This window comes from Ursus arctos, unplaced genomic scaffold (genome assembly GCF_023065955.2).
Source record: "Ursus arctos isolate Adak ecotype North America unplaced genomic scaffold, UrsArc2.0 scaffold_16, whole genome shotgun sequence".
NCBI lineage: Eukaryota > Metazoa > Chordata > Mammalia > Carnivora > Ursidae > Ursus > Ursus arctos.
In genome coordinates, this window is record NW_026622830.1 from 58,017,713 (window position 1) to 58,161,891 (window position 144,179).

Sequence of the window (144,179 nt, forward strand, 5' to 3'; positions counted from 1 at the left end):
TACATCAGAAACCAGGGATGTACTGTATGGTGACTAACATAATATACTAGAAAAGAAAAATAAGAAAAAAAGAGAAAATTCTTTATTAAAAATACATAAATAAATAAATAAATAAATAAATAAATAAATAAATAAAAGGGGGAGAAAGGAAAAAAACATAAGCACACAAAATCAGGGAACAGGACAGGGATAATAGCCCCAGATACAGAGGAAAAAGCTGGATAAAACAGATGATTTTCTATGAGTGTATAAATCACCAAAACTAAACCAGAAAATGATAGCAAATCTAAAAAAGCACTAAGCTTTTTTTTTTTTTTTTAAGATTTTATTTATTAATTTGACATAGAGAGACAGCCAGCAAGAGAGGGAACACAAGCAGGGGGAGTGGGAGAGGAAGAAGCAGGCTCCTAGCGGAGGAGCCTGATGTGGGGCTTGATCCCAGAACGCTGGGATCACGCCCTGAGCCGAAGGCAGAGGTTTAAGAACTGAGCCACCCAGGTGCCCCAAAAGCACCAAGCTTAGGTAGTTTTATTGGGGAATGCCACCAAATTTAAGGAAACAGATCATTTCAAGAGTATTTAAACTGGCTAAAGCAGAGAAAGCTTTTAATAAAGCTAAGGAAAGCACTAAAACAACTTGATAAAGATTACATTAAAAACAAAATTACAAACTGGTTTCACAAATCACAATGTAAAATGACTAAGTAAAATATTACTAGAATCTGGCTACACACTAACAGAGTTTTCACTGATGATTCAATAATATGACGATGATTCAATAACATAAAATCTGTTACTATTATTCATATTAACAGGTCAAGGAAGAACATCTGTATAATTTCACAGATGCTAAAACAGTATTTAATAAAATTCAACAACCATTTTTGATTAAAAAAACAAAGAGCAACAACACAGCCCTTAGTAAAATAACTAGTGTGGCAGAAACACGAAAAGCATTCTCAGTGAAGGAACAAGACAACGTACCCACTATCATTCTTACTTAGTATTTGATCTCGTCCTGGAAATACAAAGCAACCAAAAAAGAGAAACAAGAGACATAAAAAGTAAAAAACATGGAATGAAATTCTTATTATTTGTAACTGATATGATATTATACCTGAAAATCCAAGAGAACCAACTGCAAAAACTACTAGAAACAATATGATGACATAAGTTACTGCTTGAAAAATCAGTAAGTACAGGGGCACCTGGGTGGCTCAGCCGGCTAAGCATCTGCCTTGGGCTTAGGTCATGATCCCAGGATCCTAGGATCAAGCCCCACATTGCATGGGGCTCCCTGCTCAGCAGGAAGCCTGCTTCTTCCTCCCCCTCTGCCTACCACTCCCCCTACTTGTGCTCCTCTCTCTCTAATAAATAAATAAAATAAAAATTAGTAAAGTACAATAATAAAAATATGTAATATAAGAAAGGGTCCTATTTTCAACAACAAAAAAGATCAACTAGGAATAAATTTAAGAAATGTACAGGATTTTTACACAAACCTTTTAAAAGACATTTCTGAGACAACTGGAGAAATGTGTATGTAGATTGGATATTACATTAAATTAGTACTAGGCAATAAATTGTTAATTTTGATAAATATAAAAAAGTTTTGATAAATATAGCAATGAGGTTATATATATTTCAAAAGTCTCTATTTGTTCCAGTTCCCAAGTTATACTCTGAAGTAGTTACGAATAAAATCATTTGTTTTAAAACATTCTAGCCCCCCACCCTACAAAGAAATGGAGGGAAGAGGGACAAATGATTCAAGATTGGCAACACATGGCAAACTGTTTAAAAAGATGTGATGGATACATCCAGGTTCATTATATTCTCTTCCCTACTTTTGTGTATTTGAAAATGTGCACAATAGGACCCAAACAAAGGCACGTACTGAGAGACTCAAAGGTACACAACAGGCTTATAAAAACACACAAAAATTGCCACCTAACAATTAGAAATGCAAATTAAAGCTACAAATCAGATGTCATTTTCATCAATCAAATAGAAAAAAGATCCAAATATTTGGTGATATTCAGTATTTGGGGGAAAGGAAGTAACTGACCTGCTGGGGAAAAGTATCCATCAGTACTTTGGAGGACTCCTTGGCCTCACCTTTCAAAATTATAAACACACACTCCGTGGCCCAGCAATTTCACTTCTTAGGAATTTATTCTAGAGATACTAATTCAATAAGTATTTTCTGCCACCTACTATGGCCATACACTAGAGACAGAAAAGTGGAGGAAACAAGGCCCCTGCTCTCATAGGGTTCCATTATTGTAGGGGAGGAGAGAACCAATAAAGCCAATTAAGTACACGGACAATTGCAAGGTCAAGGGAGATAAGTGTGATGAAAAAAGCAAACAGAATAAGGGTGTTGGGAGTGGCAAGAAGTCTATTTTGGATGGGCCTCTCTGAGGACGTGACAGTTGGGCAGAGACCTGGGTGAAGAAGAAAACAAAGGAGAAGAATGACCAGGAGAACATTCCAAGAAATAGGGAAGGAAACCATGGAGTAACACATAAATTTGGCTTTCCTGCCCTCTGCTTTTCTTTTTATTCCCTAACAGTCTTTCGTTCCTCCAAAGGATTTAGCACCTCTTGAATGTCTTTCTTTGTCCTGATACAAAAATGAAAATAAACGTATCTTTGAAATACAATACATCTTTCGAGGAAGGTGTCAGGCCAGCACTGTTTCCCCAAACACTATTGTGCCTAATAATTTCATTTCTTCAAAGGAAGAATTCCCAAACTTATCTAGGTGTAATGCCAAACCTGTTTACAAAAGTACATTCAAGCTAGAATTAGTTTCACAAAAGATATTGACCAGTTACTAGATAATTTTATAGAAAAAAAAAAAAAATACTGTCACTCCCTGCCCTTCTGGCAAGAATGTGAACCACTGACTTAGAGAAGACTATAGTTTAATTTCATAACCTTTTAAGCAATGAGGTTGAAATGTTGAAGTGTCTATTTGGATAAATGTTTCTATTTATTTGATAAATATTTCTATTTATCCAAATATTCATTTTCAATTTCATGATCTTTTAGACAATGATACTGATATTTTTAGAGACTATTTTAATAAATATTTGACACTGAAGTGGCCAGTGTCAATTAAGGGCATTCCAGTTGACCCCAAAAGAAACGACTCTGCAACAACACCTGAGAACATTACATACTAACCTGTTCAAAACCGTGAAACACCCAGACTTCAAACTTGCCATGAATGATACGTTCTGTGAACAGCCAGATTAATTACAAAGCTAGCATATGGAGAGATCTGTCCCTGTGAAATACACTGTCTTAATTCTGAAATCAGCTTTACCTGGATGCACTCATCTCCTATTCAGAGAACGCAAAAAAACTAAGACTTCCAGTTTCTACAGAGATTCCTAAGGAGACAACTCAGTGTAATCCAATTTCAAGCACCACTAGCCATCTGCACAAGCAAGACAGGTTTCCCTCCAACAGCTGACGATGCGGTGTACCCCTGGTCACATCACACCACTGAACCTTCCCCCAAAGGTCCAGCAGAGAATGCCACTTCTGACAACTAGTTACCCGAGAAAAAATTACCAAAGTGAGAAACCGGGAAAAGGTAAGCTTCCGCACACGCCAGCCCAGCAAGAGGGGCGCTCAGTTTTGAGTTCTATGCAGATCTGAGGCCAAGAATCCCAACGCTCTCTGGCTCTGGAGCCTGTCTTTCCACGTCCCACCTCTTACGTGAGAGGCGTCCAGGAGCCTCACAAGGGACGCCCCCCACGCCCTCCTCTACTCTCCAACGTGGAGTCGTGATTGCCCCCTGCTCCCAGCCCCTGGGAAAGACGCTGGTCCAGCCGGTCGAGGACGGGGTACCACTGGCTCACCTGGGAAGGGTAAGGGCACGAGGCTGGGCGCCGCGGAGGGCCAGAAAAGGACACCAGGGGAGGGAAGGGGACAGTCGGGGGCCCTCCCGCAGGCAGCTATCTGGGGAAAGGATGCCCACGGGCGGCACCAGCGGGCCAGGTGAGGAAGAAGGATGGAGGAGAACTGGAAGAGGGCACGAGAGAATGCAGGGTAGACGTGGGGCGCTCCTGCAGGCAAGAAACTTATGGAGGGGCGGGGGGCTTAAGGGCTGCCTCCGGGCCAGGTAGGGGGCCCCGCCCCTGCGCCCTGCCTCCCCTGCCCAGCGCCCGCTTCATGCCCGCGTCCGCGGCGCAGCGCGGCTCTGCCGGCCCCTTGCCCGCCACCGCAGGTTCGGCTTCAGGCGGCAGTCGGCGTCCAGCGCCGCGGCGGCTGAGCCGGGCGAGGACGAGCCCGAGGCGGCACAGCGCTCATGCTCCAAGGCAACGGGCTCCGTCCGCTTCCTCATCCCGCGGCCGACAGGGCCAGCCGCCGACGGCGTCCGCTGACCTCGCCCGCCCGCCCGCGCTGCAGTCGCCGAGACTCGCAGGAGCAGCTGCTGCCCGGAGCCCGCAGCCCCTCACATCCCAGCCCCAGGCCGCGGCGCCCGGCTCTACGACCCGCGCCTGGGATCAGGTCGGCCGCGCCTGTCAATCAGCGCCGGGCTCCCACCGGCCCCGCCCCCTCCATGCTTCCGCCGGGAGCGCGCCCAGCGTCCCCGGCGCCAACCTGCCCCCATTTTGGAGAAGGGCGGGCGAAGCCTCATACACCATGTACACAGTATGATTCTGTTGACAGGAAACCCCTGGGCAGGCAGAACTGAACTGAGGGGGCGAACGCAGCAGTTGTCAGGGGTCAGGGTGAGAATGGCAGCAGGGGCTGCAGCAGGGACTGTGAATACTAAGGACATGAAGGAACCTTTGGGGGAAATGATAATGGTCTATGTCTCAATAAGTGTTTGGGTTGCAAAGGTGGATGCATTTGCCACAGTTCAGTGAATGTATACTTGAGTTATGTGCAGCTGGTATAGAAATTTTACACTGAAAGAAAAATACGCTAAACAAACAATGAACTCTATCTAGTAAACAATACGCACGCTGAAACACATAGGGTGAGGTATACTGATATCTGCACTTTGAAATACAGCCTAAAAAATAAAATGGATTACTATATGGAGAAATGGATAATTGGTTATTTACGTGAGAAAGCAAGAATAATAACACATGATAGGTAAAATCCAGGGGGTGGAGGAGTCTATGGATGTTAACCATAAATTTTTACAACTTTGCCATTTGTTTGAAAATTACCATAATGAAACGTTGGGTACAAAAATAAAGATGAAGCTAGATTTCAGAAGAAAAGAATAATAAGACAAAAGGGAGAGTGAGCCTTCCGAAATGGTTACATGAAGACAATGGAGCAATTTCTTCCATAGATCATTATAAAAATCAGACAAAATCACTAAAACCAACCATCTGAAGGAACTGGAAAATGACCAAAGGCAGGCAAGCACTTGAGAAGTTACTGTCAGAACTGTCCCTGCATCTGGTACAAACCAGGGAGTGTTTGTCACTTTCCTGCCTGGCAATACTCTGAGCCCCAACTCTGGGAGGGCAGGACTGCAGCCCTACCGTACCACCTTAATGCGCAGCACACTGGCTATAAATTTAAGGGGGAAATTTTGGAAACAAGAGGGCTGCAAAATGCTGAGCTCCAAGGCTGAATATAAATACACTGCCCAAATCCCTGGCAGACAGTGAAATGCGCATAGGCAGGACAACCCAGGAAGCCCAGAGGCACACACCAGAGGTCAAGGCTCTCCCCTGAACAATGGAGTTACCCCAGGACATCTGCCAGTTTGCTGCTCCTCTGACTAAACGTGCTTCCCAACCCAGGGCGAGCTCTACTGGCAGAAAGCAAAAGTCTTACTGGTGTGAGGTCTCAGAAGAAAGAAATGGGGGCTGGAGGACCAACTGATATGTAAAGGAGGGATGCTGGAAGCAGGGGAACCCCAAGATAAACCCCCAAATCTGAGAATACATTCTACTCCAACCTTTGACTAACCATCGAAGTAGAAAGGTGCATGTGAGACTGCGAAAGAAAGAGAAGAGAAGGGAAGAAAAATGCATCAACTGGAAGCCAATGAAACTGATCGGAGACTCGTCGGCTCCTACGAACACAACAAGATGTTTGCATCTGGAGCAGAGCTGCACAAGCACGTGCACACACACAGGAAGCGCTGGGAAGCAGTAATAGCTGGCAGCAAAGGAGCACACCTCCCACTCAGATCCCGGCCTCTAAATTCCATCTCCCACCAAAAGGAACCAGGGAATCTTGGAGAAATAGCTGATTGCACCACAGGGGCAGAGAAACTACAGGAAATGCTGGGAGTATCTTACTGTGCCAAAAGGAAGGTCGTGCTCAGAAAAGAATGGGGACATGTCAAAACAACACAGGAGATGATTTGGAAAACCAAATCAGGGGGCATTCCAGCATCAAAATGAATGAGAGTTAAGGACTATAAGCCCCTGAATCAAACAAGAATCCGTGAAGTACTAGTGGGTGAACAACTGAGTGAGTCAACAAAGGAGGGGAAACTCTCCTTAAGGGAGAATGCCAGCTGACAGGTGAGAAGAACAGCGTCCCCACTGCACGACTACCTAGTAATAACTAGTTCAAGCAAGAATAATCCGTGGGGGGGCCAAAGGATCAGTTTAAAAGCTCAAAAGGTCACAGAGCCTCAAATATTTCCCTACAGATTTCCTCATTCATTACAAAGGATAAACGCTAATTTTAGAGAGCAGACACTAGGCAGATGCCGCCCTAACTTGATCACCTGAGATCAGTAATTCTCAAATTTTAGAATACATCAAAATCATTTTTTGGGCTTGTTAAAAACATAGACTCAAGCCCTAAGTTTCTGACTTAGCAGGTCAGGAGTAGGGTCCAAGAATCTGCAGCCCCACAAATTCCTAGATGTTAACCTCACCAATAACAGAACAAGCCGGTATCATGTGCCATCCTGAGACGAATAATGGATATGAGAAATGATACGATGCCCTGAGAAAGGCACAGCACCACTTCTCTGATAGCCTGGCCCCCAAAATGCATAATCTGAGTTTAATCATGAGAAAACATCACAGGAACCCAAACGGAAGAAAGACCTACAAAACAATTAGAACAGTCTCCATGATGGAGAAAGGCTGAGAAACACATCCAGACTAAAAAGACCATAGAAACATCAATAAATACTACATGTAATTCTAGACTGGGTCCTGTATGGGGGGAAAACTACTGTAATTAACAGAGCAACTGTGAATATGGACTGTAAACTACAGAATGGCCCATGTTAAATTTGCCAATTTGATAACTATACTGATTATTTTGGGCTATGTAAAAAATCCTTGTTTGTTTTTTTTTTTTTAAGATTTTATTGATTTATTTGACAGAGAGAGACAGCGAGAGAGAGAACACAAGCAGGGGGAGTGTGAGGGGAGAAGCAGGCTCCCAGCAGAGCAGAGAGCCCGATGCAGGGCTCGATCCCTAGACCCTGGGATCATCACCTGAGCCGAAGGCAGACGCTTAATGGCTGAGCCACCCACCCAGGCGCCCCAAAAGTCCTTGTTCTTGGTAAATACTTCCTGAAGTACCTAAGAGTAAAGGGCGTGAAGTGTGCAACTTACTCTCTTCCAGTGTGTGAAAATAAATGTGCCACATGTACTTCTATATCCAGAGGTGGGGGGAGGGGTACATGCAGGCAATGTCACAAAATGTTAACAACTGGTCAATCTAGGTGAAGGGTATTTGGAAGTTGCCTATACTACTTACAACTTTTCCATAAAAACACACAAGGCTTCATTTTAAAACAAAACAAACAACAACAAAAACAAGGAGTAGCAAATTAGAAAGGGTGGTGGAAGGGCGTTCAGAGGCTGCCCGCCACACAGCCTGATATTGAGGAAAATGGCAGAAGCGGGGCCACCACACGCTGAAAATGACAGGTGTTCGTACTGAGGATCCTGAGTCATCCAGAAAAGCCCCAAAGGAGTTTAATATCTTTTAGTACATTTTGTTTAAGATGACCTGTTAAGTACCCTTTTGAACCACAGAAGAAAACAAACACACTTTTCAAACTTCATGCTCCACATCCGTTTTTCTTCTATTCTACAAATACAACTTCTCAGTGGAACAGCGAGTCACACTGTAAGCTGTTCGCAGACATCCCCCCACGCGGGCAGGCCGTCCAGCGGCACACACTGCTCACACTGGGACCCACACAGCGCCCCTGTGGCGGCACGGTGACAACTGCAGCAGGACGGCCACCTGGCGGACAGCAGCTGGAAAGGTCGCCAGTTGTAAGAAGCATCCCAGCAGGGGCCAAACCCTCAAAACCAGTCAGCGCACAGATTCCCACAGCAAAACACAGGGACAGTCGGACGAGAACAAACGCAAGGCAGAGCAGCCTACTCCTTCTGTTCCCAAACACGACGGTCACGGAGGCCGTTAGTGCATATTGACTACGTGATGACCATTCAGAGGACAAGGTTACCAGAGACAGTGAAGCCAGCCCCCAGCCCCCAGAGCAGCGCACGGGATAAGCAAACATAAAGCAGCTCAGGAAGGGCCTCTTACACTGCATCTTCCTGTATCAGATTCCATTATAACCACACACGGCAATATCCTCTGATCGCAAAATAAGGAAGACCTCATCATTTAGATGAATGGCCTTCTTATTGTCTATAGTCAAATTTTGATTTTTAAATGAAAAGTAAATACACAACTTTCCACTCTAATCCCCCTCCCTGCCCACTGTTGTGGCTTTGCTAAGAAGGGTTTATTAGGAAAAAATGCTGAACAACTGCTCTGCAGGGCATCGCAAAGCACCACATACTAATAACAAGCGACCCTCTTACATACTGTGAAGAGACCTGACTCGCAACTACAATGAAGCCTTACGTTTAGTGAAGCTAACTTGTATTATTTTCTGTGTACATTCTTAGGTCTAGCGGTTTGAAATATAATCATACCCTACAATTACAGCTGATTAAAGACAGAGCTGAAGACTGTATAATTAAATTTGTCATGAATCAAAGAAAACATTTTTTATTAATTTTTAAAGCTAGTAAAACTATTTTTCTCCACAGCTACAAGAGCTTGAACATGGAAGGAATCTTAAAATAATTTAACTGATAAAACATCTTTTATTTATGCTAATTACATGACATCCATACTACATAACCATGTTATACAAAAACAAACCACATTATAAAGCCTTCAGGTTGTGAATAAGAATGTAAAAATCAACCAAAGACTCCAAGATCCTATGTTTTCACAAAGTGTCTGTGCTACAATCTATTTCATTTAAACTTTCAGGATACCTAATACAGAAAAATTAAATTTAATCCACTGGAAAGAAAAAGGGAGCTCAAGCGTGGGTATAAATGTGTGTGCCTGTGTGTGTGTATAATACCTACGTGTGTATATACATAAGTCATCCACCTTTTTTTGGGTTTGGCTTATTGAGGTAAAATTTACATACAGTAAAACACTGTTCGCTGGGTTCTGACTGACACAGTCAGTGTATGACCACCATCACAGGGCAGACATGGCCTACTTCCATCACCCACGAAGCACCCTCACGCCCTCCTGTACTCAGTCCTCTCCTCCCCTAGCCTCAGCCCCCGGCAACCACTGATCCAATCTGTTCCCATAGTTTTGCCTTTATCCGAATGTTATCAGGGTGGAACCACAGTTGTACAGAGCTCTGTGTTTGCCCGTAACAGAACGCTCTGGACGCGCTCCTGTTTTGCTGAGGATGTCAGCAGTCAGTACCTCTGTGTTGCTGTACAAGGACTGCCCCACCGCACAGGTGCACCGCAACCTGTTCACGCATTTCCCACCTGACGGACCTCCGAGTTGTTCTCCATCTTCGGTAAATAGGAATAAAGCTGCTATAAGCAATCATATGCAGGCCTTTGTGTAGAGATAAATTTGCATGTCTCTTGGGTAAAGGCCTCCATGTAGGACTGCTGGATCGTATGAGAAGTATATATTCAAGTTTATAAGAAACTGCCACACTACTTTTTCAAAGTGGTTATAACCCTTTGCATCCCCACCAGCAAAGCGCGATGTAGTTCTAGCTGTCCCACAGCCCTGCACCTGGGCACTGTCCCCTTCTGCTGCCTTGTTCTGTGGGAATGGGAGGCATTCTCACAGGACTGCAGCGCTACCCACTGCGGCTGTCACGGGCACTTCCCTAATGAGGGATGACGGGGAGTGTCTTTTTGTGTGCATGTTGTTATCTACAGGAAATGGATGAAGTATCTACTCAAAGCTTCTCACCATTTTTCCAGTTGAATTTTTTGCTGAGACACCTATCCTTTTAATAGACAGTTTATCAAAGAAGAAATGATGGAAAGTTTGTCTATTTTGTTAAAGCACTTAGAATTCATGAGCAGGAGACACAAATCTAACATGTTTCCTTGCCATCGCCACTCCCAACGCCCCACTTGCCCCTCCCCCCTGGCAGATAGCAACGATATGCCAAAGCAGGTAGAAAGAAAGAAACATCCTCTCTCCCCCTTAGTCAGAGTGTAAGAAGCACAGGAAAAGCTGCCTGCCTACTACTAGGGTCAGAAACAGACGTATTTTCCCATTTTTACAAGTATGGGATGAATCCATAATCTTTCTTCAGTAGGAGCAGAAACACCAATGACGGGGAACCACGTGCAATGGTTGGCAACACTAGTGCCAATGCATTCCGACGTGGCGGAAGCACGGCTGGCACGTGACAATACTGAGGGTCTGCAGACCGCTCGGTGGGTGGCAGCCCTCGCCCTCTCTATCACAGGCAGAGCCCGCACACAGGAGCACCACGTGCGCTTCAGAGCAAGGGCTAAGCTTTCATGTAAAGGAACAGGAGAGCCTGCCACCACCACGTGGAGCCTCGGGCTGACTGGTATCTGGCTCCGGGCTCTCCTCTGCAGCGTGGGGACAGTAATCACTACCTTGTTATTATAAACACTACACACAACTCAAAACACACGATGAATGACACACATAAACGGCAGGTATCACAATTCTGACGACTTCCCTCACGTAGAATTCCTGAATCACAAACGTAACTACTATTGGCAAGATAAAGGGTGTCCTGCGCAAAGCCTGGAGCATAAAGCAGAAGCTTCAGGAAGCAGGTAACATTTGTACACGGCGGACCCACTGAACTAAACACAGGCTCCTGACCGTCCATGAGAATAGCCAGGCACCCACATAAAAGGTGCAGCACATTTACATAAAAGGTGCCCTGCAGTTGGCAGTCCTGAAAGGCACTTACGGACTTTATTTCCTATAATCCTGCCTGAGCATTTCAAACTGCGCGATGCTTCTTTTCAAAAGAAGCCAATCCACTCACTCTTGGTTCTGCACCAACTTGTTCCCGAGTTCGCGACGGGCCTCCCTAACTGGGCCACGGAGACAGGGCTGAGCTTGCCCGCCTCCGCGACACCGCGGCCTCCCTGCACACCATCCTGCGTATCCAGCTAGACACAGAGCAGCCTCTGAAACGTCCTGTGGTCGCTCATCCTGCTCCCGCCTGACGACCGCAGCGGGGGGCTGCACTGGTCACTCCTGCACGATGACAGGCTGGGCCGCCTCAGTGACGGGATATTCCATAAAGATTTTTCCATGAACAAATACATGGAATCAACAGTTTAAGATGATCTCTTGGATTTAAGTGTCTTGATATATCCTATGTGCAGGTTTTAAGAAAATATTAAAATTTATGACGGGGGCCCCTGGCTGGCTCAGTCAGTAGAGTGTACGACTCTTGACCTCGGGGTTGTAAGTTTGAGCCCCACACTGGGTGTACAGACTACTTAAAAAATAAAATCTTTCAAAAAATAAAAAATTTACGACAGATGTTTAACAATCTGAATGTCACATTTTCCATGGAAATCTATTTAAAGGTCTTAAAGGAAGAGTCAGTAACTAAGTTAACATGTACCACCTAGCGAGGCGCCACAATACAGGCTTTGTAGGTTAACAAAAAGTAACCGATCTCGTCCCGCTCTGCTTTTTCTCACCTTCTCCACCTGGAATGCCTTTCCCCAACTACCGCGAGCCCCACTCACCATGCCGGAACCTGCTCCCTCAGGAGGACACCGTCCCCCTCCCTCTGATCTCCCCATCACTGTCTTCCCCATCACAATTCTCTACCCGGTCTCGCCTGCTCCTGCAGGATCTGCCCTACGCACCTCAACCCTGCTACCATGGGAGAGTAACCTGTCCAGCACGCAAGAAAACAGATGTCCCTGGGGGTGAAGACACAAGGAATACACATGAGCAGATGGCAAATTTTATTAAGAGGCCTTACTGTCAGGGAGAGTGAGAACTCTTAAGAATATCAAGGAAACAGAAAAAAAAAAAAAAAAAGTGGCAACTGTTAAGCTCAAGAAAACAGGAAAACAAACAGTTGAACTAAAAGAGAATATAATCATGCTACATTAACCAGCTCAATAGTGAGCAACATTAACAAAGTCAAAACAGTTCGCCAAATTATGGCTCTAAACAGAAATTGTGCTACAACTACGTGGGGGAAGACGGGAGTTCAAAATGTAACTTTTTCTAAAAGTGACGCATCGATGGCCCTGCCTCTACATAGATATTGCTGGGAACCGTGGACAGAAATGCTACAAGAAACAGATAAGCAGGATTCCAGGCAGCTCTGGGAGGCGGATGGTGGAGGCAGGACAGGAGCCCGCTGGGTTCTGCGTGAACCATTCAACACTGTTTTACTTTTGAACACATGCACGTACCACCCTCTGATAGCAGTGAAATTTCTAAGTAAGAAAAAGAAACAGAATCTCTAACAGAAGCACTTCCAGCAGGACATAAGCGTTTTCCTACAACTTTTCAACCACGCTACCCCCTTTCCCCCTTCAACAGTGTCTCTCCACCCTCAGGACGCAGGGCAGCTGAGGACAGCGTGCATGGCCTGAGACCTGGCGTCAGCCTGCCGGCTCCGTACTCTTGAGAAAGCTACTGTAAGCTCTGAACCTGACCTTTCCCCGCCCGTGACATGAAGACACCACCACGGACCTCAGGGACCCGGCTGCGTTGCTCAGCACCCAGACGGTGAGTAAGTGTGAGGATGACCGTACACCCTGGACCTAAGTCACCCAGATGCAATCTGTCTCACTACCCTCTCCCCCTTCACACCACCGTCCAGGCGGGCTTTCATTCTGACCACGCCCCCACACTGCGCCGAGCACTTGCCAGAGTGTCCTCCAAGTCGCCAAACCCGAAGGCCAAACCTCAGTCCTCATTATGACCTTTCCTGACACTTCAGAGAGTTGATCACATCCTCCTCCTGGACACTTCTTCCCTTCTTCCCATGGTGCCAGTGCTTGTGGTCTTCTTCACACCTGCTCTGTGCCAAACACTGCTCATGTTCGTCCTTGAGCACTCGATGGCAGAGTGACCCGAGGCTCAGACTTGCTTGTCTTCTCTGTGCTCACTCCCTCGGTGACCACAGACCGTCACTGCATTTTCATGGCCACTTCCAGCTCAGACTTCTCTTCCAAGCTCCAAATGCCTATTTACAACTGCCTACATGACATCTCTACTTGGATCCCTAACAGAATCACAAACTTAAAATGCCTACAGAATCACAAACTTAAAATGCCCCATCTGACCCTCTAAACCAAGTTCCACCCACAGCCTTCCCCCCATCTAGTTGCCCAGGCCAAGAGCCTTCTAGTCAACTCAACTCCTCCCTTTGTCCTCACACCCCTTATCCAATCTGTCAGCAAATCCTACTGCTTCTGCCTTTGAAATACATCCAAGGCCCAACTGCTTCTCACCACCTCCAGTTTTCCTGCTCCAATCCCAGCCTCCGCTGCCGCTCACCTGGTTCCCTGAACAGCGTGCCGACAATCTCCTGGTTGTCCTCTACTCTCCCCCACCCTCCAACCCCCACCACCAGTGTCTATTCCCAACACACTAGCCTTTCAAACCTCAGCCGAATCTCAAGGCTCAACACTGAGGGAGGGACAGCTGCCCTCCGGAGCCGACAGCCAGCACCGCCTTACCCTAGCGACTCTTTGTTTCAACAAACAGCCCCAGAACCTCACAGTTCAATCTATGTCGATTGTTCTCAGCTGCCCTGACGCTAAATAACCTATCTTTATCCATCAAATGGGGGGTTTCAGATGGGTCTCCGGGCAACCTTCCTTTCTGTCTACTGCCTCCCCACACCCCATTAACCCTGAAAATAATCTCCATACATATCCCAGCAATTCAACTCCTCCAAAACTTTGCTTTGCTTTCCTAGAATTCTGATTGTAAAACACCTCCATCCCAAGTTCTGCCTTAAGAATGCAACACCCCAAAACAAATCAAGAACCAAGAACCTGATCCATCCTGCAGGGGCTCAAGTGGACCAGGGCCCTCAGGTACATCAAGGGCCCCGGATCTCACAGGAACACCATTAAGTCGATGCTGTACAAAGCCAGGCTTACTCGTGTGGCCTCACCAGTTGTCCAGAATTGGGGGAAACAATTATAGAAACACTGGTTATAAGGTATTTTTCCTGGGTTTACATATTTTCAAACAGGGGGGAGGGGAGGGGAGGGCCAAACTAGAAGCAGCAGATTATATCCCAGTGCTCAAAGTTCCAGTGAGCCAAGAACGGGCTCTCAGTTCCCTGTCAGGCCTTCATTCCGCTGCACATCACATTAAGAAGAAAAATGTTGTGTAATTTCTGCTAAATATGAAACTGTCTTGGGCTCTACCATGACGAACGATTTTTAATAGCTAATGCTGATGAAAAGTTATACTTGATATTCTCCCTCTTGTTTGGATCCACTAAGAAAAGAGAACTTATTTTGTGGCAAGCATTAAACACTACTTCATCCAGCATTTAGTGAAAACTACCCATGGGTCAAGCAGAAAACATGCAGAAATGAAATAACAAAATCTTTGCCCTTAAAGATGCAGAAACAGACTTGTACCCAATAAATATAGCCCACTGTTACAGGAAGAAACATCGAAATGTGCAGGGAGGGTGGGGAGGAGACAAGGGATGTAAACAGCTGGGCATGGCCTTCTCCAAAAGACAGCAGAGTCACACCTGGCACAGCACACAGAACAGGTGCCTCTCATAGCCAAGAAAGGGTAGAAGGAATCAGAGAAAAGGAGCAAGACTTCCAGGCCTTACTTGGAAACTGAAACTTCGTGACACAATTTTCCTTCCCTTCCCTAATACCTAATCCTGGCAGAAACAAAAGTGGGTTTGGGGGGGAAAGGAGAACAAAGGAGGAAAGTGAACTGACCCCCAGAAGGAAATGGAAAAACAATCCAGGGTCCTGCCCCTTGGACATCTAAGACAAACACACTTGCCAAAGTCAAATTCAACGTAATTATAATGATTCTGAATTCTGAATCCATGAAGTCTAAGTTTATGGGGCTTTTACACCAAAGCAATGTATTGCGAAAATCTTACCAATGCTAATACCACAAGACAGATTGATGAATCTTCTATCAACGATCTGTCCTCGATTTACCACTAGGCCTACCAAAAAGAGCAGTCTTTGGAAATAAGACAAACTGGAATAGAATCTCAATTCTATAACCTCCCAACTGTGGAGTGCAGCACAAGTGCCAAGGTTACAAATTAACAAATCACAAATAACCCAATCTCTGGAGCTTAGTTTTCCTCTCATTAAAGTGGGGGAACTGCCACCGAATAGCAATTGCTAACATTTGTAAATGCTGAGCACATTTCACATTTCTTATGGCATCTTCACCACAACCCTGGGAGAGCACCCTTTGTCAGAGGAAAGAGCTAGGTTTAAGTAGTCAGTGAAGAGTTCGCATGGAGAGAAAGCTAGGTTTCGGTAGTTAGTGAAGTTAGTAAGTAAGCAGCCAAGCCAACATCTGAATACACAGCCCTAAGAATAAAACACAAGTAAAAAGCACAGGCTCCAAAGCCAGACTGAGTCTGAATCCCAGCTTTGCTTTTTACTAACTTAGTAACCTTTAACCTCTGTTTCAGTTATGCAAATGTGAAACAGGGGCAAAGGGTAGCCTCATTCAGGGGATTACTGCCAGAGACTCACCTAGGAGCTGGATGGCCCAGTGCTGACCCTGTTGGGCCACTCTTCTAGGGCACATGCTGCTACTGTCACAACTATCAGGGACAGGACTGTCATCCTGCCTGCCTCTCTCCACACATAAAAGGCACTAAACAACTAATATTTCTTCCCTCACCTACTCTGCAAAATCAACTACCTTTTATTTGTTTCTAGTATATGTCAAAGAAACCTTAAGACAGATGAAAGAAAAATCAAAACAAAAGGAAAAACCAAAACACAAATGTAGCAAGAGAATTATACTCACAGTTCTGAAGGCCACGATAACTCTGTGAAGAAATCAAACGTGGGTTTAAAGGAAATGCTCCCGGTTTCTCTTTCCTCTTTCCATAGTCCTCAGAGAACCTGACAAGGAGAGACAACATGCGCATTAAAACCCCCTTCCTTTCACTTCTTGAAGCTCTACTGAACTCACCCCTCAGCCAGTTCCATCACCTCCCACGCAAGCCTACTGGGCAACGCCTGGGATGAGGGGTGAGAAGAGGGCACCACGTCCCTGTCTTCAAACCTATTTCTACTTAAGAAACACACAGGAAGGAGCGCCTGGGTGGCTCAGTCGTTAAGCGTGTGCCCTCGGCTCAGGGCGTGATCCCAGAGTCCTGGGATCGAGCCCCACATCAGGCTCCTATGCTGGGAGCCTGCTTTTTCCTCTCCCACTCCCCCTGCCTGTGTTTCCTCTCTCACTGGCTGTCTCTCTCTGTCAAATAAATAAATAAAATCTTAAAAAAAAAAAAAAAAAGAAAATACATGTGAAGCAAATGGAAACTATTCAAACATATCAAAAATCATAAATTAACAGAGTGTGGTTGGCTAATAAGTGCACGATACAATGACAGAGTATAGACATCTGTTCCACTGCCTCCCATTAAAACTATACTACAGAGATATTTTTAAAAAATGTTGTAAACAGGGGCGCCTGGGTGGCTCAGTCTGTTAAGCATCTGCCTTCAGCTCAGGTCATGATCCCAGGGTCCTGGGATGGAGCCTCAGGTCAGGCTCCCTGCTCAACAGGGAGTCTGCTTCTCCCTCTCCCTCTGCCCCTCCCCGTTTGTGCTCTCTGCTCTCTCCCGTGTGCACACACTCACTCCCTCAAATAAGTAAATAAATAAAATCTTTTTAAAAAATGTTTGAAACAGCACAGGGAGAACTGAAAGGAGAAAAAAGCCAAGATTTTTGAAGTACTGAGGAAATCTTCTAACATGGAAGATTGAGACAAAAACAAAAAAGTAAAAAGAAGAAACCTGGAGGAGACAGAAACTATAAAAGATTGAAGTAGAGTAAATGAGTCAGCAGGCCCAAGAAAGCTAGGTCCTAATTCAGCAGTGGAACACACGGGAACCACTTCCACTTGCACAGCAGTGTCCTAGAAGACCAGAAGTGGCAGCAGCAGTGTAGACAGAACGGGGGTAAAGAAGACATAGCCTCAAATACAGAGGAGCCGGGGAAGGCCATGGAAACTGAAACCAGAACCTCAACCTCAAGCCAGGCACAACGTGACGCCCCCTCATTCTGAAAGAAGATGGGAGGGGGCATTCCCCGGAAAAGTAGAGGCGTCTATGGACTGAAGTCACCCTGCCCAGCTGCACTGAACAGAGCTGGACTTAATGACCATATATACAGTGAACAGTGAATTCTCCAGCTCTCCTACAACAGACCACACACGCACACCGCTGCCTTCCAGATTCTGAAGTCAGAATTGTGCCGGAAAGAGACTGGAGAATATTTCTGGGGAATCTGATCAGCTCCAAAACACAGATCTAAAGATACTAACCCTGGGGACCCTCAACACATGGCCACCCAGAATACCCTGATGTAAAAGTCAAAGGGCCCCACCACGTCAGACAGGAGAAGGAAGGAAACAACCTAAAAGAAACAGAGACTATACAAACTATCAATAATATAGAGGTAAGACAACACTGCAATCAAGAAAGAAAAACAGGATGTTCTTCTAGAAAAATAGAAAAAGAGCCCTTGGAAATCTAAAGAACCTTTCTGAAATCAGAAATAATAAACTAAAGAAAAGGTTAAGTCAAACTGAAGTCATCTCCCTGAACAGAGAATAAAAAGACCCCCCCCCCAAAAAAAAGGCAGAAAAGGAGGAGCAAAGGAAGGAAGAAGAAGAAGAAAAAAGTATTAAGGTAATTACAACCTTTGCCCAGGACAGCCAAGTTCCGGATAATAAGACTTCCAGAAAAACAAAATAAGGAAAAGCAAGGGAGAAAACCTCAGCACAGTAATGCCAAAGAGTATTCCCAGAACTGAAAACTCCCAGTTGCCAGAATGAAGGGACCCGCTGAATATGCAGCACAGTGGATGAAAACCGACCACACAAGGTACACCATCATGATATTTCAAAAGACTTGGACAAATTGTAAAACTCCTACAAGCTTCTAAAGATGGGAGGGGGGAAAAAGTTTAGTACGAAGGAAAAATGAGAATAGCTTCTGAATTCTAAAACAGTAACATGAAAACAAGAAGGCAATGGAGCAATCTTTGAATTTATGAACAAAAATGAATTCCAATACAGAACTCTATACCCAGCGAAACCATCAATCAAGTTTCAATCATGCATGGTCCCAAAAGGTTTGCCTCCTAAGCATCCTATGTCAGAAAGCCCCTGGAGAAAGTCTTCCACCAAAACACGAGCATCAACAAAAAATGAGCAAGGCATGAGCTTCCATTAGAAGGGATAAGGGAATCCCCAGGACGACGATGAAGCGAGATTCCAGAATGGTGGCTGTGCACCAGGAGAGGAGGAAACAAGTCCAAGCCGGAGCAGTGTTGCTCAAGAGGAGGGAATGCTGAAGGCTGTCTTCAACTTGCCCAAAAACACTGTACTATCTTTTTAAAGTAATTAACGCCACCAAAAGGAAGAAGTCAGTGAAGAAAGACAAAGACAAGACTTGCCACAAACATAAAATCCAACTCTGGACAAAAGCCAAACGATGAGAACAAAGGAACATCCAGGGACAACACAATAAAAGACCGAAGGAGCAAGAGCTCAGAAAAGAAGAGAACAGAGATCTCCAGGAAACTGTCTGCCAGAAATCAAACGTGAAGAAGAGATGAGTCTGTATGACCATGAAGAAAAATTACTAAGAGGCTACTGGAAGGTATGGGGAAAATAGGTCTGGGGTAGGGGGGAAATAACAATAGGTATAAAAAGGGTTAAGAATGTGGGGGACTGAAGAAAGATGAGTACCTGTCATAATGCCCTGGGCGCACCTCTATCACAGGACTTACCCACTGTACCATCATCACTGACTGACTTCTCTGTCTCCCTCCCTCGGCTGCAAAGACCTTTTGGAGAGGATCATTTCTCATCCGGTTATCACCCTGCAGAGTCCAGTACAACGCCTGCTACAAGGGTATACACAAAAGCAAAGGGTTTTTGTATTTTTTTTGCATTTATTTGGGTACTGAGTATCTACTACAATACCTGCTATCCGTCCGGAGAACTAGAATTCAAAGACATATGGACCTTGCTTGCCTTTAAAGCGATTCAACTTTTTTTCACACCTGAGAAAACAAATATTTCTTCTATATCCTCACTCTCCCCAAAAGATGAAAAGTTCACCAGGGGCTTATAGAACTTTTATAGTCCGGCTATTCGTAATGGATATGGAACCCAAGACATGATGACACTTGCTTGACATTGTATGCATTGTGTAATATGAAAAGAGTGCCGGCTTGGGTATCAGGACACCTGGTTTCTAACTTTAGAATTACTCCTTTTGAAGAAGAGAAAATCCCAACATTCTACCTAAGAATCCCAGCGTTGGTCGTCTTATGTACAGATCCCCAAATCCTTACAGCGCCTTCAGCTTGAATGTATTTCAACCAGTTCCCATAATTACTACATTACTATTATCTTAGTCTCACTGCCAAAAACCCAGCTGCCGGCTAACTATGCAAGAATAAGACACTGCTGGGGCGCCTGGGTAGCGCAGTCGTTAAAGTGTCTGCCTTCGGCTCAGGGCGTGATCCCGGTGTACCGGGATCGAGTCCCACATCGGGCTCCTCTGCTATGAGCCTGCTTCTTCCTCTCCCACTCCCCCTGCTGTGTTCCCTCTCTCGCTGGCTGTCTCTCTGTCACATAAATAAATAAAATCTTTAAAAAAAAAAAAAGAATAAGACACTGTTGAAATGACTTAAAAAAATTTCTTTTTATCCTTAGTGCATTAAGCTAAATCCTGCAATTAAATAAAACCAAATAACACACACACACACACACACACACACACACTCCTCCTCCTCCTGAGAAAAGAAAAGGGAGAGAGAAAGAAACAGCAAGTCCTTCTTCCACCTAAGCCAGCAGCAGAGCTGGGGGCTGGGTTGGGAAGAGGGGTAAACTTGGAGGCACAATGAATCAACGAGGTCTCTGGGGCTTTCGCCCCAAAAACCACAGGGCCACAGCAAGTTGAGCACCAGCTGCGGGGAAGGAGCCATCGCGGACCCGGGTGTGAGGCCCGCCCTTCCCTACCTGAGGGCCAGTGAGTCCCCATACCAGGTCAGGGCTATTTCCCCGCCCCCCCTCCAGGTCCCCAAGGATTTCCCTCTTCCTCCTCCTTCCTCTCTCCCCCCTTTTTGTTTTTGAGGCAATGGGCCGGCTCCCAAGGAGGCCGGCTGGCCTCCCCAAGCCCCCGGCCTCCCTGTGCGCTCCGGCCTCGAGCCCCTCCGTCTCTCCGAGACCCCCGAATCCACCAACCTCCCCATCTTTCACGAACCCCCCCAGGCCTTCTCATGTCCCCCAAACCTCCCCGTTTATCTGAGCCCCCGGCCTCCCCTCATCCCCAGGCCTGCCGGAGCCCGCCGACCTCCCCACAAGTCCGTCCTCCACCCATAGCCGTTCTCCCAGAACCCGCCCCCTCGTCCCCCTTCCCTGGCCTCTCGTGTCCCCCCGCCGGCCTCCCCACATCCTCGTCCTCCCGGAGACCCCCCAGTCCGCCCATCTCCCGACCCGCCCGCGCCCCGGTCCTCCCCACAGCGCCGTCCTCCCCGGGCCCCTCCCTCGTCCTCCCCACTTCTCCGGCCTCCCCACATCCTCGGCCTCACGAGCCCCGCGCGGGAGGGGTCCGTCTCCGCCACATCCGCCGCCCGGACCGGCTGGTTGGCCCCGCTAGGCCCTGCCAACCCCCAGCTCCAGGAGCCGGCTCGCCCGCCCGCGTCCCGGCCCCCTCCCCAGGCCCGCACTCACTCGGACCGTGCGGGGCGCCGGGAGGCGAGGGCAGACCACTGCGAGGCGGCGCCGCGAACCGACGGGCGGTGCTCCCTCCCACGCCTCACGCCGCGGGCGCACAGCGGTCCCTGCGGCGGCGGCGGCGGCGGCGGCGGGCTGGCGACGGCGGGCTGGCGGCGGCGGCGGCGGCGGCGGAGGGATTGCGCCCTCAGTGCGTGCTTTGACGGCGCGGGCCGCGCATGCGCGGCGACCGGCTGAGGCGGGCTTCACCGCAATGGCGCGCGCCCGGCCGCGTCCCCGCGCCGAGCTTCCGCCCCTCCCCCCCCCCCCCCCCCAGGACCGGGCTTGCACCCCGCCGCCCGCGCATGCAGAGCAAGCCACAGGGCTATGCGCTCGAGACCGCTCCGGACAGTGCGCCTGGCATTCAGGACCGCAAGGGACTGAGCGCGCATGTGGTGGCCGGGTCCAGGGAAGCCTCGGCGGGGCCGGGAGGGGCGGCCCGCCGATCTGAGGTCCCGGGGCTCCCACCGGCGGCACTCTGGGCCGGCGGGGTTGCACCGATCTCGGGGAAGCCCTCCCACCCGCTGCCCTGCCCCGCACAGCCTGGACGCGGCCCCTTTGCAGGGCCTCCCTAGCCCGCCGCCCTGGAGCCCAGCCCCAGGGCCGGAACCCGCGCAGTCGCGCCCCGCAGTGGGCCGGGGCCTGGCCCGCGTCCTCACGCGTGTCTTCGCCAGGCTTCCTGCCCACCCCGAGGAGTTAGGTGTCCCGGGCCCCTCTGCACACAGGAGAGTGAGGCTCAGGGGTGTGTTCCGTGGCATCACAGCTAATGCTGGGCTGTACTTAGGTTGAAGCCTGAAAGAGGCTGTGGGAGGCGGCTGGAGGTAGACAGATGTGGGGCCTGCGCGCTGGTCTCGGGGCTGGAGACAGAAGAGGAGGACCCCAGGGATCTGGGAGTCACCAGGCCTAGGGCAGCTGAGCAGAACCAGGACACCGAGTGGAAGGGGCAAAAATGCACTCGTCCAGGGGCTTCTTCAGGCATCCTTAGGAGCCTGGCCTTTGTACTTTAGGCCTCAGGGAGCCTGGGGAGGGTTTCAAGCAGGAAGTAATATCTGATTTGTGTTCTTAAAAAAAAAAAAAAAAAATGACAACCTTGTGGTAGGAAATGAAGCCAGAGGCAGGGCAACTTTCATCTTTATGGTGTCACTTTGATCCTCTCCACAAGCCAGGAGGCAGGTTAGGCCCACACTCCTTTTCAAAGGTGAACTCCTGAAGCCCAAAAAGGTAACCCACCATTCTGTCCTCAGAAGGTATCATTTGACTCTAATTGTAACAGAAGCAGGTAAATTAAAACAATTTTGCTTAGCAAGAGTTTTACTATATATGTTTTTGTTGTTCTTTAATGAAATGTGTTATGGTTATTTGTAGAATTTTTTTAACTCCATCCAAGTTTGCAAGGAAGTGTGTCTCTGAATGTGAGCCCAGGGCCTTGGTCCCCAGAGTTTGCTCCACCTGGAACTCTCCTCCCTCTGGAGCATGTCACTCCCTCATGTCTTTGAGGTTTATGTGTCACCTCATCAGATGCCAACTGACCACTCTGTATATAATAGGAACCCCCACCCCCCACCTCTGCTCTGTTGTTCTGCAAAGCAGCTGTTGTCCTCCACAGCCCTACACTGTGTACTTGTTTATTTCTTGGTTGTGTGTCCCTCTCCCAGAACGTTAGATTCATTCAAGCAGGGACTTTGTTCACTTCTGGGTCCCTGGCACATAATGAGATATTGTGGAGTAACTGAGTACAGCTTTGGGTGATGGGAAGTAAGAAACTGTTATTTAAAGTGTAAGAAGGGAGTGGGAGTCAGGGAAGGGAGTGGAGGGACAAAGGGGATTATAGTGAGGAGATCTTTGCGGGGCGGTGAGGGCGCTTTGGTAGACTAAAAATGGCCACCAACTTGTTGACGCTGCTCCCCACAGGAGATTGAATCCATTCATTCACCCCTGGAATGCGGATGGCTCTTGTAACTTGCTTTGACCAGGAAAATGTGTCACAGGGGATGTGGTGTGACTTTTGAGCCGAAGCTGCAGGAGATGGTATGGCTTTGTCACCTGATTCTAAACAAATCCAAGCAGGTCTGGTGAGGAGGCCGCGTAGAAGAGCGCAGATCCTCCCTGGCTGACAAGCTGCCACCTGCCAGACACGTGGGTGAGGCTGTGCTTGACCACCCAGCCCTAGCCAAGTAGTCGGCCAGCTGCGGCCACCAGAGACCCAGGCAGACCAGCACAACTGTGGAGATGCACTCAGCCCCAACCAGCCAACCAGAGAATCACGAGCAAATCAAATACTTGTGGTTTTAAGCCCTAGATGTTAGCGTGGTGACACAGCCATGGATAACTGATACATTTGATTACCTCAACCTTATCATGATGCATTCAAAACTGATGTTCTGGAGCGCAGCTTTGATTATTCTTCTGCCTAATAAAAGCAGAAAATCAGGAAAGGGCAAGACACAAAGTGATGCAAACAGCTACAAAGAGGACGAAAGGTAGACAGAGGAGATGAGCAGCAGGTTGTGCAGCCGAGACCCTCCTCATCCCCTGAGCATACTTTGTGCTGCCTAAGAGCTCAGGTTCAGGAGTCCGTGAACAGTGAAGCAGACCCAGGCTCCAGTTCAACTGTTCCCCAGGGTCAGACACTGAGCAGGTGGCATAACGTCCTTGCTCATCTGTTAATAGAGGTTACAGAGAAGCTCCATAACATTAGGTTGTTGTGGGGAGTAAATGAACTGTTCCTGTCAAACACTCGGCAGAGTGCTTGGCACAATATACCCTCCATAAGTATCATGGGGTAGCAATAGCATTCCTGTACAGGTTACTGTTCATCTTGATCATGGAGGGGCGATCATTCAAAGGACCGCCCAGAGTGCAGTGTTAATAAAAGCTGATTTTCCTCAGCTCTGTGGGTCAGATGCTGTGTCCACAGTCTCCAAACCTCATAGCAGCCCTGCAGCACGGGCATGTTAACATCATCTTCATTCTATTGTTGTGAAAACCGTAACAAAGGAAAAACGCAAGCGATGGGACAGGTGGCAGGGCTGGAGCTCAAATCTGCAGGCTGTCCCACTGCAAAGCATGCACTCCTCCCTCTCCCTGTGCAGCCTCTGCTACACACAGACCCCACACAAAAAACAAAACACACACGACCATGCGGCTTCTCCCCTTCCTGCACTGCGCCACACAGGCTGAGCGCTGACCTTATGTGGGAAGCATTCAGGAAGGGCTTCCTGTGTATTGGCAAAGCAGCTGCATCCTGGGAGCACTTCCTCCTTGAAAAGCACCCTCCCACCTCCCTAGTCTGATGAGGGCTTGTCCCTAGGAGGGACTTGCTCATAGTGGAAACAGAAGCACACTTTAAGACTGGGGGTGGGTGCACAGTAAAGAGGGTGGGCGGTAAGAAGCTGGTGTCACCAAGGACACACCGAAGCCCACATTATTGCCCACATCAAGGCGCTGACCAGCCTGCAGATCCACACAGAGAAACTATAATGAGAAAAAGTGGGATCCAGGAAACTGGTGCCCGGGGCACTCGAAGATCCAGTAAGATGGGCCACTGGGAGGTATGGGTGTGCCACCTGCCCTCCGGGGATGCTGGCCCTCAGGTGGTCAGAACCAGGAGACTGGTCAGGGAAGAGGGACACCCTGCAGAAGAACAGAGAGAGGAGTCCGACCAATCTGGTTCAAACCCCAGCTCCCCCACGTGACAGCCCAGTGGCCCTAAGGGGACTGCTCTACCTCTCTGAGTCTAAACTTCCTCATCAGTGAAATGGGGAGGGGGGAGGCTGCAAGAGCAGAAGGGAAGGGGCCAGGGGGCACCCCTAGGGAAGATGCTCAAAGGGGAAGCATAACAAAGGAGGGACAATTTGAGGGACCAGAAGCCAGATTCCCTCCTTCAACTCTGGCCAGCATAAAAGCAAGATGGGCCACAACCACCATGTGCACCTTGCCCAGGAGGGAACATTCTGGACTTTCAGAACTAGGCTGCTGATGGACGTTTTACAATATGTTTGAAATTTCACTTCCCACAGGAATTTAATGTAGGGATGTTGGAATGTGGGACTACTAACTCCTCTGGGTGGGGGGAAGGGTCATGCCCCCCACTAGTGCCTGCAGTGGATGCAGCTCTTTTGAGGGGACATGTGAACGATTTGCCCCAGGTGTGGTTTCATCCTCAGCTGGAGCTAGGGGTGCCCCAGCCACTCCTGCTCACCTGCTCACACAGATCTCCCCACTCCTTGCCCCGCCCTGGTGTTCCAGGTCCCTGGGATACAGGGCACACTAGCTGGACCTCTTCCAGGCCCTGTCCAGAGGCTCAGCCCTAGGGGCTAAGCCGCCTATAGCAGTGACCCCAGGACCTCACCCGCGGGGCTCTCCAGGGATACTGCTCTCAGGTCTGGGCCACACACCCACTTCCCATTACTCACAACCCACCCCCCCAACACACAGAGGGGAAACCCTTTCCCTGTACAGCACTCAGCAGGTCCCGGACGGGGACAACCTCCCATCTTCCTGACCAGAAATGCCCGTTTGGTCTGGAAAACTTGCAGCTAGGGCTCAAGTTAGCCTCCATCCAGAGCACCCACATACCTGCACCAGCCTCTAGAGAAGAAAAGATGTACATTTTCTGGGAAATTCTGCCCCAAACCATTGGTTCTCTCATTTCATTGTCACAACTCATCAGATAAGTGCTATTAAATGCATTTTCCAGATGGGTAAACTGAGGCCAGAAGGTGATGACTACCCAGCTCAAGTCTACCCAGCAAGTAAATGGCAGAGAAAGGATTCATACCCAGCTCGTGTGGCTCCAAAGTTGTGCTCTCAGTTACTGAGCTCCTCAGCCTCCCAAGGCAGGGCGGGGGAGGGGAGGACCAGTTCTGAGTCCAGAGGAGGCTCCCTCACCTTCTCTCCAGGGTGAACAGGCAGTGCATCCTGGTTTAGCAAAGACAATGCAGTTGCAGGGGCTCCCCTGGACCTGTTTCTATCGTGGGCTGGACAAAAGTCATTATCAGTATTAAATCCCCACGAAAGCAGTGTTCTCTCTGCAGATTTTGTGTCGTGCTCAGCACAGAAGGCTGCCCGCTTTCCGGTGTCTGCAAGGTGAGCAGACTGCCCTTGGAGATTTCCCACTTCTCCCATCTTCTCAGCTTTGTTTTTTCTCTCCCAGCTTCCACTTTCCTCTCCCCATTCTATCTCTTTCTCTCTCAAATAAACAAATAAAAGCTTTAAAAAAAAAAAAAAAAGGACTAGACTCACTCACTCATCGAACTTCGGGTCAGGCTGGCTAAGGCCCATCTCTCGAGGCTGCTCCCCCACCTGAAGCTCTAGGGTCCAGCCTCACAGTTTCCGGCTTGTGACGGCAAAGTGGCCCCATCCCGTGCTGTCTGCTGATAGAAGTGTAAAACCACTTGGGAAAATAATTTGGCAGTTTTTTAAAAAGTTATGTGTTTCCCATTCGATCTAGGTATTCCATTCCCAGAGAAATGAAAGCATATATCCATACAAAGATGTGAACATGAATGCTCATAGCAGCTTATTGTAGAAAAGCAAACTGGACAAAACTGAAATTTTCATCAACCAGTGAATGGATAAACAAATTTTAGTATATCTATATAATGGAATATTCCTCAACAATGGAAAGTAACAAACTATTGGTGCACACAACAACGTTGAATCTGAAAAGTATAAGGGTGAGTAAAACAAACCATACTGGACATACTGTCCATCCTGTTTCCGTGTATATAAAATTCCAGGGGATGCAACATTAACCTAAAGTGACAGAAAGCAAGGGAAACAAGGGCAAAAATGAACTATTGGGCCTTCATCAAGATGAAAAGCTTTTGCACAGCAAAGGAAACAGTCGACAAAACCAAGAGACAACAGAAGGAGTGGGAGAAGAGATTTGCAAATGTCTTAATCAGATAAAGGGCTAATATCCAAAATCTATAAAGAACTTATCAAATTCAACACCCAAAGAATAAATAATCCAAGCACGAAATGGGCAGAAGACACGAATAGACATTCTCCAAAGAAAACATACAAATGGACAACAGACACATGAAAAAATGTTCCATATCACCTGGGAAATACAAATCAAAATCATAATGAGATACCACCTCATTAACAAGTCAGGAAATGACAGATGTTGGCAAGGATGAGGAGAAAGGGGAACCCTCTTGCCCTGTTGGCGGGAATGGAAACTGGTACCTAATTCTGGAGAAGAATTTGGAGGTTCCTCAAAAAGTTAAAAACAGAACTTCCCTATGACCCAGCAATTGCACTACTAGGTATTTATCCCAAAGATACAAATATAGTGACCCGAAGGGGCACCTGCATCCCAATGTTTATAGCAGCAATGTCCACACCAGCCAAACTATGGAAAGAGCCCAGATGTCCATTGACAGATGAATGGATAAAGAAGATGTGGTATATATGGAATGGAATATATATATGTGGTGTGTATAATGGCATACTACTCAGCCATCAAAAAAATGAAATCTTGCCATTTGCAATGATGTAGATGGAACTGGAGGGATTACGCTAAGCAAAATATATTAATCAGAGAAAGACAATTATATGATCTCATGCATACGTGGAATTAAAGAAACAAAAGAGAGGATCATAGGGGAAGAGAGGAAAAATACAACAAGATGAGAGAGAGGGAGACAGGCCATAAGAGACTCTTAATCATAGGAAACAAACTGAGGGTTGCTGGAGGGGAGGTGGTGGGGGATGGGGTAACCGGGTGCTGGGCATTAAGGAGGGGACGTGATGTAATGAGCACTGTGTATTATATGAGACTGATGAATCACTGGCCTCTACCTCTGAAACAAATAATACATTAATATGTTAATTAATTGGATTTAAATAAAAAAATAAAGAGCACCCTTGCATAAAAATAAACCATCAAACAGACAGACAGACAGACAGACAGACAGTAGACCAGTGATTACCTGGTGACGGGACGGTTGAGGGAGGGAAGGATTGTAAGGGCATCAGGAAATTTTTTGAGAATGATGACTATGTTCATTATCATGGGTATATACATGTGTCAAAACTCATCAAATTTTGTTTGTTTAAAAAAGTCTTCCCCTATGGACTCTGGGAAACAAACTGAGGGTTTCAGAGGGGAGGGGGTGGGGGATTGGGCTAGGCCGGTGCTGGGTATTAAGGAGGGCACGTATTGCATGGAGCACACGGTGTTATAGGCAAACAATGAATCATGGAACACTACATCAAAAACTAATGATGTACTCTATGGGGAATAACATAACATAATAAAAAAATTTTTAAAAAATTCCCATTATCCTGGCAAGAAAGAACCGATCCCTGATCCATCAGATGCCAGCCAGGGAACAGTAGCTATTGTGCATCTGACCCAGAGCCTGGGGCCTGGAGGGAACTGCTGCTTCAGAAGAACCGCATAAGGAGATGCACGAAGGCTGGAAATCCTGGCTCCTAGGTCAGCATAGATGTTCATGGATCCAGGCTCAGGTGTGTCCTTTAAGGTACCCCTCCCATCTTTTCCCAACACACAAAACAAGCAGGAAAGGGAATCCAGAGATCATTGACAAGAATCCCAGAAAGATTCCAAACTTGGTAAACGGCCAACGGGGAGACTGAGGCTGGAAAGTCCTGCCTGTCCTGAGTCCATCTGCAAATTATCTTCCTCTGGCTTTGTCCCCTTCACACGCAGGATTTGATCTCCTTCCGTGTTTTTCCCCACTAGGTGCTGATGCAGTTCCAGAGATTGAACTACAATACGACAAGTTCCAAATACGGGGGCAAAATAAAACCAAACACAAAACCAAAAAAGCATCTCAATGGAAGAAGCAGGACACAGTCTTCCTGGCCTTAGAGCGGAGAAAGGCAACCCCAGTCCTGGGGCAGGAAGGAGTTCTGGGGCGTACAAGTCTTAAAGACTCCCACTTTCAGTGGTTGTTGCTATTCCTGGGAAAGTCCCTGCAACCTCTAAATCTCAGGAGTTCTGAGGGGCTGTCTCTGCTGTTAGCCCAAATTCATTGACTGAAATGGACCCGTGCTCTGAGTAAGGGGGATTTTGGGGTGCCCTCCAGTGGCTAGGGAGAAGGGCTGGCACTTCTCCTTCCTCCCACATACAGTAGCTGATGACTCTGGAAGATTTCCTAGGTCAGGAACGAATATGAGAGTCTGTGCAAGTTTTCCATTACTGCAGGAAGTAAAAGACCCAAACCACACACCTGGGCTCTAAAACAAAACAAGGGCTTTAATCTCCTAACATGCAAATCTATCACGGTACTATTTAAAACAACTAAATGGTGCCCCCTACATAAGGAAATAGATGGGGGGGAAGGGGTGTGGAGACAATGGGCGCAAGGATGCAGCTGCTGAGGAATCCCTGCAGGGCCACTGGACACTTGCTCAGCCCTGAGGTTGACTGCGGCCAGTTCTTCTCCTTCTTGAGTGCTGCTGACCAGCTAGGACCGGGGCTCCAGCTGGCAGGACAGGGTGTAGCTACGGACAGAGGGACACCTGTGAGTTACCCAGGAGCTTCCATTCAAGAGTCCCTGCCAGTGTTTGCCCACAGCTGGAGTCTGGCGCCCCGGCAACAAGGCCTGAGGCTGCCCAGGGAAGGAGGATCCCAGGAGTGGCCAGCAGAAAGAGTCCACCCCGAACCTCACCGACCCAGCTCCTGATGGGCCTCACCCCTCAGCCTCGCTGAGCGGCTCCATAGCCTGGAACCAGGCCCAAAAAGGATCCTCGGGCTCTAGGGTGTAATTCTCGGCAGCCACCTGGAGCAGCATGATGTCCGTCATGACTTGGTATTCCTGAGCAGAGAGAGAAGCACAGGATACATAGGGAGCCTGGGGGTGGGGGGGAGGTGCAGGGCCTGGTGAGGGTTGAGGAGCGGGACAGGGGACCCATCCCAGTTCCTGGCACACATGGCCATCCTCCTCCCTGCAGATTCATCCGGTCTCCACCTGTTCTCAGAGGTGAGTATCAGTAGCCCCTCCTCCGGGAAGTTCTACTGGATGCCATGCTCTGTCCCCATCTCCTAACGGGATGGGACTTGCACTGCTTTCTTCTCAAGGGATCCCAGGAAATGTGACGTGGAGGGGATGGAGCCAAGCAATGTTCTTCCCAGGGACATCTCTAAGGCCCACTCCCTACCCTTCCCTGCGGGAAGCGCCACATATGCTCACCTTATTTCTTTTGTGGTGGTTGATCTCATTTCCCTGGAATGCAGACAAAGTCCCTCAGAACAAGGCCCCTGGTTCTTAGGAGCACTTAATTCCCATCCCTTCTCATGCTAAACCATGGCCAGGACCCGTGAGGGGGCCGTGCATACACAGATAGTGGGCCTGGGATCTAGGCCAGGCTCTGGGGTCCTGAGAAAGGAGGACGTGGCGCAGATGGAGTGGCTACAGGTCGGGACCCTGCAGCACCACCCTCTCAGAAGACAGTAGGGGAGGACGAAGTCTCAGGCAGGAAGGGGCTGCTGTGGTTACTGAAGTGCTTGCTGATGTGGAGGGTCCTGACTTCATTCTCCCCCCACAGGCAACCTCACCAGGGGAGGCTGAGGTCCACTCAGACAGACCTCATGCAGCTTTGCCTTCAGGAAGCTCTGCTGCTTCACCAGTCTTGGGCACCGGGAGCCATGTCCTAACTGCAGTCTCGCCTCACTCATCGCTGAGATGGGCAAGAGACCCCGGGCTCACAGGGGCAGCTCTGAGGCTGTCATGAGGGAAGGTTTGCCGAGTCCTGAGAGCTCAGGGCTCATTACAGGGGTGCTCTGTTCACAAAGGTCCAGATTCTGGTCCCTCCCCCACAATCTTCAGGCTCACCCACCTCCAGATAGACCTCCACTGAGGTATCGAACATCAGCAACTTGGTGAGGAAAGTGCCAAGGAAGGGCACGACACCCTGTGTCCTAAGGGGGAGAGTGGGATGAGTCACTGTTCTCTGTTGCCCACAAGGACCCTCCCCTGAAAACGCTCGAGCCTCCTGGCCCACCCCAGGTGACCACGTGGAGCAGCTGTCGACACAGAGAGAGAGGGTGTCTAGGCTAGGGAGTCTGCTTGGACACCACCTGCTTGCCCCCTCGCCACCAAGGCATCGTCACCTAGGCTGTCGCCACATTCATACCAAAGGCTTCCACTCCCCAAGGAATGCTTCAGACCATTCCCGACTTTATCCACTCAGGACCCTGTTCCCTCCCACCCCTTGTCCCTTTCCAGACCTGCACCTTCCAGGCTACCTTGATGAGCAGGTGTCTGCCCTGTGCGGTGTCCTTGCTGCACAGCTTTTGAAAGATCCTCAATGGCTTCCTGAAGAGAGGGAAGGGAGGCAGGATCAATGGACGAATAATGTGGCAGGGTTGAGTGCGAGTGCCTTTTCTTTGAGAACCCCAAAGTGTCAACCTCCCTGGTTGAGGGTTTCTTCTGGGATCCTCTGAGCACTAAGGTCTTTGTAGGACATGGGAGGGAGCTCTCATGTGGCTCGTCCTGGGCCTCCCTTCCCATATTCATTGAGAAACTCTGTTTGGGTCAATTTGGGGTTCAAATGGGCAGAGAGCTTAGTGGCTGTCAAGGAAACACGTGAAGAGATTTAATGCAGCTCAGCCCCGTGTGGGACATTTGGCAAAACTGATTTCTAAAGCGGGAGGCATGGTGGCCTCCTCACCAGGGAGGCTGAGAGACCCACCCACCAGCCCAGGTCCGGTGGTCGGGGTTTGCTGCCTCCTAGAAGGTCCAAGATGCCTGAGGGGGAAGAGGACAAGCCTCTGGGAGCTCCCTCGTCCATCCTGGTCCCTCCATGGAGAGAGGCCTACTCACCTGGAAACCTTCCCCCACGTGTTCTCGAGGCGGTGAATGGAGACACTCTGCAGAGCCGAGAGGATGGCATGTAAGGAGGAGTAGTTGCTCAGGGCTTGACAGGCCTGGGGAGGGAAGAGAATGGGCTGTCACCTGGGGAGCCAGCACCTTATTGGCTCTCAAGCTTCAGTCCCCCTCAGGGGAAAGCGCTCCTGCTGGAGGAAGCCGCTGTGCAGGGACCTACCGAAGGACACACGTGAGGCCCAGGGGAGGAGGAGGATTTTACCTCACTCCAAGGAAGGAGCCAGGCAGAAACCAAACATCCCAGCATGGGGCCATGCAAGGCGAGGTCAGCATGCCCCTGGAGGGAAGAGCCTAGGGACTGCACAGTCCCTAGGGCAAAGACCAGGGCCTTCCACCCTGAGACCTGATCAAGGGAAGAGCAGTGCCTGAGACTCAGGAGAGCACCTCGGCTGGGCTTCCCGTTGCATACCTTGGCCACCTTGATCCAGTGCTCCACCACCATGGCCCTGTCCCGGGCTGTCATGCTTGGGTTGCCAAGGCAGGTGGTGATGACACACTTGGCCACACCGTTGAACTGGGCGACAGTGGCCCGGACTGTGGGTGCCAGGTGCTCACTGCCAGGCTTGTTGCGCTTGGACCAGACGGAGCCCAGGCACTGATGGGGCAGCAGCTTCTTGAACAGCTCCTAGAGAACAGGGGGACCTTGGTTCACCCAGCCATTTCCCATGCAAGACTTATGTCCTACGTAGGGGTCACAGGTCAGAGCTGGACCTCAGGGAGCTGAGAATCTGGCCTGAGCCTGGTTGGAGACCGTGGATTTCATTCCATTGTTTTTCCCTGAGGGAACCCAGTACACAATGACCCAGGAGCAAACAGAGCAAGGGAAGGAAGGAGGGCATTGGCACCCTGATCATGCTCAGGAACTCCCAGCTCCAGGTGGCACTGCAAGTTAGTCCTCCCAAGGGGGCTTCTTCCCCTCCCCTCCAACTGGTCATCCCCCTGGTCCTTCCGCCCTTTCAGATGCACATTCTCACACGGGAGCTACAACCACACGTTATTCCATCTGCCCTGTCCTCATGGACACATCAGATGCCTAATCAATGCTGAGGGTACTCATCCTCCAAGGCACATGAGTGGGTGACCCATGGACTTGACTGAACACAGGGAGGTGCCCTCCTCCACCCACGGGACCAGGGCCTGCCCATTGGTCTCTCCATTCTGGCTCATTTCTTCTCCCTAGTACCTCCGTATCAGTGCGTATCAGGATCTCTCGCTACAGTCTGCAGGTGGACAGTGAAAGCTTGGGGCTAAGCGCCTTGATGGGTTGACAGGGTTGGGAAGTGGTGGAGCTGAGATTTGGTCCCAGACCATAGGAGTCCACATCAGGGAAAGGCAGGTGTGGGGCAGGTGAGAGCAGAAGGAAGGCGTGCCCCTGGCCCACCCTGAGAGCCCAGCTGCTCACCGCATCCATATATGTGAGTTGCTCTGCCACCAGTCTGGAAGGGAAGTCCAGGAGGTCGGGCTTCTCACCCAGCTGGTTCTTTGGGGTGACCCAGCGGTGGCAGGAAGCCTCTGGGGCCGCGGTGGGCTCTGTGGCTGTTGCCAGAGTGAAACTTTCCAGCAAAAAGGGTGGTCCAGCTGACTGCTGCTCAGCACCCGGCACACATGCAGAAGATGGGAGCACGGGTTGCAGTTCTAGAACAGCTGACGGAGGGGAGACTGGCTCTGACATGGAAGGTGACAGTTGACACAGAGCCAGGGTCGCCTCTAGCTCTATAGAAGGCCTGTTCCTGGCTCTGCCGCTGGAAGGAGCCCTGGAGCTGGCACTGGGGCAGGAGACAGAGAAAGGTTCATCCACATCACTGACTTTCCGGATGCCTTTGCAAAACCAGGACAGACCCCATGGCCTTGAAAGGAATACCCAGCCCATGAACCCCATCCCAGTTAGCCTTCCCAGCTTGCCATCCCCCTTACCCTCCACCTCTGCCTCAGTGAGTGCCAGAAGTTCCCGCTGCATCAGGAGAAGGGGGACATGGTTTGTCAGGTCCCAGGCATGCCACTTCAGAACCATGGCCCCATGCACATAGGCCCCCTTGATCTCGACACGGTCACAGCCCAGGGACTGATAGATAGCCTGCAAATTCTGGTCAGGCCAGGTACCCAAGATGGGAGACAGAGTGCTGGGGAGAGTCATATGTGGAGCAGAGTCAGAGGCCTGGCTTTGCATTGCACATGCTACTCCCACACACCGTACTTTCTGTATGGGTCCAGAGGATGGCCCCAGCCCCTTTCCAACCCCTTTCTAGCTGCCCTCGTAGTGGGAGGCCTGGTCCTCCAGAAAACCTGAATGAGTCTGGTTTTTCCACTTCTCCTCTCCTCTACCTGGCCATGGGCCTGGTCTACTCTATCCTCCATGCACACCAGTATCAAGGCTCAGGTTGGAGGCAGATTTGTGAGTGGTCGCTCAGCACACCCTCGGTTCTTGGCCCCGGTTGGGGTGGTCAGCAGGGAGGGGCAGGCAGAGCAAGTTGGGACCGTCAAAGGGATGGGTGTTTCAGGCACCCACTGAGCCCAGACTGTGCTCTGCCGCCCAGAGGGCCCGGGACCCCATCCACAGACTTCTTTAACTCATTTGCTTCTTCACACGAAGCCCCCCAGATGAAGCCCACCCACTGGAAATCAAGAGATCGGTGAGATCCCTGGTTTGGCAACTCCCTCCCCCGCCACCACCCCTGTAGTCCACCACCCTGCTCTGTGGAGGCAGCCAGCCCTGCTTCTGGACCCAAACCCCTGTCCCAGTTTTACTTGATCATTTCATCTGTCCTATGATCCAGCTCTAGGTGAATCCTTTCAAAGCTAGAGGAGGCTACGAAGATGTCACATCTAACAACCATTGGACATGTGTGCTTAGGGTGTGCAGAGTGCCTATCTGACCCTCTGACTAGAACTGAGACCCAGACACTGTATCTCCTCTCTCCATTCACATTCCTAGGTGCTTAATATACATTTTTTTTTAATTTTATTGAATTATTTGACAGAGATAGAGACAGCCAGCGAGAGAGGGAACAAAAGCAGGTGGAGTGGGAGAGGAAGAAGCAGGCTCATAGCGGAGGAGCCTGATGTGGGGCTCGATCCCACAATGCCGGGATCACGCCCTGAGCCGAAGGCAGACGCTTAACCGCTGTGCCACCCAGGCGCCCCCTTAATATACATTCTTGAATGACTACTTCCCAGCCTGCACTTTCCAAATCCTGAGTGGCCCGTGGGCTGGTCTGCCTGCTCCCAGTGTGCCCCTGAGCTGCTCACACAAAGGACAACTACCAGAACCATCTAGATGGAATCTCAGAAGTCCTTTGCACATGGGGAAACAGCCTGCTTTGCATTTCCTTTCGTCAACCCAGAAGGGCCACTGGCCTGTGAGGGTTGCACTTGAGAGCTTCTTGACCGGAGAGAGAGAACTATTAAGCAAGAAGATGCCCAGCACGTCCAGGAGCCCTTTCTACAGAGCCAAGCACCAGAGTAGCCCGTGCCATGTTTCCTCCCATGATTTCCTACAGTAACTGTATGAGGTTCATCCTCTTAACCACCCCACTTTTCAGAAGAGGAAAGGGAAGGTCAGAGAGGGAAAGTGCCATTCCCGAGATGTACACCCAGTAGATGGGAGGCTCACCCTGTGCTGTGCAGGGGGTGGGCACTCACCGATTGAACTGCTGGCCCAGGACCTGCGTGGCTGAAGTGAACATCTCGTACATGCAGAAGATCGTTAAGGTGGTTGAGATGCTCCCATCTGGGAAGGATGGCACCAGGGACTGTACGAAATGCTCCATTATGCCTTCTCTGAGCCTCAGCATCATGTGGGCCTCATCCAGGGACAGGGATGATTCCTTTTCCCACCAGGTAGAGAAGGGGGGTGTGGGGGGCAATGGAGTCAGCTTCAACACCACGAACCACCAGGATGATCAGCGTCTGGTGCTCAGACCAGAGAGTCCCATCCCTTCGGGAACTTGTGCAAGAAAAGGGACTTGAGGGCCCACCCAGAAAAAGGCTCTAGGCTTGAAAGTACAATTGCCTTTAGGGGTGAAATGAGAAAGCATTGGTCACTTCAACACATCTTGTTAGCTGAGCCACCACAGCCTTTCTCTCTCTGAATAGGCTTTATTAAGAACTGTATGCCTTTGAGTCATCAGTCAACATCCCTACTGCAGACAGGAGAAAGCAGAGGCTTAGCATCTCCAACGCTGCTCGAGATCATAGACGTTGGGCCTGAGAACTGTCCAGAGCATGGAATGCATGGCATTTCCATAGGCTGCTGCGGCCTGGTCTGTTCCTAAGGTGGGGAGAAAGGTTCAGGGGAAATCCACCTTCCTCGGCAGGCCCCAGGGGAGCCGGTTGTTTCTAGTGTGGGTTCTGGCCTTGCCGTGATCATCTGTGGGTCCTGAGATTGGACATCAATCTGGACCTGTTCTCACCCCAGACCAGCATTGGATGCTGTTGTGGGCCGAGGCACCTGCTGCTTGTCAAGGGAGATGGAGTAGCTGAGCCTTTGGAGCAAGCAGCTCCTCAAAGATGGCCTGGATTGAACTCTGAAAAGACAGAGTCCACTACCTGGGCCAGGAGGCATCAGAGGCCTTGCACCCAATCCGTGCTTGAAAGGCTGATTCACGGTGGCAGACAACCTCCCATATGGAGGTCCAAAAAGACATATGAGGACACAGCTTGTGACCCGGGGGACATACAATGAGTCGATGTGTTCTGAGAGGTGATACGTTACAGAGGAACATATAGAATGGCTTCATCCCACCGTTCCTTTTATGTTCAATCACCCTGTGTGGGGTGAGGATTCATAAGGCGTTGGACACGTTCTCCAAGGACAGTGGAGCTGGGTTCTACACAGGATGGCTGGGGTGAGTCAAGAAAATACTCAAAACAGTAGCAAAATGCAAAGACACTCATGGCTGCGGGAAAAGTCACACAAAACAGAATGAAACAGAATAACCCACGCCCCAAACTGCAAAAAACATGACCACTATTCTCTACCATTCCCACCTATGGGAAGAGTGTCTTCCTACCTTCTCCCATAGCTGGTGGTGGAGGTGTGGATACTGGGATGACTTTGTGGTTGGGCCTGCGGGGCACTCATATAGAAACACCATGGGAGGGCCCCAGGTTTGTCCCCATATTTGTGTGGGGGCCCTGGGTGTGTGGAACCCTCTTCCCATTCTCACCTCAGAGCAGCACTGATCCTGGGTGGACTGGTACACCTACCACTTGTCTAGGAAGTTGGAGTAGTTGAAGTCCCAGACCAGCTCTTCGATGACCTCCTGGGTGCAGCTCTGAAAATGCAGTGCCCCATAGACATGGGGTCAAGAGACATTAGTGTCCTCCCGGGACATTGCCACAAGGGGCCACCCCCATTAGAAATCCTGTTCTCCAGTTGAGGCAAAGAGGGGCAGCTGAAAAGACATCGAGCAAGGAGGTAGCCGGATGAAACTCTAGACCTCGTGATTAACATCGAGGTAGTTGACCTTGGTCCCCAGTGCTCAGCTTCTCATCCTGCCTGCTATGACCGGGGGTGTGAACATGAAAGATGGGCCAGGCTTCCAACACCTGGCAGCTTCCTTCTGCCCAGGAAGGGCGTGTCCCACATCCTCTGTCCCCTTCTCTACACATAGACAACCAGCCCCGCACCACAACACACACACAGGGACACACATAATGAGGGGCAAGAGGTGTGGGCCTGCTGAGGTGGCATCACAGTTGTTTCCTGCTCTCCACTGGGCTGCCCTGAGGTGCCTTGTGTTACCTGTTGCTGTCTCCTACCACATGTCCAGAGGGCTCGGAAAAGCGGGCTGAGCCGAAGTCTACAATTATGTGAAAGTCTCTCTCTCTGGGCTTGCCTGGGCCCAGAGACCCTGAAGGGAGGAAGGCAGCAAGAGAACATCTTGCTCTCTCGAACATCTCCACTCCAGTGAGCTGGAGAGCAGGTTGTCTTTTGAAGCTGGGTGGCAGTTACCACAGTTCTAAGTTCAGTTGGGGCCTATCACAGAGGAAGTGAGGTCACTCTTTCAAGATTCTAATCCCTGGGACCATGTGTTCAGTCAGACCTATCCAGAGCCCCTTCTTGGCAGTTGACTCCTTAGCTTTCTCCCCCATGTCATCTCCTTAACTGGACACAATGAGCCAAAAAGGCCATAGCCACCACTCTCTGGAAATGGAACTAGGGTCCGAAGCTTCAGGAGGCAGAGCTGAATTCAGACCTTACGTTCTGTGTTTCTTTGCGCACTTGTGTGTCCTAAGTCATTGTGTCTCTCACGTAGTCCCCACTTTCCCAGCCTGCAGTGTGGGGATCAGGCTAGAATCTACTTCCTTGGCACATCCTCTGGTGTCTGTGGATAAGAGTATTTATTACATGTGTGGGGTGATCCCCTGTGTATCTGAGGCACAATTTTCAAGATGGAATAATTACAAGAAGGGGTGGGATTTGGCATGGAGGGCCGCTCAGAAGAGGCCTGGGTTCCAGCCCTGTAATACTGCAACTGTCACTTTCCCTCTTGGCCTCATTTTAAGGTGGGCACCATGATGGTCTGGAAAAGCAAGAAGATGCAGGCATTGTCATCCTCTGTAGTAAAACCATGCAATTGTTTCCCGTTATATGAAGAACGAGACCCCGTTACCTCGTTTGGGTCTATGAGGGGAGCGGCTTTCACCATGGCTCCCAGGGATCCTGACCTGTGGTATAGGCATCAGACTGTAACCGCTAAGTGGTCAGTGACTGGCTTTTGACCCACAGGACATATTCAACGTGATGAAGTACCATGCCTAGAGCTTCTCTACATGTCATGCAAAGAGTTTCTCACTCCCTAGTTACTTTCCATCATGTTCCACTACTCACTCCTTCCCTTTCCCTTCTTCTTCTCTCTCTCTGAACCAGAACCAAGCACTGATGTTTTGAGCTGCCATCTACAGAGGCTCACAGGATAGAGAACGGAGGCAGTGCCAAGGCCAAAAGACAGACAGGAACTCAGGTTCTGAGTCCAGATGGCATCCCGAGTCACGTGAGCCAACTTATGACAAAATCCTCTTCCAGTATGGCCCTGGTCACAGCCGCAGCCACTGACACACCTTGAGCCTGGGGAACCATGCTAATTTGGGCCCGCATTCTTCACCCACAAATACTGTTAGAAATTAAAGCGATGCACCTGCACATGCAGGGTATCAGGGCAATGCAGTCCCGGGGCAACTCTAGATAAGTAACAGTCTCCCAGGCCTCAGCATCTGTCCCTGCCTTCCTCCCTCCCCTCTGCTCTCCTCCTAGTGTCCCTGCAGCCACCCTGGCTGCCTTTTTCACTCCTCTGGCCAAACTGGCTTCTGTTATTGAGTGTCTGCAGCACAAGTCACTTCTTCCTGAAACGCTTCTCCCTGACGTGTGCAGGTCTAGCTCCCTTTGGTCAATCTGTTCTCAGCAACCTCAGCCTCAGTGAGGCCTTTCATATCTTTCCATGCAATGACTCCCCAGCCTTCCTCCGTAGCACACTTCATTCCTAGTACAGAGCGCTTGCTCTTTTCTTTCACGTGCGTTCACTTTGGAGCTTTGGTCCATGTGGAGACTGGGAGCTCCTAAAGCAAAGGAGCCCTAGGTAATTTCATCTCCACGCACGGGCCCAGCAAGATACCTGGCATAGGGCAGTGCTCAGTGTGTAGTTACTCAATGAATAATTGAGAAGATCTTGGAGCCCACCTCCCCTCTTAAGCACCTAGACTGCAGAATGCTACTAAAACTTTCAAGCTGTTTCTGGGCAGGGGTGACAACCACAATGGCCTCTGCCTGACTCTTCCTGCTCCAGTTCCTCCAGCAGAACTCACCAGGTACCATGGACAAGGAAGTGCCCTGCATCCAGTTCTCCAGCTCTGGTGGCACAGCCCCACGCAGGCACACCAGCAAAAAAAGCCATGCCTTTTCTCGGGGGTCCTCAACACAGTGCCTTTGCAGAGTCACAGAGCAAAGGAGCAGGATCTCCAGGCTCCCTGGGCAGAGTAAAGGACCTCAGAACCCTCCCTTTCCTCCTTTTCTGTCCACTCCCATGGTGTCCTCTTCACGATTCCAGCACCCGCACCTCTGCCAGAAGAGTGCTGCTGCACCCACCCGTGTGTGTGTAAACGAGGAACTAAAGGTCTAATGCAGACTAGACTTGTTCCTGGGCCCCAGACACAGTGAACGCTCCTCAACATGACTAACCCACAGAAAAATGCAACCAAGAGCATCATGAGGCATCACATCACATCGGCGGGAATAGCGACCCTCCAAAAGTCGAGAGATAACAAATGCTGGTGAGGATGTGGAGCAAAGGGAATCCTTGGGCACCACTGGTGGGAATGCACATTGGTACTGTCACTATGCAGAACACTGTGGAGGTCCCTCCAAAAATTAAAAAGAGAACTACCGGATGATCCAGCAGTTCCACCTCTGGAAACATACCCATAGAAAATGAAGGAATATGTCCAAGCAACACCTGCACCACCATGTTCAAGAAGCATTATTTTCAATAACCAGGACACGGAAAACATCAGTGCCCTTTAGTGCTGAGTAGGGAAAGAAGTGGTACCTAGAGAATAGCATAGGAATCAGCCAGAAGAAAAGGACATCCCGCTAAGTGTGCTAACAGTACCGGACTTTGAAAGCGTGATGCCAAGTGAAATAAGGGAGACAGGGCAAAGACTTTCTGTAGAGAAGCATAGAGAGAGAGAGAGATCGATCCTGTCTAGAGAGAGAGACAGAGAGCTATTTTTCCCTTCTCTGTGGAATCTGAGACAAAGAAGAGAAAAGGAGGAAGACTAACTCAGAAAAAGAGATCAGATTGAAGTAACCAGAAGCAGAGGGCGGAGGGGGTGCGGGAATTGAGTGAATGGTGAAAAGGTACAAATTCCAGTTTCAGATCAATAAGGAATAGGGATTTACAGTACACCCCAGGACTACAGTTCATTACTGCTCTATGGTGTATTTGAGAGGTGTGAGAAGAGCAAGTTCTGAGAGTTCTCATCACAAAGAAAAACCTCTCTTTCTTTTCTTTTAACTTCATTTTTGTATCTCTAGAGATGATGATGGCGGCGGACTAAATTTATTCTGGCGATCGTTTCACGGTATACGAAAGCCATGCCTCTTCGTCATGTGCTGTCCATGTCTCCTGTCTCACTACAAAGACAGAGCTAAATAGCTGTAACAGAGTCCGTGTGATCAACAAAGTCTGAAATACTATGATCTAGTCCTTTACTCTATAAAGAATATGACCTCTATCCTCAATTATATGACCTTGCTGACGTGAAGTCAAATTAAATGGTTACCAAGTACCTTCCGTGGGTATAACAGGAACGCAACAGGGCAATGTTAACGGATAGACTAAGGTAGATTTTTAAGTCATGGACTATTATGATAAAAGAATGTTTTGGCAACATGACATATATAGTATAGGCTAGAAAGGGATGACACAGCAGGTGTGGGGCTCCAGGGAGCATGCTGCTAACCACGGCCAAAGGAAGAGGAGGGAGCAGGAGTGAGAAAGCCCCCTGCATGGCTTGTCCAGGGATGGCTCAGTGGAGGAGCTGGAGACGAGAAGCACGGGAGGTCTGAAATTAATACGCACACAAGAACACGAGCCCCGTTAAAAAAGTGGTCAAGTCATGAGGAGAAGCTGATGTTAGGGAAGAAAATAAGCTCCGCTCTGGCCTCGTCATCATCAAGACACCACTAGAATGTCAGACAAGATCACCAGGGGGCATTTTCAAAGGCAAGTGTGCAAACAAGAAGCAAGGTCCAGACAAAAAGCTTGAGTGAGAGTCTCACGCCACATGGCTGCTGGCTCCGAGCCCGAAGGAGGCAAGTGTGGACTTACAGCAGAAGAGGCTCAAGCCCAGAACTTGGTCAATTCTTGGAATCTGGGGTCAAAGAAAACAGGGGCCAAGAAATGAGACAGAGAAGACACAGTCAGGGAGTGAGAATATTACACTAATATTTTCTTAAGTCCAACCTTTGTATTCACTAAAATACAAAATACGTGAACACCTCCAGATTGCTGTGGATTACACTGGGACTTTCATTCTTGGTTGATTTTTCCTTAATGACAGTCTCAGAAGTGAAAGGGTTCATCGCTATCTAGAAGTCTTGCCCCTCCTCGGAAAGCTCTTCATACTGCACATGCACCGGTCACGTGTGTGCACAGGGCTCCTCCCCTTCTCCCCACGGATCACAGGTCTCTGCCATTCAGGGGCCTCACCTTCTGTGCGTGTGCCCAGACTCAACAGCTAGTCCCCATCACATGCACACACCCACAAAAGAGCCAGGCTCTGTCTCCCAGGGCACCGGTACCAAGATGCAGGTGGCCAGTGGCTCCAGCCCACACCACAGGTCGGCTGTCTTCTCCGCTGCACCGCGGGTTCTGTTTCCTCTGTCAGAGCTTCTCCACAGCAGCACGACTAACATTTGAGGCCTGATGTTCCCTGTCGTGGGCGAGTGCAGGCCCTGTCCTATGCCTGTAGGATAATCACTGGCTACTACCCACTAGAGGCCAACAGCATTGCCCTCTCTCCAGTTGTGATGACCAAAAATGTCTCCGGACAATGCCCCTGGGGGGGCAGAGCCAGCCCCGTTTGTACCACAGGGCTGCTAATCGTTGCCCGGCCTCTGGTCTCTCTCTGCCATCTTCTTCCGCACTTGCACCTGCTTTCTTGTTTGTACTTCCCCTCCCTTTTCACTCACCACAGTGGCCACCACCAGGGTGCTGTACCAGCGTCATCCCTTGCTTTCCCCTTATTCCCCTCCCCAGCCAACTTTTTCCTCTTACGTCATAAAAACCTCAATCACACGTTCATGCCATGCGTGTTTGCAGGGAAAGTACAACCATCTGCAGAGCCTCCACAGAGCTCCCTCTGGCCCTTGGGACAACACCGGCCTGGGGCTCCTCTTTGCCATGTTCATTGGTTGATGAGTATTCAGCAAGAGCTTTCTTCCCACATACCTGTGGGTTTCAAGTTTCTTACCGACACGTGAGGGTATTTTTGGAATGATTTGCTCAGATATAGAATTTCCCCTCCACATGTAGGAATTTTACAAAAACAAAATCTTAAAGAATCATACACAAAATCACAACATTCCGCATGAGAAATTAAAAGCAGGATTAGAGGGATCATTATTCAGTCCAGTAATGTAGCCCAACTCATCAGTAGTATTTCTTGCAGGACTATGCGCAAAAGAACAAGTCTCCTCAAATTCATGAACTTATCACACACACACACACACACACACACACACACACACACCTGCGTTAGCAGACGTCAACTATCCGGGAGCTAAAGAAGCCACACCAATTCAAAGTCCCATCAGCCTAGGGTGTTCTGGATCCTCTCCACCCCCACCTCCACCCGGCATTTCTCTTTCACCGTGGTCACTGATATTTACGGCAGTAAGTGTAGAGAGGACGGGGAACACCCTCATTTGATGACTGGCCATTTTGGAAATCTCCTTTTGTGAAACACCTCTTTTTTCTAAAGAGTTGTCATTCCCCCTCCCCGACCCCCATCTGACCTGTAGGCATGCCTTACATATTCAGGGCACGAGGCCATTGTTAGACTCCTATCTTCTGTCACTCCAGGACCTGTCTTTCACTCTCTTGGTGGTATCTTGCAAAACTTATTTTAAAAATCTTTTTATTTTAATGTTATCTTTTGAGGAAGAAAGTTCATAATTTTTATGCAGCCCTATTTATTCGTTTCCTTTTTAGGAAATTCTTTTAATGTCTTGTTTATAAAATATTTGCCTACCCAAACGTTATAAGAAGATCTATTTTTTCTAAAGTTTTATTACTGATGTTTAAAAAAATGTAATAGTCTCACAAGGAAAACATGCAAACAAAGTAGTAAATACAATTCTTTTGGTTCAGTTAAGGGTGGAAAAAATGCAAGGTACACACAAGTTCTGCTAAGAGTCTTAAGTGTCCATCTTCATTAAAATACACAACTGCTGAACAATGAGTTTCCCTTCTACATCTACTCAGAGCGAGGTCAACAATTTACTGCAGATATTCTGCGTGGGGCGGTCATTTGTGGAAGCACACCAGAGTTCATTTTGAACCGAGGACTTACCAGGCGCTTCACATGCACTCTCTCCTAAGCCACACAGCTGTCAGAGAACAGAGTGCAGTGAGCCACGCTTGGCAGGCCAGGAGACGGTGCTCTGCAAGCAGCAGCGGTCGGTCCCGAGCCACGCTTGGCAGGCCAGGAGACGGTGCTCTGCAAGCAGTAGCGGTCGGTCCTGAGGCTGCACGCTCAGGGTCAGACAGGACACAGGAGGCTTTCACTAGGAATGTCATCTCATTTAATGATAAGGAAACAGGCTCTGGATCAAACACTGGGCGGCCTGGCTGCACATCCCTGCTGTGACCAGCCAGCACCCTGATGATGCTGACGATGGCCTCAACGGACACACATCATGACTACTCAGGGCCTGACAGTGATGGTTATGAGTACGTGACCCATGGCCTCCTTGTAGTCAGCCATGGGCCTGACAGAAGCAGGAAGGACGTGGGCTCTGCACCGGGACCGCCTGGGCTGGGACTCTGGCTCCGTGGCCCATCCATGGTCTGCCATCGCCTCTCTGCACCTTGGTGTCTTTGCAAGGTTGTCGGGAGCGCAGAACACTGAGCACACGCACCGGCACACAATAATCACGGGCTCCACGGATTACTTATCACCCTAGTAGTTACTCCACAAATACTGACTCCAGCACCAACCCCATCCTAGGCACAGCTCCCGGGGTTGGTAAGACCCAGTGAACAGAACAGGCAAAGTGCCGGCTCTCTAAAAGTTTATATACAATTTGTGGTGAAAGTCAGACAGCAAATACACAAACATCCGTGGGGTGGCAGTAAGCGTGACAAAGACAAATAAGCGAGTTAAGGGTGAATAACAAGTGATGAAGCATTATTCCACACAGGGTAGCTGGCAGAGGACACTCTGATTCAGTGACATCTGAATGAAGATCTGAGGGGAGGAAAGGAGTCATTCAGTCATGTGCAGGGACAAGAGTTCTGATCTGTTGGAAGAGAATGAGCGACGGCCCTGAGGCTAGCGGATGTGTGGGAAGGCAAAGGCAGCTCGAGCCCAGAGCGCAAGCACTGAGTAGGAGGGCTGCAGGGAGAGGTAGGATCGGGAAGTGGCAGATCACAGAGGGCCCTGCACGTCCTGACTACGGAGCTCGGAGCACTGGGAGCACAGCAGGGTCGTCACAGGATGTACGTTTCTCAGACCAGGCAGGTGACAGTGTGTAGGACAGACAACAGGGCCCAGAGGAAGAAGCAGGAGGCCCGGAGGTGAGGACAGTACCCTGGCTGAGAAGTAATGACCAGGTTAGTATCTCACCCTGTTTTCACTGATGGGAAAAACGCTTCAGGGCTTTAGGTAAGTGGCCCAAAGTCCCACAGGTAGGAAGAGGCAGACAGGGATTCCTCTGCAGCGAGTACATGCACAAATGCCACGGAGCAGAATGAAACTAAGAGAAGGCCCCTGTGGCTCAAAAACAGAGGAAGAGAACTGACCTTACGCTTGTGCTGGCAGGCCAGCTCTTCAGATCGTGGGAAGGATTCTGGTCCCTGCTTCAATCGGTACAGTCTGGCTTGTCTGTCCCCCCACAGCCCTGCTGAACTGCCCAAGGTTGCCTGATCTAATCGCATTCCATCACCCTGGTTCAGTCCTTAAACCACGGCACCCAACCCCCACAGCCTACTCGCCCACGAGTGCTGACATCCCCACTCCCCTCTCGTCCATGAAACTTACCATTCTCCTTACCCTTCCGTTACCATTCTAAGAGCCTGGCTGCATCCTGAGACACATTTCCACTATTCTGCTGTCTGCCATTCCATGGATTTCTGCATAGCAGCTAAATATAACAGGCCCCAAATACATCATCCTTTTGCTTCTTCTAAGAAATAATTTCCTATTAAGGCCACTGACACTAACCTCCTCAGTCTTACCACCAACAATGAGCACCAAGATATCCATAAGCTAATCAACTAATGGCGAGGTGGAGTAGGAAGTGTTTGGACAAAGAATCTGTTAACCTTGATACTGAGAAGGGTCAGCTAGCCAGTCTGTGTGTAGTGAAATAAACAAACCACCATTTCCAGAAACAACACAGATATTGTTGTTTCTTGATGGGTCCTGCAAATAATGTGGTATTGGACAACTCTTTCTTACAACAGACTTCCATTTAAAAATCCTCAAAAAAGGATAGAGATAGAAATTCATCATTAGGCAAAAATTACAGCAGTAATAGCTGTAAGAATCATCAATAGTACTGAGATTAATGGGTGAAAATCAATGAGAAACAGGATATCTGCATAGTCTCAATATATCCCCCCAGCACATACTTCTAATTACAAAAGAGAAAACAGTAACTTTACAGTGGAGAAACCTGGCTAGCACCTTAAACCAAATGATCCAAGTGAAAATCACCTGTAAAAAGGAGTCGCCTCATCATCACAGACTTCCCGATAAGCTGTGCTGTGACGGCTTCAACAGCCTGGCTGTCGTACTCTTGCCAACAACACGCAACGTCAATATAACCATGAAAAAAACCCCAGACCAACCCCAATTGGCAGACACGGTACAAATAACCAGCCACTATTCTTCAGAAGTGTCAAGTTCATGAAGGACATAGACAGACTGAGGAACTGTCCCAGATTAGAGAAGACGTAAGGAGACCGTGAACAGCCACACGGTATCCTAGACCAGGAAAGGGAGGGTAAGTGGGACAACTGTGGAAATTTGAGTAACATCTGTAGATCAGTTAATAGCACTGTATCCATGTTAAGTTCCTGGTTTCAATTCGTACTATGTTTATGAAAGTTTCAACATTTTAGGGGAGCGAGGTGAAGAGTATGCAAGGCTTCTGTCAACTATTCTTCCAACTTTTGATACATATTGAGAATCAAAAGAAATTCGCAGACTGATTGTTCCATAACCATGGTAACAACACCCGTAACACCCACCAGAACCAGAACCGCTCTCCAACCAGCCTCTCTGGAGCCAATCTGTGGCCGCAGACCCACCGGACACGGACAGACACTGACCTATCTCCCTGCTGCTCGTATCTGGTGCAGAAGCATCCAGTACATGTTTAACACCAGCAAACTGAAGTCCGTCCTCGGACGTTTTAAAGGTATCACTTCCAAACCTGTCAGAGCGCTCCTCTCTTTGTTGTCTTTCTGCTTTAAATCTCAGCAATGCAGGATTACAATGAAAGACTTACTTTTAAATGAAGGCATGAGCAGAGGCAGTGTCATTTCAAGGTAACACAGGAAACCATGAAACATAAATGAAAGCTTCCTAAACTATCATTATTCATTTTCACTTGTCATCTTTGAAAAATGGCACCTTTCCTCTCTATAAAAGACTTTTTCTCCTGCCGAGGTCTGAAACCAGTGGTGTCCTTGCAGAGCGAGGGGCTGCTACACGGCAGGGACAGAGCAGCGCTAAGCAGGACCGTGTCTTGGTAACAATGAGGAGGGTACTCTGCACTTGCTCGGCAAAGCCCCACAACACTTTCTCAAAGGCCACACGAGCCATGTCTCAGACCTGGCCCTCGAGGCCCTGGATTCGACAATCAAAAGGACTGGACCATTTCCCCCAAAGCTCAGACAGTCTATTTATACCTGACTAAGCCAAACAGACCACTCTACACAGGTGACTCCAGATACCCAAATTTAATTACCAAAATTTGGTTCATTAGAAAGATCTAAGTGCTAAACTTCGAAGTTGAAATCTGTCTGGTGGAAATCTCTCAAGACTGCAGGACACTGCTACAGTATCGATTAGGACGGTATTGTGACGTCCTGGGGTGTCTCCCTTATGGAGACTGGGGGGCAAGCTGCTCCTCCCAGAGAGGCTCTGGACGACTTCCCTCTGGTCCTTTACTTACATGAGCCACATTGTCTTACTTAACTGATGTGTTCCCAACAATATTCTTTTAAGGGTTTTTTTCTTCACTTTATAAAAGCTTATCATGCTGTATGTCATCTTCTGGGACTTACTTTTTTTTTAAATTAAGGTAAAATTCACATAACAAAAAATTAGCCTTTTTATAAAGTGTACAGTACAGTGGTACTTACTGTACTCACAACACTTTCCTGGAAGACTCAATTCTGCCACGAAGTTACGTAGCTAAGATTCGTCCATACTGCTGCACATCCCTACTGCTCGTCCATTTTCACTTGCATGACGTTCTTGCAACTCTAGCCCGGAACAGACACTAGAGATTTATTAACCTTCACATGTTTGTTTTTCTTTTCAAATGTGTCTTCTAATTGATTTGGGTGCTGAACTGAAAATGACCAACACTGAGTACCGTCCCCAATCCACAACCACCTTTGTCTCTGTGACTGTGTCTACAAAAACGAGGGTGCCTGCGCACGGGGCTCACCTCCTCTCACACTCTAGTGTGTTACACATATGGTTTCCGGCTAACGTGTTGCTCTGCTTAACAGTGGAAAAAATTATTATTTTTTGGAGAGAACCAGAGAAAGGACAATTGTAGAGAATCCTTTTAATTCACTGTCAGTCATAGCAGTCTCACTAAGGTCAGGACGAGTCACTACCTCATTTAATTGTAGCACGTGAACGTCAAGTACACACCCAGTCCTCTCAGGCGAGCCGGAGCGTACCGGGCTCGGCTCACGAGCCGTGCTGCCCGTTCATGAGATAATTAGATGTGGTCTCCTCAGGGCTCAGGAAGTCCTGCTGCACAAAAGAATGCTAACAGGACAGAAAGGAAAAGAATGAGGAATTGAGCTCTTCGAGCCGAGGCTGAAACAAAGGAGTCCTGACAAGAGAAGTGTGACTAGCCAAAGGCCATCACCACAGAACCCCTGAGAAGCTCAGGCAGTCCAGAGTCGGTGGTGCCACAAAGACAGACGGAACAGAAGTCTAGAAGAGATCACTGGTTAATCATTACCAGCCAATTTTATTTACACAGGAGTCGTAATTACAATCAGTAAGAAAATTAAGCAAAGACGTTCATCCTCTTGTGTGTGATTTAATATGCAAACAAATCAAGTGTGAGTCACGCCAAAGTAGGTATGTAATCTTACTTCCACTCCTCTGGTGGGTGTGCAAGTTCATACTTCTCCCTCACATTGGAGACACCCATATCCAAATGGAGCCAGTGAACCTCCTCTGACCGCAGGTGACTGAGGCGAAATCCATAGCAGGCCACGTGCTTTACTTTGTGACTGTCCACTATCTTCTGAATGATGCCCTAAAACATACCCCCCACAAAAATGACTGTTATAAACAAACAGAAAAAAAACAACTGTATGCTAAAAATTAATGCAATGTGCATTTCTTTTAGATAGTTAGCAGAAATCTTTGGTAAAAAGAGTATCAAGTTAAATAAATTACTTCATTTTTCTCAGGAATCTTTTGTCTCAAATAGTATTTTTATGAACAAGGAAAAGTTCTGAATAAAACACAAGAGGCTCTTCCCTTTTCATTAGTGATAACCGAGGCATGGAAACGTAACATGCATTTCTGCAGCTCTACCTCTGCGGCACCCCCAAAACCTGACCAAGCATTCCGGCCACCCCTGGAGGTCACGTGCTGAGAACTAGACCTAAGGAGGGGGTCCCACTTTCTGAACCCAGGACAGCATACTGGTTTAGACCAGGCTACAACTTCATGTCATTTCTTAAGAAACACAGTTAGAAACATACAATGAAGGCCACGCTTCTGATAGTATCGATGATGTAGGAGAAGTTACTGGAAGCTGGGCCTACCCAATCTACTATGAGCTCTCTGTCGCTTACAATGCAGCAATCTAAAATAGTCCCCAAACCTAATGCTCCTGACACACGTGCCCATGAGTTCAGAGTTGAAGGCGGCAGGGAAGGCTGCCTCGCAAAGATGAAGCTTATCCTGGGACGAGGGCAAGGAAGCCGTAACCCCGAGTCTTGACCTGTGCTCTCACGGTTGTGGAGGTCTCGTGCGTACAGGGATGTAAATGGGCAGCACATATGGAAGACTCACAGGGGAATACAGCAGAGACCATCCGCTCCCTTACGTGAAGGTGTGCTCATGATAACCACTGCACTCTTCTCAACACTTCAGGCCATTCATAATTTTTAATGAGGCTGCTATTAACATGCAAATGACTGCTAAAGAAAATCACTGTTTTTTTAAATTAGCAATTAACTGAAAGCATCATATTACTTGTAATATAAGGCACATCTTAAAAAGTTCCTACGTATACTAAATATGTCTATATTAGGGCATGATGCTGTTGATAATAAGAATGTTCCTATCCCTACTCATGAGAAAAGATAAGTAACGTGTCCTATATATGCAAAACCTGTCAAGGACCCAGTGTGTCCACACTAAAGGCATCACCACCTGCCCATGCTCAGCCTCCCCTTCAGACTACTGGATCCCAGGAGAAGGTTGTGTATCAAGCACGGGAGAGTGACATCATCGGGGAGAAAGCACGGACAAAGGACAGGCTGGAGGCGTCAAAGGCAGATGAGCTCTCTGTGGGACAGGAAGGATGTGTGCAGCCTACAGATGTCTGGGTGAAACTGAAGTAAGCATAAATGTCCTTCCTGGCTTTTGATTCAAGGCCCAGAATCTCTGTCAGGCCACCACGAAAGACGCTGCAGGTTGTGTCTACCCAAGGGCACCCAGCCACGGGGCAGCGGGAGCCGAAACCCAGCCCGCCCCCTAGTCTTCACCTCTTGTGCTCTGGGGCAGGGGATCTGCCTAGGGGGAAGAGACAGCCATTTCGAGTAATTCTTTCAGCGGCAACTTCTGCAGCTTCTCCTTGCCAACAACACAAATCCCTGAGCTGCACAGGACAGGCACTGGCGCCGCTTTCGAATTCCCACGAAAGCGCTTTGTCTTCCTGTCCCAGCTCTGCCAATTCACTACCGAGAGCACACCGACACCGGTGGCCCTCACTAAAGCTCGGGTTTTAGCACATCTCTTTACTCCACAGCAGCTCCCTGCTAGTACAGACTCCAGAGCTGCCTCTCTGCTGTTAGGGCCGAAGTTTATGTTCACATCCGTCCCCAACCCTCTGTCTCAGCAGGTCTGTCCTTCGGGGACAAACGGTTTCTTACTGTTGATGTACCATCCACAGTCTGAGGGAAATCCCACCCTTTCTGGATGCCCTCCCTGATGACCCCTAGCAAAGGTTATCTTCATGACCTCTCAAGGAATGGGCACACAGATGCCTACCTGCAGAGAGGCAAGTGTACGGACGCTTAGTCCAGAGCTGCGGAGCCCAGGGGAAAGGCAGGCTCCCACTCTGGAGTTTTATGGGATAGATACAGTTTTAGTCCATTCACTTGATCACGCCACCTGAAGACACCCAGTGTGACCTCAGGTTGGGTTCTGTTGAACAAAGAGTTCCCATCCTGCAGGACCTCCTCATTAAACAAGGTAGCAACTTTCACTTTCCACTAAAAAATTAAAAGCAATAAACACACAGACATTTCCCTTTATTTCACGTTTTGCTTTTTCTTTATGCTTCCATACTGTGTTCTGTCCTGTTTCTCTAGAACTCCTGAATATCTCACTGCTGACTCAGTTTGAATGGTGGCCAAGATTATGAATACACAAGGACTTCTATATTTGAAGCTCAGTACATACACTCAGTAACTTAAATAATTTTGAGAACCAAATATTTGGTTCTGCATAACTGAAAAATAACTTTGAGGACTAGGTATTTAGTAAGGAATGCATACTCAAAAAAAAAAACCAAAAAACAAAAAACCCCAAACCCAACATTACTACCATATGGAAAAGTATGCATGTATTATTTCTGGAAGACGTACATTCAGAAAAAGATCTCTAGGGAGATAACAGGACAAGGCTTTATAATTTGCCACTAATGGCAGCTGAATTACATTTAAATTTCTCATCCTGGTTTGATGTCCCAGGACAATCCTACCCTACAGTAGATAAACCTACACTTTGCTACTCTGAACTATCCCTTTACTCATCTGTATCATATCCCAGAATTTGGAAATATATAATTTTCCTGATTAATTTTCACATGAGATATTCGCAGGAAAAGAATTCTTCTTGAGGATGAAAAGACACTAGCCAGTGTGTACACGAGGCTTCCATCTTATCAGGAACAGAGCACGTAGCCTCAGAGCCATTCTACTACGGGGGGACAGTTATTGTCTTGTCAGCTTCCTTGCTCCGGGGGAGAAAGGGAAGTGGAGGTGCACGCAATTCTGCTATGAACGAGCTTCTAGCTGGCATCGTACACATGCAGCAGCACTGCTTAGAAACACGCACTGGGTCAAAAGCTACTTTAAAATGTGACGTTTTGGAAGTATGGCCACCAGGGAAACTATACCAATTATACTTGGCACACAATGTTAGAGACTGTCCTTCACCTCATGCCAATGCTGGGTAAAATTAATCTTAAAGTGTTTATCGATGTGACGGACCATAGAAGGGGGGGCATTTCATTATTATAATTTACATTTCCCTCATTATATACTAGTGAGATGACACTGTACTTTCATTTCTAAAAGTTCTTTTTATGATTCTGCTTGGTTCCACTTGGTCACTTATCTTTCAGACTATGCTCTAGAAAGAAATAATGACCTTTCCACTGGTAGAAAGAAATCCTGCAAACCATTCCTTCATGTTCATCCACTCTTGAATGTTCACTCACTCTTTTGGTCATTTGCATCTAGCCTACATCTGGTGGTAAGACAGCACCCTTAGCCTCCAAAGCCTTAATCTAGAAGGAGAGAGGTGAGCATGAACAGTCTGTGGGGAAGGTGGCAACAAGATAACAAGAGATACTTGCTGTGTCTAGCTGTCGTCTCACAGTGATTTGCAAGATGTCTTTATTCTGAGAGAGATCTAAAACCACACACTGTGTTGTAAACAGTGCTCGTGTCTCTACTTCCCCCCAGGAGTTACAAGTGCACTCATCACTACTGATCTGTTTGTTACAACATCCAGCCGCTATTTTTCTGCGTCTCTCTTTCAGATGCTCCTCACAGTAAGGAAACTGACAGCTGTTACTGTCCTCGGCTCCTCCTGTGCAGGTCTTTCTGTACCACAAAGAAGGCGTGGAGATCCACACCCTGCTCTCCAACATGAGTGCAGCCCTTCTGTCGGCTCAGCACTCACGCAGAAGTCGGCCCCAACTCGGCCAAGACAAAGCACGCCTGTGTCTATCTGCTCCCTACTGCTGCTGTAACCAATAACCACACACGGAGGGGCTTAAAAGAACACAAACGTATACTTCTCCGTTCTGGAAGATCCCAAATCTGAAATGGGTCTCACTGGGCTAAAATCCAGGTGTTGGAAGGGATGTGCTGCTTTCTGGAAGATCTCGGCTGGCCTTCTCCAGCTGCTAGAGGCCCCTCTGTGCATCTGCACTGCAGCCAACCCTTCATCCGCAGTCCCCTCCCTCGGACCACAGCCAGAAAAGGTCTGCGGCTCCTCATCTCCCCCATCTCACGGTCCTCTTCATCTCGGTAACATCTTCAAAGTCCCTTCTGCCATGGAAGGTCACATATACACAGTTCTAGATTAGGATGTGGACGTCTTTAAGGGCCATTCTTCTCCCTACCACAATCGCCACCTCTAAGCATCTAGTGATAAGAGAATTCTTTCTCATGCTCTTACTGTCCCATATTCTTCTTAACACTGCTTTTGAGTCTGTTTTTTTCCTTAAGGATTTTCTTTCTAGTTTCTTCCTGGACGATATTCTCCCTCCATTAAAGGAATAATTTAACTAAAATCTCTGTAGTCCTTTCCTGCACCAAAGTTATCTGAAAAACCATAATCAGTGTTCGAGCTTTTAAATGCGCATTCACCCGATCCTCTATCAGACAGAAGAAGTTTACGTCTGAGACACACATAAGGCATCTGTGACACCACCTAGCAGTGAACACTGGAGACCACGGGACTACCACACACGGAGTTCCCCAGGCAGCCCTCTGGGCTGAACTCAGGGAAAACTGCCCGCTGGCTGCCTTCCCCTACAGCCACTAGCCATTCTTAGCACAGCACTGTTCACAGAGCTCCTAACTCCCACAAACTCAGAGAATCCCACACTGTTCACGTGTCTGCCCACTCTGGTCAGCAAGCCGATTTTAAATTGGTCAGAATGCTTCTCTCTACTGTTATTCTTCCTACTACCAGCTTGGTTACAATAGTTAGTCCTAATCCAACCAACTCCATTCACCTTTTAGCAAACTACAGGACTGAATTTCTTGTGTTCACTTCCTCTTGCAGGTTCAGGTAATTACATCACCTTCCTCTAGAGGCTCACGACGAGCACTGAAACCTCGCAGTGTACTACGTAGTCAGGAAAGGGCACTGGGCCTGTTAATAAACTTGAAGATAACTTTGAAGGTGACAAGAATATTGTCCAACAACTCAACTGCAACTTAATCTTTAGCAGCATTATATGGTATTTGCCCAGATTTGGTGTCTGGGTAGAAAATGGATTATTCTAGACCCTGTGATTTAAGGAAAATAGTAACAAGGTAGGAATGAAGGTCTAACAGAAGTTATCAGTAAGGACAGGTATGGTTTTCAATAGGTGTAATCTCTGATTATCAATTCAATTTCTTTTACGGTCATCAGTCTACTACTTTCTACTTCTGCAACCAATGTTCCTAATTTACATTTCTGTCAGAAGTACTCCATTTCATCTAGGATTCGTGTAGTTACTCCAATGGGGTTCTGTCAAGCACCAGTCTGTGTGCCTGCTAGGCCCTGCTGAAGATGCCGGGGACAATACCAGGAGGCAGAAAGGCCCCTGCTGTCACAGAGCTTACGGTCTAGGGAAGAAAGCAGAGAATAAAAGAGCAAACCAATCAAGAAACAAGACAATCTCAGCAAGGACCAATCATCATCCAAATGGGGTGACGGGCAATAGAAAAGGTGGCAGAGAGGGAGCTCTCCGGGGCTGGGAGGCCGAGGGAACGAGGGCAGTCACTGGAAATAAGAACAGGCCACAAAGAGCCAGATCCTGTAGGTCCTCGTAGGCTGCTGAAGGAATCTGGCTTTCCTCTGAGAGAAATGGGGAGTTGCTGGAGGTTTTGAGCAAATGACTGATTACAAGACTGGCATGTTAGAGAAACAGCGCAGGAAGCTGAAAGTCAAAGGGAGCGAGCTGGAGGAGAGAAGGTCATGGGGCGTGACAGGGAGAGGAGAGTCAGGGGCTTCTGAAGGACCTGAACGTTCACCCTACATGAGACAGGAAGCCACAGGAAGGTTCTGAGTTGAGGAGTGACACGCTCTGGCTTTCGTTTTCATAGGGTCACCTGGCTGCTGGGCTGTGAACAGACTCAGGGGTTCCAGGGGGACAGCGGGATGTCAGGAGACCATGTGGCTCGAAGAAGGTGTCGCAGTAGGGGTCAGATGAAGTGGGAGGATTCTAGGTGCATCTGGTGACCGTGTGGCAGGACCGTCTAACGTACTGGGTGTAGGACGTAAGCAAAGGAGGAGGAACAGATGATTCTAAGTGTCTGAAAGAAGGGAAGCCCTCAGACTGACACACAGTCCTTTCAGAGTCAGAAGCGTAGAGACGGAGGAGAGGGGCAGATGCAGCTGGGCGGCACACAGGTCCCAAGTTCAGAGGGAGACCAGTCAGAATGAGGGCAGGTGTGGAAAAGGCAGAGCTGGATTAAACGGTGGTCACAGCTTGAAGAGACCAAGAAGATGGAGGAGAGGTGCACGGGGGCTGCACGGAGACCACAGCACGGTGGTGACCTGTGGCCGCCTGCATCCCTACAGCACTTCTTTCTGGGTTCACGGATCTGTTCTATTATGTCTCCTGTTTTCTTAAAGACAGCCTGTGGGATTAACGGTCTACACCCTTATTTCTCTAAAGACATCTTCATTCCCAGTCTTCATGATTGGTAGTCTGTCTGGAAGACTTCTGCGGTACAACTTACTTTCCTGAGCCCTGAGAAGATGCTGTTCCAGTGTTGTCCTGCATCCAGCACTGCTGATGAAAAGTAAATGTCATTCTGTTTCCCAAGTAGGGGATTCCTCTGGTAGAATCTGGAATTTTCTATACACCCTTATTATTCTGAAGTACCACTACAATGTTTCTAGATGACCATTCTAATTCAATATAGTCCAGCATGAGTTAACCCCAATCTGAGCTCCGGAGCTGCCTGGGGCCTGCTACTGACCCGGGGCCAACGCTATGGCCGAGGTAGGTGATGTCTGCCTCCGTGGGCTGCTGCTTATTTAGGGGCAGGATGCACCAGTCTGCCAGCACTTGGCAGGAATCATGACCGGCGTTATGACTCGCACCTGATTTTGGTCGCATCTGGGCAGCCACACCAGTCAGGTTGAGGCAGATGACGTAGACAGAACGTGCTTACGTGCCCATCTCACAGACCCCCCCCCCCCTGCCCGAAGAAGGTGCTGGGCCTCCTCCTACACAGGTGGCCACGTGGGCCAGGGATGGCCTCCGAGTGTCCGAGGCCATGAGGCCTGCACCTGAGACACTGCTTTGTACGCTTTGCCTATAAATGGTGGAGTCCTAGGAATCCTTTCAACAACCAAACATTTAAATTAATTAAAGTAGCACATATCTGTAAAAGGAGTAAAATTACTAACTGCAGCATGAGAAATAAAACCTCTATAATGAATTACAACAAGAATCCAGATATTTTCTCAACATCTCCAAAGGTGCTGGTTCTTGAGTCAAGCAAATTACTTTCTACTGAGCACAACTGTCTAGCAGAAATGAAAATGCAAGCTGTACATGTTCCTTTAAAATTTCTAAAAATAAATAAATAAATAGAAATGGGTGAATTCCATTTTAATAACATTTTATTTCACCTACTATATGTCAAGAACATGATCTTTTCAACAGGCAATCAAAACAGGTTATTAATGAGATATTTTACCTTCTTTTTTCACACTAAGTCTTCAAAACCTTGTATTTTTACACTTACAAGACATCGGCTGAGACTGGCTACGCCCGAGTGTCCACCTGCTGCACACGGCGACCGGAGCAGGCAGTGCAGCAGGGTGGGGTCTGAATCGAATTATTCAGCTCCTTTGGGTTGTTTTCTAATATTCGGTTACTTTGGATAACAGTAAGCGATCTCTTTTCAGAAACTGGGCGGCCTGGCTTCCTCTTTGCTACCATTATTAAATGGTCTGTTGCTTTCTACCAAGTGCCTATGCTTCCACTCTGAACTCAGCCCCCCACCCCATTTCTGCCGGAGGTCACTGGGCCTCAAATGCTGCCACGTTCCTTCCACTGTACCCCTAACGATATATGCCGGTTCCTTTATCTGTAGTGTTCCTTGTGTGGTGCTTCTTGGGGAGAAAGACTGCATGGACATGTGCTTCAGTACTCTTCTGTTCAGTTGTGCAAATCCATTACTTTAGAATTAAACTACTGCATTTTCAAATGTTATAGCATTAAATGAATGTGAGTGATGAATAACGCCCACCTTCCATCACAGGAAAAGCTGTGGTGAACCAATGCCAACTCAGAGTTCTTTGCCTCAAGGTGAAAATCATCAACTGATGGGACTTATTTAATTTCAAACATTTATCAATTACTATGAAGTAAAACCACCTGGTTCTCAGGCACATGGATTTGCTCATACTGATCTTCATAAAAGTCCGACAAATATGTTCTCATAACTTAGGAATGTGAATCTGGTTTAAGTTCTTCTTCACAATATAAATGTTTTCATCTGGTAAGTTTGTAACATTGGCTAAAGGCTTGACATGTGCCCAGGGATCATTGGTTTTCTCCTTGATATGGATCCTCTTGTGTATAGTAAATTTGATACCAAAACACCTTTGTCGCGGAGCCTTTCCACGGTGCATTTTCAGTTATAATCAATCTTGAATGTTTGCTAAATGTCTTGTCAAATTCACATCTCTGAAAGGGCTCCCCTCCTGTACAAATACTCGGAAGTTTATTAAGGCTAATGCAGTGCTTTAAGAGACTTCCTCATTCACTGTAACTGAAATTCACAAAGACTAGAACATATACTAAGAGCCTTCCCGTAAGCTCTACATTTGCAAGGTTTCTCTCCAATATGAATCTTCCAGTTAACATTAAGGTAGAACACTGGCTGCTGGCCTTTCTACCAAGTGACTCTGTTTATAAAATTAAATATAAAATAAAACTATGGGAAAGCTAGAAAAAGCCATCAAGCTTCATAAAAAGTTGAAGCTTTTTAAAACAAGAGACTACTATATTTCAATTATACCGCAAGTAGATGTTAGTACATATTTAAACCCTGAATGAATTATTCACCTTTGAATAATCCATCTGAACAGTGAGTACTGCAATATTATAGAGGTAATGGAAATTACATAGAACTTCAATGTAATACTGTGCCCTTCAATCTAAATTCTGTCAATCCCTTTAATTTGCTTAAAAGTACTTAAGGCATATAAGTTTAAGAGCAGCAGATTAAATAGCTTCATTAGTATAAAAAGAAAGGGGGGAAAAAAGATGTATCTGTTCATCCTGGCATTGGACACTGTCCTCCTTAGAGATGAACACGGAGTAGGCAGAGGGAAGGAAGGAGCAGTTTCTCTGTAACACCTGGCCAAAGTAAACACCTGCTGAAAACTGGCGTCCTGAACTCAGTTTTCTGAAACCACACCGCTACCCTCTCATCCCCCACTCTCAGCAATCTTGGCCCACGAAGCGCCTCTCACCTCTCTTGGCCACGATGCTCACTGACCGCCCACAGGCTACCACCTACACTCAACATTACTCACACAGGCAACCTCGCCACCAGGATTGCCTTGGGAAGCACACTCTGCACTGCAACTAAGGCCATGGGTGTCTCCTCCCCACCACAGTAGACAGTAAGCTGTATGAGCAGGGACCCTTTATATCCCCAGAACCTTGACAAATGTCTGGTGTGTGGAACCAATCAGTTTTTGAAGAACCTATCCTATCTGGAGTCATGCAGATACCTTCAAAATTCACTTTATAGAAAATAATTTATTTCCTAAGTATTAGAGGTTGTTTTAATTGCTTTGTTCTCTTATGTCCTAAGAAGTTTAAAAAAAAAAAAAAGGAGAGAAAAACATCAATAGCATTATATGAATAACATGATTCAGTTATTATTTTCCTAAGATATTTTACAATTAAAATTCTGTCAGTCACATATTAAGTGAATAAATAATATAAAGAAAAAGTTAACATCACTGTAATATGGCAATAAAAATTTTTATCTTTTTTGGTGTGTGCCATTAACCTAGGCCCATGTAACTTTAATGTCCATGAAGGGTCTCTCCCAGGAAAATGCACTTACCCTGACATCGGTAGCATCTCCATGCCTGATCATACTGGCCCAAGTGGCTGGCTCACTGCTGTTTTCAAAATAATGAAAGACCTTCAACACTCGCTCCATTGCCCCAGGGGAACGTTCCACTCCGGTACCCAGGTGAGTTTTGGTACTCGAATTTGGTGTGTGATTCAAGTTTGGGTCAAGGTAAGCAGCTGCCATTATTTTGCTAGATGCTATGTATCTGTCATACTCTAGAAGGGGGGAAAAAAGCTGTCAGTGTACCATATTTGAAATCTATTAAAATGTGGTTAAAATCTATTAAAACATGATATACTGATCCTTATATTAACAACACTGCTCTATGTTCTTCCCCTGTGGTCATGTCATATGCAGAAGGTGAGCATCGGGAGAGCAGAGACCTGACTGACCAAGATAATCGCTGTACTCTCCTGCACCCGGAGCACTACCGAATTCACGATAGCATAACAAATATTTGTTAAATTTTCTTAACAAATTAAAAGACCAGGAGTCCTATTTTAGCTCTGTCAAAAATTCACCATGTTATCTATGAACAATGTCACCTCACCGTCCACCCTTTTAAAATCATAGCCTTTAAATCTGTGGGAAAACCTCACAGGAAAGCCAAATATGTTAATTTTGCTGACTACTTCTGAAAACCTATACATGAGATGCAAGTTCTTTCTTCATACAATAAAAATGCAATGAGTGGTCATGACACGTACTAGGCACTAGTGACAAAAACCCCAGAGTTAAAACCAAGTCCTCCCACTTATCCAGTCCCTCAGCAGGAGGAGAGTCAGACAAGTCACAACTGAAAATAAAACGAAACCAGAAAGCACAAACCAACAACTGTCTGGTCTGTCGGTGTGATAGGAAGACTTCCATTTGAATGTGGGGCAATAGCTTGGCGAACATGAACACTCCCACTGAGAAAAGTCAGGTTAAAAACCAGACCAACGGGGCGCCTGGGTGGCACAGCAGCTAAGCGTCTGCCTTCGGCTCAGGGCGTGATCCTGGCGTTGTGGGATCGAGCCTGACATCAGGCCCTTCTGCTATGAGCCTGCTTCTTCCTCTCCCACTCCCCCTGCTTGTGTTCCCTCTCTCGCTGGCTGTCTCTATCTCTGTCGAATAAATAAAAATCTTTAAAAAAAAAAACCAAAAAAACCAGACCAACGTTTGGAGTCCAAGATGTTGTGAGGCAACCAGGACAGCAGGGGACATAGGTGGAGACATGAAGAGACACTGAACAACAGCTGCCTCTTCCCAAAGGGCATTTGCCAATTCTGGGCCTTCAAGAGCCTGAAGATCCAAGAAAAAGCCACCAATGAGAGAGAAACCGGCTGAGCTTTTGGCAGTGAGAGACCAAGTTATGAGCATGGGGACCCTAGGACTCTGGTGAGCAGGACAGGGTGGAGAACTGAGCCACACACTCCGCTAGTTGTCCCTTTAAGATAGTTACCAATCCTGAAACCAAGCCCAAAGGGAGCCATTAGAAACTCAGTGAAGCTGAAGACAGGCAGAAGAGACTAGGAGTCCACCTGGGCCCAGCAGACAAAACGGGAACAGCATGACAGACAAACTCAATCTAACCAACAGAAAGCACTACACCCAAGCGCAATTCACCTCCGCAAGAGAAGTACCCACTAACTACGCACAGGAGGCAGTCACTAAAATTGACCACGTGGCGGGTGAAAGAGCAAGATTCAATAAATATCAAAGGACTAAAATTATTAAAAGTATATTCTGTCTCTAGCATTAAAGCTGGACAACAACAAAATAATTAAAAAATCACCAACTGTCTGGAAAAAAATCACCGTTTGGAAATTAAGCAACATATTTCAAGTAACCCATTAGCCAAAAAGAAACTCAAAGTATTCTCAATTCAACAATACAATTAAAAAGAAAGATCAATACTACATGCAGACAGAGCTGTGATTAGAATAAAATCTACGCTTTTATTATTTTTTTTAAAGACTTCATTTTTAAGTCATCTCTACACCCAGCCTGGGGCTTGAACTTACAACCCTGAGATCAAGTGTTGCACGTTCCACCTACTGAGTCAGCCTGGCGTCCCTAAGATCAATACTCTTAAATGCATGTATTAGAAATGAAGATTGGAAATTAATCATCTAAATATCCATATTTCGCAGTACAATTTGGAAGTTGAACAAAATCAAGGTTTGGTTTTTTTTTTTAACAAGAATAATGCAACTGATAGACCTCTAGCAAGACTAATCAAGGAAAAAAAAGATAAGGCGAAAACTAATGACAGCAAGAATGAAGCAGAACAGATAACAGAATGTTAATAATAGGAAGTAATGATAGAATATCAGATATTATTAAGAGAATATCATGACTATGTCAATGAACATAAAAGTTGAGATGCATACACAATTCTTTTTTAAAAGATTTTATTTATTTATTTAACAGAGAAAGAGAGAGCACAAAAGCTGGCAGAGGGGCAGAGGGAGAGGGAGAAGGAGGAGGAGGCTCCCCAGTGAGCAGGAAGCCTAGCTTGGGGCTTGATCTCAGGACCCTGGGATCAGGACCAAAGCCGAAGGCGGACACCTAACCGACGGAGCCACCCAGGTACCCTGAGATGGGGCATACACAATTCTTTGCAAAGTACAACTTAAGCCCAAGCCATTAGAAACTGCTGCTGTACGAAACCAAAACCATAAATATAAAGCCTATTTAAATAGACCTATTCCGTTAAAAATGGTCAATCTGCAATTAAAATTCTTCCCACAAAGGAATATCTGAATTCTTCCAATAATTTCAGGAAGAATAATATTAATCTTACAGAAATTCTTCCACTGAACAAATAGGGAACATTTCCCAACTTATCTTATGAAACCAGCAAAACACTGATACAAAACCAGTCAAGGACAATATGAGAAAGGGTACGAATCAATCTTTCTTATAAACACAGGTGCAAAAATCTTAAAAAAAAAAAAAAAATCAGCAAATGTCATCACGCAATATTTCATAATGTATCATGACCAAGAGGGACCCGTCAGAGGAAGGCAAGGGTGGTTAAACACTCAGACAGAGGTCTCTGTTTGCGGCAGTCTTCGTCACACTGTCAGAGCACGGGAGCCACCAAGACACCCTACAGCAGGTGAAAGGATAAAAAACACTGTGGTCTATCCAGGCAGTGGAATATTTAGTGCTAAAAAGCAATGAGCTACCAAACCATGAAAAGACTTGGAGGAACCTTCAATGCGTATTACTAAGTGAGAGAAGCCGATCACACTATATGATTCCAAATACATGACATTCTAGGAATGGCAAACCCACAGAGACAGTAAAAATTTCAGTGGATGCAGAGTTTGGGGGGGGCAAGGATGAAAAAGTGGAGCAAAAAGGACTTTTCGGGCAGCAAAAAGATTATGTAGGACAGTATAATGAGGATACATGTCATTATATATCTGTGCAAACCCGCAGAACGTACACCACAAGAGTGACCCTACAGTAAACCGTGGACTTCGGCGATAACTGATGTGTCCATGTAGGTTCACCAGTTATAACAGATGTACCACTCTGCTGGGGGATGCTGATAATGGGGAAGTGTAGCAAAAAGCCTCGCTTGGGACTTCTCATTCCATAGTTGAGACCTGCTCAGGCATCAGAGCTCTGACACTCAGCACACTGCCCCAGGCAGCACTGCGGGGAGGGTGGGGGAGGGGGGTGCAGGGCAGGGCTTCCTAAAACGGAATGCTAATCTCGCTGCTGACTATCGGAGCCTCGGCTCTCCCTTGAACACAGGAGATAGACACCTTTTCTGCTCTTGAAAGAAGTAGGGCAGTCCCAAGTCAGGGTGTGAGGAAACAAGGTGCTGACAAACCTTGGAGTTCAAGCTGGGCCTCACCCCACAGTCTGATATAAATACTCCATAAAATAGCACAGATGCAAGAGAGGAAGCAAAATACTCCCAGAGTTCCCTAGATGATACTCACTATAACACACCAAGATCCCACCAAGACAGCAAACTGATTCTCCTTGAAATATGCCAGCCCTTTAATAAAACTTGAGATGTCTGCCAGAACATGAGAGAAGGAGCAAAGAATGCAAACTGATACAGCTCAATTTTAAAAACTTCAGACATAAACAAGTTTGGAGAGTTTTTAAGAAGTTGGTGATGACCCTAGTTACAGGAAATCCTTAAACAAACTAGACTGCTGTAAAAACTTTCCTCTCCCAAATGTTGTTCTTTCATACAAGATTTGGGTTTCTCTTCTCATCAAGAGTCTAATCTGAATACACTAAATTTCCTATATTGATTTTACTTAACAAAGAGCTAACGTTACTTATTTAATGTTATATCAATACGTGACCGCCTGTATTTTCCAAAAGTCGCTGTGAAAGTGCCTCCTGCTCCAGTGTGACTCTGCCTCTCTCTTCCACAGGTGGAGGCCACGTTCCTTCCCCTCACATCTGGGGGGGCTCCTGACTCACCTAAGAAACATCCCGCGCCAGGTATTAAGAGGCAAACTAGGTTCCCTTGGTTCTCTTGGGCTGCTCGCTCATGAAACCCAACCACATGCTACCCAGAAGCGCAAGAAGCCCGAGAACTGAGCTCCAAGAACCAAAGCCTGAGCTGAGCTGCCCGCTGACAGGCAGCATCGAGTTCCGAGGCCCGTGGCAGAGCCAGCCTCCGAGTGGGCCCTCTGGCTGCCCGCTGTGCCTCCTGAGCTCCCGCCACATGGAAACAGCTGTCCCTCTGGAGCCCTGTCCAGACAACAGATTGGAACAAAATAATTCTTGTCATTTTAAGCCACTAAGTGTTGGGATGACTTGTTATCAGCAAAGATAACTAATATCGCATGGATCCCAACTAAAGGAAGCACAGGTGGTTCTCGCTTTGCACAGGAGCGTGGGGCCTACGATGACTTGACAAAAGTGGTTTGAACAGCACTTGCCTTCTTCTTCCCCTCGCTCTATGACTAAAGACACAGAGTAAGTATCTTTCCAATGCCTTGGCAAACTGTCATGCTCCTTTCTAAGTTTTGGGTCAGCCTCCATCATCGTAGCCTCGTACATTCAGTGTCAAAAGCCACCTCCGAAACCGCCTCTGCTACGAACTTTCTTGCCACGTCTCCTCCTCCGGAACATCCTCTTTTTTGTCACAACTCTCTTCCTCACTTGTCAATAAGTTCACCTTTATTTGCAAAGCTCCTCTGACCACACAACTAGAAAGTCTGGCTCCACAGCAAAGTCAACATTCCTACAGTCAGCTATGTGCTTCTGTGACCGTCTCAGTCAGAACGCTGCACGGTGACCCGCACGGCGCAGGAAGCTTCTGCCGCACCGCACACCACACACTTACACTCTCCGTTACTTCCCGCCGCACTGCTGGGATTTCTGCGTCCGCATCACCTCCAGCTGTAGCACGCAGAGCCTGCCCAAACTCCACACACCGGCTTTAAGAGCTGAAATAACTGCTGGGTCCACTGGCCAGAGTAACGCAACTAAGTCCGCTGGTTCCTGGGGCGGCTTCATGCAAGCCGAGGGCTCGGCTGCTCCCGCTCCACGGTCACCAGCTTCACAGGACCTCGGCCCGGTCAATTTCACTTCCAGTGTTACCATTTCCTGCTTCAACGCTGCAACTCATCTTTGTTGTCCAATTCCCTCCTGTGATGATCCATTTTTGTAAAATGTCACAAGGGTTTATCCCTGGCAAACAAGAAGGCACCACGACTACACATTTGCTGTCTGTGTATAAACTGAGTAACAGACACAGGGTGGCCAGTCAGCAGCAGACTGGGAAAGAGCTACCGTGACCGGCCGCTGGTCACACTTCACATCTGTTGTTTCTATAGTGATCTGCAGACCAAGTCTGTACTTGATGCAATTGCCCACAGGTGATACCTGTGTTAACTAAAACGGAACCATTCTGTTGAGGACGGGTATTATTTAAGCCACAGAAACTGATATTCGTACATACTGGAACCATGCAAAGCATGGACTGCCGGCATAACAATTCAACTAATATCTTCATTACACAGACTGTTTTTTGGATTTCGGATAATATGGCAAACTATGTAAATCATTTACTTTACTTGAGATATCACTATAAAAATTTTAATGCTATATATCTGATGAAAATATTCAACATTAGACTTTAATATCAACTATAAATTAATTTCTAAGACTGCTAACACCGAGACCTTGAAAGTAATTGGTGAATAATTTTTGGAGACTTAAAAAAATTCCTAAGGAAATGAGGAATGGCAAAATATAAAGAATACAACTGTGCTGAGTTACATACAGTCTTACTTAATTCAGCCAATTTAAACATATGTTATTTGTAAAACCCACATTAACAAAGTGTTGTTAAGATGAACATGTTTTAAATCTAAAGTTAATGTGACAAGTGTAGTTAAGTCATAGCAGTTAAGTCATCATAACCTACTTGTGTTTGTTTATGTATTTATGTTTTAAAGATTTTATTTATTTACGAATGTAGGTTATGGGAGATTACTGACTCAATGAAATGATCCAATGTCAGAATCATCGGCATCCCCGAGGGGGTGGAGAAAAACAGAGGTCTAGAAGAGATATTTGAACAAATTGTAGCTGAAAACTCCCCTAATCTAGCAAGGGAAACAAACATTCGTGTCCAAGAGGCAGAGGGGACCCCTCTCAAGCTCAACCACGACAAACCTACGCCACGTCACGTCATAGTGCAAATCGCAAATATTAGATCCAAGGATACATTATTGAAAGCGGCCAGAGCAAAGAAATTTCTCACGTACCAAGGCAAAGGCATCAGAATTACGTCAGACCTGTCTACACAGACCTGGAATGAGAGAAAGGGTTGGGGGGGGGGGCATTTTAAAAGCTCTTTCAGAGAAAAACATGCAGCCAAGAATCCTTTATCCAGCAAGGCTGTCATTCAGAATTGATGGAGAAATAAAGACATTTCAGAATCGCCAGTCATTAACCAATTTCGTAACCACGAAACCAGCCCTACAGGAGATATGAAGGGGGGTTCTATAAAGGTAAAAAGGCCCCAAGAGTGATACAGAAAAGAAAGTCACAACCAATACAAACAAAGACTTTACTGGCAACATGGCATCATTAAAATTCTATCTCTCAGTTCTTAGTGCCAATGTAAATGGTTTAAATACTCCCATAAGACGCTACAGGGTTGCAGACTGGATAAAAAGAAATGACCCATCCATTTGCTGTCTACAAGAGACTCATTTCGAACCCAAAGATGCATTCAGACTGAGAGTAAGGGGATGGAGTTCACGCAAATGGACCTCAAAAGAAAGCTGGGGTAGCAATTCTCATATCAGATAGATTGGATTTTAAACTAGAGACTATAGTTAGAGATGCAGAAGGGCACTATATTGGGGCGCCTGGGTGGCACAGTGGTTAAGAGTCTGCCTTCGGTTCAGGGCGTGATCCCGGCGTTGTGGGATCGGAGCCCACATCAGGCTCCTCTGCTGTGAGCCTGCTTCTTCCTCTCCCACTCCCCCTGCTTGTGTTCCCTCTCTCACTGGCTGTCTCTATCTCTGTCAAATAAATAAATAAATAAACCTTAAAAAAAAAAAAAAAGAAGGGCACTATATTATTCTTAAAGGAAGTATTCAACAAATGGATATGACAATTATAAATATATATGCCCCCAACAGGGGAGCAGCAAGATACACAAGCCAACTCTTAACCAGAATAAAGAGACATATAGATAAAAATACATTAATAGTAGGGGACCTCAACACTCCACTATCAGAAATAGACAGAACACCCTGGCAAAAAATAAGCAAAGAATCAAAGGCTTTCAATGCCATACTCGACGAGTTGGACCTCATAGATATATATAGAACACTACACCCCAGAACCAAAGAATACTCATTCTATTCTAATGCCCATGGAACATTCTCAAGAATACACCATGTTCTGGGACACAAAACAGGTCTCAACCGATACCAAAAGATTGAAATTATCCCCTGCATATTCTCAGACCACAACGCTCTGAAATTGGAACTCAACCAGAGGAAAAATTTGGAAGAAACTCAAACACTTGGAGACTAAGAACCGTCCTGCTCAGGAATGACTCGATAAACTAGGAAATCAAAAATCAACTTAAACAATTTATGGAGACGAACGAGAATGAAAACACAACGGTCCAAAACCTATGGGATACTGCAAAGGCAGTCCTAAGGGGCAAATACACAGCCATCCAAGCCTCACTCAAAAGAATAGAAAAATCTAAAATGCAGCTTTTATATTCTCACCTCAAGAAGCTGGAACAGCAACAGAGGGACAGGCCTAATCCACTCACGAGGAAGCAGCTGACCAAAATTAGAGCAGAAATCAATCAATCAGAAACCAGAAGTACAGGAGAGCAGATCAACAGGACTAGAAGCTGGTTCTTTGAGAGAATCAATAAAATTGACAGACCACTGGCAAGACTTATCCAAAAGAAAAGAGAAAGAACCCAAATTATTAAAATTATGAATGAAAAAAGGAGAGGTCACGACCAACACCATTGAAATTGGAAGGATTATTAGAAATTTTTATCAACAGCTATATGCCAATAAACTAAGTAATCTGGAAGAGATGGAATCCTTCCTGGAAACCTATTAACTACCAAGATTGAAACAGGAAGAAATTGATTTCTTAAACAGGCCAATTAATTATGAAGAAATTGAGTCAGTGATAAACAACCTTCCAAATAACAAAACTCTAGGCCCGGATGGTTTTCCTGGGGAATTCTACCAACCATTCAAAGAAGAAATAATACCTATTCTCCTAAAGCTATTTCAAAAAATAGAAACAGAAGGAAAGCTACCAAACTCATTCTATGAGGCCAATATTACCTTGATCCCCAAACCAGGCAAAGACCCCCTCAAAACGGAGAATGACAGACCGATTTCCCTAATGAATATGGACGCCAAAATCCTCAACAAGATACTTACTAATAGAATCCAACAGTACATTAAAAGGATTCTCCATCATGATCAAGTGGGATTCATACCTGGGATGCAAGCGTGGTTCAATATTCGCAAATCAATCAGCGTGATACATCATATCAACAAGAAAAGACTCAGGAACCATATGATCCTCTCAATTGATGCCGAAAAAGCATTTGACAAAATACAGCATCCTTTCCTGATTAAAACCCTTCAGAGTGTAGGAATAGAGGGTACACTTCTCAATCTCATAAAAGCCATCTATGAAAAGCCTACAGCAAATATCATTCTCAATGGGGAAAAGCTGGAAGCCTTTCCCTTAAGATCAGGAACACGACAAAGATGCCCACTCTCGCCACTATTATTCAACATAGTACTAGAAGTCCTTGCAACAGCAATCAGACGACAAAAAGGGATCAAAGGTATCCAAATCGGCAAAGAAGAAGTCAAAATGTCTCTCTTCGCAGATGACATGATACTCTATATGGAAAACCCAAAAGAAGCCACTCCCAAACTATTAGAAGTTATAGAGCAATTCAGTAATGTGGCGGGATACAAAATCAATGCTCAGAAATCAGTTGCATTTCTATACACGAATAACGAGACCGAAGAAAGAGAAATGAGGGAATCCATCCCATTTACAATAGCACCAAAAACCATACGTTACCTTCAAATTAACTTAACCAGAGACGTAAAGGGCCTATATTCTAGAAACTATAAATTACTCTTGAAAGACATTGAGGAAGACAGAAAAAGATGGAAAAATATTCCATGCTCATGGATCGGAAGAATTAACATAGTTAAAATGTCCATGCTACCCAGAACAATCTACACTTTCACTGCTATCCCGATCAAAATACCGAGGACATTTTTCAAAGAACTGGAACAAATAGTCCTTAAATTTGTATAGAAACAGAAAAGGCCCCAAATCTCCAAGGAACTGTTGAAAAGGAAAAACAAAGCTGGGGGCATCACAATGCCGGATTTCGAGCTGTACTACAAAGCTGTGATCACAAAGACAGCATGGTACTGGCACAAAAACAGACACATAGACCAATGGAACAGAACAGAGAACCCAGAAATGGACCCTCGGCTCTTTGGGCAACTAATCTTTGATAAAGCAAGAAAAAACATCCGGTGGGAAAAAGACAGTCTCTTCAATAAATGGTGCTGGGAAAATTGGACAGCTACATGCAAAAGAATGAAACTTGACCACTCTCTCACACCATACACAAAAATAAACTCCAAATGGATGAAAGACCTCGATGTGAGACAGGAATCCATCAAAATTCTAGAGGGGAGCACAGGCAGCAACCTCTACGACATCGGCCAAAGCAACCTTTTTCATGACACATCCCCAAAGGCAAGAGAAACAAAAGATAAAATGAACTTATGGGACTTCATCAAGATAAAAAGCTTCTGCACAGCCAAGGAAACAGTCAAAAAAACTAAGAGGCAGCCCACAGAATGGGAGAATATATTTACAAGTGACACTACAGATAAAGGACTGGTATCCAAGATCTACAAAGAACTTCTCAAACTCAATACACGAGAAACAAATAAACAAATCAAAAAATGGGCAGAAGATATGAACAGACACTTTTCCAATGAAGACATACAAATGGCTAACAGACACATGAAAAAATGTTCAAAATCATTAGCCATCAGGGAAATTCAAATCAAAACCACACTGAGATACCACCTTACGCCAGTTAGAATGGCAAAAATTGACAAGGCAAGAGACAACAATTGTTGGAGAGGATGTGGAGAAAGGGGATCCCTCCTACATTGTTGGTGGGAATGCAAGTTGGTACAGCCACTCTGGAAAACAGTGTGGAGGTCCCTTAAAAAGTTAAAAATTGAGCTACCCTATGATCCAGCCATTGCACTACTGGGTGTTTACACCAAAGATACAGACGTAGTGAAGAGAAGGGCCATATGCACCCCAATGTTCATAGCAGCAATGTCCACAATAGCTAAATCGTGGAAGGAGCCGAGATGCCCTTCAACCGATGACTGGATTAAGAAGTTGTGGTCCATATATACAATGGAATATTACTCAGCTATCAGAAAGAACGAATTCTCAACATTTGCTGCAACATGGACGGCACTGGAGGAGATAATGCTAAGTGAAATAAGTCAAGCAGAGAAAGACAACTATCATATGATTTCTCTCATCTATGGAACATAAGAACTAGGATGATCAGTAGGGGAAGAAAGGGATAAAGGAAGGGGGGGGTAATCAGAAGGGGGAATGAAACATGAGAGACTATGGATATGAGAAACAAACTGAGGGCCTCAGAGGGGAGGGGGGTGGGGGAATGGAATAGACCGGTGATGGGTAGTAAGGAGGGCACGTATTACATGGTGCACTGGGTGTTATACGCAACTAATGAATCATCGAGCCTTACATCGGAAACCGGGGATGTACTGTATGGTGACTAACATAATAAAATAAACAAATCATTAAAAAAAATAAAAATTTTATTTATTTGACAGAAAGAGAGAGAGAGCACAGCAGGGGGAGGAGGAGGGGGTAGGGGCACAGGGGAGAGACAGAAGCAGACCCTGATGTGAGGCTCTATCCCAAAACCCGGAGACCATGACCTGAGCCGAAGGCAGACCAACTGAGCCACCCAGGTGCCCCCACTTGTATATATTTAAACTCAGAAACAGAGAGGTGGCCACTGGCCAACACTGTCATCTATAAAAGGAGGAAAACCTAGAAACAATCAGAAATAATCTTTTCCATGGATCCAATTAGCACACCTAAAACAAATATGAAAGAGATTCTATCTTGGGATCCAGATGGAAAACTGATCTTTTCCTTTCTGAATATTATAGTAACTTTCTACATTGGACATTTCTAACATTGCTAAACCCTTCTCATTTTTTGTACTTGACAAAAGCCAAAACTATACAACTGCTTTGTCAATTTAGAATATTAAAAATAATTAAGGCATACCCTGTGCTGGATTTCCTAAATTTTTTTAAAGATGTATTTATTTATTTGAGAGAGGGAGGGAAGGGGAGGGAGGGAAACATGTGAGCAGGGTGGGGAAAGGGCAGAGGGAGAGAGAGGATCTCACACAGACTCCCTGCTGAGTGCAGAGCCCAACAAGAGGAGGGATGCAGGACTCATTGCCGGGCTCAATCCCATGACCCATGAGACCATGAACTTAGCGGAAACCAAGGGCTGGACATTCAACCATCTGAGCCACCCAGGTGCCCCTGGATTTCTAAACTTCTGATTGCTATGTTACGGAAGCCACCTCTGTGAGCTCGGGTGGCTGCACTGATGGCTCTAACAGGCATATGTCCTCCCATTTAAAGCCTGAAGCCTGTACTAACACCTGTGAAGGTAAAAGGAGAATCCCGGAGGCCCTACACACAACAAGCAGGTCTTATGTTTCTACTATTTCCGGTATCATGAAACAGTTGTCCAGTTCGATTTAATGAAGCCAGAAGGACTTCAGTCAGATAACCCAACTGACCCTACCAAAACTCACAGATACTAGACATCTTTATCTTATGTTGGCTCAGTCTACTAACCAGTTCAGTGACCGTTCCAGTCCTCTCTGCCCTCCTACTATCTTTCCCTTTCCCTGTCTTTCCAAAACAAGCACATTAGCGGACAATCTGTCCAACTGTCTATTTGATTCTCTACCCCTACAACTTTCTAACAAGGACCTTAGAACTGAAGCTAGGAACACAAATGGTACTGTACTTCACCCCAAATCTAAGAATCACATTTCCTTTCACCTCCGATACCAGAATATTATTAACCCCAAGACACCTAAACTAGGCTCCAGGCGCCACTAACTAACCAACAATACTGGTATTTCCCTGAGCCCCAACGGAGCTCAGGGACTCTGAGGAATCGGGAGAACACGTGACCCCGAGGATCAACAGTCTGGGCCAGCAGCCTTCCTCAGAGAACTACACCGACACTAGTATGGCTCTATTTAAATTCTCTCAGGGTATCTGTATGCCCCACCGAGACCAATTTAATTACAGACTGACTGTTAAAAGCCAGGTATCACATGCAATAGATGTATATCCTCTCAAAACATAACCACCCAACTATTCTTTGTGGAATCAGGTGATCGCCCCCAGCATACCTGATCAAATGAACTCTGCAGTTCCTTGTATTTAGTAACGGTCGGAGGGTCTGAAAACCTGTAGTTCCCCGGTCTGTAGGAGGGTCTCTATGCTGGCTAGGAGCTCCCAGCCGAGAGCACGGGACCATGTTACCGGTAGCTACGGCCCACGGAACACGACACCAGCCCAAGCTCTAAGGGCTCACCTCACCAGCAAAAGTTCATCGGCTCACAGGCTTAGATGTTATAGTCATTCTCGACCATTCACTGGATAGCCAAGGCGGAACTGTACAACAGGTATACTGGGTCAATAATTTAGAAAAGGGGAAATAACTGACGGATACGAGGGGGAAAAAAAGTCCACTTTGTTATCCAAGACGGACCAACCTGATCCAAGAGACTTTTTCTCTCAGGCCTTAAGCGAACTAGAAAACCAGCCATAATGAAGGTTCCCCCAGTTTCTCGTGACTGTTGTGTTAGCATCTTCTTCTGTGTTAGGTAGCTAGATATTTAAATATTGTAACAAAGCCACTGTGCTGAGCTAAGATCCAATTAACGCTACAGTAACAAAAGGAACCGAAATGGATAAAAAGGTGGTCTGGAGAAACCATGATGAGGAAAATGGCCCAGAAGTGGCCTAACTAAAGAAGAAGGGCCTCCAAGAGGCCACTAGCCGAAGTCACCCAATAGAGGAACATGTCACGCACACTGCACTGTTTCTAGGAGCACCCGCAGGGAACTGAGGCTGCCTCCCAGACGCCATCCATGTGCTCCAAGCAAACTTCGATAAACTGCAGCCAATCAGCCAGAGGTCAGATCAAGACACAAATGTAAAGGTGCTGCTTAATAATTTCCATCTTCTCTATTCTAACAGAACAATAACATTTAGTGATATGAATGCTGAAACAAACTGGCCTATCCATACAACAGAGCAGAAGAGCATTCAGCCATAACAAGGACAAAGTCCTGGTACCACTACACCATGGATAAACCTTGACGTCATTGGGATAAGTCAAAGAAGCCAGACAAAAGGCCGTATGTTGTAGGATCCATTTATATGACAATCCCAGAAGAGGCAAATCCAAGGGGACAGAAAGCAGGTACGTGCTTGCCAGAGGCTGGAGGGAGGGAGATGAGGAGTGCCTGGCTATGGGTATTGGGTCTCTTTTTGGGGTGACGGAGCCGGACAGCGGCGATGGTCGCACAACCCTGTGTGTATACTTAAAACCACATGGAGAATTTCACGTCACATGTGAAATTCTGTTATGTGAAATTTATCTCCATTTTTAAAATTTATTTTTTTTAAGTATAGTTTTTCTATGGCTCCAAAATCTTAAACACCAACAATGCTAATAAGCGTGGCAAAGATGTGGAGCAAATAGAGCTTTTCTATGCTGGTAGCTGGGCTATAATCTGATACAGGCATGTCGGAAACGATCTCTGCTACAGCTGGAGAGCACCGGGACACACACTACAAGCAGCCACTTCACTCTTAGGTACATGCCGAAGAGACACCCAGGCGCAGGGCCACCAGAAGACGCATGCAGGGGGCGCCTGGGTAGCGCAGCGGTTAAGCATCTGCCTTCGGCTCAGGGCATGATCCCAGCGTTCTGCGTTCGAGCCCCACATCGGGCTCCTTCTCTAAGAGCCTGCTTCTTCCTCTCCCACTCCCCCTGCTTGTGTTCCCTCTCTCGCTGTCTCTGTCAAAAATAAATAAAATCTTTAAAAAAAAAAAAAAAAAGACGACGACGACGCATGCAGTATTCATAGCTGCGCCATTCACATAGCTCAAAACTGGAAACAACCCAACCATCCATCAATAATAAAACAAACTGTGGTATATTCTTAAATGGAATACTATATAGCAATGAAAAATGAGGAAGTGCTACATGCAACAACTTGGATGAATTTCACGGACATTATGATAAATAGGCAAAACAGAGTCATGGTGACAGAAATCAAAATGTTGGTCACCTTCCCAGGGATATTGATTGAAAGGAACCATGAGGGAGGCTGCTGGGGCTGGTGACGTTGTAAACACTGATATGGAAGGTAGTAGTTAAACCTATACCAGGATACACAAGATGTATGCATTTTACAGTACACACACACACACACACACACACACATTTATTTACAAAATGAGAACAAAAATTTTTCCCAGAAGACAAATGACCAAAAGCAACATGCCATGCCAAATGCACTGGCTAAAATCAACTGCCTGAGCCACAATTATCAACCTAACAAAGAAACGATTCACGTGGGCACATTTCATAAACGGCAACTGTTCTTGATTTTTACGTTTCTGCCTAGGCCTCTCTTCTAATTGTACATGAACATGTTATTGTGCAAAACAGGTAAAATGAATGATGCTTGCAAATACCAAATTACCATTCATTTACCATCTTCTATGAAAGGAGTTCTTTACACACGTACTGACATACATATGACAGAGATCTTTGAGAATCTGTTGAAAAATATGAACATTTTCAAGAGAAAATGCATATACATTAAAACACACAAAATTTTGTATATGATTGAAAAGTTCATGGATCCCCTAAAACTCAAACTTGGACCCCAGCTCTAAGACCAACAGTCCAATCAACGGAGGCAAATGTCTGCCACTGCCAACACTCATTACAAACAAAATTACTACTTCCTGGGTGACTCTACATGCAAGGAAGACATAGGTCATCTCGTTTAATTTCATTTCCACCTCAACTGCTAGAGGTGGGTGGTGCTTGCCTGGTTACAGCGACATAAAAGTCTAAGATGAAAGACGCTGCATGTTCCAAGGACATAAGTCTCCTCCATGGCCAGGTGGTGACAGTGTGACACTGGGGCTCTGAAGTCCTTTCAGTTAAGGTACACCATACATCTAAACACTAGGGAGCCCTTTCACCCCCACCTAACAATGTTCTCTGCCCCTGAAACCCTCGACCTGGGGGAAGCAGCCCACTTTCATCAGTATGCACACATGCGTGTGCACACACACAACTACTGTAGTCCCCACACTAGGAGTAAAAGAGTGTACCCTGATGGGTGCGGCACATCTTGTCACACCTATGGCAGGAAAGGCCAGAGAAATCTGGCACATCCTGGAACGGGGCTTCCTACTGCAGCTTCCCCGCGACTGACTGGCAATGGGAAGAAGAAGGCAGGAAGACATCTTTTTCCTTATCACTCAATCAATGGTAGCTAACGTGATGAAAAGAAATAGAGGAAGTATGGCCAGATGGAATGGGTGGACGGCCGGTGGGAGCCTGGATTGGTGTGTCTGTGTCACACGACAGGACCCCCAGGTTTCCTGGAAATCACAGCAGTAAGGGCTGTCCCCTTAAAGCCAGGCTGAGGAGGTCCATGCCTGGTTCCTAATTACTTCTACTGAGCACATCAATCAATGATACACATTCTCGAGCACATCTTTGTTACTAATTGCAAATCTCCCAGAGAAAAGAAACACAGCTAAAGTATTTTTCTATAATATTACTTTATAATTGAATTATATGTTTAAAAATGTAAAATAAAACAGAGTTAATGCAGGCGTTCAAAATCCATGCAGAAAACGTACATTAACTAATTCCTCCAGCACTGCAACATTTCTGAGCTTGTATCTATCATTGTGCATACTGCATCCAAACACTTTCCTTACAAAGAAACTATCTCAATACGAGGCCTTCGAAGAGCAGAAAAATCACGCTTGTAGCCGGGGGCAGGGTGCTCCTCCGGAACCTCTTCTCTACAGGCGTGAGCACTTGGCCTACACCGGCTTCAAGCACCCACGTTCTCCTCGCCATGTTCCACAGCCGTACTCCAGAGCAGTCTTCCCTAACAGGGCTCTCATGCTTCCCCCACTTCCTTGCTACCTCCTGTTCTTAGTAATGGTTCAAGCTTGGCTCCTGGATCCCCTGTGATGAGCCCTGCTAGGCAATGCGCCCTGTACTGGATCCCTGAGCCCTGGGAGGGTTACAGATGCTGAAGCGTCATGTCTGTTCCCCTGAAAGCACTTTCCAACTTGAAAGAGGTGTGACAACAGCGCCTAGCCCTCTGTGATGTCTAGAGACAGACAGGGAAAGCTCCTTGTTACCAGAGGAAACGAAGAAGCTGCAGCCAGTGGGCTAGGAGGTAAACCGAGAGGCTGAGAGACCAAGTCAAGGAAGGAGGTGCCAAACGCACGACCTGGTCAAAGGAAGAACCTCTCTCTGCACCCCAGTGCAGTGATGGGGGGAGGAAATGCCTGCTGAGAGGGAGTTCCACAGAGCTTATAAAGAAAGGAGGTGCAGGCAGGACACGCAAGGAACTCATGGCATTTTGCTGAAAAGGGAGAATGCAGACATGGGGACCCACCTGCAGAGAAGGCAGGGACTTCTGCTGGCCCTGTGCATGGCACATGAAAGCCACACAACAGATATACCAACTGGAAACAGGTCAGGTCAGGTTTTGCAGATGTTCACTGAATACATGACTAAAATCTCACTGTACTCGAACACAGTATATACTCAGCCTCTACTAAATAAGAAAAAACCTGGGGCGCCTGGCTGGCTCAATCTGTAGAGCATGAGACTCGAACTCAGGGTTGTGAGTTCAAGGCCCACATCAGGGGTAGTGTTTACTTAAAAAAAAAAAAAAAAGGCAAAATTGAGTCTAGTATTACAAGATAAAAAACAAAAAGCCTTTTACTTAATATTGCCAATGTGCTAGCCACCTAAGCAGTTTTTTATATACATTACTCACTTAATGTAATCCCGATACAAATCCTAACAAGTACACATTAACCCTCCCAACACAGGAGAGAAAAACGAAGACATAAAAATGAGGGAGGAGCAGGGTCTGGATGGACCACCCTCCTCAATAAGCAGCTAGAAAACTGCACAGAACATGGGAAGCAGCTGCTTTTACCCCGACACACGCAGCACCTCACCATGACCTCTGAAGGAGGGGACAGATGGAGTGAGACCTGGCTCTCTGCCAGGGGGCAGTTTCTGGACAGCAGCACAGGGACGGTAACCCAAACAGAGCCTGATGAGCTCAAGAAGAACAGAGAGGCAGGACAACTAGAATTTGCCAGAAGTCGTGCAGAGAAAAAGTTCCAAATTCTCCATGGAACTCCCCTTGAACATTTGGGTATTTGAATTCATTCGTTCATTAAAATAGTCCTGTCCAGTGGTTCACAAAGAAAAAATTAATGTTTTTAATGGGCTTGGATCATCATCTTAACATTTCAGTCTCTTAAAACTAACTCCAGAACTTAGTGTGAAAAATTAAGTTAGGAGGGACTACGGTATCACGGTGCTGAGACAGAGGTCTGGGCTGGCTTCAAATCCAGCTCCACGAACATGCGGTTAACATGCCAACAGGACATTTAACCTAGTTGTGAACACCAGTGTGCTGACAGCAGGACAGCAGTGACTTCACAGGACTATCACACGGATTGAATATAAAAACATATACAAAGACAATGTGATCTAGAATGTGCTACATACACAACGAGGAAGCCAATGCCAATGATTCATTTGGTCATGAACACTTGTCCACCAGGCAGCAGGAACTGATGTGCTCGGTCTGAGGGTCTGATCTGCAACCCCACCCCACACGGCAGCTCCCAGGAGTAGCCTCATCTGGGGGCGCAGACAGTGAGCGGCTGCACGACTTGCCCCAGACCCTGCGACTCCCTGTGCTGGCTCACAGTCTGTCTTTCCCTTCCGCACTAGACACCCGCCAATCCGAGGACGGTCCACGGACTAGCAGCACAGGCATCCTATCATCAAGAGGCTGTAAGAGCCCTACCACAAACCTACTTAAGAAGAGTCTGTGCTTTAGAGACGCCTCGGGGGGGGCTCAGTTGGTGAAACATCTGCCTTTGGCTCAGGTCATGGTCCCGGGGTCCTGGGATCGAGCCTGGAGTCAGGTGCCCTGCTCGGCGGGCTGCTTCTGCCTCTCCCCTCTACTTGTGCTCTCGCTTGTGCGCTTACTCTCTCCAATAAATAAAATCTTAAAAAAAAAAAAAAAAAAGAATCTGTACTTCAACAAAACTACCATGAGATCCCTATGCAAGTTTTGTCTGGGAGCCACAACATTAGGTACCTGTATCAAAACAAAGAAACGTTCTAATTTTCTTTACTGTATTTATTTACTTCCCACCTACTCATTCATCCCCTCGCCCCAACCAAAACATATTATAGTAGACTATAAGGTGCTTTCCTGGGCATCAGGGTATCAGGACAGACTGATACTAGGAAAGAGACAGACTGGTCATCAGGACAGAGCAGGACACAGGAAATAGCCCCTGCCCCTATGGCCCTTATAAGAAAGACCAGCACAGACAAGTACATGAAGAACATGGTGTTAGGGGTGATGCCGGGAAAACAGGTACCGCCCAGACATGGGGCATGGTCGAGTTCCTAGAATATGAGTTCCAAGCCGGGATCTTGAGAATGGGTACGTCTAAAGTTACACCCAACAAAAGACATGGCTGCAGGTGTATGTTAGTGATCCAGGGAGTCAATGCAAAGGTCAACACGGCTTTAATTCAAACAGCAGAGAAGCTAGACAAGGCCCAGCTCCAGAGGCAGGTGGGGAGCCTGAACGGTCTTAGGATTTGCACCTGGGCAGCAATTAAGCCCATACAGACCAATCTGAAAGCTTCTGTTATAATCCTGACAGCACTAACTATGGCCCAAGAAGTGGAAAGATTTGAGAGCTATAAAAAAATCAAGAGGACAGGGAGTGACTAGATTGCCCACATACAATTAAAGGAAAGTCAGCAACCATTTTTCTTGCTCAGGTAACTGAGTGGAAAAGTGATACCATTCCATGGAGATATAGAACACAAGAGGGGCAGAAACTGTCAGAGGAATGAGGATGAGCAAGAAACAGAAGAGTTACTTCGGTTTGGTATTTGTTACTGGGAACAATACAGCCCCACATGCCTGAACTCATGCGAATAGAGATGCTTCCTGCTTGGAGTCAAGGAGTGGGGAGCAGGGAGCTGGACTTCTGGAAGCTAACTCTGGGAAACGGAATAAGGCTTGGTGGACCCCATCTGCTCTCAGGCTGGGGGGTGAAGGGGGAGGCATCTGATATTCTGACTGGGGCACTTTGAAGTCTTTCAAAAAAACCCTATAATTTCACAGCTATAACAGAGTCTTTGTACTCCTAAGAAAGAGACGTAAATTTACCTTTGGGAAAATATTTCCATAGGTTCTTTCTTTGGCGAGCATTTTGCAAAAGCAAAACAGCATAATGACAAAGACTCCCAATGTGGAGTTAAACTGCTGTGCCTAATAAAAGAGCAATTTCCCTACTATACAAACACTGACCTGGACCTCATCATGGTAAAAGCTGCTCCTGAGACAGGAAGGTTTGCATCTAGACTCAGGGCTTCCAGAGGTTTCTGTAGGTAATTGTTGATGCAACATTACCATGCCAGGACTGTTCTAAAAACTTAAAAATGAAATAATTTAATCCTCATAATAACCTTATTTTGGGGGGCGCCTGGGTGGCTCAGTAAGTTAAGTGTCTGCCTTCGGCTCAGGTCATGATCCAGGGTTCTGGGATCAAGTCCCACATCGGCAAGGAGCCTGCTTCTCCCTCTGCCTGTCCCTCCCCCTGCTTGGGTTCTCTCTCTCTCTGACAAAATAAATAAAATCTTAAAAACAAAACAAAGCAAAAGACCTTCTTTTTCCCCACCTTCCACATGTGGGAACAGAGAGAAGTGACCCGCCCAAGGCCACATGCCTCCTACATGAGCCTTACAGCCAGGCAGTCTACCTCAAGACTGGGCTCTTGCTTGCCAAGCCCTGCTGCTGCTGGATTCCCATCCTCTCTTGAAAACACTGTCACTGGCGGGTCTCACTCCTGCGTGGCAACACACAGTGGAGTGGCAACAGGTATTCGCCCATCATGTTGTTACCACACACCCCTGTCCTGGGCCAAGGGTCAGCTGGATATGCTATTGCTACTGCCCGCTTTTCCATGGCCACAATGCTTCATGTAGTCATCCAGCCATGCCTGTCCCCCAGGGGCAAATGAATGTGCCACACCACCCTTAGATTAGTTAAGTTGAAAATACTTACTTTACCAAGTACTAGGCTAGGCACTGGAACAGATGTGTGGATATATATATATGACCCTACCCTGCAGAGCTCTCAGCCTAGTCAAGGGAGATACACACATGTGACTAATTACAACTGTAATAAATATTACTAAAAAATGGCAAGAGTAGGAAGAGTTGTAAAGGAAGAGACCTCACCCCTTCCACAGTTAGAACGTCACAGCTGCACAGGTGCCGCAAGGCCGCAAGGAGGCTGTCTTGCCACGGGAAGGGCGGAGGAGGAGAGGCCCAAGGGGTAGCCACGGGGCTTCAGTATCCAGGAACCTGCAATCTGGAAACCCTTACCCTTTGCTTCCAGAAAATGTCCTTGTATCAGATCTTTGATGATTTAATCCTTTTGTCTCTTTCTACAACTCTTATTATTTGGATGTTGGACCTTCTCAACTCATCCTACTTGCTTTCTTTTCTCCCTCATTTTTCTTTCCTACACATGTTCTGAGAGATATCTTCCACATTATTTCCCACTGCTCTTACTGAGTTTATGTCTACTTTGGTGCTTTCAATTTTCCTCTTCTTTGAATGCACTTTTTGAAAGAATTCTAGGGGTGCCTGGGTGACGCAGCTGGTTAAAGCATCTGACTCTTGGTTTTGGCTCAGGTCGTGATCTCAGGGCTGTCGGAGCGAGCCCTGCGTCAGGCTCTGCGCCCAGCAGCAGAGTCTGCTTGGGACTCTCTCCACCTCTCCCTTTGCCAACCCCCCAAAAATAAATAAATAAATCCTAAAAAGAAAAAAAAAAAGGATTCTGTTGGTCTTTCATGGATGCAGTTCTACTGACATTTAAATTTTTTATCTTCTTTTAGCTTCTTTCTGCTTGTGGTTTCCTCTTTGTTACTCAAAACTGTTTTCTCTCTCTGTTTTGGCTTCACATTTTGAAAGCAAAGGCTGTCTTTATTTTTTTTATCGAAATATAATTGGCATACAACAAATTAGTATTAGGTGTACATGTAATGATTTGACATTTGTATACAATATGAAATGATCACCATAACAAGTCTAGTTACCACTTGTCACCATAAAAAGTCACCCAAAAAAAGAACTTTTTTCTTGTGATGAGAGTTTTTAAGATTTACTCTCTCGGCATCTTTCAGGTATACACTACAATATTATCAACTACAGGGAGCATGCTGTACGTTATAGCCCCACAACTTATTGATAACTGGAATTCTGTACCTCTTGACCCCCTCACCCATTTCGCCCACCCCTCCAAGCCCCCCTTGAGCAACCACCGTTCTTTTCTCTGTATCTAGTTTTATTTGTTCGTTTGTTTTGGTTTTTTTGGTTCCACTCGTTACTGAGATCACAAGGTATTTGTCTTTCTCTGAAAGATTAGTCTTATTTCATGTAGCATAATGTCCTCACAATCCATCCCATGTTCTTGCAAATGGCAAGATTTCATTTTAATGGCGGAATAATACTACACGGTATGTATTTATATGTGTGTGTACGAACGCACACACAATCTTCTCCACCTATTCACTCATTAATGGACACTTGGGTTGCTTCCATGTCTTGGCTATTGGAAATAATCCTGTAGTACACATATATCTGTTCAAATTAGTATTTTCACTTTCTTTGGATAAATACCTCATAGTGAAACAGCTGGATCATATGGTTAATTCTACTTTTAATTTCTTGAGGAACTTCCATACTGTCTCCACAGTGGCTGCACCAGTTTGTATTCCCACCAGCAGTGCATGAGGGCTCCTTTCTCTCCACATCCTCAGCAACACTTGTTATTCTCGTCTTCGTGATCACAGCCATTCTGACAGGTGTGAGGTGATACCTCACGGTCATTTTGATTCGCATTTCCCTGACGATGAATGATGCTGGGCATATTTTCACGTATCTGTCGGCCATCCGGATGTCCTCTTTGGAGAAATGTCTACTCAGATCCTCTGCCCATTTTTTTCAACACTTTTTTTTTTGGTATCGAGTTGTATGAGTTGCTTATATATTTTAAATATTAGTCCTTTATTAGATATATGATTTACAAATATTTTCTCCCATTCTTCAGGCTGCCCTTTTCTTGCCCTTTGGTTGACGGTTTCCTTTGCTGCACGGAAATTTTTAGTTTGGTGTTGTCCCACTTGTTTCTTCTTGCTGTGCTGCAGACGCTGTCTTTAAACACCTGGTTGTCGAGGAGCCCTGTACATGCGGGCGACCTGATGATCTCTGCGCTGAGCAGAGAATCAGCTGCTTGGCTAGAGACCCCAGAACGTTAGTCTGCCTTTTCTCTTGGACCAGTCCCCTTATAAAAGAACGTTTCCATCTCCTGCTAAGATCAGGTAAAAGACTCCTCACAGGATTCTGGGAGCCAAAGAGAAAGAAAGTGTGGCTAACTTCACTTAATCCCCAATTTTGAGTGCAAGAATGCAATTTCCAGGGGCGCCTGCGTGGCACAGCGTTAAGCGTCTGCCTTCGGCTCAGGGCGTGATCCCGGCATTATGGGATCGAGCCCCACATCAGGCTCCTCTGCTATGAGCCTGCTTCTTCCTCTCCCGCTCCCCCTGCTTGTGTTCCCTCTCTCGCTGGCTGTCTCTATCTCTGTCAAATAAATAAATAAAATCTTAAAAAAAAAAAAGAATGCAATTTCCATAGTAACGCTGTTAACAACCTACGATGGGGAAAATAATGTACTACAATAGCATTTCAACTATTATGGCTTTGACGACTTTCAGTGGTTAGGCAGGCACATCCCTTGGATTATCAAGACTATTAAAGCATCTCTGCCTTGAGCCATCCATTTACTTTCTATGGGCAAGACACCCTAGAGATTATAGGACACCTAAAACTTCACCTAAATCACACAAATAAACCTTTAAAAGAATGAGCCCAATCTAGTCCCTGAGCCTATAACTGAAGAAGGCTGTGAATTCTACCGAAGAGACAAGTCTCAGTGACGGTTCCAGAGGCCGTGACTTCTGAGCAAGATCCCGACTGAGAAGCAGTGCGTGTTACTAATGTTAAAGACTATACCTGCCTCCCCCGCTCCCAACAAGTGACTCTTAAATTATTAGAGGCTCCTTGTCTGCAGAGCACAAGCAGTAACACCCACCATCCTAGAGGAGATAATGAAGGTAGAGTGCTTATTACCAAGATATATTAGAGACGATGTCAGCATCCAATCCGCGGCAGCAGTGCTTAGGAGGGATAACCTGAATTCTCTAGGCCGATGAAAGGGAAATGCTAAGATTGTTTTCAAAATGGAAAGCCTAAAAGGCCCCCCCCATTTAATTAATACTTCAAAAGTCCCATCATAGCCCTAAAAAGCATCTTTCCTGCCACACTTCAAAGCTTTATGAATCCTTGTCAAAAAAAGAAAACAACAGACTATCATTCCCACTATAATACTATCTGGTATGTTTGAAATCTGTAATTAAACCCAATGACCAAATGAAGCACAAGTGTTCCAAGAATTTTCCGCTAAACCTTGCCCTATAAAAAGACAATATGCATTTTTCTAAACTGAAAATATACCAGCAGTACACCATTCCATCATGATCTTACATAAAAGTTAAAACAGGGGCGCCTGGGTGGCACAGCGGTTAAAGCTTCTGCCTTCGGCTCAGGGCGTGATCCCGGCGTTCCGGGTTCGAGCCCCACGTCAGGCTCCTCCTCTATGAGCCTGCTTCTTCCTCTCCCACTCCCCCTGCTTGTGTTCCCTCTCTCGCTGGCTGTCTCTATCTCTGTCGAATAAATAAATAAAAAATCTTAAAAAAAAAATAAAAAAAAAATAAAAAAAAAAAAGTTAAAACAAACAGAATACCCGACAGTCTGATATTATCTTCTCAATGATTCTGTCAACTTTACAATAGGTAAGATTTTCACAGTAGAAAAGTAAAGTTAGTATATGATATTCTGGAAGTATTTTGTTTCTCTTAAAAAAATTTGAAATGGTTAACAAAACAGACCTTGGGGGAAATACAACATACGGCCTCATCCTGCTTAACAAGGTCCTAAGTTTTTTCCTTGGTTTTTGTTTGTTTGCTTTTAATATAAGACAGACTACGTATATCTTTCAATACAACATTTTTCTGGCCAACATAAATATAAGGAAAGTTTATATTCACGTCCCCTAAACTCATTACATAACATTAAACAAGACTGTGTGAAAAAGTCTCAAGCTGCAATCCAAATAAAATCTGCAGGTCACTGAAACCACCTACAGTCTGAAAAGCAAGGTGTCCGAAAATCAGGGGAACCCTCCCTGTGGAAGTGACTGCTGCAGAGCTCTTTCTTCCGTCAACATCCTGACACCTCTCACAGCACCGCACAGAGACATTACAGTATAAGCGATGGGGGTGTAAACACAGCTCCGGTCTGAAATGTTTCCACCTGCAGCATCAGCCACTGACGGAAGCTCATCAGATGTTCCCAGCAGCAGAGCCACACAGAAGGAAGCACTGGGCCTCTCTGGCACCCGCTCCAGTCCGACTCTGCAGGAGCCGCCCTTCATCCCCTGAATCCCTGCCCAGCGGCTCTCGGCCCCCTTCCTCAACATTCAAGCCTCAATTCTTCTCCTTGCTCCCTGGTTCTAGGAAATGGTTTCCTTTTCTGTTATAAGTTTTTGTCTGCATTTTTTTCTAACAAATTCCTTTAACGCTGTACCACTTTACTACACGTGTAATATTAGGGTATTTTTAAGCATTTAAAATCTCGTATCTCAGATTTTATATATACTCTTTTCCCTGGGCTTTAGGAACCTGGCTTAAGATACCGTGTTGATGCGTCTGATCTTCCCTTTCCAAACTGAGCACAATGCCAGACCTCCAGAGCTGCATCGCTGCATGGGGGCTGCACACACGGTCCAATTCTGCTAGTCTGGACTGGAGCCTAACGTGTGAGATGCACAAATCCCGAGCGCAGAGCTCCACGGCTTTCTACATGAGCACACGCATACATGCGTGTGTGCATCCCCATCCCTGGAATACAACTCCACAAGACATAACACATTCCTGTTGCTGCTTTACAGCCCTTTGTGACTAGTACCTCGCCACCAAATGGGACTAAGACTCCCAGTACTGCCACGAGAGATTAGTGTCCCTAACTTTACATACACTGGTCATGCAAACGGAAACGTAAGGGGACACGTCCCAGCTTGTTCTATGAGAATGGCGGTACTTGAAATGAGAGCACCACAAAAAGGTCACAAGAAAAAAAATGACAGATTGATACCCCCACGCAAATAGATACAGATTTCCTAAACAAAATATTGCCTATCGATCTAACAATATATAAAAGGATAATACAACATGATCAAGTGGGATTTACCTCAGAAATGCAAGGCTGATTCAACAATCGAAACGTAATTCACCCATTATTTTATAAAACAGAAAATTTCTACAAGCAATTCAATACACACCGAAAAAGCACTTGACAAAATGCAACACCCTCTCACGATTTAAAAACAAAAACAAAAACACAACACCTCTCAGAAAACCAGGAGTTAAAAGGAAAATTTTTACATTCAGCGGAGGACCTCTACCAAAACAAAGACAAAACGAGGACTAAACCCTACTCGACACTGAGAACTTGCTCCCTGAGGCCAGCACATGACAAGAACACTGTAATGAAGGTGCCGGTCAAGGCGAGAGGGCAAGACAGAGAAATAAAAGACATAAAGATTGGACAGAAAAGGTTATTTTCAGATTACACGAGCATAGATTTCTTTGGATTTTCTACTTGCTCCAGTAAACCACCAGAACCAATAAGTGAATTTATATTAAGGCCACGAGATAAACGAACAAGGTGAACCACTGCCACACATAAGCCAAGCGCTGCCCCTTACAACAGCGTTGGAACAGCACGAAGCCCTCCAAACTGAGACGTACCGCACACAACTGAGGGAGCTCACAGACCTCGCTACCTGGACAGGTTGACCAGAAGTCACACTATTGTTCACAGGCCAGTTCGCCCAAATCGATGCACAGATGTGACAGGGCCCCAGGTGAAACAGAAGGGAACCCGAAGCCTGTCAGCTGCGGAAGCTGCTGTCACTGGCAAAGCACCGCCCCCTGACCAAAGACTCCGCCGCAGACTGTGCGCAGAGGGCGACACGGACACACACTCCGGAGCGTCAGAGCACAGGAAAGAAGCCAACGGCACGCTGGTCTTCACGCTCAAAGGAAAAACTTACCACCACTGCTTGGTTTTCAACATCAAACTCCTATACAACATTTAGAATAGGACTCATTTTCTACAACTTTTCAGGAGAAAGGTATAGAAATGCCGACATGTATCATCTGAAGAAGGTAAAGAAGATAATGTAGACGGGCATATAAACCTCCGCTCTGGGAGCTACAGTCAATCACACTACCATTTATACAAATATTACTCAAAGGCAAAACAAAACCACTCAGTGATAATTGTTTCAAAATGGATTTTTCTCTTTAACTGAAAACAGATAAAGTTATGAAATACAGAAAACTGTTAAATTTACAATAAATTCCTAATAGTTTGAACAATTACAGATGAATTTGAAAGGAAAGATTTGTGAAATCTGCTTTAAAAACTCAGTGTCACTAACCATTCAGGCACTACAAAGAAGTTTTTTTAATTTTCACAAAAACCTCCATGACCCTTCTCATCTGCCTCTAGTGATGTGAACCTCTGTCTCTGCAAGCAGACAAGGTGACTAAATCCATCAATCTACTCATCGGCTCACTACAGGAGTCTAGTAGTGTGAGGCCCTGGGGGTGCAGCATTAATCTGGAATGAGCAGTTCCTTGCCTGGTGGGGGGCGGTGCATTTCACTGCAGGACAGCAAACAGCGCAAACAAGTAGACCCCAGAGTGTGCCGGCTGGTGAGAAGGGCGAGCAGGAGCGGGCGCCGGGACAGATGGGGACAGTGGTGCCGGGAGGAGGGTGATCGGGGGGACGACACACTCTACGGGTTCATATAATTACTGCTCAACCAGGAGACTGGGGGCGGGGGCCATGACAGACGGACGGAAGCCTGCGATAAAGCATCAGCTGGTGCACACATTTCCTGGCGCGCGCTACGTGAAACGAAAGGTCCTACGTGAAACGAAAAGCTCTAAAACTGCACATGAAAAGAACACGGGGAAACCAGCGGCTTCTTCTCCAAACACAATGAGGAAAGTGAAACAATCTGAGAGACAAATTATAATACCCACCATATTATTTCTGTGCATGAGGAAGTTGATGTTAATAATATCCAAACTAGGGCTGAAAGGGGGCTCACTGTACTCTCTCGGTTAAGACCTCAGAAGCAAAGGTGAGCCCTTCACGGAGATCACGCTGGCCAGGCTGTGCTCCCGTCTCTGTCCAAGCACTGCCCTACTGCGGTGCTCCACCCTGCACCATGTGTTCAGTCCCCTAGCCCAGCCCGCCTCTTTGCAGCACCAGAAAGGCCTACTTAACACGAACTCCCCTCTTCTGCACACCTACCACATGCTGGGGGCGCAAGCACATTCCACTGACGCTTACCAACAATTCGGATTGACAAGGAAAGGAGCACACACTAGGAATCTAAGCTAGAATGGCTTGGTGGTTTCCAGGGTGTCCCCAGGTACAGGGGAAAGGCACTGGTGACCAGGCAGCGGGGGACAGAGGTAGACAAGGTGTGCAAAGCCAAATGGTGGGTGAGCCTCCCAGGAAAAGAGAGAACAGTGTCAAGTGGGTGGACAGGGATAAGACAAAAAGGCTGGAACCACACCTGGGGAGCACAGATCTTTAGGGGCAGGGTAAAGGCTTACAAGAGCCCCGCCCTCACCCCTTAGAGACAGTGGGCGGAGGAGCAAGCCTTCCCTACTCACCTCTCTCCACGAACCTTAACGCAGCCTCCAACTATAATCAGCAGGAAAGCCCATGTTTGCCTAAACACTCCACACACAAGTTCATTTCCCAGTGCCTTTGCCCCCAGAATTCCTACAGTATGGAAGACTCTCCCCACCGTCTCCACCGGCATGAAACAGCACCTCCTTTAGAAAAATGCCCCAGATTTCAACAATTCGGGATTATTTTCACTCAACAATCACTGAGTGCTGATAACATGTCAGATCACATGGATTCAAAAAGCAGTAACGTTAGAACCTGGCCCACGAGAACTGACAACCAAGGAAGTGAGACAAGCAAATAAAGAAAGTTGAATGAGTTACCAGCTAAGCCTGTGTGTGCAGAGCTGATGCACAAAGATGCCAAAGCCCAGCCCTGTGGTCCAAATGAGAGAGAGGGAGACAGGCAGACACACACACACACACACAGCCATGCCCTAGGGCAGAACCCTCAAAGTTTCCCCTTTAAAAAGAATGAATGTTCCAAGCAGAAAAGGAGAAACAAAAGCATAACGGGGGGGGGGGTGGCATGAAGAGGCACCAGCCGGCAGTGCTGAGGCTGGAGCCCTTCAGAGCCGAGCTGAGGGCGAGGCCCGTGCAGAGGAGGCAGTGTCTCACAACATCGCTGGCATCAGGGCAAGCGGGGGACAGACTGGAGCTCAGCATTCATTCTCACTGAGGGGCTACTGTGTGCCAGGCACCACAAGCTGTTCCCTCATGCTGGGCACTCATAAAACTTCATCACTCTTCTGGAAAGCATTTAACACCTTTTACTGTAAACGTATAGATGTCCAGATTATTTACATAAATACAATTATAAAATAAATTCACACGCTCACATATAAATGTATTTTTAATCTGTCTTCCCCACAAGTCAATTAGCAACTTAAGCTGTCAGACCGGATGGCCACGATCCCAGAGGAGTGGCAGAGGCCCACGGAGATTAATTCCCAGGGAAGCGATCAGGCCCTGGGAGCCCAACCGAGGCCCAGCTGTTGAGAGAGCTAGAATGCGGTGTGTGCTGCTATAGGAAGAGACTCAACCACCAATCTACAACTCGCACCACTGCACGATGACTGGCTAGGCCGCCTCAGTGACGGGATATCCATAAAGATTTTTCCATGAACAAATACATGGAATCAACAGTTTAAGATGATCTCTTGGATTTAAGTGTCATGATATATTCTATGCTCAGGTTTTAAGAAAATATTAAAATTTATGACGGGGGACCCTGGCTGGCTCAGTCAGTAGAGTGTACGACTCTTGACCTCGGGGTTGTAAGTTTGAGCCCCACATTGGGTGTACAGATTACTTAAAAAATAAAATCTTTCAAAAAATAAAAAATTTATGACAGATGTTTAACGATCTGAATTTCACATTTTCCATGGAAATCTATTTAAAGGTCTTAAAGGAAGAGTCAGTAACTAAGTTAACATGTACCACCTAGCGAGGCGCCACAATACAGGCTTTGTAGGTTAACAAAAAGTAACCGATCTCGTCCCGCTCTGCTTTTTCTCACCTTCTCCACCTGGAATGCCTTTCCCCAACTACCGCGAGCCCCACTCACCATGCCCGGACCTGCTCTCTCAGGAGGACACCGTCCCCCTCCCTCTGAGCTCCCCATCACTGTCTTCCCCATCAGGATTCTCTACCTGGTCTCGCCTGCTCCTGCAGGATCTGCCCTACGCACCTCAACCCTGCTACCATGGGAGAGTAACCTGTCCAGCATGCAAGAAAACAGATGTCCCTGGGGGTGAAGACAGAAGGAATACACATGAGCAGATGGCAAATTTTATTAAGAGGCCTTACTGTCAGGGAGAGTGAGAACTCTTAAGAATATCAAGCAAACAGAAAAAAAAAAAAGTGGCAACTGTTAAGCTCAAGAAAACAGGAAAACAAAAAGTTGAACTAAAAGGGAATATAATCATGCTACATTCACCAGCTCAATAGTGAGCAACATTAACAAAGTCAAAACAATTCGCCAAATTATGGTTCTAAACAAAAATTGTGCTACAACTATGTGGGGAAAGATGGGAGTTCAAAATGTAACTTTTTCTAAAAGTGACGCATCGATGGCCCTGCCTCTACATAGATATTGCTGGGAACCGTGGACAGAAATGCTACAAGAAACAGATAAGCAGGATTCCAGGCAGCTCTGGGAGGCGGATGGTGGAGGCAGGACAGGAGCCCGCTGGGTTCTGCATGAACCATTCAACACTGTTTTACTTTTGAACACATGCACGTACCACCCTCTGATAGAAGTGAAATTTCTAAGTAAGAAAAAGAAACAGAATCTCTAACAGAAGCACTTCCAGCAGGACATAAGTGTTTTCCTACAATTTTACAACCACGCTACCCCCTTTCCCCTTCAACAGTGTCTCTCCACCCTCAGGACGCAGGGCAGCTGAGGACAGCGTGCATGGCCTGAGACCTGGCGTCAGCCTGCCGGCTCCGTACTCTTGAGAAAGCTACTGTAAGCTCTGAACCTGACCTTTCCCCGCCCGGGACATGAAAACACCACCACGGACCTCAGGGACCCGGCTGCGTTGCTCAGCACCCAGATGGTGAGTAAGTGTGAGGATGACCGTACACCCTGGACCTAAGTCACCCAGATGCAATCTGTCTCACTACCCTCTCCCCCTTCACACCACCGTCCAGGCGGGCTTTCATTCTGACCACGCCCCCACACTGCGCCGAGCACTTGCCAGAGTGTCCTCCAAGTCGCCAAACCCGAAGGCCAAACCTCAGTCCTCATCATGACCTTTCCTGACACTTCAGAGAGTTGATCACATCCTCCTCCTGGACACTTCTTCCCTTCTTCCCATGGTGCCAGTGCTTGTGGTCTTCTTCACACCTGCTCTGTGCCAAACACTGCTCATGTTCGTCCTTGAGCACTCGATGGCAGAGTGATCCGAGGCTCAGGCTTGCTTGTCTTCTCTGTGCTCACTCCCTCGGTGACCACAGACCGTCACTGCGTTTTCATGGCCACTTCCAGCTCAGACTTCTCTTCCAAGCTCCAAATGCCTATTTACAACTGCCTACATGACATCTCTACTTGGATCCCTAACAGAATCACAAACTTAAAACGCCTACAGTGAGCTCCCCATCTGCCCCTCTAAACCAAGTTCCACCCACAGCCTTCCCCCCATCTAGTTGCCCAGGCCAAGAGCCTTCTAGTCAACTCAACTCCTCCCCTTTGTCCTCACATGCCTTATCCAATCTGTCAGCAAATCCTACTGGTTCTACCTTTGAAATACATCCAAGGCCCAACTGCTTCTCACCACCTCCAGTTTTCCTGCTCCAATCCCAGCCTCCGCTGCCGCTCACCTGGTTCCCTGAACAGCGTGCCGACAATCTCCTGGTTGTCCTCTACTCTCCCCCACCCTCCAACCCCCACCACCAGTGTCTATTCCCAACACACTAGCCTTTCAAACCTCAGCCGAATCTCAGGGCTCAACACTGAGGGAGGGACAGCTGGCCTCCGGAGCCGACAGCCAGCACCGCCTTACCCTAGCGACTCTTTGTTTGGACAAACAGCCCCAGAACCTCACAGTTCAATCTATGTCGATTGTTCTCAGCTGCCCTGACGCTAAATAACCTATCTTTATTCATCAAATGGGGGGTTTCAGATGGGTCTCCGGGCAACCTTCTTTTCTGTCTACTGCCTCCCCACACCCCATTAACCCTGAAAATAATCTCCATACATATTTCAGCAATTCAACTCCTCCAAAACTTTGCTTTGCTTTCCTAGAATTCTGATTGTAAAACACCTCCATCCCAAGTTCTGCCTTAAGAATGCAACACCCCAAAACAAATCAAGAACCAAGAACCTGATCCATCCTGCAGGGGCTCAAGTGGACCAGGGCACTCAGGTACATCAAGGGCCCCGGATCTCAGAGGAACACCATTAAGTCGATGCTGTACAAAGCCAGGCTTACTCGTGTGGCCTCACCAGTTGTCCAGAATTGGGGGAAACAATTATAGAAACACTGGTTATAAGGTATTTTTCCTGGGTTTACATATTTTCAAACGGGGGGGAGGGGAGGGGAGGGCCAAACTAGAAGCAGCAGATTATATCTCGGTGTTCAAAGTTCCAGTGAGCCAAGAACGGGCTCTCAGTTCCCTGTCAGGCCTTCGTTCCACTGCACATCCCATTAAGAAGAAAAATTTTGTGTAACTTCTGCTAAATATGAAACTGTCTTGGGCTCTACCATGACGAACGATTTTTAATAGCTAATGCTGATGAAAAGTTATACTTGATATTCTCCCTCTTGTTTGGATCCACTAAGAAAAGAGAACTTATTTTGTGGCAAGCATTAAACACTACTTCATCCAGCATTTAGTGAAAACTACCCATGGGTCAAGCAGAAAACATGCAGAAACGAAATAACAAAATCTTTGCTCTTAAAGATGCAGAAACAGACTTGTACCCAATAAATATAGCCCACTGTTACAGGAAGAAACATCGAAATGTGCAGGGAGGCTGGGGAGGAGACAAGGGATGTAAACAGCTGGGCATGGCCTTCTCCAAAAGACAGCAGAGTCACACCTGGCACAGCACACAGAACAGGTGCCTCTCATAGCCAAGAAAGGGTAGAAGGAATCAGAAAAAAGGAGCAAGACTTCCAGGCCTTACTTGGAAACTGAAACTTCGTGACACAATTTCCCTTCCCTTCCCTAATACCTAATCCTGGCAGAAACAAAAGTGGGTTTGGGGGAGAAAGGAGAACAAAGGAGGAAAGTGAACTGACCCCCAGAAGGAAATGGAAAAACAATCCAGGGTCCTGCCCCTTGGACATCTAAGACAAACACACTTGCCAAAGTCAAATTCAACGTAATTATAATGATTCTGAATTCTGAATCCATGAAGTCTAAGTTTATGGGGCTTTTACACCAAAGCAATGTATTGCTAAAATCTTACCAATGCTAATACCACAAGACAGATTGATGAATCTTCTATCAACGATCTGTCCTCGATTTACCACTAGGCCTACCAGAAAGAGCAGTCTTTGGAAATAAGACAAACTGGAATAGAATCTCAATTCTATAACCTCCCAACTGTGGAGTGCAGCACAAGTGCCAAGGTTACAAATTAACAAATCACAAATAACCCAATCTCTGGAGCTTAGTTTTCCTCTCATTAAAGTGGGGGAACTGCCACCGAATAGCAATTGCTAACATTTGTGAATGCTGAGCACATTTCACATTTCTTATGGCATCTTCACCACAACCCTGGGAGAGCGGTCCCATCACCAGCACCCTTTGTCAGAGGAAAGAGCTAGGTTTAAGTAGTCAGTGAAGAGGGGCGCCTGGGTGGCACAGCGGTTAAGCGTCTGCCTTCGGCTCAGGGCGTGATCCCGGCGTTATGGGATCGAGCCCCACATCAGGCTCCTCCGCTATGAGCCTGCTTCTTCCTCTCCCAGTCCCCCTGCTTGTGTTCCCTCTCTCCCTGGCTGTCTCTATCTCTGTCAAATAAATAAATAAGATCTTAAAAAAAAAAAAAAAAGTAGTCAATGAAGAGTTCGCATGGAGAGAAAGCTAGGTTTCGGTAGTTAGAGAAGAGTTAGTAAGTAAGCAGCCAAGCCAACATCTGAATCCAGAGCCCATAAGAATAAAACACGAGTAAAAAGCACAGGCTCCAAAGCCAGACTGAGTCTGAATCCCAGCTTTGCTTTTTACTAACTTAGTAACCTTTAACCTCTGTTTCAGTTATGCAAATGTGAAACAGGGGCAAAGGGTAGCCTCATTCAGGGGATTACTGCCAGAGACTTACCTAGGAGCTGGATGGCCCAGTGCTGACCCTGTTGGGCCACTCTTCTAGGGCACATGCTGCTACTGTCACACTATCAGGGACAGGACTGTCATCCTGCCTGCCTCTCTCCACACATAAAAGGCACTAAACAACTGATACTTCTTCCCTCACCTACTCTGCAAAATCAACTAGCTTTTATTTGTTTCTAGTATATGTCAAAGAAACCTTAAGACAGATGAAAGAAAAATCAAAACAAAAGGAAAAACCAAAACACAAATGTAGCAAGAGAATTATACTCACAGTTCTGAAGGCCACAATACCTCTGTGAAGAAATCAAACGTGGGTTTAAAGGAAATGCTCCCGGTTTCTCTTTCCTCTTTCCATAGTCCTCAGAGAACCTGACAAGGAGAGACAACATGCGCATTAAAACCCCCTTCCTTTCACTTCTTGAAGCTCTACTGAACTCACCCCTCAGCCAGTTCCATCACCTCCCACACAAGCCTACTGGGCAACGCCTGGGATGAGGGGTGAGAAGAGGGCACCATGTCCCTGTCTTCAAACCTATTTCTACTTAAGAAACACACAGGAAGGAGTGCCTGGGCGGCTCAGTCGTTAAGCGTGTGCCTTCGGCTCAGGGCGTGATCCCAGAGTCCTGGGATCGAGCCCCACATCAGGCTCCTACGCTGGGAGCCTGCTTCTTCCTCTCCCACTCCCCCTGCCTGTGTCTCCTCTCTCACTGGTATCTCTCTCTGTCAAATAAATAAATAAAATCTTAAAAAAAAAAAAAAAAAGAAAAGAAATACATGTCAAGCAACTGGAAACTATTCAAACATATCAAAAATCATAAATTAACAGGGTGTGGTTGGCTAATAAGTGCATGATACAATGACAGAGTATAGACATCTGTTCCACTGCCTTCCATCAAAACTATACTAAAGAGATATTTTTTAAAAATGTTCTAAACAGGGGCGCCTGGGTGGCTCAGTCTGTTAAGCATCTGCCTTCAGCTCAGGTCATGATCCCAGGGTCCAGGGATGGAGCCCCAGGTCAGGCTCCCTGCTCAACAGGGAGTCTGCTACTCCCTCTCCCTCTGCCCCTCCCCGTTTGTGCTCTCTGCTCTCTCTCCTGTGCAAACACTCACTCCCTCAAATAAGTAAATAAATAAAATCTTTTTAAAAAATGTTTGAAACAGCACAGGGAGAACTGAAAGGAGAAAAAAGCCAAGATTTTTGAAGTACTGAGGAAATCTTCTAACATGGAAGATTGAGACCCAAACAAAAAAGTAAAAAGAAGAAACCTGGAGGAGACAGAAACTATAACAGACTGAAGTAGAGTAAAGGAGGCAGCAGGCCCAAGAAAGCCAGGTCCTAATTCAGCAGTGGAACACACGGGAACCACTTCCACTTGCACAGCAGTGTCCTAGAAGACCAGAAGTGGCAGCAGCAGTGTAGACAGAACGGGGGTAAAAAAGGCATAGCCCCAAATACAGAGGAGCCGGGGAAGGCCATGGAAGCTGAAACCAGAACCTCAACCTCAAGCCAGGCACAACGTGATGCCCCCTCACTCTGAAAGAAGATGGGAGGGGGCATTCCCCGGAAAAGTAGAGGCGTCTATGGACTGAAGTCACCCTGCCCAGCTGCACTGAACAGAGCTGGACTTAATGACCGTATATACAGTGAACAGTGAATTCTCCAGCTCTCCTACAACAGACCACACACGCACACCGCTGGCTTCCAGATTCTGAAGTCAGAATTGTGCCGGAAAGAGACTGGAGAATATTTCTGGGGAATCTGATCAGCTCCAAAAGACAGATCTAAAGATACTAACCCTGGGGACCCCCAACACATGGCCCACCCAGAATACCCTGATGTAAAAGTCAAAGGGCCCCACCACGTCAGACAGGAGAAGGAAGGAAACAACCTAAAAGAAACAGAGACTATACAAACTATCAATAATATAGAGGTAAGACAACACTGCAATCAAGAAAGAAAAACAGGATGTTCTTCTAGAAAAATAGAAAAAGAGCCCTTGGAAATCTAAAGAACCTTTCTGAAATCAGAAATAATAAACTAAAGAAAAGGTTAAGTCAAACTGAAGTCATCTCCCTGAATAGAGAATAAAAAGACCCCCCCCAAAAAAAAGGCAGAAAAGGAGGAGCAAAGGAAGGAAGAAGAAGAAGAAGAAAAAGGTATTAAGATAATTACAACCTTTGCCCAGGACAGCCAAGTTCTGGATAATAAGACTTCCAGAAAAACAAAATAAGGAAAAGCAAGGGAGAAAACCTCAGCACAGTAATGCCAAAGAGTATTCCCAGAACTGAAAACTCCCAGGTACCAGAATGAAGGGACCCGCTGAATATGCAGCACAGTGGATGAAAACCGACCACACAAGGTACACCATCACGATATTTCAAAAGACTTGGACAAATTGTAAAACTCCTACAAGCTTCTAAAGATGGGAGGGGGGAAAAGTTACATACGAAGGAAAATGAGAATAGCTTCTGAATTCTAAAACAGTAACATGAAAACAAGAAGGCAATGGAGCAATCTTTGAATTTATGAACAAAAATGAATTCCAATACAGAACTCTGTACCCAGCGAAACCATCAATCAAGTTTCAATCATGCATGGTCCCAAAAGGTTTGCCTCCTAAGCATCCTATGTCAGAAAGCCCCTGGAGAAAGTCTTCCACCAAAACACGAGCATCAACAAAAAATGAGCAAGGCGTGAGCTTCCATTAGAAGGGATAAGGGAATCCCCAGGACGACGATGAAGGGAGATTCCAGAATGGTGGCTGTGCACCAGGAGAGAGGGAAACAAGTCCAAGCCGGAGCAGTGTTGCTCAAGAGGAGGGCATGCTGAAGGCTGTCTTCAACTTGTCCAAAAACACTGTACTATCTTTTTAAAGTAATTAACGCCACCAAAAGGAAGAAGTCAGTGAAGAAAGACAAAGACAAGAGTTGCCACAAACATAAAATCCAACTCTGGACAAAAGCCAAACGATGAGAACAAAGGAACATCCAGGGACAACACAATAAAAGACCGAAGGAGCAAGCAGCTCGGAAAAGAACAGAACAGAGATCTCCAGGAACCTGTCTCCCAGAAATCAAATGTGAAGAAGAGATGAGTCTGTATGACCATGAAGAAAAATTACTAAGAGGCTACTGGATGGTATGGGGAAAATAGGTCTGGGGTAGGGGGTAAATTACAATAGGTATAAAAAGGGTTAAGAATGTGGGGGACTGATGGGGCACCTGGGTGGCACAGTGGTTAAGTGTCTGCCTTCAGCTCAGGGCGTGATCCCGGCGTTATGGGATCGAGCCCCACATCAGGCTCCTCCGCTGGGAGCCTGCTTCTTCCTCTCCCACTCCCCCTGCTTGTGTTCCCTCTCTCGCTGGCTGTCTCTATCTCTGTCGAATAAATAAATAAAATCTTTAAAAAAGAAAAAAAAGTGGGGGACTGAAGAAAGATAAGTACCCGTCATAATGCCCTGGGCGCACCTCTATCACAGGACTTACCCACTGTACCATCATCACTGACTGACTTCTCTGTCTCCCTCCCTCGGCTGCAAAGACCTTTTGGAGAGGATCATTTCTCATCCAGTTATCACCCTGCAGAGTCCAGTACAACGCCTGCTACAAGAGTATACACAAAAGTAAAGGGTTTTTGTATTTTTTTGCATTTATTAGGGTACTATCTACTACATATACCTGCTATCCTCCGGAGAACTAGAATTCAAAGACATATGGACCTTGCTTGCCTTTAAATTTAAAGAGTTTCAACTTTTTTTCACACCTGAGAAAACAAATATTTCTCCTATATCCTCACTCTCCCCAAAAGATGAAAAGTTCACCAGGGGCTTACAGAACTTTAATAGTCCGGCTATCACTAATGGATATGGAACCCAAGACCTGATGACACTTGGTTGACATTGTACGCATTGTGTAATATGAAAAGAGTGCCGGCTTGGGTATCAGGACACCTGGTTTCTAGTACTTTAGAATTACTCCTTTTGAAGAAGAGGAAATCCCAACTCCTTGATATGACCTGTCGGTCCCTGAATGATCAAGCCCAGTCTGACTGTCATGCTATCTCCCGTGAATCCTACAAAGCAGCAACATTAAGCCATTTTCGGTGTACAGAACAACCTGTGCCCTCCTCGACACCTCCTCCACCTGGACCTTCTTCCCCGGGCTAACCTGGACGCATGTGCGGTGGGAGCCGTGCCCTTCCCCCAGGTGAGACACCTCTCTCCTGTACCCCTCAGCACGCCTTCACATGACACCAGTATCTGTGGAGTGACTGACAAATGCCATGCACGGCCCCAGGCCCCAGGACACAAGGCAATAGACGAGAGAGACGCAGGACTCTCCGGTGGTGGAGCTTCCCGTGCAACAAACTAGAGCGGATGTTAAATCTGGCCTGTCAGTGTCTTCCTCCACCCAAGCAGCAAGATTCTGGGGACAATGACAGCCTAAGTTCCGCAGCCTCAGCACCGCCATCCCAGACAAATATTTAAAGCACTATTAAATAAAACCAAAGTGAAGGTCAAAAAGCCCCAGTGCCTGCAGCAGGTGAGTACCATTTGCTCTTTAAAAGCCCTCTTTTTCTACTGTCGTTGTTTGTTTGTTTGTTTATTGCCTCTTGTCTGTTAGGAGTATAAACCTGAAAATGTCATTCAGGGAAATCTTGCGAGTCCGCTGGAACTGGCTTTATTCTCCTTACTAACCGCAAACACAAGACAGCCCAGTTACTCCCCACGTCTGGTTTCTGTTCGCCACTCTATAACCAACAGCGCGCACTGGACCGAACACCTAAAACACACGATCAGAACACATGCACTTGATGCGTGAATGAACTAATGATGAATACATGAGCGTATACACTGGCTTTGAGGGCCTTATAATTGCTCCTCACTTTAGTTTCTATTTTAAGGAGAATTCAAGCAGATAGCAACACCGCATTTATCAACACTGGACCTGCTGGATGTCTGCCATTGGAACTGCGGGCAGCTTAGGGCCACGTCCAGCATGGAACTACTAAAATACAAGCATAACAATTTGAACTAGTTCAACTAGGGCAGAAAACTAGGTATTTCCCCAATCCTATAATTAAAATGCTTAAATTCTTTTGCTCCAAAGAAAAATTAAACTTGGCTCATTATACAATGAAATAAATTGCCAGCTCCTTGAAGGTATTTGTAAGATGGACAATCTCTACGTTTCTGGCGTAAGTGGGGACATTTATACGTACACGGGGTCCTCAGGCTACTCTGAACTCTCTTCCCCCTAACATGCAAATGAGAATTTCCCACCAGTCACAACACACTCTGAATCTATGCTTCCTGAACAGGTAACATACTCCACACGATCACTTTGCTTCTAATGGTCTCGTTTCAGTGCACAGTCCAACCTGGATAGTCCCTGACACCCGCCTCTCACTCACCCGGACAACAGTGACAACCTGCCATCTGCGGAGGGTGTGATGTCATAGCAGTCTCTCCCAAGTGCTTTACAAGCACCAGCTCTGGAATCCTCACAGCCCTAACTGATTACTACTCTTGTTCCATTTTGCATGTGAGAAAACAAAGTCCAAAAAAACTTAAGACATTTTCCAAGGTCACACAGCAGACAAGGGAGAGAGAGATCAGGCATTCAAACACCAGCTTACCTTAGAATCACGATGCTATTCTGGCTTCCCAAGTTACCCAGATATTATTACTGTTAAAACAATGGACATGATTTGGGCTTTCCAAAGCAAACATGACAGAAAGATTCTTTCTGAAGCTGAGTAACAGTCAACACGACACACTGCCATATTAGAAGATATCCGGCTTGAATTAACCATGCAGGCTGAGCCCCTGGCAGGAAATGGTCCGCTTGATGCTAACTGCCAAATAAAGCCCCAAACCACTGTTTCTCAATGCACAACATTCTAACCATTTAAATTATCTGTGAAGGTCTCTAATGTCCAAAATATATAACCACTTCACACAGGTGTCCCTTCCTCTAAGCTCAGTGTACCAAAGGTTTCTGCACTCAGGCAAGCCGTAGTAACCTGTACTCTGAAGAACACAGGTCAGAAGAAACTTTCTGAAAAACCAAAAATGTATAAAGAATGCAAACATGATTATGAAAGTTATCTGGGCAAACAAAAGCTTCTTTACGCTTCAAAATAATTTTCTAGTCAAACACATTCTAATACTAGACAGTGGAGCAGCTCATAGGTCATAGGTCACTGCATCCCATTCATCTGTGTGCCAGCGCATGGTACAGGGTCTGCGGTCCAACCGGTAGTAAGCTACTGATGATGTGAATACATTAGGGAAATGAAGAGGCAATATTACTAATTGCTGAAAAACCGGTATTAGGAACAACAACAACAACAATAAATCGCCCGTTCTACATGCAGAGTACACGGTGAATACCAACTGCTTGCACTTCTTAGATACGCTGGTCAAACTCATCAGGGAATAAGATTAGCTTTTAAATCCCCACAACAGAAATAACTACATCACTGGGAACTGTATTTGCTGAACCTCAGGCTGATTCTTCTCTAACTAGCCATGTACTAAGAACTATGTTCTGTCACATTTGTCAAAGAGTTATGATAATCTCCACTTAACAGATAAGAAAACAGATTTAGAGCTTAAGGAACCTGGTCAACATGCAAGGAATAAGAATCGAATCTGAGGTTCAAAGCAAGACCTATCCAACACCCATCCTCTTAACCACCATTCTGTTCTACACTGTAAATAATATCCATAGAAAATTCCACTGCGCAAAGGCTCATTAAAAATACGAAAGAAACACTATTCTACTCAAATTAATTAATAGGCACAGTTAACATATTCAAGACAAGACAACGCTTCAATTGTACACAAATGAACGAATGGGCTACTAAGGTATACCTAAGGGTCATTCTGTCTACCTGAGAGAGGCACCAAAGGAAGGACCCATGAACCAAATGCGTGCAGTACTTAGCAGGAAATCTCCTGCAAGGCCTGGGAGTGGTAAGTGATCAAGAGACACAGTCGTGCGGGCATCACTGGCCTCGGTGGAACTGGAGATCACTACCTGGACAAATGGAAGCAGTTTGCAAAGCGAAGGGTCCCAGATCTAGGTAAGGAAGACGAAGCACATTCCCTCCTGCCTCTCCTAGAAAGAGCAACTAGGAAGGCTGGAAAGAGTAACTGCAGAAGCTCTCTGACCACTCTGAAAAGTAAACTGCACCGGGGGATTAGGAAGCAAGACTGGATTTAAACCACGACCAAAATCAGCAGATTTCAATACAATGGAAAGTCTCCTTGCATGATATCCTAAATGGGGAGGGCACACCCCAAACTTATTCAGCATAGGAAGAACCAGAAAAGCGTCAATTCCCGTGGGAGGAGAAAATCAACACAAGCCAATATCAAGAAGGGAACAAATATGACAATCAGCCCAGAGGGACTTTAAAACAACTACTGTACAAATAATTCCACAAACAAGCATACACACAACATACTCGATATCGCAAATTCTTCTTTTCCTTTTCTCTCCTAAACCCACTGGCTCTGGCCCCCACCACTCCACGAACTTCTCCCTCTAAGACTACCAACGACCTCTGCACTGCTCAATCCAATCATTAGAGCCCAGGGCTCGTCCTTTCGACAACTGACAAGAGCTGATCTCCCACTCATGTTCTCGTGATTTTCTTCTTACCCCACCGATGGCTCCCTCCTTCCAGAGTCGCCCAGGGCTCTGTCCTTTCTCCTCTCAGCTATGCTTACCTCCCAGGCAAGCTCATTCAAATGCTGCTTCTATGCTAACAAAGCTAAAACTTGTCCCTCCGGCTCAGCCCGACTGCCTGGCCTTGCGCTGGACTGACCGCTGTTCACTCTGCACCGCAGCCCCACCGCGGCCTGCTCCTGCGCATCACCGAGACGGCAGAGCTACTTCTCCCAAAACCCCTTCCTGCTACAGCTCAGGGCGGCGGGCAGTGAACGCTAATAAGAGGCAACGTGGGCAAAATGAAGAGAAACATCATTCTCTTCAACTCTGCCAGCCCTCCCAGAGGTAGGGATGGATTCTAATTCCCCGTACGACTAATTGTCGAGAATGGCCCGGGTTCTCCTGACCAAACCCTGGCAGGTGTACCCTCTGCTGGGCCTGCTTGTAGGCTCCTTGGGGAAGTGGAGCATCACCGAAGAGAACTCAGTGAAACGTCCGACACCTCCAAGCCCAGGTGCTGACTGGCCCGCCCCCTCCACAAACCTTCCTACACACAGCCTTCTCCGTTCACGACAACGTCCGCCTTCCAGCTGCTGAGGCGAGAAACAACGGACGTCATCCCTGCCGCCTGTCTTCCTCCCACATTCCCCATCCGGTCTTGTCAGCAAGTAATGTTGGTTCTTCCCACAAAAGAGGCCCAGACGCTGTCCCCTCGCCATCATGCTCACCAACACCATCGTGACCGGAGCCACCATCCCTCACCGAAATGACTACAGCACTCCGGAACAGGCCTCCCCGCTCCCAGCCCTGCCACCCTAGCATACACGCTCACCACGGCAGACCGATTCCAAGCCTAGATCAGACGGCATCGCTTCTCTGCTCCAAACCCTAAATGGTCCCTCATCTTACATGGATGACAACAGAGAGTCAGTGAAGGAACGAGGCGAAGGACTGAGCCAACAGGTGTTCCCCACACTGCTAGGCTGTTTGTTCAAGGGGTCAATGGGACTGAAGAAGGGGCCTCTGAGGGCAGTCAGTGTGGAACTGCTGGTGAGAACACTTTTAAAGATATTAAGAAAACCCTGATTTAATACAACCTGGAGTAGAATCTGCTAAGACACATTATAACTGATGACAGTAAAAATATCTGCAGAGCAGAAAAAGGGTTAGCTGGAAAATTTACAATGATGAAAATATAAGTTGCTTAAAGCATTTAAACTATGGTTATTCAGTCTATCATTCATGAGCAGGAGCTTTCTGGAAAGTATTCGAACCCATCATGTGTTACTGAGCCAGTAGCACCAACGGCAACCTCATGAAAATAGCCTGACTTGTCCTACCACACTGCAGTTCAATGGTTTGTGCAAGGCTCTGTTGTGACTTTTCAACCGCAGAGCCAAGACTGAAATCTATTTGAAAAAGACCCCCCCCTTTACTCATCACTATTACCAAACACTGAATTGCTTCGGAAATTAGCTTTTGCTCCTACATGTTAACATTTCTTCATGAGCTCAGCCTAAATTGACAAGGCACAGCAGCGCTCATATGAGGGACTTCGGGCAGTGAAGGCATTTCAGTGGCTGCAAGCATCTTACTCACAAGCAACGTCCGACGCGGCCACACGGCTCCCCCGCCGCCACAAGTTAGAGCAGCGCCTGCTGACTCACTCGGAGGAGCGTGCAACTCCTGACCTCAGGGTGGAGTTCACGCCCCACGCTGGGCATAGCGGCTAATTAAAAATGAAAAAAATTAAAAGTTAAAGAGAGAAGTGGATTTATGTCCCCACACAAACGTGTAGCAGATGTGTTTTGAGCTCAAACTACAGTTCCAGCGGCATTTCTCAAACCTCAATGCAAGTACAATGAAAATTCACGTATCTCAAACCCACTTCACCGAGCAACTGAGGCACTTCCATCAGACCATCCATCGGAGAGAGGAATCTGCGCTGTAATGACGTGCGGAAAGGCAAACATCAAAAAGAATCTAGTGGAATTCTATCGATGTCTGCCAAACGATGAATACACTAAACTGAAATGATATGCTCCCGAACTGGTATCAGTGTGCAAGAGCACCTACGAGTATGCAGACACTGTCAGAGATGACATCTGTAACCTTCCGTGACGATCAGCCCCGAGACTGAACATCTGTCATTGGTTGTGATGATACGGAACACTACCTGTGAGCTCCAATTACAAAACATGTTATCCAACCCTCCCCCGAAAAAAAAATCCATTCTTATTAGACCTGTATTAAAATATATATACATACTCAACTATTATTTGAAATTCTGTCAATAAAAATTTTATAGATATTAGTGTTCTCTCCTGTTATGTAAGTACTTACATAATATCCTTCATTTTGCCTCTTAGTCTGCAAAACCTAAAATATCTACCATCTGCCCCTTCACAAAGAAGCCTGCCGATCCGTTTCAGTCATCTTCCCCAGATCTTCTGACCACAGGTACAGCTAAGGCACATACCACATATCTTTAACTTCTCAGCTGTTTTTTTCTTTTTAACTTAAGTCTGTCATTTTACCTTTATTCCTTATAAATTTTACCTTGTTGATTTTAGCACTTCATTACAACCTGTCGAAGTATTTTCAAATCCTGATTCTAAAAATGAACGGTCTCCCAGCATTAACTCCTGTTCTTTACTCAAATTCTTGATGAAAACATTACGACAGGTGTCAAGTATGACACACTTCTGGAGACATCTTCACTTGGGTGCAGAAATTCTGGTATTTTAGTTTTGTGGCAAATTACACTACATGTGGTTGCAATGTATCTTCTACCTACAAGCAGTAATTTCTTTTCTTTTTTTTTGGAAGATTTTATTTATTTATGTGACAGAGAGAACACAGCAGGCGAGTGGGAGAGGAAGAAGCAGGCTCCCAGCGGAGGAGCCCGATGTGGGACTCGATCCCGGAACGCCGGGATCACACCCTGAGCCGGAGGCAGACGCTTAAGGACTGCGCTACCCAGGCGCCCCAAAAGCAGTAATTTCTTGAACTCCCTAGTAATGACAGGAATAACAATTTACTTTCTAGGCTGTATGCAGGAAAGGATTAAGCTTGCCCCAGGGAAGATTTGGCCATTGCCCAGCTCCTGGGAAGTCACCTCTGAGCCTTTGGAATCCCCTGCCTGATAAGGCGGTCTTTGTTTAGCTGGGGGCCTTCGGCCACACCAGACAGTCCATGCTAACAATTTGATTTCTGGTGGAGCCTTGCGCCACACACGACACCAGTTTGATCTCCAGAGGGACTGGAGACTAAACTCAGCCATGTAGGCAGTGCCTATGGGACAACCCCCAATACATATCCTGGACACCAAGGCTCAGGTGAGCTTCCCTGGTTGGCAGCATCGGGGCTGGGAGAAGTCAGCACACCTGCACTGCGAGAGGACAACTAGAAGCTCATGCTTGGTCTTCCCTGGACTTCGCCCGGTGTGCCTTTCCTTCACTGACTTCTGTCCGCATCCTTGCCCTGTAATAAACCATAACCATGAGGATAATGGCTTCTCGCAGTTCTCTAAGTCCTTCTAGTGAACCACGGAACCTGCAGGTAGTCTTGGGGGCCTCCCAAACTCTAGGTCCTGATGATTTACAACGTCCTTACAGCAACACTACAGCAGTGTTCTTTCAGCACGAGGAGATGCTAGTTTAAAATGCAGGTGACAGGGGCGCCTGGGTGGCACAGCGGTTAAGCGTCTGCCTTCTGCTCAGGGCGTGATCCCAGCATTATGGGATCAAGCCCCACATCAGGCTCCTCTGCTGGGAGTCTGCTACTTCCTCTCCCACTCCCCCTGCTTGTGTTCCCTCTCTCGCTGGCTGTCTCTGTCTCTGTCGAATAAATAAATAAAATCTTTAAAAAACAAATAAACTAAACTAAAATAAAAAATAAATAAAATGCAGGTGACAGGCGTCCACATCAGCAATGATCATCCAACATCTCTGTGGGATAACACCAGGCATTTGCATTAAAAAAAATTTTTTTTTTGAGAAAGAAAAAGCCAGATCACGAGGCGGTGGGGCAGGAAAGGAGACTCCACACTGAGCACAGACCCTGACACAGGGCTGGATCTTATGACCCTGAGATCATGACCTAAGCCCAAAACAAGAGTAGGACGCTTAACTGACTAAGGCACCAGGCCCCCCTGCCTGCATCTCTCATATACTCTCCTTGGTGATTCTTACATACACTACTTTCAGGACCACTGACGTACCCAAAAGCTTCCTGAGGCAGTGACCGTCTTTTTTTTTTTTTTAATTTACTTACTTACTTACTCACTTATATAATCTCTACACACAACGTGGGGCTCAAACTCACAACCCCAAGATTAAGAACCACATGCTCCACCCACTGGGCCAGCTAGGCACCCCAGGACTGTCTTCTTTTTAATGAATCCCCATCAGGACAAGATGCTCAAGAGTCAAGAGTGACTCAGGACAATGCTCTAAATCTGGTAGAGAAGTGAGAACAACTGGCATTATTAGTCTTCTAAAACTTAGACTATATACACGTGTGAGATTTGTTTTGTCATTCCTCAAATATCCAAGACAATGTAGAAATAAATGACTGAATGCAAACCACAAGTTACTTGGATACAGTGTGAACAACGGATTCAACGGTGTCCATTTCTCACCCATTTTTCAATTACATCCATTTTTTTCAATCTCCTGACAGTTAATAGGAAACCTGAGTTTTAGAAGCTGTCTTCATACCCTTCTCATCTACTAAAAAGATCACCCGTGAGCTAAAGGTCAAGACAGCTGAGAGAATCTTGAGAGTTCTCCTCTGTCAGTATCAAGGAGCCATTTACCCAAGGAGCCTTACCCTGTTATTTCTTCCTCTCTACAGTGGGAGCCCCGGACCAGCTGATCCCTAAATTTAGATCAACCTCTAAAACCCTAGACTACCTAAAACAATAAAAATAAAGGAGGCAAACACCCAGTGGAAAAGTTTAGAATTTCCAATGAAATAGTTGAAAGGGCAGACTCAAAGACGAAAATCAAACATCAACTCTTCACCAACCAAATCATCAACCGTCACCCGACAAAAATTAATTCATATGTAGACAACTTGCATTTAAACTAAGTTACTCCTGCTACCTCTTTTATCAAGTCAATTCCTTAGGACACAACTAATGTATTTTTCCCAAAGCAGAAAGCAAAGCTTTTTTTTGCCATGACACAGCCAAGGAGACGCCAAACTTTTTACCTACACTGGAATCACAATTATCCCCAGCCTGAAATCTTAAGGGTGATATTTTAAACAGCCTAGGGGTTTTCACTTCTAACGTCTACACCACCACTGAATTCCATCATTTCTTAGATCTTTGCCATTCATGACACTTGGCCCTTAATGGAGGTCACAGTCCTGTCAACAGGAAAAGGGAAACTTTCTCAGACATAAACCCATTTCCAAACGCTCCCCTCTAAGCCTCAACTTCTATAGGGCAGCCATATATCACCAAAAACAGCAAATCTCTGCACGGACTGCTATAATCTAGAGTCTGTAATTCCTAAATTACATATAACGCTAATGTCAAACACGAACCAATCCAGTTTAGACTCCAGGACACCACATTCATCTGCCTGGTGCGAACATAAACCACCAGCTGCCCAGTTCCTCCTGCATCTGTTCACGGAAGAGCTAACTGTAACAGGACGAGTTAGGTACTGTCTTACAACTATTAACTATCAACGCACTTCTGAGCGGACAGAAAAACTACACTCCTTTTTGGAACTAACACAGCCAACTAAAAGTGACACTGGTCCATCTCTCAGAGCCATGGGACTGTTAAGATATTCCTAATAGTTTATAAACTTTAGCTTCATCTCATGTACAACAGCATGTTGAAACATCCATGCCAACGAGAGTCCCAAACTCTCCTGGCTGGCCTTCTATGTACAAAAACCGGGCCTTGTTTTGTCTCTCGGAGGCCAGGGGAGACATCTGCACTGCTGCCTGGTAGACCTCGGTTGGTACAGTTGGGCTCAGGTGACAGCTTCATGGGCCTGTGTTTTATGTAGCGGTCTGGGATGTATGACACTTACAGTAACAGTCCTGTGATTTGGATGCTTAGCTTTCCCTTACAGCCTCACACCCGGGCAGAGTGTCAGACATCCACAGTCCAATAACAAGGAGTGCCCCCGCCTTGGGCTGGGCTCACTTTTGATAATGGGACGAAAGCCCAAGCATCCTACCCCAGGAAAACAGCTCATGTGCATACACACAATTCTGCGTACCGCTTCTGGGGTTCATGGACCTAGGAGAGAGCATTTCCTCCTTAAGCAACAAACAGTCTGATCAGTAAGCACTTAAAAACAAAAAGATCTTCATGGACTTTTCACCAAGGGAGAAATCTGGGAGCCATCCTGGAATTGCTCTGGACACCCCCTCTCTCAGCCCTGGCTCTTCATTTCCCAGGTCAGAGCCTGGAGACTGGCTGAGAAACAGGCTTCAAATCACCCTCTCTCCAGTTCCTCAGTCACGCCCTTAATTAAGGCCTTCTTCACTTGTGTGTACAACGTAATTGTAGAATTAAAAGGACACAGGCTGTTAGATTGGACCATCTGAACTTTGCCCATCACTTTACTAGCTGGGCGACAGACACCGGGCAGCCATTCCCTTAATGACAAAGGCTTGGCTCCTCTCCCTTCTGAAGCGCATGACTGCAACACCTCCTTGACCGACCCTTGTACTAGTTAACCACCCGCTTGCCATAGGAATCTGCTCCCGTCAGAATCAACCACACGCTGCTCTGATCTTGTCAATAGTATCAACCCTACCTCCTTCTCGACCCAACCCTTTCTGTACTCCTAAACACTAGTAAAAACATCCAGTCTCACAGACCCCAGCCTCTCCCACCTCTGCACCGTTAGAGCGGGCATGTCCTCCACGAGGCCCTGCCTGCTTCCCACCTTCCACTCTCTTTCTACAGATCCCTGCAGACAGCCAGACCTGAAGAGGTCACGGCATCTGGTCCACAGCCAGTTTCTGTATGGTTCTGGGCTAATCAAGGTTTTTACCCTTTTAAAGGTTGTTTAAAAAAAAAAAAAGGCAGCTATGTGACAGGCCCTATGTGGCCTACAAAGCCTGAAATGTTTACTATCTGACCTTTAACAGAGAAAGTTTGCTGACCTCTGAGCGTGACCGTGACGGGGACATGCCCTCCAGGTCCTCAGAGCACTCTGCTCTGGCACTATCACTGTAGGCATCACACTGCACGCTGACTGCCTCACTCCCCTCCTGTCTGTGCCCCCGGGGGCTGACACTACACCAGGCACAAGACAGGTATTTAATACTGTTGACGCCTCAACAACTGGGTCCACGTATACACAGATTTTTTTTGATACATGCCGCATAGTAAATGTAGTTTCTCATAATTTTCTCAACATCCTCTTTTCTCTAACTTACCTTTTTATAATACAGTATATGATACACATACAAAATATGTGCTAACTGCCGATTCTCAACTATGGGGAAGGGTCCGGCGGCCCGCACTGTTCAGGGGTCAACTGTCCTGGCACTTTACATGTGTACACCATCCCACATAGTAACTGCACGCAGAGCTTCAAAGATCACAGATACTAGAGTTTATATAGACAGTATCAGAAGTCACGTGACTAAAGGCAACGCACCAGTATTTGTACCTCAACCTCCTGTTTCCTAGTTAAGATGCTCTTTCTACTAAAAAGACCTGCGTCTCTACACAAACTATGATACCTAGACATCTTTGATTACTAATACCTGAGACTTTAGCTAAGGGTAAAATTTAATTTTTGACTCGCTATTTAATTTTGATAATTTTTAAATTACTGCTACTTTTTGTAAATTAAAGAAAAAAGAAAGAAACAGACACCCTAAGGAAGCACTAGGCAGGTATTTGTAAATTAAATATCAGTACTTAGTGGTTTTCTACTCAGTGCACCACAGCCTCCCATGATCCCACCTATACCGGTCTGAGAACCCACACCACCTTAGAGACAGGCTCCATGATACGCCTGTCAAAGAGGCTCAATCCTCTGTCTAGCTGTTCCTGCTCTAGGCGGACTTTGGAAAAAGTCAAGAGTCCGGCCAGCACTGTGTAAGAGAACGCTCCATGACGATGAAAATGTCCCATCTCTGCACTGTCCGAGGTGGTAGCCACTAGCCACACCTGCATACTGAGCACCCAAACTGGGGCTAGTGTGACTGTCAAACAGAACTTTTCATTTTATTTAATTTTAATTTAAAGAGCCACACACAGCTAGCAACGACTACAGGAGACACAGATCCAAGTCTAGACTCCAAACACTGCAGTGAAATAAAACACACTTTTCCCTGTATCCTTAACTACAGGCTATGTTATCTGGCCCAATCATTCCCCTGAAAAAGACTAAAAAAGATGGACAGAATACTTTAAAATCTTAAAATCAACCAGAAACTGACAAGACAATAAGGAAAGAACAGGCCAAAATTAAAGTGAAATCAGGAACCCAAAGAGATGAACAAGCACAGAAACCACCTCTGCCCTGCAGTCATTTGCCAATTCTGAAAATTTTCAACTTTCATTTTTACAACCATTCAGGGAAAGAGGAGTAAGAATCAAAAGCTGGGTCCCTTAGGGTGTTTAACCAAAAACACTACCTCCAGAAGCAGGGCCCTAAAGGCTACAGAGCTCAAGATAAAAGAAACCAGAGGTGAGTCACCTCTCCAGTAAAATCACAGCACTGGGCGGTCCAAAATACCTCAAGCCTTAAACCTGCTTTAAACTGGTTGAAGCAAAAAAGAAAAAAAAAAAAAAAAAAAAGCTCTCAGAAGGAGCTATATCTTCATTCTATGCCTCAATAGACTCCTACAAATAATCAGAACTAAGTTAAGAATCCTACAAATAATATCCTACACCATAAATAAAAATGAATCACAGACCTAAATGTAAACCTGAAACTTTTCTAGAGGGGGATGGAGGGAAATAAAGGAGAAAACCTTTGTGACCTAGGATTAGGCAACAACTTCTTAACTACGACACTGAAAAAGCACAGTCCAGGGGTACCTGGGAGACTCAGTCAGTTAAGTGTCTGCCTTGGGCTCAGGTCATGATCTCAGGGTGCTGGGATTGAGTCCCAAAGGCAGCAGGCTCCCTGCTCAGCGGGGAGTCCGCTGCTCCCTCTCCCTCGGCCCCTCCCCCATCCCGCTCTCTCTCCCTACCTCGAATAAATAAATAAAATCTTTAAAAGAGAGAGAGAGAATGCAAAAACAAACCATAGCATGAGAGAAAAGCACAGCACACATCTGACAAAGACTTGTATCCAGAATATATAAAGAACCCACCAATAAGAAAAAAAATTTAATAGGCAAAAGATTTGAACACCAAAAGATACACAGGTGGCAAAACCACAAAGAAAAACCATTACACACCTATCGGAATGGCTGAAAAGCTAAAAGACTAACCATACCAAATGTTGCCCCAACGATCCAGCGTGACTGGAACTCTCACACAAAGCTGGGAGGAATGTGAAATGGTTCAGCCATTCCAGGACAGAGTTTGACACTTTCTCAAAAAGCCAACATAGGCCTACCACAGGATCCAGCCATTACAGTGCTAGACCCAACCATTTCCAGGAAAAACAAAAGCCGATGGTCACATGAAGACTTGAGCAAAATTATTCAAAGGCTTTATTTGTAATAACTCAAACCAAGAAACGACTCTCCACACACTGATCACGTTCGACGTCATCCCAAGCAACAGCAGGAAGAAATTCCTTGCAAGTCAGCAAGGGATTCTAAAACAGATACAGATCTGCAAAGGGTCAAGGAGGGCCAAGGTATGCTTAAAAAGGAACCAAGTGGGAAGAGTTCCACAATAAGACCTGTTATAAAACTAAAATAATTGAATCAACTTAAACTGGGCAGTACCAGTGGAATTCAAGAAAGTCCAAAACAGATGCACATACACACGGACCTTTCATTTCCAAGAAAAGGGGCACTGCAGAGCGCTGGGGGAAAGATGCTCTTTTCAATGAACGGTGTTCGGACAACTAGCCTGTCCACAGGTTAATGAAGCTGGATTCCTTCTTCAGATTATGCACCAAAACCAATTCTGAGAGAATTACAAAGTAAAGGTTAAAAGCAAAAGTATAAAAGCATTTAGAGAATAAATGAGGAACTAGTTCATGACCTCAGGGCAGGGAAAGACACAAAAAGCTTACAAAGGAAAAGACTGACAAATGGCACTAATTAAACTTAAGAACTTCTATTCATAAAAAAAAAAAAAAACACACAAAAACCACTGAGTCAGTGAAACTACATATGACAAAGTGGGAAGAGACAGCAGCAAAATACATAACCAACAAAGAATGTGTGTTCTGAATATATATAGTCTACAAATCAATTTAAAAATAACCTAATAGAAAAATATGGGCACTTCGAAAAACAGTGCATCCGAATGGCCAGTAAATGTATAAAAAGATGTGCAACCTCATTGTAACCAGGAAAAGGCTATTTAAAACCACAAGGCAGCAACACAGCAGAAACCACCAGAAGGGGCGGGGCGGGGCGACTGACACAAGACCAGAGCAGGGCTGAAGCAGTCATTAGAGAGAAGACTGGGGGGCGGCTGGAGCCTCCCAGCACAGCGGGGAGCAACAGGAGACTCCCTCACTGAGAGGTGCTCCAGGCCAAGCGCTCTGATGTACATTTAGTGGGGTCACAGTCTATAACTGACTATAAACTAGAACTTTAACTTCACTTGACCAATGTAAGGAGAAAGAAACTGTTTCAGATCACTTTTTCCCACCAGCTCATTCCTTTTATTTTCTCCATCACAGGGCTACACCACTGACTCAGTCTGATGGGGGCCAGAAGAGGTACGTGGAAACATCCTTTGTACTTCGCGTCCACATTATGGTAACCTAAGTCCACCCGTCTGTCCCTAATTCTCTTCTCTACCTTAGTAACAACTTCATGTACTTCAAGATCACAAGGCCCCCTCAGCAGGAGCACAGACTCTTCTTCAATCATTAAACCAATGACTGAGGGCCAACCCACTATAGGAGGAGGAGGAAGCTGTGAAGGACCCACAGATCCGTACAGGATAATACAGAGTCCCTGTCCCTGAGCTCACAATATTCTATTTGCCTTCAGGTGCGTCCAACTCTGCATAAGACATAGTAGAAAGTAAGCATATCACCAATTCCATCTTTGAACACTAACTTTTATCTAGCTCTGATCTTAGGGAAAAAATAAAGGACAAAGGCAAAACAATACATATTAAATTTAGATATGACTTTAATGCTAGGCATAGAATCAATTCACACAATACTGTTTTAGTAGTCACCCCAAGACTTGGAAATCATCCTGACTCTAATATAAGCAAGCCAATCTTTCAACACCAAAACAAAACCACCAGGGAACACGTGCCTTGAGCACCCACATATACACACTTTCCTGCTATCTGCCAAAAACCACAAGTCCAGGGGCCATACAAATTGCTATTTCAATGCAAAATCATTTATTTAAAATCCAAACCAAGATTCAAAAGAATTTAATGACCTCAGCATAAAACATTCAAAATCCCTAAACAAAATTAGTTGTGAGGTCTTCCCAAGACTCTAGAAAACCTGAAAAACATACTGAAAAAGAGTCCTGAAGTGAAGGCAATCTCACTAGCAAATCTAAGTGGTCAGAAGCCAAACACATGCCTCTGCCATTTACGACTGATTTTTTGCCTGCTACGACTTGCATTTCTCTTAAAACACTCTCAAGTAGTGGTTGACAGACATTAGCATGCAACAGAAGCTCCTGGACAGCATGTTCAAACAGACTGCGGGCCCCACCCCCCGAGTCTGATTCAGGAGGTCAGAGGTGGGGCACGAGCACAGGCATTTCTAACCCGGCCAAGTGATGGTGATGCAGTTGTACTTTGAGAACCACTGCAAACAACCAGTTTACTGGTTTACTGTGGTGTGCGCACGCACGTGTTTCCCTTCGCAATAAGCAAGACCAAGGGGAACTTGCTGAGGAAGAACAAACTCTTTTTTTTACCCAAATACTGACTTTTCTTGCCTGAGTGAAGGTAAGTGACCTGTTGCTCAAAACGTTTACTCTGAACAACAACGTAAAAGACTCTCTAAGCAGATCATCGGAAGGCCGGTGTGTCATGGAACTGGCATTACAGTGTTAGGAAGATGGATTTTTTTTTAAGATTTTATTTATTTATTTGACAGAGAGAGACAGCCAGCGAGAGAGGTAACACAAGCAGGGGAAGTGGGAGAGGAAGAAGCAGGCTGCCAGCGGAGCAGGGAGCCCGATGTGGGGCTCGATCCCAGGACCTTGGGATCATGCCCTGAGCCGAAGGCAGATGCTTCACAACTGAGCCACCCAGGCGCCCCTGGGAAGATGCATTTTTAAAAATGGTTTCAGGGCATAATGTAAAACCCTTGTAAAGTACATGATGAATCCAACTGATTAGTAAAAGATACATTAGAGCTTCTAGACCAGTCATCAAGGATCTTTTATAAATCCCAACTTCCTAGGTCTTCAGAATATAGAATGAGTCCTAACGAACACATGACCAATTCCTACAAAATTAATTTCTAGAAAAAAACATTTGAAAACCATAAAGGGACAGAGAAATGCCTTTTTCCCGCAGCTCAAGTTTCATGATATTTATAATCTAAAATAAAGCAGACAAAGATAGAAACAGATAATCCAAGTTCTCCCTGGTATCAAGTCCTACCTGGTTTGTAAGTAAGGTTCTTTACCAAGGCAAACAAAAAACAGTGGACTGCTGACTGATGCAGGAACAGTTCTCCAACAACGAATGAGCCTGGGTTCTTTCATTCAATAAATATTGTGTCAGACACTGGGGATGCCATAGTGTGTAAAACAAAGTTTCTGCCCTCGTGTTGCTTAAATTCTATAAAAAGACACACAATGCACTACAAATATGGAATGTATAAAACCACGTCAGCTCTTTCTTCAGTCCATCAAAGACAAACACATGGTGCTTTGGTCACAAGTAGACCCAACAAGCACCTACCGTTCACAGCACAATCCAAAGCACCAGATGGCAGGACTTTTAAGATAGAAAATGGAGGCAGAAAGGAGATCCTAGGCACAGACAGCCCATAGATACAACTTTTTAGGTTCTTCTGAGCCTTGGTTTTGGTCCACTGGCCCTAAATAAAGGAGGACAGAGTACGTCAAGTCTTAAAAGCACGATGGAAAATTCTAAATCGGCGAGAACGAGCACATTCACTTCAGAAACATTTATAGAGCAGCAATGTGTTAGAGATTATAAATTCTAGGATTTACTACAAGGGGATGAAACCTGCATGAGAAATTTACAATTTACTTTTCCCTCACATTACACCTTGCTTCCCACAAAACTATATTCATAAACACTGACACCCCCCCCAAAAAAAGTCACCAATGAAAAAACTCTGTAACAATGTAGAGGTTACTAAAGCACAACCTTGAACAAATAAGCGTCAATCACTGCACTATGCATTATATATTTGTATTTAACTGATTTTAAATTAACTTAAAACAAACAATTTTGGTATGTTCATTAAAATGTTTACCTACACCATGTTGGCCAGATCACAGCTTCATGATATGAAAGCGTCAGATTCAAACAGAAAATATAATTATTTCAACTCTCCCAGACACGGTACTTACACCTGCATGCTACTCACTCCCCCTTCGGAAGGCTGGGTTCAGATCTGTGAGACTACTGCTGCTCTAGTCCTGTCTGGTCCTAGAAGCTGCACAGAGAGTTCAGCAGGCCCAGCCAACAAGGACCTACCCCTTGTGGGCCAAGAGGCCCACGGCAAGCTCCTCGAACTCCAAACTTCCAGTGTCTCCTCTGCAAAAATGAGGATAGCAATAGCACATTCAATGGTTCTCAGGAGGAATAAAGGAGAAAAAGCATGAAAGCAATCACCTCAGGTCTGGCACGTGTCATCTCCCAGATTTAATTCATCGGTAAAAAGGTAGTGACACCTACCAACAACACACAATACCCCACACGTAGCAGTAACATTACATCTCCTCCCCTATCAGTGGATAACATTCACATGTATGACTTTGGTCATTTTTCTTGTTCTGAAAAATGAGTTTACAGTAAATGCCAATGTATATCAATAAGATCTAGGCAGAATTTGTTTCGTTCAATACAAAGCTTGCAAGGAAAGACCTTCATGTCCTGACAAATAAGTAAACTCTGTGACGATGCTACTTGTTCCCTTCTCGGAGGCTTTCAACTGCTAAAAAGTGGCAATAGTGCCACCCAGCCAAAAACATCTATTTCATACTTTCCTCTAAAAACCACTTCATTAGTGTTTATGCAAATCAGACCATAATTAACGGCATTTGCTAAAAATCTCACCTATCCTGAAAGTTGAATTACATATGCCTATCTGAATTTTATTTCCATGATAGAGCCTAGCAAAAAAAAACAATACAACTGTTACAGACAGGAAGAGAGGGGGTTCTTCTGGCACTTTATAATCAGAAACACATTTATGTAGTTCTGAATGGTAAGATTTGGCACCATTCCTAGAAATTAATGCCACAAAGTGGCATTTCATTTCTCCTACACTAGGTTGCCTTTTGGTAGTCATGAAATGGAAGAGAGAAAAAAAAAAAACCTTGCACAAATATTAGCAGAGAGAAAAAGCCATCAACGGTTTAAATAATCCACTACGAAACATGGTTTTCAGAAGAGACATAAAAAAACAACTACTTAAGGCAGCTGGCTGAGGCACTGAAACACAGGTACACCCAAACAGGAGCTGGAACCGCGCTCATCCTCTTCCACCGAGGATCCTTCTAAGGACAGAGATGCGACTTCAGATTTGAATGCTTACTGCACTCACAAACTTCCTGGAATTTACTACTATTCACTCAAATAAGGTCATTTACTTTGCCCAAGTTTTTAGAATTTGCATTTTAAATAATTTCTATAGGCATCAGTAAAAATTCCCAAAGACCCCCACAGCAATATTTTGCTAATTATTTAAGGGATTTTAGTAAGGACATACAGTAACGAAATAAGTTCTTAAGCTCGAGCTTTAAGACAAAATAAACTACTACAGAAACTAAACTTTACTGGTTTACAAGCCAAAAAAAACCCCTCATTTCACAAACGATAGAATTTTTAATTATATTGAAATTTAAAACAAGATTTTAGCCGAAAACTGTCTAAACTGAAAATGTTTACTTTCAAAAGTTAAAGACTTACATATTAAGACTTTGACTCTCATCTTTCCTGTGTTACCCTTGAGACAAGTATTTTCTCAAAATTAAGACACTTAAAAATACAGGAAAAAAGGTTTCCATAAAATCTTTAGAGATAGAGAAGTAGCAACTCAAAACTAACATCCAAAAAAGAAGAGTCATGTTCAAAATGACTCTTTACTACACGATAGAACATATACAGTACACAGAAGACACTATAATTTTTCCTGCGGGAACTAATCAGCATTTTTTTAAGGGGATAGCTTTAACAATACCATTGTTATTTAGACAATTTCTCAAACTTCCCAGCGAGAAAAGTTATGTGACTTGCTGAAGAACCCAATTTTAAGAATTGGGATGTCAAGTTCTCTAATTTCCAACAATGGGCATGGAGTGCTAGAGAAACGATGTTAGTGAGAAATGTTCTAATGATCTGCACTGTGGCTCCTAACTTCTGGTTTCACCGGACACTTCCACCCCATCGCACTCATGGAGCTTCACTCCTAATCACGACTCACCTTCAGCGGACCGCCGGCCTGAAAAGAGGCTGAAGTCCTCTCTCCTGTAGGGCTCTGCCCCAGGACTCTTGGCCCCAAACCTTAAACACTAAGTTCTGGATTCAATGTCTTTATTTATCCAAGGACTTGCTTCTTGATGCATCATAACCTCTGAACAATGCGTAGGTCCTTTTATTCAGTGTATATACTCAAGTCTTAGGTTGATTGTGGGATCCTTTAAAAGACAGCAATGGGTTTTAAACAATCTTTCCCCAGTTTTCATTATTAAATCAGAGTATATGATAATCACCGGAAAGATATTACTTAAAGAATGTGTAACATGGGATCTTGCTGCTTCGACAACATTTAGCACACAAATGTATTCAAGACACGAGTGGTAGGCTCATTCAGTGTTTCACCTCCAAGGACAGCCACAAAGAGAAAACAATGTACTCATAAAGACACCGGAACGCAAACTTTCTTCAGAAGTTTCATGTGTTTAAATATTGCAGGATGTTAAAAATTATCTCCAAAGCACAATGGCATGAAAAAATCACCTACATTGGATCTCAACAAAAATAAGGTGAATGCTAATTTGCAATGTATCTTTCCATCACTTCATCCACCTTTCAGGTTTTCAAGAGATGAGACAACTGACCAGAGTTCACACATTTCCAAGAGAAGACTGCTTCCATTATGAGTTTTACAAATAAAATATTAAGAGTGAGGCTCTGGTATTTCATTTCAAATAGTAATGGCCTATTTTTCCAACCACGAAAATGTTGACATTCTACCTAAGAATCCCAGCGTTGGTCGTCTTATGTACAGATCCCCAAATCCTTACACCGCCTTCAGCTTGAATGTATTTCAACCAGTTCCCATAATTACTACATTACTATTATCTTAGTCTCACTGCCAAAAACCCAGCTGCAGGCTAACCATGCAAGAATGAGACACTGTTGAAATGACTAAAAAAATTTTTTTACCCTTACTGCATTAAGCTAAATCCTGCAATTAAATAAAACCAAGTAACACACACACCCCTCCTCCTCCTCCTGAGAAAAGAAAGGAAAGGAGAGAGAAAGAAACAACAAGTCCTTCTTCCACCTAAGCCAGAAGCAGAGCTGGGGGCTGGGTTGGGAAGAGGTAAACTTGGAGGCACAATGAATCAACGAGGTCTCCAGGCCTTTCGCCCCAAAAACCACAGGGCCACAGCAAGTTGAGCGCCAGCTGCGGGGAAAGAGCTGGCCCGGATCCGGGTTCGAGGCTCGCCCTTCCCTGCCGCAGGGCCAGTGAGTCCCCATATCGGGTCAGGGCTCTTCTCCCCCCTCCAGGTCCCCAAGGATTTCCCTCTTCCTCCTCCTTTCTCTCTCCCCCCTTTTGTCTTTGAGGCAATTGGCCAGCTCCCAAGGAGGCCGGCTGGCCTCCCAAAGCCCCCGGCCTCCCTGTGCGCTCCGGCCTCCAGCCCCTCCGTCTCTCCGAGACCCCCGAATCCACCAACTTCCCCATCTTTCACGAACCCCCCCAGGCCTTCTCATGTCCCCCAAACCTCCCCGTTTACCCGAGCCCCCGGCCTCCCCTCGTCCCCTGGCCTGCCGGAGCACGCCGACCTCCCCACAAGTCCGTCCTCCACCCATAGCCGTTCTCCCAGAACACGCCCCCTCGTCCCCCTTCCCTGGCCTCTCCTGTCCCCCCGGCGGCCTCCCCACATCCCCGTCCTCCCGGAAACCCCCAGTCCGTCCCACATCTCCCGACCCGCCCACGCCCCGATCCTCCCCAGAGTGCCGCCCTCCCCGGGCCCCTCCCTCGTCCTCCCCACTTCTCCGGCCTCCCCACATCCTCGGCCTCCCAAGCGGCGCGCGGGAGGGGTCCGTCTCCGCCTCATCCGCGGCGCGGACCGGCTGGTTAGCCCCGCTCGGCCCTCCGCCCGCGGGCCGCGGCCCTGCCAACCCCCAGCACCAGGAGCCGGCCCACCCGCCCGCTTCCCGGCCCCCGCCCCCTCCCCGTACTCACATGTACCGCGCGGGGCGCCGGGAGGCGAGGGCAGACCACTGCGAGGCGGCGCCGCGAACCGACGGGCGGCGCTCCCTCCAACGCCTCACGCCGCGGGCGCACAGCGCTCCCGGCGGCGGCGGCGGCGGTCCCGGCGGCGGCGGCGGTCGCGGCGGCGGCGGAGGCGGCGGCGGCGCCGGCTGCGGCGGCGGCAGTAGCAGCAGCAGCAGCGGCGGGCTTGCGCCCTCTGGCCGTGCTGCGTAGGCGAGGGCCGCGCATGCGCGGCGACCGGCTGAGGAGCGCTTCACCGCCCCGGCGCGCGCCCGGCCGCGTCCCCGCGCCGAGCTTCCGCCCCCCCCCACCCCCCCTCCGGAGGACCGGGCATGCGCCCGGTGGCCCGCGCATGCCCTGCACAACACGGGGCTCCGGTCCCGAGACCGCGCCGGACAGTCGCGCGGGGCATTCAGGACGGCAATGGACTGAGCGAGCCTGTGGTGGCCGGGTCTGGGGAAGCCTCGGCGGAGGCCGGGAGGCGCGGCCCGCCGAGCTGAGGTCCCGGAGGTCCCACTGGCGGCACTCTGGGCCGGCGGGGCTGGACCGACCTCGGGGAAGCCCTCCCACCCGCTGCCCTGCCCCCCACAGCCCGGACGCGGCCCCTTTGCAGGGCCTCCCTAGCCCGCCGCCCTGCAGCCCAGCCCCAGGGCCGGAACCCGCAGGGTCGCGCCCCGCAGTGGGCCGGGGCCTGGCCCGAGTCCTCGCGCGTGTCTTCGCCAGGCTTCCTGCCCACCCCGAGGAGTTAGGTGTCCCGGGCCCTTCTGCACACAGGAGAGTGAGGCTCAGGGATGTGTTCCGTGGCATCACAGCTAATGCTGGGCTGTACTTAGATTGAATCCTGGAAGACGGCCTGAAAGAGGCTGTGGGAGGCGGCTGGAGGTAGACAGATGTGGGGCCTGCGTGCTGGTCCCTGGGCTGCAGAAAGAAGAGGAGGACCCCGGGGATCTGGGAGTCACCAGGCCTAGGGCAGCTGAGCAGACCCAGGACACCAAGTGGAAGGGGCAAAAATGCACTCGTCCAGGGGCTTCTTCAGGCATCCTTAGGAGCCTGCGTTTGTTCTTTAGGCCGCAGGCAGCCTGGGGAGGGTTTCAAGCAGGAAGTAATATCTGATTTGTGTTCTTAAAAAAAAAAAGAAAAAGAAAACCTTGCGATAGGAAATGAAACCAGAGGCAGGGCTACTTTCATCTTTATGGCGTCACTTTGATCCTCACCACAAGCCAGGAGGGTCCTGGGATGGATCCATGCATTGGTCTCCCTACTCAGAGGGGAGTCTGCTTCTCCCTCTCCCTCTGCCCCTCCCCTGCTCTCTCTCTCTCTCAAATGAATAAATAAAATCTTTAAAAGAACAAAGGTAATGAATATCCCAAACTCATCATTTCCTGATGGCTTTACTACATACTGCCATCATCTATGCTCTCGTCTGTTGTATCTTTACAGCAGAAATCCACGGAAATGACATGACGAGCCGCTGACGTCTCTTCCTGACTGTGTTCAGTGAGGGCAGGCTGGGAGCTTGAAATCAGCCACGGTGGGAATATGCACCCCATGGAGACTGGCACACGCCACAAATCAGCACCCCCCCCCCCCCCCGCGGGAGCCTGTTATATTTACCAGCATTGCACGGCCTATGTGCTGCATGGTGAGATGACATACAGTCTGGAAACAATGAGACAGGGACATTTAAAACAAAGCTTCATTTTAGTCCAACGAAATGAAATGCGTTCTGAGCACCTGCGAATTCCATGCCCACCTCTCGCTTCCTCCGCCGTTGACTCTCCGTGATGACAGCTGTGATTTGTGAGCACCTGGTAGATGCCAGGCGTATGAAGTTGTATTCTCTTATTATCACTTTCCGGTTCAGTGTGAATATTGTCCCATTTCATGAATGAGAAAACGGAGGCACAGAAGGGTTAAGACACTGCCCAGGATCAAACCTTTTGCTCCCTGCCTCAGGGCCTCTTGTCTGGCTCCGTGTGTACCGTCCCCCTTTCTTGCCCGAAGCAACCCAGAATCCGCGACTATGTCATTGGACATGTCGTCACTTTAAGTTCCAATTGATCTTCATATCCACTTGTTCTGCGTTTTCTGAAATGTCATTTATTCTTTGGCTTGAGCGATTTTCCTTTCCATCTTCTCCACTCTCTGCGATTGCATTTAATGGCGACGTTGATAAAGCCCTTTTCTTTAGGGTGATCTTGCCAAAGCGAGGGGTACTTTATAACCTTCAGCAGATAATTAATGCGTGTGACAACCCACAGACATTGCACACACTTCAGCAGGAGGATTGGGAGGAGTTCACAAGCACCTGAGCTGGAAATAAATTACAGGGGAAAGGCCTGCACCCCCTCCCCCGGGAACCCACACTCCGAGGCTGGCACCTCCTACTTCCCGCAGCATCCTTGTTAACAGTGTCGGCAGCCAGCGTGGTCACCGTAAGGGGGAAACCGAGGCAAGGAAGTGCCTCACTCAGGGCATCAGCAAATCAGCACCAGAGGTGTGTGGGACACAGGAGTTCTGGGCAGAACCCAGCCAAGAACAGGGATTACCTCATGCTAAATCCAGTGTTTGTTGAACGACTGAATGAAGGTTTCCCTATGTACTCCTTTCTCCCCGTGAATATGTACAGTGTGTTACCTTTGACCCTCTGGCTGTGGTTAAAGTGAAGAGAAAAAAGAAAAAAGAAAAGAAAAGAAAAGAAAAGAGAAAAGAAAGAGAGGTTTTTCTTTGTGATGAGAACTCTCAGAACTTGCTCTTTTCACACCTCTCAAATACACCATAGAGCAGTAATGAACTGTAGTCCTGGGGTGTACTGTAAATCCCTATTCCTTATTGATCTGAAACTGGAATTTGTACCTTTTCACCATTCACTCAATTCCTGCACCCCCTCCGCCCTCTGCTTCTGGTTACTTCAATCTGATCTCTTTTTCTGAGTTAGTCTTCCTCCTTTTCTCTTCTTTGTCTCAGATTCCACAGAGAAGGGGAAAATAGCTCTCTGTCTCTCTCTCTAGACAGGACCGATCTCTCTCTCTCTCTCTATGCTTCTCTACAGAAAGTCTTTGCCCTGTCTCCCTTATTTCACTTGGCAGCATGCTTTCAAAGTCCGGTACTGTTAGCACACTTAGCGGGATGTCCTTTTCTTCTGGCTGATTCCTATGCTATTCTCTAGGTACCACTTCTTTCCCTACTCAGCACTAAAGGGCACTGATGTTTTCCGTGTCCTGGCTATTGAAAATAATGCTTCTTGAACATGGAGGTGCAGGTGTTGCTTGGACATATTCCTTCATTTTCTATGGGTATGTTCCCAGAGGTGGAACTGCTGGATCATCCGGTAGTTCTCTTTTTAATTTTTGGAGGGACCTCCACAGTGTTCTGCATAGTGACAGTACCAATGTGCATTCCCACCAATGGTGCCCAAGGATTCCCTTTGCTCCACCTCCTCACCAGGATTTGTTATCTCTCGACTTTTGGAGGGTCGCTATTCCCAACGATGTGATGTGATGCCTCATGATGCTCTTGGTTGCATTTTTCTGTGGGTTAGTCATGTTGAGGAGCGTTCACTGTGTCTGGGGCCCAGGGACAAGTCTAGTCTGCATTAGACCTTCAGTTCCTCGTTTAGACACACAGGGGTGGGTGCAGCAGCACTCTTCTGGCTGAGGTGCGGGTGCTGGAATCGAAAAGAGGACACCATGGGAGTGGACAGAAAAGGAGGAAAGGGAGGGTTCTGAGGTCCTTTACTCTGCCCAGGGAGCCTGGAGATCCTGCTCCTTTGCTCTGTGACTCTGCAAAGGCACTGTGTTGAGGACCCCCGAGAAAAGGCATGGCTTTTTTTGCTGGTGTGCCTGCGTGGAGCTGTGCCACCAGAGCTGGAGAACTGGATGCAGGGCGCTTCCTTGTCCATGATACCTGGTGAGTTCTGCTGGAGGAACTGGAGCAGGAAGAGTCAGGCAGAGGCCATTGTGGTTGTTGCCCCTGCCCAGAAACAGCTTGAAAGTTTTAGTAGCATTCTGCAGTCTAGGTGCTTAAGAGGGGAGGTGGGCTCCAAGATCTTCTCAATTATTCATTCAGTAACTACACACTGAGCACTGCCCTATGCCAGGTATCTTGCTGGGCCCGTGCGCGGAGCTGAAATTACCTAGGGCTCCTTTGCTTTAGGAGCTCCCAGTCTACACATGGACCAAAGCTCCAAAGAGAACGCACGTGAAAGAAAAGAGCAAGCGCTCTGTACTAGGAATGAAGTGTGCTACGGAGGAAGGCTGGGGAGTCACTGCATGGAAAGATATGAAAGGCCTCACTGAGGCTGAGGTTGCTGAGAACAGATTGACCAAAGGGAGCTACGCCTGCACACGTCAGGGAGCAGCGTTTCAGGAAGAAGTGACTTGTGCTGCAGACACTCAATAACAGAAGCCAGTTTGGCCAGAGGAGTGAAAAAGGCAGCCAGGGTGGCTGCAGGGACACTAGGAGGAGAGAAGAGGGGAGGGAGGAAGTCAGGGACAGATGCTGAGGCCTGGGAGACTGTTACTTATCTAGAGTTGCCCCGGGACTGCATTGCCCTGATACCCTGCATGTGCAGGTGCATCGCTTTAATTTCTAACAGTATTTGTGGGTGAAGAATGCGGGCCCAAATTAGCATGGTTCCCCAGGCTCAAGGTGTGTCAGTGGCTGCGGCTGTGACCAGGGCCATACTGGAAGAGGATTTTGTCATAAGTTGGCTCACGTGACTCGGGATGCCATCTGGACTCAGAACCTGAGTTCCTGTGTGTCTTTTGGCCTTGGCACTGCCTCCGTTCTCTGTCCTGTGAGCCTCTGTAGGGGCAGCTCAAAACATCGGTGCTTGGTTCTGGTTCAGAGAGAGAAGAAGAAGGGAAAGGGAAGGAGTGAGTAGTGGAACATGATGGAAAGTAACTAGGGAGTGAGAAACTCTTTGCATGACATGTAGAGAAGCTCTAGGCATGGTACTTCATCACGTTGAATATGTCCTGTGGGTCAAAAGCCAGTCACTGACCACTTAGCGGTTACAGTCTGATGCCTATACCACAGGTCAGGATCCCTAGGAGCCATGTTGAAAGCCGCTCCCCTCATAGACCCAAACGAGGTAACGGGGTCTCGTTCTTCATATAACGGGAAACAATTGCATGGTTTTACTATAGAGGATGACAATGCCTGCATCTTCTTGCTTTTCCAGGCCATCATGGTGCCCACCTTAAAATGAGGCCAAGAGGGAAAGTGACAGTTGCAGTATTACACGGCTGGAACCCAGGCCTCTTCTGAGCGGCCCTCCATGCCAAGTCCCACCCCTTCTTGTAATTCTTCCATCTTGAAAATTGTGCCTCAGATACACAGGGGACCACCCCACACATGTAATAAATACTCTTATCCACAGACACCCGAGGATGTGCCAAGGAAGTAGATTCTAGCCTGATCCCCACACTGCAGGCTGGGAAAGTGGGGACTACGTGAGAGACGCAATGACATAGGACACACAAGTGCGCAAAGAAACACAGAACGTAAGGTCTGAATTCAGCTCTGCCTCCTGAAGCTTCGGACCCTAGTTCCATTTCCAGAGAGTGGTGGCTATGGCCTTTTTGGCTCATTGTGTCCAGTTAAGGAGATGACATGGGGGAGAAAGCTAAGGAGTCAACTGCCAAGAAGGGGCTCTGGATAGGTCTGACTGAACACATGGTCCCAGGGATTAGAATCTTGAAAGAGTGACCTCACTTCCTCTGTGATAGGCCCCAACTGAACTTAGAACTCTGGTAACCGGGCACCCAGATTCAAAAGACAACCTGCTCTCCAGCTCACTTGGGTGGAGACGTTCGAGAGAACAGGATGTTCTCTTGCTGTGTTCCTCCCTTCAGGGTCTCTGGGCCCAGGCAAGCCCAGAGAGAGAGACTTGCAAATAATTGTAGACGTCGGCTCAGCCCGCTTTTCCGAGCCCTCTGGACATGTGGCAGGAGACACCAACAGGTAACACGAGGCAGCTCAGGGCAGCCCACTGGAGAGCAGGCAACAACTGTGATGTCACCTCAGCAGGCCCACACCTCTTGCCCCTCATTATGTGTGTCCCTGTGTGTGTGTTGGGGTGGGGGGCTGGTTGTCTATGTGTAGAGAAGGGGACAGAGGATGTGGGACACACCTTTCCTGGGCAGAAGGAAGCTGCCAGGTGTTGGAAGCCTGGCCCATCTTTCATGTTCACACCCCAGGTCATAGCAGGCAGGATGAGAAGCTGAGCACTGGGGACCAAGTTCAACTACCTCGATGTTAATCACGAGCTCTAGAATTTCATCCGGCTACCTCCTTGCTCGATGTCTTTTCAGCTGCCCCTCTTTGCCTCAACTGGAGAACAGGATTTCTAATGCGGGTGGCCCCTTGTGGCAATGTCCCGGGAGGACACTAATGTCTCTTGACCCCATGTCTATGGGGCACTGCATTTTCAGAGCTGCACCCAGGAGGTCATCGAAGAGCTGGTCTGGGACTTCAACTACAACGCCCTAGACAAGTGGCAGGTGCACCAGGCCACCCAGGATCAGTGCCGCTCTGAGGTGAGAATGGGAAGAGGGTTCCACACGCCCAGGGCCCCCACACAAATGTGGGGACAAACCTGGGGCCCTCCCATGGTGTTTCTATATGAGTGCCCCGCAGGCCCAACCACAAAGTCATCCCAGTATCCACACCTCCACCACCAGCTGTGGGAGAAGGTAGGAAGACACTCTTCCCATAGGTGGGAATGGTAGAGAATAGTGTTCATGTTTTTTGCAGTTTGGGGCGTGGGTTATTCTGTTTCATTCTGTTTTGTGTGACTTTTCCCACAGCCATGAGTGTCTTTGCATTTTGCTACTGTTTTGAGTATTTTCTTGACTCACCCCAGCCATCCTGTGTAGAACCCAGCTCCACTGTCCTTGGAGAACGTGTCCAAGGCCTTATGAATCCTCACCCCACACAGGGTGATTGAACATAAAAGGAACGGTGGGATGAAGCCATTCTATATGTTCCTCTGTAACGTATCACCTCTCAGAGCACATCGACTCATTGTATGTCCCCCGGGTCACAAGCTGTGTCCTCATATGTCTTTTTGGACCTCCGTATGGGAGGTTGTCTGCCACCGTGAATCAGCCTTTCAAGCACGGATTGGGTGCAAGGCCTCTGATGCCTCCTGGCCCAGGTAGTGGACTCTGTCTTTTCAGAGTTCAATCCAGGCCATCTTTGAGGAGCTGCTTGCTCCAAAGGCTCAGCTACTCCATCTCCCTTGACAAGCAGCAGGTGCCTCGGCCCACAACAGCATCCAATGCTGGTCTGGGGTGAGAACAGGTCCAGATTGATGTCCAATCTCAGGACCCACAGATGATCACGGCAAGGCCAGAACCCACACTAGAAACAACCGGCTCCCCTGGGGCCTGCCGAGGAAGGTGGATTTCCCCGGAACCTTTCTCCCCACCTGAGGAACAGACCAGGCCGCAGCAGCCTAGGGAAATGCCATGCATTCCATGCTCTGGACAGTTCTCAGGCCCAACGTCTATGATCTCGAGCAGCGTTGGAGATGCTAAGCCTGTGCTTTCTCCTGTCTGCAGTAGGGATGTTGACTGATGACTCAAAGGCATACAGTTCTTAATAAAGCCTATTCAGAAAGAGAAAGGCTGTGGTGGCTCAGCTAACAAGATGTGTTGAAGTGACCAATGCTTTCTCATTTTACCCCTAAAGGCAATTGTACTTTCAAGCCTAGAGCCTTTTTCTGGGTGGGCCCTCAAGTCCCTTTTCTTGCACAAATTCCCGAAGGGATGGGACTCTCTGGTCTGAGCACCAGACCCTGATCATCCTGGTGGTTCGTGGTGTTGAAGCTGACTCCATTGCCCCCCACACCCCCCTTCTCTACCTGGTGGGAAAAGGAATCATCCCTGTCCCTGGATGAGGCCCAGACGATGCTGAGGCTCCGAGAAGGCACAATGGAGCGTTTCGTACAGTCCCTGGTGCCATCCTTCCCAGATGGGAGCATCTCAACCACCTCAACGATCTTCTGCATGTACGAGATGTTCACTTCAGCCACACAGGTCCCGGGCCAGCAGTTCAATAGGTGAGTGCCCACCCCATGCACAGCACAGGGTGAGCCTCCCATCTACTGGGTGTACATCTCGGGAATGGCACTACCCTTCTCTGACCTTCCCTTTCCTCTTCTGAAAACTGGGGTGGTTAAGAGGATGAACCTCATACAGTTACTGTAGGAAATCATGGGAGGAAACATGGCACAGGCTACTCTGGTGCTTGGCTCTGTAGAAAGGGCTCCTGGACGTGCTGGGCATCTTCTTGCTTAATAGTTCTCTCTCTCCGGTCAAGAAGCTCTCAAGTGCAACCCTCACAGGCCGGTAGCCCTTCTGGGTTGACGAAAGGAAATTCAAAGCAGGCAGTTTCCCCATGTGCAAAGGACTTCTGAGATTCCATCTAGATGGTTCTGGTAGTTGTCCTTTGTGTGAGCAGCTCAGGGGCACACTGGGAGCAGGAGACCAGCCCACGGGCCACTCCGGATTTGGAAAGTGCGGGCTGGGAAGTAGTCATTCAAGAATGTATATTAAGCACCTAGGAATGTGAATGGAGAGAGGAGATACAGTGTCTGGGTCTCAGTTCTATTCAGAGGGTCAGATAGGCACTCTGCACACCCAAAGCATGCATGTCCAATGGTTGTTAGATGTGACATCTTCGTAGCCTCCTCTAGCTTTGAAAGGATCCACCGAGAGCTGGATCATAGGACAGATGAAATGATCAAGTAAAACTGGGACAGGGGTTTGGGTCCAGAAGCAGGCCTGGCTGCCTCCACAGAGCAGTGTGGGGGACTACAGGGGTGGTGGCTGGGGAGGGATTTGCCGAACCAGGGATCTCACCGATCTCTTGATTTCCAGTGGGTGGGCTTCATCTGGGGGGCTTCATGTGAAGAAGCAAATGAGTCAAAGAAGGCTATGGAGGGGGTCCCGGGCCCTCTGGGCGGCAGAGCACAGTCTGGGCTCAGTGGGTGCCTGAAACACCTATCCCTTTGACGGTCCCAACTTGCTCTGCCTGCCCCTCCCTGCTGACCACCCCAACCGGGGCCAAGAACCGAGGCTGTGCTGAGCCGACCACTCACAAATCTGCCTCCAACCTGAGCCTTGATACTGGTGTGCATGGAGGATAGAGTAGATCAGGCCCATGGCCAGGTAGAGGAGAGGTGAGGTGGAAAAACCAGACTCATTCAGGTTTTCTGGAGGACCAGGCCTCCCACTACGAGGGCAGCTAGAGAGGGGTTGGAAGGGGGCTGGGGCCATCCTCTGGGACCCATACAGAAAGAACGGTGCTGTGGGAGTAGCATGTGCAATGCAAGGCCAGGCCTCTGACTCTGTTCCACATATGACTCTCCCCAGCACCCTGTCTCCCTTCTTGGGTACCTGGCTTGACCAGAATTTGCAGGCTATCTATCAGTCCCTGGGCCGTGACCGTGTCGAGATCAAGGTGGCCTATGTGCATGGGGCCATGGTTCTGAAGTGGCATGCCTGGGACCTGACAAACCATGTCCCCCTTCTCCTGATGCAGCAGGAACTTCTGGCGCTCACTGAGGCAGAGGTGGAGGGTAAGTGGGATGGCAAGCTGGGAAGGCTAACTGGGATGGGGTTCATGGGCTTGGTATTCCTTTCAAGGCCATGGGGTCTGTCCTGGTTTTGCAAAGGCATATGGAAAGTCAGTGATGTGGATGAACCTTTCTCTGTCTCCTGCCCCAGTGCCAGCTCCAGGGCTCCTTCCAGCGGCAGAGCCAGGAACAGGGCCTCCTATAGAGCTAGAGGCGACCCCGGCTGTGGGTCAACTGTCACCTGCGGTGTCAGAGCCAGCCTCCCCTCTGTCAGCTGTTCCAGAACTGCAACCCGTGCTCCCATCTTCTGCATGTGTGCCGGGTGCTGAGCAGCAGTCAGCTGGACCACCCTTTTTGCTGGAAAGTTTCACTCAGGCAACAGCCACAGAGCCCACCGCGGCCCCAGAGGCTTCCTGCCACCGCTGTGTCACCCCAAAGAACCAGCTGGGTGAGGAGAAGCCCGACCTCCTGGACTTCCCTCCCAGGCTGGTGGCAGAGCAGCTCACGTATATGGATGCGGTGAGCAACTGGGCTCTCAGGGTGGGCCAGGGGCACGCCTTCCTTCTGCTCTCACCTGCCCCACACCTGCCTTTCCCTGATGTGGACTCCTATGGTCTGGGACCAAATCTCAGCTCCACCACTTCCCAACCCTGTCAACCCATCAAGGCTCTTAGCCCCAAGCTTTCACTATCCAGCTGCGGACTGTAGCGAGAGACCCTGATAAGCACTGATACGGAGGTTCTAGGGAGAAGAAATGAGCCAGAATGGAGACCAATGGGCAGGCCCTGGTCCCGTGGGTGGAGGAGGGCAGCTCCCTGTGTTCAGTCAAGTCCATGGGTCACCCACTCATGTGCCTTGGAGGATGAGTACCCTCAGCATTGATTAGGCATCTGACGTGTCCATGAGGACAGGGCAGACGGAAGAACGTGTGGTTGCAGCTCCCGTGTGAGAATGTGCATCTGAAAGGGGGGGAAGGACCAGGGGGATGACCAGTTGGAGGGGAGGGGAAGAAGCCCCCTTGGGTTGGACCACCTTGCAGTGCCACCTGGAGCTGGGAGTTCCTGAGCATGATCAGGGTGCCAATGCCCTCCTTCCTTCCCTTGCTCTGTTTGCTCCTGGGTCATTGTGTACTGGGTTCCCTCAGGGAAAAACAATGGAATGAAATCCACGGTCTCCAACCAGGCTCAGGCCAGATTCTCAGCTCCCTGAGGTCCAGCTCTGACCTGTGACCCCTACGTAGGACATGAGTCTTGCATGGGAAATGGCTGGGTGAACCAAGGTCCGCCTGTTCTCTAGGAGCTGTTCAAGAAGCTGCTGCCCCATCAGTGCCTGGGCTCCGTCTGGTCCAAGCGCAACAAGCCTGGCAATGAGCACCTGGCACCCACAGTCCGGGCCACTGTCGCCCAGTTCAACGGTGTGGCCAAGTGTGTCATCACCACCTGCCTTGGCAACCCGAGCATGACAGCCCGGGACAGGGCCATGGTGGTGGAGCACTGGATCAAGGTGGCCAAGGTATGCAACGGGAAGCCCAGCCGAGGTGCTCTCCTGAGTCTCGGGCACTGCTCTTCCCTTGATCAGGTCTCAGGGTGGAAGGCCCTGGTCTTTGCCCTAGGGACTGTGCAGTCCCTAGGCTCTTCCGTCCAGGGGCATGCTGACCTCGCCTTGCATGGCCCCATGCTGGGATGCTCCGTTTCTGCCTGGCTCCTTCCTTGGAGTGAGGTAAAATCTTCCTCCTCCTCTGGGCCTCACGTGTGCCCTTCGGCAGGTCCCTGGACAGCGGCTTCCTCCAGCAGGAGCACTTTCCCCTGAGGGGGACTGAAGCTTGAGAGCCAATCAGGTGCCGGCTCCCCAAGTGACAGCCCATTCTCTTCCCTCCCCAGGCCTGTCAAACCCTGAGGAACTACTCCTCCTTACATGCCATCCTCTCGGCTCTGCAGAGTGTCTCCATTCACCGCCTCGAGAACACGTGGGGGAAGGTTTCCAGGTGAGTAGGCCTCTCTCCATGGAGGGACCAGGATGGACGAGGGAGCTCCCAGAGGCTTGTCCTCTTCCCTCTCAGGCAGCTTGGACCTTCTGGGAGGCGGCAAACCCCGACTACAGGACCTGGGCTGGTGGGTGCGTCTCTCAGCCTTCCTGGTGAGGAGGCCACCATGCCTCCCGCTTTAGATATCAGTTTTGCCAAATGTCCCACACGGGGCTGAGCTGCATTAAATCTCTTCACATGTTTCCTTGACAGCCACTAAGCTCTCTGCCCATTTGAACCCCAAATTGACCCAAACAGCGTTTCTCAATGAATATGGGAAGGGAGGCCCGGGACGAGCCACATGAGAGCTCCCTCCCATGTCCTACAAAGACCTTAGTGCTCAGAGGATCCCAGAAGAAACCCTCAACCAGGCAGGTTGACACTCTGGGGTTCTCAAAGAAAAGGCACTCGCACTCAACCCTGCCACATTATTCGTCCATTGATCCTGCCTCCCTTCCCTCTCTTCAGGAAGCCATTGAGGATCTTTCAAAAGCTGTGCAGCAAGGACACCGCACAGGGCAGGAACCTGCTCATCAAGGTAGCCTGGAAGGTGCAGGTCTGGAAAGAGAGGAGGAGTGGGAGGGAACAGGGTCCTGCGAGGATGAAGTCGGGAATGGTCTGAAGCATTCCTTGGGGAGGGGAAGCCTTTGGCATGAATGTGGCGACAGCCTAGGTGAGGATGCCGTTGGCGGCGAGGGGGCAAGCAGGTGGTGTCCAAGCAGACTCCCTAGCCTAGACACCCTCTCTCTCTGTGTCGACAGCTGGTCCAGGTGGGAGCCTCTACAAACCTGGAGAACCCAGAGGACAGACCTGTGCTCAGTGATGGAGTTGGGCTGGGTTGAGGGCCACAACAATGATGAGAGTAATAGGACCCTGAGTCCTCAGGAGACCATGGGAGATAGGTGGAGTTGTCACGTTTCCCAATGAGAAAACAGGCTCGGGGAGGCCAGGCTGCAAGCTCAAGGTCACACATGGAGTGAACGTTGGAGTGAGATTGTTCTGGAATCACTCACGGCCTGCTTCTGGATAATGGGGCCTCAGGATCAGTATGAGTTAGGTCAGATGTCGAGGTTCTGACGTCCAAGATGGTGTGGGCAAGTGGCCTGAGGGTATGATGGTCTCAAGGAACTTGTCCTTGGCCCTGCAGGAACGACCATCCAATAGATTTGCCACCCTGGTGATGGCCCTCCGGGGAGCCCAGAAGAGGATGCAGAAGAAGGTGAGTGTGCCTGAGGCCCAGGGCCTCCAAAGTCAGAGGAGGAGGAGGGCTCCTCCCTGAGGGCTGGAAGCCTCCCAAAAAGGAAAGATCAGTAAGGGGGGGGGGGGGGGTCCTTCCCACTCCAGCTGCGGCTCCTGGGGCCACAGCTTCTACAATTCTTATTTCAAAAGAACCAGGAGGAGGGTCCAGAAATGTCCATAGAGAATGGGTTTTGTGGGTGGAGAGGGACCGGCCTAGTGCTCCATTCCCTGGCATTTTTGAAAAGCAGGCCCTGAAGGTGATGAGGAGGAGTCTGATGTTCTGGGGGGGAGGGGAAAGGGAACCCGTGGGGGGAGGCTGCTAAGGGTCCTAGGCTGCTCCACGTGAGCCCATGGGGTGGGCTAGGAGGCTGGAGCGTTTTCAGTGGAGGGTCCCTGTGGACACCAGCGAGCAGGGACTCATCCCAACCCTCCCCCTCATGACACAGGGTGTCGTGCCTTTCCTTGGCACTTTCCTCACCGAGCTGGTGATGTTAGATACCGCCATGGAGGACTATCTGGAGGTGGGTGAGCCTGAGGATTGTGGGGGAGGGACCAGAATCCGGAGGTTTGGGAGCAGAACGCCCCTGTACTGAGCCCTGAGCTCTCAGGACTCGGCAAACCTCCCGTCATGACAGCCTCACGGCTACCCTGTGAGCCTGGGGGCTGTTGCCCATCTCAGGGATGAGCGAGGTGAGGCTGCAGTTAGGCCACAGCTCCCGGTGCCGAAGACTGGTGAAGCAGCAGAGCTTCCTGAAGGCAAAGCTGCGTTAGGTCTGTCTGAGTGGACCTCAGCCTCCCCCGGTGAGTTTGCCCATGGGGGGAGAATGAAGTCAGGACCCTCCACGTCAGCAAGCACCTCAGTAGCCACAGCAGCCCCTTCCTGCCTGAGGCTTCGGCCTCCCCTACTGTCTTCTGAGAGGGTGGTGCTGCAGGGTCCCGACCTGTAGCCAGTCCATCTGCCCCATGTCCTCCTTTCTCTGGACCCCAGAGCCTGGCCTACATCCCAGGCCCGCTATCTGTGTATGCACGGCCCCCTCACGGGTCCTGGCCATGGTGCAGCATGAGAAGGGATGGGAATCAAGTGCTCCTAAGAACCAGGGGCCTCATTCTGATGGACTTTGTCTGCATTCCAGGGGAATGAGATCAACCACCACAAAAGAAATAAGGTGAGCATATTTGGCGCTTCCCGCAGGGAAGGGTAGGGAGTGGGCCTCAGAGATGTCCCTGGGAAGAACATTGCTTGGCTCCATGCCCTCCACCTCACATTTCCTGGGATCCCTTGAGAAGAAAGCAGTGCAAGTCTCATCCCGTTAGGAGATGGGGACAGAGCATGGCATCCAGGAGAACTTCCTGGAGGAGGGGCTACTGATATTCACCTCTGAGAACAGGTGGAGACCAGATGAATCTGCAAGTAGGAGGGTGGCCATGTGTGCCAGGACCTGGGATAGGTCCCCAGTCCCGCTCCTCAACCGTCACCAGGCCCTCCAGCTCCCCCCCCACCCCAGGTTCCCTATGCATCCTGTGCTTCTCTGTCTGCTCAGGAATACCAAGTCATGACGGACATCATGCTGCTCCAGGTGGCTGCCGAGAATTACACCCTAGAGCCCGAGGATCCTTTTTGGGCCTGGTTCCAGGCTATGGAGCCGCTCAGCGAGGCTGAGAGGTGAGGCCCATCAGGAGCTGGGTCGGTGAGGTTCGGGGTGGACTCTTTCTGCTGGCCACTCCTGGGATCCTCCTTCCCTGGGCAGCCTCAGGCCTTGTTGCCGGGGCGTCAGACTCCAGCTGTGGGCAAACACTGGCAGGGACTCTTGAATGGAAGCTCCTGGGCAACTCACAGGTGTCCCTCTGTCCTTAGCTACACCCTGTCCTGCCAGCTGGAGCCCCGGTCTTAGCTGGTCAGCAGCACTCAAGAAGGAGAAGAACTGGCCGCAGTCAACCTCAGGGCTGAGCAAGTGTCCAGTGGCCCTGCAGGGATTCCTCAGCAGCTGCATCCTTGCGCCCATTTTCTCCACACCCCTTCCCCCCATCTATTTCCTTATGTAGGGGGCACCATTTAGTTGTTTTAAATAGTACCGTGATAGATTTGCATGTTAGGAGATTAAAGCCCTTGTTTTGTTTTAGAGCCCAGGTGTGTGGTTTGGGTCTTTTACTTCCTGCAGTAATGGAAAACTTGCACAGACTCTCATATTCGTTCCTGACCTAGGAAATCTCCCAGAGTCATCAGCTACTGTATGTGGGAGGAAGGAGAAGTGGCAGCCCTTCTCCCTAGCCACTAGAGGGCACCCCGAAATCCCCCTTACTCAGAGCACGGGTCCATTTCAGTCAATGAATTTGGGCAAACAGCAGAGACAGCCCCTCAGAACTCCTGAGATTTAGAGGTTGCAGGGACTTTCCCAGGAATAGCAACAACCACTGAAAGTGGGAGTCTAAGACTTGTACGCCCCAGAACTCCTTCCTGCCCCAGGACTGGGGTTGCCTTTCTCCACTCTAAGGCCAGGAAGACTGTGTCCTGCTTCTTCCGTTGAGATGCTTTTTTAGTTTTGTGTTTGGTTTTGGAACTTGTCGTATTGTAGTTCAATCTCTGGAACTGCATCAGCACCTAGTGGGGAAAAACACGGAAGGAGATCAAATCCTGCGTGTGAAGGGGACAAAGCCAGAGGAAGATAATTTGCGGATGGACTCAGGGCAGGCAGGACTTTCCAGCCTCAGTCTCCCCGTTGGCCGTTTACCAACTTTGGAATCTTTCTGGGATTCTTGTCAATGATCTCTGGATTCCCTTTCCTGCTTGTTTTGTGTGTTGGGAAAAGATGGGAGGGGTACCTTAAAGGGCACACCTGAGCCTGGTTCCATGAACATCTATGCTGACCTAGGAGCCAGGATTTCCAGCCTTCGTGCATCTCCTTATGCAGTTCTTCTGAAGCAGCAATTCCCTCCAGGCCCCAGGCTCTGGGTCAGATGCACAATAGCTACTGTTCCCTGGCTGGCATCTGATGGATCAGGGATGGGTTCTCTCTTGCCAGGATAATGGGAATTTTTTTAAAATTTTTTATTATGTTATGTTATTCCCCATACAGTACATCATTAGTTTTTGATGTAGTGTTCCATGATTCATTGTTTGCGTGTAACACCCAGTGCTCCATGCAATACGTGCCCTCCTTAATACCCAGCACCGGCCTAGCCCAATCCCCCACCCTCAGTTTGTTTCCCAGAGTCCATAGGGGAAGACTTTTTAAAACAAACACAATTTGATGAGTTTTGACACATGTATATACCCATGATAATGAACATAGTCATCATTCTCAAAAAATTCCCTGATGCCCTTACAATCCTTCCCTCCCCCAACCGTCCCGTCACCAGGTAATCACTGGTCTACTTTCTGTCTGTCTGTCCATCTGTCTGTTTGTTGGTTTATTTTTATGCAAGGGTGCTCTTTATTTTTTTATTTAAATCCAATTAATTAACATATAGTGTATTATTTGTTTCAGAGGTAGAGGCCAGTGATTCATCAGTCTCATATAATACACAGTGCTCATTACATCACGTGCCCTCCTTAATGCCCAGCACCTGGTTACCCCATCCCCCACCACCTCCCCTCCAGCAACCCTCAGTTTGTTTCCTATGATTAAGAGCCTCTTATGGCCTGTCTCCTTCTCTCTCATCTTGTTGTATTTTTCCTCTCTTCCCCATGATCCTCTGTTTTGTTTCTTTAATTCCACGTATGCATGAGATCATATAATTGTCTTTCTCTGATTAATATATTTTGCTTAGCGTAATCCCTCCAGTTCCATCTACATCATTGCAAATGGCAAGATTTCATTGTTTTGATGGCTGAGTAGTATTCCATTATACACACCACATATATATATTCCATTCCATATATACCACATCTTCTTTATCCATTCATCTGTCAATGACATCTGGGCTCTTTCCATAGTTTGGCTGGTGTGGACATTGCTGCTATAAACATTGGGATGCAGGTGCCCCTTCGGGTCACTATATTTGTATCTTTGGGATAAATACCTAGTAGTGCAATTGCTGGGTCATAGGGAAGTTCTGTTTTTAACTTTTTGAGGAACCTCCAAATTCTTCTCCAGAATTAGGTACCAGTTTCCATTCCCGCCAACAGGGCAAGAGGGTTCCCCTTTCTCCTCATCCTTGCCAACATCTGTCATTTCCTGACTTGTTAATGAGGTGGTATCTCATTATGATTTTGATTTGTATTTCCCAAGTGATATGGAACATTTTTTCATGTGTCTGTTGTCCATTTGTATGTTTTCTTTGGAGAATGTCTATCCGCGTCTTCTGCCCATTTCTTGCTTGGATTATTTATTCTTTGGGTGTTGAATTTGATAAGTTCTTTATAGATTTTGGATATTAGCCCTTTATCTGATTAAGACATTTGCAAATCTCTTCTCCCACTCCATCGGTTGTCTCTTGGTTTTGTCGACTGTTTCCTTTGCTGTGCAAAAGCTTTTCATCTTGATGAAGTCCCAATAATTCATTTTTGCCCTTGTTTCCCTTGCTTTCTGTCACTTTAGGTTAATGTTGCATCCCCTGGAATTTTATATACACGGAAACAGGATGGACAGTATGTCCAGTATGGTTTGTTTTACTCACCCTAATACTTTTCAGATTCACCTTTGTTGTGTGCACCAATAGTTTGTTACTTTCCATTGTTGAGGAATATTCCATTATATGGATATACTAAAATTTGTTTATCCATTCACCCGTTGATGAAAATTTCAGTTTTGTCCAGTTTGCTTTTCTACATTAAGCTGCTATGAGCATTCATGTTCACATCTTTGTATGGACATACGCTTTCATTTCTCTGGGAATGGAATACCTAGATCGAATGGGAAACACATAACTTTTTAAAAAACTGCCAAATTATTTTCCCAAGTGGTTTTACACTTCTATCAGCAGACAGCACGGGATGGGGCCACTTTGCCATCACAAGCGGGAAACTGTGAGACTGGACCCTAGAGCTTCAGGTGGGGGAGCAGCCTTGAGAGATGGGCCTTAGCCAGGCTGACCCGAAGTTCGATGAGTGAGTGAGTCTAGTCCTTTTTTTTTTTTTTAAGCTTTTATTTGTTTATTTGAGAGAGAAAGAGATAGAATGGGGAGAGGAAAGTGGAAGCTGGGAGAGAAAAAACAAAGCTGAGAAGATGGGAGAAGTGGGAAATCTCCAAGGGCAGTCTGCTCACCTTGCAGACACCGGAAAGCGGGCAGCCTTCTGTGCTGAGCACAACACAAAATCTGCAGAGAGAACACTGCTTTCGTGGGGATTTAATACTGATAATGACTTTTGTCCAGCCCACGATAGAAACAGGTCCAGGGGAGCCCCTGCAACTGCATTGTCTTTGCTAAACCAGGATGCACTGCCTGTTGACCCTGGAGAGAAGGTGAGGGAGCCTCCTCTGGACTCAGAACTGGTCCTCCCCTCCCCCGCCCTGCCTTGGGAGGCTGAGGAGCTCAGTAACTGAGAGCACAACTTTGGAGCCACACGAGCTGGGTATGAATCCTTTCTCTGCCATTTACTTGCTGGGTAGACTTGAGCTGGGTAGTCATCACCTTCTGGCCTCAGTTTACCCATCTGGAAAATGCATTTAATAGCACTTATCTGATGAGTTGTGACAATGAAATGAGAGAACCAATGGTTTGGGGCAGAATTTCCCAGAAAATGTACATCTTTTCTTCTCTAGAGGCTGGTGCAGGTATGTGGGTGCTCTGGATGGAGGCTAACTTGAGCCCTAGCTGCAAGTTTTCCAGGCCAAACGGGCATTTCCGGTTAGGAAGATGGGAGGTTGTCCCCGTCCGGGACCTGCTGAGTGCTGTACAGGGAAAGGGTTTCCCCTCTGTGTGTTGGGGGGGGGGCGGGTTGTGAGTAATGGGAAGTGGGTGTGTGGCCCAGACCTGAGAGCAGTATCCCTGGAGAGCCCCACGGGTGAGGTCCTGGGGTCACTGCTATAGGCGGCTTAGCCCCTAGGGCTGAGCCTCTGGACAGGGCCTGGAAGAGGTCCAGCTAGTGTGCCCTGTATCCCAGACACCTGGAACGCCATGGCGGGGCAAGGAGTGGGGAGATCTGTGTGAGCAGGTGAGCAGGAGTGGCTGGGGCACCCCTAGCTCCAGCTGAGGATGAAACCACACCTGGGGCAAATCGTTCACATGTCCCCTCAAAAGAGCTGCATCCACTGCAGGCACTACTGGGGGGCATGACCCTTCCCCCCACCCAGAGGAGTTAATAGTCCCACATTCCAACATCCCTACATTAAATTCCTGTGGGAAGTGAAATTTCAAACATATTGTAAAACGTCCATCAGCAGCCTAGTTCTGAAAGTCCAGAATGTTCCCTCCTGGGCAAGGAGCACATGGTGGTTGTGGCCCATCTTGCTTTTACGCTGGCCAGAGTTGAAGGAGGGAATCTGGCTTCTGGTCCCTCAAATTGTCCCTCCTTTGTTATGCTTCCCCTTTGAGCATCTTCCCTAGGGGTGCCCCCTGGCCCCTTCCCTTCTGCTCTTGCAGCCTCCCCCCTCCCCATTTCACTGATGAGGAAGTTTAGACTCAGAGAGGTAGAGCAGTCCCCTTAGGGCCACTGGGCTGTCACATGGGGGAGCTGGGGGTTGAACCAGATTGGTCGGACTCCTCTCTCTGTTCTTCTGCAGGGTGTCCCTCTTCCCTGACCAGTCTCCTGGTTCTGACCACCTGAGGGCCAGCATCCCCGGAGGGCAGGTGGCACACCCATACCTCCCAGTGGCCCATCGTACTGGATCTTCGAGTGCCCCGGGCACCAGTTTCCTGGATCCCACTTTTTCTCATTCCAGTGTCTCTGTGTGGATCTGCAGGCTGGTCAGCGCCTTGATGTGGGCAATAATGTGGGCTTCGGTGTGTCCTTGGTGACACCAGCTTCTTACCGCCCACCCTCTTTACTGTGCACCCACCCCCAGTCTTAAAGTGTGCTTCTGTTTCCACTATGAGCAAGTCCCTCCTAGGGACAAGCCCTCATCAGACTAGGGAGGTGGGAGGGTGCTTTTCAAGGAGGAAGTGCTCCCAGGATGCAGCTGCTTTGCCAATACACAGGAAGCCCTTCCTGAATGCTTCCCACAAAAGGTCAGCGCTCAGCCTGTGTGGCGCAGTGCAGGAAGGGGAGAAGCCGCATGGTCTTGTGTGTTTTGTTTTTTTATGTGGGGTCTGAGCATAGCAGAGGCTGCACAGGGAGAGGGAGGAGTGCATGCTTTGCAGTGGGACAGACTGCAGCTTTGAGCTCCAGCCCTGCCACCTGTTCCATCGCTTGCATTTTTCCTTTGTCACGGTTTTCACAACAATAGAATGAAGATGATGTTAACATGCCCGTGCTGCAGGGCTGCTATGAGGTTTGGAGACTGTGGACACAGCATCTGACCCACAGAGCTGAGGAAAATCAGCTTTTATTAACACTGCACTCTGGGCGGTCCTTTGAATGATCGCCCCTCCATGATCAAGATGAACAGTAACCTGTACAGGAATGCTATTGCTACCCCATGATACTTATGGAGGGTATATTGTGCCAAGCACTCTGCCGAGTGTTTGACAGGAACAGTTCATTTTCTCCCCACAACAACCTAAGGTTATGGAGCTTCTCTGTAACCTCTATTAACAGATGAGCAAGGACGTTATGCCACCTGCTTAGTGTCTGACCCTGGGGAACAGTTGAACTTGAGCCTGGGTCAGCTTCACTGTCCATGGACTCCTGAACCTGAGCTCTTGGGCACCACAAAGTATGCTCAGGGGATGAGGAGGGTCTCGGCTGCACAACCTGCTGCTCATCTCCTCCGTCTACCTTTCGTCCTCTTTGTATCTGTTTGCATCACTTTTTGTCTTGCCCTTTCCTGATTTTCTGCTTTTATTAGGCAGAGGAATAATCAAAGCCGGCCTCCAGAACATCAGTTTTGAATGCATCATGATAAGGTTGAGGTCATCAAATGTGTCAGTTATCCATGGCTGTGTCACCACGCTAACATCTAGGGCTTAAAACCACAAGTATTTGATTTGCTCGTGATTCTCTGGTTGGCTGGTTGGGGCTGAGTGCATCTCCACAGTTGTGCTGGTCTGCCTGGGTCTCTGGTGGCCGCAGCTGGCTGACTACTTGGCTAGGGCTGGGTGGTCAAGCACAGCCTCACCCACGTGTCTGGCAGGTGGCAGCTTGTCAGCCAGGGAGGATCTGCACTCTTCTACGCAGCCTCCTCACCAGACCTGCTTGGACTTGTTTAGAATCAGGTGACAAGAAAGCCAGACCATCTCCTGCAGCTTCGGCTCAAAAGTCACACCACATCCCCTGTGACACATTTTCCTGGTCAAAGCAAGTTACAAGAGCCATCCGCATTCAAGGGGTGAATGACTGGATTCAATCTCCTGTGGGGAGCAGCGTCAACAAGTTGGTGGCCATTTTTAGTCTACCAAAGCGCCCCCACCGCCCTGCAAAGATCCCCTCACTATAATCCCCTTTGTCCCTCCACTCCCTTCCCTGACTCCCACTCCCTTCTTACACTTTAAATAACAGTTTCTTACTTCCCATCACCCAAAGCTGTACTCAGTTACTCCACAATATCTCATTATGTGCCAGGGACCCAGAAGTGAACAAAGTCCCTGCTTGAATGAATCTAACGTTCTGGGAGAGGGACACACAACCAAGAAATAAACAAGCACACAGTGTAGGGCTGTGGAGGACAACAGCTGCTTTGCAGAACAACAGAGCAGAGTCAGGGGGTGGGGGGTGGGGGTTCCTATTATACACAGAGTGGTCAGTTGGCATCTGATGAGGTGACACATAAGCCTCAAAGACATGAGGGAGTGACACGCTCCAGAGGGAGGAGAGTTCCAGGTGGAGCAAACTCTGGGGACCAAGGCCCTGGGGCTCACATTCAGAGACACACTTCCTTGCAAACTTGGATGGAGTTAAAAAAATTCTACAAATAACCATAATACATTTCATTAAAGAACAACAAAAACATATATAGTAAAACTCTTGCTACGCAAAATTGTTTTATTTTACCTGCTTCTGTTACAACTAGAGTCAAATGATAGCTTCTGAGGACAGAACTGTGGGTTACCTTTTTGGGCTTCAGGAGTTCACCTTTGAAAAGGAGTGTGGCCCTAACCTGCCTCCTGGCTTGTGGTGAGGATCAAAGTGACACCATAAAGATGAAAGTTGCCCTGCCTCTCGTTTCATTTCCTACCGCAAGGTTGTCATTTTTTTTTTTTTTAAAGAACACAAATCAGATATTCCTTCCTGCTTGAAACCCTCCCCAGGCTCCCTGCGGCCTAAAGAACAAAGGCCAGGCTCCTAAGGATGCCTGAAGAAGCCCCTGGACGAGTGCATTTTTGCCCCTTCCACTCGGCGTCCTGGGTCTGCTCAGCTGCCCTAGGCCTGGTGACTCCCAGATCCCCGGGGTCCTCCTCTTCTGTCTCCAGCCCTGAGACCAGCACGCAGGCCCCACATCTGTCTACCTCCAGCCACCTCCCACAGCCTCTTTCAGGCCGTCTTCCAGGATCCAATCTAAGTACAGCCCAGCATTAGCTGTGATGCCACGGAACACACCCCTGAGCCTCACTCTCGTGTGTGCAGAGGGGCCCGGGACACCTAACTCCTCGGGGTGGGCAGGAAGCCTGGCGAAGACACGCGCGAGGACTCGGGCCAGGCCCCGGCCCACTGCGGGGCTCGACTGCGCGGGTTCCGGCCCTGGGGCTGGGCTGCAGGGCGGCGGGCTAGGGAGGCCCTGCAAAGGGGCCGCGTCCGGGCTGCGGGGGGCAGGGCAGCGGGTGGGAGGGCTTCCCCGAGGTCGGTCCAGCCCCGCCGGCCCAGAGTGCCGCCGGTGGGAGCCCCGGGACCTCAGCTCGGCGGGCCGCCCCTCCCGGCCCCCGCCGAGGCTTTCCCGGACTCGGCCACCACATGCGCGCTCAGTCCCTTGCCGTTCTGAATTCCCGGCGCGACTGTCTGGCGCGGTCTCGGGAGCGGAGCCCCGTGGCGTGCAGGGCATGCGCTGGCCGCGGGGCGCATGCCCGGTCCTCCCAGCGCGGGGGGGGGGGGCAAAGATCGGTGCAGGGACTCGGCCCGGCGCGCGCCTTGGCGGTGAAGCCCGGCTCAGCCGGTCGCCGCGCATGCGCGGCCCCGAGGGTGCAAGCCCGCTGCCACCGCTGCTGCCGCCGCCGGGCCGGGACGGCTGTGCGCCCGCGGCGTGAGGCGTGGGAGGGAGGGCCGCCCGTCGGTTCGCGGCGCCGCCTCGCAGTGGTCTGCCCTCGCCTCCCGGCGCCCCGCGCGGTCCGAGTGAGTGCGGGGCTGGGGAGGGGGCCGGGACGCGGGCGGGCGGGCCGGCTCCTGGAGCTGGGGGTTGGCGGGGCCTAGCGGGGCCAACGAGCCGGTCCGCAGGGCGGATGTGGCGGAGACGGGCCCCTCCCGCGCGGGGCTCGGGAGGCCGAGGATGTGGGGAGGCCGGAGAAGTGGGGAGGACGAGGGAGGGGCCCGGGGAGGACGGCGCTGTGGGGAGGACCGGGGCGCGGGCCGGTCGGGAGATGTGGGGCGGACTGGCGGTCTCCGGGAGGACGGGGATGTGGGGAGGCCGGCGTGGGGACACGAGAGGCCAGGGAAGGGGGACGAGGGGGCGGGTTCTGGGAGAACGGGGATGGGTGGAGGACGGACTTGTGGGGAGGTCGGCGGGCTCCGGCAGGCCAGGGGACGAGGGGAGGCTGAGGGCTCGGGTAAACGGGGAGGTTTGGGGGACATGAGAAGGCCTGGGGGGCTTCGTGAAAGATGGGGAGGTTGGTGGATTAGGGGGTCTCGGAGAGACGGAGGGGCTGGAGGCCGGAGCGTACAGGGAGGTTGGGAGCTTGGGGAGGCCAGCTGGCTTTCTTGGGAGCCAGCGGATTGCCTCAAAAACAAAAGCGGGGAGAGAGGAAGGAGGAGGAGGAGGGAAATCCATAGACGGGGCGTCTTCCAGTAGGATGGTCCACAGCATTACTGAACAACAGAAGCTTAACCAGAGAAACACAAGATCTGGACCGGGACACTGGCTGCTGGGGTCTGCCAAGCCCTTCCCCTGTGCTGGCGGGTGCGGGGTGGTCCCCACACAGAGCCCGGCCCAGGAGGACATGCCCACTTTAGAGCCAAGGAGGCTGAGGCTCAGTAAGGGCTGGCACCTCACTCAAGGCCACAAAACTAGAAAGCAGCCACGGCCAGGCCGGTTAGCAGGCTCCATCAGTGCCGACACCCACACTCTCCTCGCTGGAGCCCCGGGAATTTAAGGGGACTGGCACGTGACACGGGGTCCCGGCGCCCAGAACCCCCCAGCCTCGAAAACACCCGGAGGACTACAGCAGGATGGTGCAGACGCGCAACAGCACCCCGCGTGCGTGGAGCCCAGAGCACGAGCCCCAGGGACAGGAGTGCCCACCCTCTCCCTGTGGCCAGGGCACGTGGCCCTCCCTGCAGGGCCCTTTGGAAGCCCCTCTCCGCCAGTCCCCACAGGGGTCACAAGGATCTGACATTCTACAGCAAATGGCCAAGGCCTAACCTTGCTGACTTCTTCAAAGTAGTCGAGGTGGCAGCCCATGAGGAAGGACGTCGGTGCCATGATGAAGTCTAGCATCTGGCGCGACAAGACGGGCACGAACGTGTGCTGCCACTGCAGGGGGTGCAGGTAGGCCAGGAAGCACTCGGCGACCAGCGGTAGCAGCGCCCAGCTGGAGGAGAAGAACACCATCCGCTGCTCCATGAGGAGGCACGT

General features: G+C 47.8%; 3 protein-coding genes and 1 long non-coding RNA gene across 5 annotated transcripts; 1 reads left to right on the forward strand and 3 right to left on the reverse strand.

Moving 5' to 3' along the window:
• Positions 1-16,285: 16,285 nt before the first annotated feature.
• LOC130543917 (coiled-coil domain-containing protein 71L-like) lies at positions 16,286-26,196 on the reverse strand. Its single transcript, XM_057313045.1, has 5 exons — positions 26,168-26,196; positions 24,844-24,910; positions 21,236-21,481; positions 19,282-19,398; positions 16,286-16,383 (listed from the first exon to the last, which is right to left on the reverse strand). Exons 1-5 carry the CDS (start codon positions 26,194-26,196, stop codon positions 16,375-16,377), a joined length of 468 nt encoding a protein of 155 aa, XP_057169028.1. The 3' UTR covers positions 16,286-16,374.
• Positions 26,197-29,490: 3,294 nt separating this feature from the next.
• On the reverse strand, positions 29,491-36,151 carry LOC113249740 (ral guanine nucleotide dissociation stimulator-like). Of its 2 annotated transcripts, XM_057312943.1 has the most exons (9): positions 35,782-36,151; positions 33,545-33,908; positions 32,552-32,767; positions 32,080-32,183; positions 31,503-31,572; positions 31,094-31,175; positions 30,448-30,480; positions 29,951-30,072; positions 29,491-29,758 (listed from the first exon to the last, which is right to left on the reverse strand). In XM_057312943.1, exons 1-7 carry the CDS (start codon positions 35,934-35,936, stop codon positions 30,473-30,475), a joined length of 999 nt encoding a protein of 332 aa, XP_057168926.1. In that variant the 5' UTR covers positions 35,937-36,151; the 3' UTR covers positions 29,491-29,758; positions 29,951-30,072; positions 30,448-30,472. The 2 variants fall into 2 exon arrangements, with proteins under 2 accessions (XP_057168926.1, XP_057168925.1); XM_057312942.1 differs by lacking the exons at positions 29,491-29,758; positions 29,951-30,072; positions 30,448-30,480; ... (1 more) ...; positions 31,503-31,572; positions 32,080-32,183 and having other exon boundaries at positions 32,208-32,767; positions 35,782-36,124.
• Positions 36,152-43,776: 7,625 nt separating this feature from the next.
• On the reverse strand, positions 43,777-103,946 carry LOC125282215 (focal adhesion kinase 1-like). Its single transcript, XM_057312998.1, has 5 exons — positions 103,410-103,946; positions 97,617-97,733; positions 94,400-94,497; positions 59,418-59,644; positions 43,777-49,381 (listed from the first exon to the last, which is right to left on the reverse strand). Exons 4-5 carry the CDS (start codon positions 59,610-59,612, stop codon positions 49,211-49,213), a joined length of 366 nt encoding a protein of 121 aa, XP_057168981.1. The 5' UTR covers positions 59,613-59,644; positions 94,400-94,497; positions 97,617-97,733; positions 103,410-103,946; the 3' UTR covers positions 43,777-49,210.
• Positions 103,947-131,649: 27,703 nt separating this feature from the next.
• LOC130543893 (uncharacterized) lies at positions 131,650-133,163 on the forward strand. Its single transcript, XR_008959649.1, has 3 exons — positions 131,650-131,722; positions 132,332-132,403; positions 132,870-133,163. It is a non-coding gene; the product is annotated as an uncharacterized LOC130543893 (long non-coding RNA).
• The last annotated feature ends 11,016 nt before the right edge of the window (positions 133,164-144,179 follow it).

Excerpts from the sequence above, each read along its gene's own strand:
- LOC130543917 (XM_057313045.1), bottom strand. The coding sequence starts at position 26,196 with ATGCACTGCCTGTTCACCCTGGAGAGAAG. Across the intron at positions 24,911-26,167 it reads CTGTTCACCCTGGAGAGAAG|GGTGTCCCTCTTCCCTGACC; the intron begins GTGAGGGAGCCT and ends GTTCTTCTGCAG. Across the intron at positions 21,482-24,843 it reads CCAGCATCCCCGGAGGGCAG|CCCGCCTCAGCCGGTCGCCG; the intron begins GTGGCACACCCA and ends ATTGCGGTGAAG.
- LOC113249740 (XM_057312942.1), bottom strand. The coding sequence starts at position 35,936 with ATGATGCTGAGGCTCAGAGAAGGCATAATGGAGCATTTCGTACAGTCC. Across the intron at positions 33,909-35,781 it reads CTGGGCCAGCAGTTCAATCG|TGCCAGCTCCAGGGCTCCTT; the intron begins GTGAGTGCCCAC and ends CTCCTGCCCCAG. Across the intron at positions 32,768-33,544 it reads AACTCACATATATGGATGCG|GAGCTGTTCAAGAAGCTGCT; the intron begins GTGAGCAGCTGG and ends CCTGTTCTCTAG.
- LOC125282215 (XM_057312998.1), bottom strand. The coding sequence starts at position 59,612 with ATGGCAGCTGCTTACCTTGACCCAAACTTGAATCACACACCAAATTCG. Across the intron at positions 49,382-59,417 it reads GAGATGCTACCGATGTCAGG|GGCATCATTCAGAAGATAGT; the intron begins GTAAGTGCATTT and ends GGTATGTTTTAG.